The sequence below is a fragment of the Glandiceps talaboti genome, chromosome 10 (assembly GCF_964340395.1).
Source record: "Glandiceps talaboti chromosome 10, keGlaTala1.1, whole genome shotgun sequence".
Lineage (NCBI taxonomy): Eukaryota > Metazoa > Hemichordata > Enteropneusta > Spengelidae > Glandiceps > Glandiceps talaboti.
In genome coordinates, this window is record NC_135558.1 from 12,380,001 (window position 1) to 12,481,746 (window position 101,746).

The following is a 101,746-nucleotide window of genomic DNA, read 5'->3' on the forward strand; positions in this document are numbered from 1 at the left end:
TGAAAATCGACTAAAACGCAGTTTTCAGGTAAAAATCAGTAATATGCTTGAAAATGTAAAAACTCACCACAGAAACCACAACTTCAAATATAGACTCAACATAATACAGGAAACACATAGTGTATTTATCTTGTCTTTATTGTGAAATATTATGAAGGAAAGGTGTGCCAACGAACCTGCATATCAACACTCCCAGATCTTTTGAATGCTGGCTTACCTGGTTGCCTAGGCCTTTTACAGAATTGTTACCAACAAAATCTAAAGTATCTGGTCAGCAGCAAAACTGGTAAACATCTGTGGCAGTATAATATTCGTACTTTTTGTGTTGACGTGAAGTCCTTCAAACCTAACTTTAAACTGAAATCCCTTTTGTTCTCAAGACAATCTTCAGGTCATTTGCAGTCACCTCCTTGTCGAAGCTTATTCATCCAGCAAATGTGATTGAATACATCTCTACCTGCACGTGATTGCCATGAAATCTCGCACCCGGTCAGTCGTACGGTCATATATGTAATCCTACGCTGGACTATTTTATTTCAAACATCGCTTTACACCTCTTTCCTTAAATACCTCGACTATCTCTTCGAAATGTTGAGTTATGCAGTTCTAATCGAAAGTGTAAGAAGTCATGCCGTGCAGAGATTGTCTTCTCATGTTTCTGGAAAGTTGACCGGTTTAAACAGTTCACTGTACTGCTATGTATCATGTCGCCGAACACACCTAAATGATATGGTGCAAGCACAGGGTAAAGGACAAATAAGCAATTTTGTATTCGCGATTTTCCGGATTTCTAATATTATTTTCTGTGTATTTCAAATACATTTTTAAATACTGTTTCCTCTCACTGTTTTTTTTTCACGGAGTACTACCATTAGTCGGATCAGTAGATGGCACAATGCGTTAATTTGGGCAAATAGTGAGTTTGTTCTAGCAAGCTACTAATTAATGCAAAGCTGATAAACTCAGACATTGATATCAGGTAGGAAATAGAAAAAAAACACTGAGAGGAAACAGTATTTAAAACTTTATTTGAAATATACAGAAAATAATATTAGAAATCCATAAAAATCGTGCGTACAATATTGATTATTTGTCCTTTACCCTGTGGTGCAAGGTGCAACCAGGCTATGTGTCCGCTACAGAAGTAGGTTTGCGCATGTGTGTGCAACGGAATACGTTTGTTTTCGTTTGTTTATCTGGGAGGAACATTTGGTAAATCCGACCCAGGTAGTTTATCAACATATTAGTGGTTGTTCACACATATTGGTCATGTAGTTCTTGCCTCATCCAAAGATCCTAGACTCCCTTGTTATATTTTTTTTTCAAATGACAGTGTTTCTGCTATGTTTTTTTCCGGTACGTACCGTACGGCCAGACACCCAGTCTGAGTGAAACACGTATATGACTGTTACAGTGTTGATTGACAAAAATACAATAAAACTCCAGATAGCTAGATCGTGAATAAATCGATACTGTCTTATAGATGGATACAAACGTCACAATCATGTCATACTTATTAAGCCAAAGTAATGATATCTATTTTATTGTCCTGTGGATGTTTTGGAACCAAGAAAAATTTTCCAATAAAAAGTGACATTCAAATATCGTTGTATATTTTTCCTAACAATCTTCACAATCTAGTGTTCTTTAATCTATCAAGACTAACAAATGGTGGACTCAAAATTGAAACATATCTTATAGGTGTTTTGGAGGAATAACGTGTTTTCACCGCATTTAATATACACCGATGTCCTGTGGTCAAGAATAGTTCATGTATACTATGTGAATAGTATCTAAGGAACTATAACTCATAAACGATCGAGTTAAAACTATAGACATGGGGGTATTCTTAATGCTATAGACAATAGAAGTATTGTTGTAACTAGACAATAGAGGTATTATTAAAAACTATACAATAGGGGTATTGTTAAAACTATAGACAATAGAGTATCATTAAAACTATAGATAATAGAGGTATTGTTAAAACTATAGACAATAGAGTATCATTAAAACTATAGATAATAGAGGTATTGTTAAAACTATAGACAATAGAAGTGTTGTTAAACTATACACAATAGAGGTATTGTTAAAACTACACAATAGGGTGTTGTTAAAACTATAGATAATAGAGGTTTTGTTAAAACTAGACAGGTATTGTTAAAACTATAGACAACAGAGGAATTGTTAAAATATAGACAATAGACGTATTGTTAAAACAATAGATAATAAAGGTATTGTTAAAACTATAGATAATAGAGGTATTGATAAAACTGTAGACAATAGAGGTATTGTTAAAACTATAGACAATAAAGATATTGCTACAACTGTAATCAACAGAGGTATTGTTAAAATATTGACAATAGAGATATTGCTAAAACTATAGACAATAGGGTTTTGTTAAAACTACAGACAATAGCGGTATTGTAATTAAAATTATAGACAGTAGAGTTATTGTTATTGTTATTTACCAACCATTGCTTTATTTAATTGATATTCACAGAATTGTCTTGATGGTGTCAAGTACATCTTGACCAGAAACCCAGGGAACAACTCTAGCATTAAAACTTTTACCTTCCTCTTGAAACTTAGTAATTTTATCCATCAAAACAAACCCAACTCTAGGAAATACTATATCAGATTCACATAGAGACTGGGATGGACAAAAATCGTTTCCACCATCTCCTACATAGCAGACTCTATCATATTCTATGCCTTCCTTGCTTTGCTTTTCTCTGTAGTCCTTCAGGGCTATTCTCTTACATATGTCTGAAGAACAACTGTCACAGTCATGGGTGTGATAGCTCTCGATTTCCAGGCAACCTTCAGCATTGAATTTTGACGGATTGGCTAAAATGGCCATGGCGTGGCCTTGCAGACTAGCGCCCTCTATGGCTGCATTGATGAAAGCCGTGTTTCCACCTGACAGTATTATTAAATCTATGCCGTCTCGCTTTGATTGGTACTCTAGAAGCTCTTTCATTCCATCTACAACATTAAATGTATGCAAACACTCAATCATCTGATTTGGTGTTATTTTCAAATTGTGCATCAATTTGAAAACCTCCTGCAGGGCACTGGACCAATTTCCCGACAAACTATAGCGTTGATTGAGGCTATCACGGACATTCATTCCTGGCATCAGATTTTGTAAAATACTATCACATTCACCATCAATAATTGTGTCATCAAAGTCACATACAAGCAGAATTTTCTTGCCGGTAGACATTATTCTGTTTCCTAAGATAGAAGGGGTTAGACAAAGAAACAACGAGATAGTGATATGGGTTTAAGTCCTTTACACTTACGTAGCACATGAATAATTTCATGACTGTGCTAAATATGTATAGCTCGGGGAACAGGACAAAAAGGGGAGGGGGTTGAAATAAAAGAAAAGCAGGCATATAACAAGTTGTTAATAAAAGAAAAACAAATCTTCGCAGTCCATGTACATGGAGGTTTTGTGTTGTCTGAATGATCCACACGTTTGTTTCCGAGTGGTTGCCTAAGACCAACCTTTCAGACTAGTTTGTGTGTGTGTGTGTGTGTGTGTGTGTGTGTATGTGTGTGTGTGTGTGTGTGTGTGTGTGTGTGTGTGTGTGTGTGTGTGTGTGTGTGTGTGTGTGTGTGTGTGTGTGTGTGACAAATTTAGAAAAATCAAAACACACTTCCTTTCAAATTTCGGCAAGGAAAACGTGGTAAATATTTTCACCAGTTACAGTCAGCCTCCCAAGGGACCCTTGATGCCACGAGTATTATTTTTTTTTAAGTTGACTACATTATCTTTCCTGGTTTACAGACTCACATACAACAATGTACTAACACTGGCACAGCGAGTGACGTTGTTGTCTCGTTCATCAATTTGACGGTATTTTAACCGGCCAAATCAGACATTTATTTTAAGGTTGTGGTCATACGAACCCCCCCCCCCCCGAAACCCGCTCACGTTGCTATTATCCACAAAGTGGGCGTTGAACACTTTTACGCTCACTTTCGCGCTCAGCTTACCATTTTCAACAAAGTGCACGTCGAGAAAGAATCTCGCAAAGGACGGTGCCAGTCTAGATATACTCGAGAGGTCTATTTACGTACATTGTAACATTCCCTAATACACTGAAATGCAGACTTACACTATAAATATGCTAAACTACGTTAAATTGATCGAAGTATGCACGGCACTGTTATATTATTTATATGTATTGAATGTAGTTCTTACCTGTAATTAGATATTTACTTCAAAAGTGAACTTGGGGTCTTCTGGAATATACAATGAGTAGGGTAAGCTGTAAATACAAGTGTTTCTGTGTACTCTGATCAGTGGTTCTGTATGTGTAGAGGTGTGAACATATCAGATATTATGTTATATAAGAGATTATCTCTTACATATTCATAGATGTACATGTATAAGGCATGCTATGATCCATAGGGGCGTGTAGTATTTCCTAGATTGTTGAGGAAATAACACACAGTTATATCACGGATATAGTATTGATCTACATTGTAGTACGTACACTATCCTTCTCAATGATAGATCCATGGTTATATCTACTAGTATATAGATCGAACCATTTGTAGCAGCATGATTCGTATGATAGTTTGTTTATACGTGTCCCAATGTGTGCTATGATGTGTAGAATGTAGTGGATAAACGCGTGACGTAATACAATGTAATGGCCTGACATTCATCTACATACATGCACATTTGTACATCACGTACGTGTCTGTCACAAGAAAGCCACGTGGCGTGGTGTTGTTTGTCAGTCCTGTCGTGCTGTATGTTGCCAAGGGGATGAGAATGATCATGAATGATTCAAGAAATTACTATCACACGCCCAAACTAAACATAATACAAATTGACAAATATACACTGAAATTGTAATATCTATTCAGTTTGAATTACTTTCTTATCCTACAGAAATGCTTGTCTGCCTTGCAATCTCTTTAACAGGGACTGTATTTAACCCGGGTATTTAACCCAATACTTTCTATCGTAAATTACTGATGGTCATTGGACGGCTGTGAAACCGATGACAAAACAATTGAGTCTACCCCAAAAGTATTAAATGGACAATTACCCGACCTTTTAACGAAGTTACACTTCGACGAATTTTAAAAGTTTTCGGTGGAATATCACTCTTAATAATATATCTGCAGTTTCGTTACGTAACCAACTACTCTTACTTATTATCACGCAATGAACAAATATTCACAATAGAAACCCCAGTCCGGGCCAGTGTCACTCATTCACACAATGAAACTGGGACTGTACTAGACTCTCTCACAGTCCTCGGAACTTCGCTTTACTAAAATCGACGCTAAATGAATTATTTTGTATGTACCGATGCCATCTACATAACGTACTCCATCGTACTCGAACAACCTTGTACTGTGCGCCCTCATCGACCACATATAGATATATATGTTCGTTGACGTGTGACTGCGACGCTCCGTATTTTCGCGAACTCGGGGCCGCCGGCTTCGCGATAACACGGAGCGTCGCAGTCACACGTCAACGAATGGTTATCTCTATCATGGTCGATGAGGGCGCACAGTACAAGGATATTCGAGTACGGTTAATTAGCTGGCATCGGTACATGCAAAATAATTCGTTTAGCTTTAATTTTACTAGTAAAGCGAAGCTCTGAGGGCTGTAAGAGAGTCTAGGACTGTACGTACGCGTCCCATATACAATCTACCATAATTTTGGTCGGGAACCGCAGTAAAATGACAGGGGACAGATTTTACCTGCTTACCACCCTTACATTGTAACAAAAAACACTCACTCACTCACTCACTCACTCACTCACTCACATTGTAATGATATCACTCACTCGTTAACACCTCTTGGTTTACACTCTCCCCAGGGGGGTTGTTTTAATTATTAATTGATAAAATATCAAATCGTTACTCACTAAATTATAAAATGCATTTTCATATATGCTTTTTTGACCATACTAGTACTTGGAGGAACAAGGATCAGTGACTTTACCAGTAACTGTTTACCAGTAACTGTTTCTACCTGCCTCTAGGCCTCTTCGCTTGGGAGACTGACAGATCAGCGATTGACAGATTGTGGGTGCGATCTAATCTCCGGCTGATAAGCCCGGACCGATTACGTCATTACAGTCTATTCGATCGGCTGATTGTTCTCTTTCCCTGTCCATGTGTCGTCGTCTGTGATTTTTACTCTGGTTATTTTCCTTTCTCTTCTTTGTATCGTATGTCTTTCACGGACGGCCACTTCACCTATGGGGGTGTACGGTATCAAAGCATGGTGGCAGTTAGTCTTGGTTACCCAGATTCTCGCCGCTGGGACTCTACCTACCTACGAACCTCCGGGAAAACCAATTACCCGGCGACCGAAGTAGCTGCTGGAGCAGTGCATCATGGGGAGTACTTCACGTCCAACATTGCAGGCTGAACGATTTGGGTACCTTCACTACAGATTATCACTTCTCAAGCTACTGATATATATTAACAAGTCATTGAGAATGACATAGGCCCCGCTATGATTGGGTTTCAGGAAACTGTCAGTTTATGTTGTCATTTTCTTGATATCACTACTCTGATCACACAACAACACTAGTGAACCTAAATCAAACAGACTTAGAAATATTGTGTCTGCTCGCCGGACATGGGACATGCCTACTCTTCAAGATCATGTGATGGAATAAACCATTCAACAATAAAAGATGGGTCGGGTATGGGGGGGGGGGGAAGACTTGTTCAAGTATGTCTGAATTATGGCTTTGGACGTGAAAACTGTGCCAACAAAATCGCTGCCAGGCAGCCATATCGGATTGTATCAAGACGAAAATGGATATGCACATGTATGTCATAGAACACTGTGCTAAAACCAACTTTGAATGAGATCTGTTCAATCATGTCCGAGTTATAGCTTTGGACATGGAAAATTCGCAAACAAAATGGCTGCTAGGTGGCCATATTGGATCGTATCACAACAAAAATGGATATGCATATGTATGTCATAGAACACTGTGCTAAAACCAACTTTGAATGAGATCTGTTCAATCATGTCCGAGTTATAGCTTTGGACATGGAAAATTCGCAAACAAAATGGCTGCTAGGTGGCCATATTGGATCGTATCACAACAAAAATGGATATGCATATGTATGTCATAGAACACTGTGCTAAAACCAACTTTGAGTGAGATCTGTTCAAGCATGTCTGAGTTATGGCTTTGGACATGGAAAATTCGCAAACAAAATGGCTGCTAGGCGACCATATTGTATTGTATCATGACACCAATGAATATGCACATTATGTCATAGAACACTGTGCTAAAACCAACTTTGAATGAGATCTGTTAAAGCATGTCTGAGTTATGGCTTTGGACATGGAAAATTCGCAAACAAAATGGCTGCTAGGCGACCATATTGTATTGTATCATGACACCAATGAATATGCACATGTATGTCATAGAACACTGTCCTAATACTAAATTTGAATGAGATCTGTTCAAGCATGTCTGAGTTATGGCTTTGGACAGGGAAAAATTGCAAACAAAATGGTTGCTAGGTGGCCATATTGGATCGTATCATGAAACAAATTGACGTGCATATGTATGCCATTGTATGTTGCCCCGTACCAAGTTTGAAAGCATCTCCAAGAAACGGCTCTGGACGGATGGACGAACGGAACCCAATCCGTAAGTCCCCGTCTCGGACTTCATCCGACGGGGACTAATTACATGTACAACAAACAGGCCTCACAAGCCCATTTTTTATGTTTGGAGGAAATGTACTGTGCGACTTCCATCACAGGGTAGTTGGAACGTGTTTCCCAGACCCTCGTTTGGAGAGGTCTCGTAGGCAGAGCCCCCAGCGGCAAGAGTTTGGGTAACCAAGACTAGGTGGCAGTGTGACAAAGTGGGTGTACGGTATCAAAGCATGGTGATAGTGTAACAAAGTGAGTGTATTGTAGTCAAGCATGGTGACAGTGTGACAAAGCGAATGTATGGTATCAAAGCATGGTGATAGTATGTCAAAGTGGGGGTATGGTATGAAAGCATGGTGGCAGCATGACAAAGTGGGTGTATGGTATTAAAGCATGGTGGCAGCATGACAAAGTGGGTGTATGGTACCAAAGCATGGTGCCAGTGTGACCAAGCAATGTAAATAGCTTGTTGGTATTACGTTTTCTGTGAGAAGAAACAAGTGTAAACGAAACACATTATTTTGTAACTTTCATAGACACGACTCTCTGCTCTCACCATGCCAGCATATTTACCAAATATATACAGGATATGGAGGGAAGGGAAACAAGATCAACTTTGTTTTATCTCCTCAGTTTTTAATTGCATTTTACAATCTTCATTTTTACAATTAAGCTGAATAAATAAATCCAGCCATAAATAAAGTTACATTTTCTGGGTTGTTGATAATTTTGAAATTATATAATTATATAATGTACACATATTGATGGAATTGCTTGGTGTTTTTCTTTATTTTATTACTAATTACTATATATTTACAACAAAAATAACTACTATACAACTATTTGGAACATTTGGGAGTGTTACAGATTTATGAGTGTATGGAAAATACAGCAGATTTCAAAATACCATTCAGCCGGTCTAATACAAATACACAGAAACTAATTAGAAACTACACATACTACACGTTTAAGATAGCATGATTGAATGAATACAGTTTCTTGTAACAATTTGTCTAAATGAAATAAACTTATGAGCCACCATGCAGACATCAAATACAAAACTTCAAACTACTGGCGCCTGCACGTCTGTGTCTTGTTACAGTATGTTGATTTAAATGGTTTATTTGTAGCAATGAATTGCAATATTGCTCTTAGACTGCAGCATGTGTAGTTTCTTATTGATATGGGAGTGGTTGTATCAAACAGAGCTGTTGAACAGTATTTTGAAATCTGCTGTACCTTGTGTTGTTGACAAAGTAAAAAGTCCATTTCATGCCCAAATATGGTAGCACACAGCATGAATGTATTAGTGGGACCAATACATCCGTGTACACATTATTATACCATGCATGAGCCTAGTTGAAAAAAAAAAATTGAATATATGTGGTGGTTCTACGTCACGACAACATGTGTCTACATCACTGTTCTGTTGTGTTCGAAATTAGTCAAAATGTTCAAAATTGCCATAACATTCACCGATTTTTCTTTGATATTACTGGTGCTGGTATGTTATTCTCCATTCAGTCAGAAAATACTAGTGACCTCAGGGTTGCCACTACGAGTCGCCAGACTCGTAGTAAAGGGGAACAGAGGTGAGATTGGTTTTTATCTTAGCTGCATTTCTGTGTGACCTCCATATGCAAATGTGTAAACAGTTCTGAACCACATTGACATATTGAATTGATTTCTTGTTTTTCAACCATTGCAAATATGTTCAATAATAAGGCTTGATCATTACGTGATCAGACATACTTCAGTGAGTGAGTTAACATCGAGTCCCAAAGTATGACAACTTACAGCTACTGGAGCTTTACACAGAAATATGACAGTCCTGTTCAAACTAAGACCACTAGGTTCAAACAACTCTGACTGTATGTAGTGTTAGCATGTGTCCTGGCAGTCCTGCATTTCCAATTGGTAAGATATCAGTCTTCCAATTATGTACATATAAAAATGTTTATTTTGTTCATGATGGCTGTAGGTTGTCCAATTTTGATAAAAACTTCATACAAGTTCAACCCTGATAGAACATCACTCCGTGGATGAATATTCATGAAATAGCATAAACAAGACAAATATTGCCCAAAATATAGTAGTTCCCAAAAGTGATGTCCATGTATCTAGGTTCCAACAAGTTGACGTTTTATTAGAAGAACAGAATATTGATTTCTGAATGGTGTTGCTGGACACAATAGGATCAAGTTTTGCAGGTTGCCAAGAATAACAAATTACCTTGTTTACAAGCAGTGTCTGGGGAGGGTGAGGTTGGGAGAGGCTTACTCACTAGTGGAATGGCCTGGCACAGCATTTCATACTGTGGTGGAAGCATTTCACTCAAACTCGTATAGTTTGGGATCATATATGCATGCTTCCATTTATATTCAGGACCAATCATTGATCTACAGTATACTGAAGTGAACAAAGCAATTGATTGAACATGTGTCTAATAATCTCTAGTCTTAGGGGGCCCGAGAAAAGTCCTCAGAGAACACCACCAATATATTTATATGTATATACAAAAAAATTTTATGAATCTTTGCACTCCTGTTCATAAGCAAAAATAAAGTGTTGTCATACTGTAATTCCCTAACTGTATGACAATAATGTCACCATATAGAAATACAAAAAGAAAAAGACCCAGGAAATTGTACGTACTTACGAGTAACTCTAGGATGTCCAACTTTGATCCCATTATAATGACAAAGACACAGCAGCATGTATATAATATTAACAAAAGTGGGACTTACTGCTGTGATTTCCCAAATAGAAAAATAGATCCAGTCTCAATATAATAATACCATTTACTCAAGCAGCAACAATACTGGGTTGATGTGTAGAAAGCATACAATCAGCTAAACACTACTGGATCGATCCAAGAAGCACTGTGGTTTTGTTTCTATCCCTGCATTGCTCTCCTCTTTGTGAACATTTTTTCGAGTTACTATTACTGTTTGAGACTAGATGTTTCATTCTATGCATACACAAACACACACTGTGATTCTAGGGTCCAGTGAACATTACACTGAGTTGGTTTGTACCAGGGAATTATGAAACACCATGGTAGTAATGTAACAATACTCTTAACTTCTCAGTGTTTTTGTAACACACCGTTCTCAAAGTGCTTCACAATTATTACCCCTAGTGTAGACCAAGAACAGCACAATGATCCATTTTAACTTTGGGCATACACAATCTCACAGCTGCAGCCATTGGATTAAGTCCTCTCATAGCAGGTCTCGAATTATACATCAGGGTTTAACACACATGTTAACATCTGATAAAAGAACTTTAGCATGATTTTTTGTGATGACTTCAAAAGTCTCATTTTTTCAATTAACCATCATCTTTACATCAATTACACTTTACCCTGGCCCCAAGTAATCACAGTGTCCAAAACATATTAACAATCACCTCCTGAGAGTTACCAGCACTGTCATCTTTGGTCTGCCAATCCTCCACCATCTTGTGTTAACCGTTCAATGCCAAAAGCCCTCATTTGTCGGGTATACATTTGTAATTATATATAATTTCTAGAAACCAAGAGCTTCAGAAGGGTTAGACATTTATCAACTCTCCGGTGCAACATTTACATGGATAGAAAGCATGATCTAGGAGAATCTTTTTGTCTATAGAATGTGGAGACCCCATTTGTTCTAAGAGTTCCATTATCTGTTTAGCAGTTCTGTCCCCACCAGCTATAATGTCTTTATTTAATTGCTCAGGTATACTGCTAGTGGTAATATATTCCTCTGCTGGTCTTGAATGATCTATACGATCAGCTCTCATCTTTATTTCTTCAGTGCTTGATGTGCTTTCTGAGTCCGTAGAAGGCCAGTCGTACTCTGGAAGATAGCGAGGGCATTTTGTTATGTTATGCTACATATCATATATTACATCTTATCATAAACACGGCCTGAATTTAAGTTGTCAGATTCGAATAGCTAAGTGAGCTCTTACTGCTACAATGTTCTATTAATTTCCATTGGTCTAAAACACTACCTACCACCTTACAAATTTGGTAGTCTAGATATGTTGTTTCATAGTCTATGTGCCCTGGAAACTGCTAATGTCAAGTGCTGTAGCACAATGTAATGTAACATAATCTACTATGGTGTAGGGTTGGGATGAGGAGATATGGTGTGGTGTGGTGTGGTATATGATATGATATGATTTGATATATGATATAATATATGATATGAAAAGATATGATGTAAGATACGCTACAATACGATATGATATATGATACAATATGATATGATATATGATATACAATACAATGCGATGTGATACAATACGACACCATATGATATAATACGATATGATATATGATTTCATAGTACATCTCAAACATTCTTCTTGATTTGAAAAAAGAGAATGGTTTGAAGTTTTCAGATGTATGGTGCACCTCAAATATTATTCTTTATTTGAAATAAAATTAGTTTTGAAATGTTCATTTTCATTTTGTAGGCTGATCTGAAACTCTCAGAATGGTTCCACTGATTGGAAAAAAATACATAGCTGCATTAATTTGTGATAGTCAGTATTGCTACAGACAACTGACGTCATTTTTATTTTTCTATTTGTAACCAATCAAGATGAACCTTTAGAAAAGCCTCAACCAATCAAGATAAACCTTTTGAAAAGATTCAACCAATCAAGATGAACCTTTTGAAAAGCTTCAACCAATATTGAAATGACCCTTACAAAAGATTCAACCAATCTAAATAACCTTTTAAAAAGCTTCAACCAATTGAAATGACCCTTAGAAAAGCTTTAACCAATCGAGATGAACCTTGTGAAAAGTTTCAACCAATTGAAATGACCCTTACAAAAGTTTCAACAATCGGGATGAATATCTATAAAAGCTTCAACCAATCAACATGAATCTTTTTAAACACTTCACATTATATCCATTTTTGAGTTTCAAAGTAGATCATTATTTTAGTACACATCAATATCCTTACCGTTATCCACTCCACTTTCAGAATTGAAACCATAGTTTCTATCAGAGTTTGGTAAAGTCTGTGCTGAGACCGGAACTGTTGTGTCAGGGAAGGACTGGGTTAAAGTCTGTGTGGTTTGTTTGTTGTAGGGATGTAAATAATTCTTCTCTCCAAGTAATTGCATGACAAGACCCTGAAGTTGGCCTAATCTCCTCTGAAAAAAACAAAGAAATAGTGCCAATGGCATTGTAGCACAACTGTGTTCTTTCACATGCCAATCCGTATTGAAATCAATAGGGAAACTTCCACACCAGACATTTTGAACGATGCATTGTGGGAAATGTGGATCATTCCATTAACAAACATGAAGCAATCACTGTTTACTTATTCAGTCACATAGATAATTGCTTGAAACACAGATAATCTAGTCTACTCTTGGAACATTTGGAACTCTTGGAAGCATCCAGTCATCATTGATTAGGTATTACCACATCAACAAAATAATCCCATAGTCCTTTGCATCTGGGCATGCTCAGTTTGAATTACAAACAGTATATTCTGCACTCCTTACCTGCATTTCTTCTTTCTCAAGTGCCAATTTCCGTACATATTCTTCCTTTTCTTTCTGCTTCTGTCGAAGTCTATCCCTTTGTTCATGATATAAACTAATATAATCTCCTACGAAAAAAAAAATAGAAGTGAATTAAAATCATAATGTCTTGTTACGCTTTCTTTGCTGTTTCCAAAAAATGTGTCATATCTTTAACAAGATGGGTAATTTTTTGAGATAACCGTACAGGAAGCTTTCGAAAAAACTCCCTCAGAGACTAAGTCAGATACTCTAGGGCCAACAGGACATATTGATAATGATACCACATATACATGTAACTGAAATGTAAGGAGGTCTAAACACGTGTATGTCTTCTTTGAAAGCAATGTTGACATTTTGGTAACACTATGTTCACAAAAATGTATAGACAGACATCAAAAAAATATAGAACTTACCTATCGTTTCAGTCTCCCCAGACAACTGTAAACATATATGTTCTAATTCTTGTAATTTATCACTCAAGTCAGCTTTATCTCTCATTACTCTGGTGAATTTCTCTTCTAACTTCTCCATGGCTATTTGTAGCGTTTCGTATGCTTCTTTAGTTATAAAGTTACCCTCTGGAGTTACAGCTGGTGCTATTTGATTGACAAAAAATACATTATAATGTCAGTTTTCACAAGTACATTTCTACATCGTACTCAAAGCATTTTATTATTTCCCCCAGTATGGACCTGTAATGGCACAACGGTCCTTTACGCTTTCTAAATTTCCAGACGTGCATATCATCTGTCGCAGCCTCTGTGAGCACATAGGATTACAGCATTCACATTGTAATCTTCATCCTACCAGGTTCCTATTTATACAGCTGGGTTATCCTGGGCACAAGTTGTAAGTGCATGGAATTAAATGTTTCACATTGCAACCTTTCTCCTACCCAGTTCCCATTTATACAGCTGGGTTGTCTGTAAGTGCATTACGATTAAATCCTTCACACTGCAACCCCTATCCTACTCGGTCCCCAATTATAAATTTGTGTTGCTCCTGCTACATACAATGAAAACAAGAATGTGCAAATTGCATTTGCGTTAGTTGCTGTCCCCATGAGAAACGCAGATAATTACTCATTGATCTCAGATCTTGTACTGTATATTTGAGTCTGTGTACAGTTAGTTACCTTGTGCTTGTTCTTTCTTTATCTGCTCCATTTGGTCCAATAAAAGTCTATGCTGTTCATGTTGTTCTTGGAACTGTAATGTCAGCTGGTCACGTTCCATTTCTAGTTGTCGGATTGCAGCAGACAAGGAATCCACCTACATGAAGAATTTTAATTTTTAAGCAAGATCTAAAATTCAACATGTAATAATTATCATACAACATTTCAAAATCACGCTTGTTATTTCTACTTGTCTCAGTCTTTTAGTTCAATTTAATAGTCCTCCACACAAATACAGTACATCAAACATCAAGGTAGGTTGAACATATCCAAACCAAAAATATGGGAATTATTACCCTGGTCATTCTACATCATGACAATACATGTCTATGTCATTTGTTTTACAATGCTCAAAATATCAGTCGACATATTGTACAATAAAATCGGCTTCATGAGATGTGCTGTTTAAAAAATTCATTTTACGGATCATTTGACAGGTTGCCGTCTGACATCGGGGAGAAGTAAGCAGATTTATTGACAACTTGGGATATTTTTTAGGGATAAAAGCTGTGCCGATTCCAAGTGTGTTAGCAGCTGTGTTCCACTATGCATTTGAGAGCAATTGGCTCTGTCTTTGACTGTAATTTGGCGTCATATCGACCAAACACATCTGACTTTCATTGCCTTGGACTACATGTACCGTGGTGTATGTTGCTAACAAATGGTTCTCAGATACTTACCATGTCTGATCTATCCATGGAACCTTCACTGCCCTCTTGGTTTGTCGTTGCTGTACCCAAAGACAAAAAAGTAAAAGAAAATGACATCAGGCAGTGATGATGATATCAGTACTCCTCTATTACTAGTCTTGGTTACCCAGAGTCCTCCAATATCCACCCACCCCTGAGAGTCTGGAAGAATGCTATGTCGGTCACACTTTGTCTTAACAAATACTAAGAGTGTCAAGACAAAAAAATTGTGCTAAGTATGATGTCACTACTCGATATTTCCCATAAACCTTTGCAGGAAATCCCAAAATTGGCATAACACATGTCTAGTGCAGTATGGCTTCTTTACAAGAAAGTTGCATAAGTTACCAAGGTGCTATTTTATCACTCGTATGTTACTTGATAACACTAATTAATACAAGTTTACTAAAGTCAGAAATAAGTCTGGCTGGACTCTTTATAATATAATAATAAAGTACAGGTATATGGTTTTCAAATCATTTGGGACGTCCTGACAGCTTTAAATCATTTTCTTAGTTGTAAGTTTTTTCTTACCTTGTAACGTTAATCTATTCTGTAATTCTGCTAACTGTACTCTTAATTCACTATTCTGTGTTGACAAAATGTTTGTATTCTCCTGCAAACAAAATAAACCATAAAACTGACTGTGATGTATAGGAAAACGTAAGTAATTTATTGGAGCGAGTGAGTGAGTGAGTGAGTGAGTGAGTGAGTGAGTGAGTGAGTGAGTGAGTGAGTGAGTGAGTGAGTGAGTGAGTGAGTGAGCTCAGAATCTGGTACAGTTTAGACACATACTACCTATTACCTAAAAATGTAGTCAATATACTGAAGCAGTTATCCTGTATATGTTTTTGTCAATGATTTTCATTCTTTATTTTGTCAAATCAACTGTAAATTGTCAGATTCTACCAACTTTCACTGGCTGGTGACCATGGATTTTGTTTGAACTTCAACTGATTATACCTTGTGTAGTAGTGTGCATGCTGTTACTGTTTTTATCATTAACTAAATAAAGAGCCCACACAAGTGATGTTTGTGTGTTACTTATCATTTTGGTATCTATCTCAACCTGAAACCTTATTGTCAGGCTCACTGATCTTGATAGTTCATTTAATAGTTTTGACTAGGTCTATGGAAAACAGCTGTATTGTTCCTTTAATACAACAGTGTGGTATCATACCGTTTACCTACCTGAGCTGATGCAAGTTCTCTTTGTAATGTTTCAGTGAGTTGCCCCTGAGCCTCATAATGCCTCATATGGTCTGTAAGCTGTGCTTGCTGAGCAAGCTGTTTGTTCAATTCAAAATTTTGTGCCTTTATTTCTTCTAACTGTTTTTCTTTTGAGTTAAGCTGAAGACAAAATCAAAATATAATACCATGAGAACTTAGAAACTAATAATTGGTGAATTAGGCCAAAAAAATTGTTTCTGGTCAGGACATTTTGTCTGAAGTGGTGCAATGACGTAGATTTTTTTTTTAATTGTCGACAAACTTGCCACTAAATCTATTATTAATGGTAGTTACTGTTCTTTTTATTTAGTACTTTAGAGCAAGTGTGTATGTGGGGGCAGATGTCATTTGCTTGTTCATGATTGGCTCTGCAGTTGTCTTCACTGAAGTAGGGAGGGTTATTTTTGACTTAGTCTTTATTCGAGTTGTAGTTATCTCATATCTATAAGAGTAAGTGAGAGTTTTGTCCGGGAGTATTTTCTAATTCGGTAGAATAGATTGGAAAAACAGTAGCATGTTATGTTCTTGTCATAGTTATACATTAAATTTGTGGGATTTGTCCCAGTCAATGATGCCTGTTGAGTGCTACTTATATTAAGAGATCTGACTTAGTCTCTAATCAAATTGTGGTAATGCCATACACCAGTTTTTACCTTACAAAAAAAAAATATATATATATATACGGTACCGTGCAAAGCATGGAATATTTTCCAGTGGATGCAATAATCACTGTGGATATGAAAGAAATGATAACATAGCAACAATTTTTTGACTTTATTTTACCTGTTCTCTGACTTCTCTAAGTTCATCTTCTTGTTCACTAAGTCTAGTAGCTAACTCCTTACTGATATGTTGTTCAGACTGGTATTGACTCATCATTTCCATATTATCATTACTCTGTGTACAAAAACAACATAATTTATGCAAATTAACAATACAGTGTGTACTAGGTGGTCTTCTCCCTATACTACTCATATGCATCTTTGACTCTGAGCCCCTAGACAAGTGGTGACAAACCACATATTTTCCAGTTGAATGAAGTAAAATATTGAAGAATAATAGTAATTATACCTTCTCAACCATAATTTATGAAAAAGCGAGAAAAATAATGGCGACTTGGAATGTTTGACTTCTATATTCCGAGCACAATAGAACCAATGACGTAGACACAGGTTGTCATGATGTTGAACAGGATAAACAATCCATATTTTCTGTTCAAAGGCTTGGCTTGTCCATGATAATTTATATGCATATCTTGATCGTGATCGTGATCGTGATTGTGATCTGATGACCATTTGCAAGAAAAAATGGCATGCATACACTGCTAGCACTACAAAGAACATAAGCTCAAACTTACCATTTTAACGAAACCATTTTGAAGTTCAGCTAGTTGTGCTTTTAGTTCTTTATTTTGAGATAATGCTCTGCTAATAGTAGCTTTATCACTCTGCATGGTATCTAATAATTGTGTTTTGTCAACAGATTCTTCTTTCATTCTACTTAGAATGCCTTCCAATTCCTCAACTTTCTCTTCCTTCTCTTGGTACAATCTAACCAGCTGGGCATTGTCATTTGTCTGGAAATCATCAAAATTGAGACAAAAATTGTAGCATCGCCTTTAAATGAACACTCCCATAGCTACAATCATAACATCGACTGGGACTCTCTCTCCATTGTTGATACATTCCCACATAATTTTCCCAAAAGAGATCAGTGAGGCTATCAATATCAGACGCTACAATTCCAAGACCATCAGAGATATGATATATTATAAAAAAAAAAAATTTAATTCACAAAGTTCACTTTAGACAAATGTCCTGACCAGAAACAATTCTTTTCTCTTTTTTTTCTGGTCTCACTTGGAAAGTCTACCAGTCAAATATTTATCACACGTGACCCCAAAATAATCGTATCTGAGTTGCCACTTTGACAATAGAAGTACAGTCATGTACCTGTGATCTGTATTGCTGTAATATCTGTTCCTTTTCACTTTCCTTCTCTTCAAGTCTTCTTGCCATCTCCTCTTGCTGTGCAGCTATAGCCTTCTCAGTCTCTACAGCTGTGTAGAAATAAAAGTTACAATGACTTGAGTGTTTGCTTCCTGACAAATAAATATAGTCACTATTGGGGTGGACAACCTGTCAAGATAGTAGCTCCCACACAGAACATGCTAATATTTGTCAAACTATGTTCTGAAATGTAGCAATGTTTATTTGATTTTAATATGTATCAAGTCAGGCAATAAAATGTTACATTTTTGTTTTGACTGACTATGTATCACTAAGCTTTAATAAAGCAAAACAACACTATTTTAGGTGACTTGGTTTTAATTCTGTGAGTGCATAGTAAACCTTGGTGAACTGTTCAATTCTTGTTTGTTAATAGTATCTTACCTATGGCCTGCTCCACTTCAGTTAGTCTGTTTTGTAATCTATTTTGTTGTTTCAGGAGGTGATCTCTTTCCTCTATAAGTGATTTCACCTGGAATACATTAGATCAACAAACAGATTATTAATGCCATAACACGACGTTCTTATGTGTGTGTATGTATACTGTGTGTGTAACAGCTGGCCATCTTTTATGATAACCTAGGATGACTCTATTTTATGCCTGTCATCAATAATTGTTCAACTGTACAGAATCATATAAAACTGTACAACGTATACCATTTATTTTGCTCAAGTTGGATAATACAAAATGAACAGGTTTATTACTGTCATTTTTGGTATTACAATATTTTTTCTTCTTTTTTGATCTGTGCTTTTTAACTTGTCCCAAGGAAATAATAGTTTAATGAACATGAAATTGTCTTCATTTTCACAATAACATAACAAGTCACCACTTTCATAGTCTATCTGCCTGTCTGTCTGTCTGTCTGTCTGTCTGTCTCACTGTCTGTCTGTCTCACTGTCTGTCTGTCTCTCTTCCCTCACACACACACATGCACGCATGTGCGCACACACACACACACACACACACACACACACACACACACACACACACACACACACACACACACACACACACACACACACACACACACACACAGTGCGTGTGTACAGCTAACTTACCTGTGTTGCCAACTGCTGAATTTGTTGTTGTAAATGACTAGTATCTTGTTGGTATTGTGAAATCAGCTGTTCTCTCTCAGATGATAGCTGTTGGAAGGATTGTTGATACTGAATAAAGGCGAGACGGAAAGAGAAATAGAGGAGATAGGGCGAAGTGGTACAGGCAGGAGAATTATTGACATGCAAGCAGAGGATGGGGAACCATTATTTTTAAAGACGACATGCAGGTTAGTGGAAGGAAAAGAAAGGGAAACAAAACAAAAGAGAGAAGGTTATTATAGCTTTATCCTGGTCAAGATTGGGATTTCATATGGGTGCACTATTTAGCCCAAGGTAACAATATAGATTACCATGGCAACCACCTCGGACCCAAAGAATATGAAAATGTCTAAATAAAATATACAAAACAAAGTTACGTATTTGCTTATTATTATTAGATTATTACGGATCGTAATGGGGTTTTTATATGGGTATATTAGGAACCCCAAGGTAATTACTATGGCAACCACCTCTGACCCAAACAATACAGACTGATACAAAAATTTCTAAACAAAACTTAACAACAGAGAACAGACATACTTTTACCATTATTTTCAAACCAACCAACCAAACAACCAACCCACCCACCCACCAGAATGAATTTTATTAAATATGTAATGTTATGTACTCAATTTCTGAAGATCTTAACATCAAAATACGAAACCTTGGGATGGGTACAAGTGGAAATGGGGAACCTTTGAATGGGTACAACCGGAAATGGAGAACCTTTGACAAAATGAGATATCACCATTTTCTGGTTTCCTAATTTCCTACCTGTTGTACTTTTTGTTCTAGTGTTGACTTGTCATCCTGTAGTTGTTGTAAGGTTTGCTGACTGTCAGTACCACTACTTGAAAGTTGTTGTATCATTAACTCGGACATATTTACTTTCTCTTGTAATGTTTGTAAGTTGTGTTCTAAAGAATGGACCTCTGAGATCTACAAACAAAAGAAAAATAGTCGTTCATTTTTTTTAATGAAATTCTCATGTAATGTTTCTAGATTATGAACAACAACTAGAAAGTTGTTGTATCATTAACTCGGACATATTTACTTTCTCTTGTAATGTTTGTAAGTTATGTTCTAAAGAATGGACCTCTGAGATCTACAAACAAAAGAAAAATAGTCATTCATTTTTTGTCTTTGAAATTCTCTTTTTAATGTTTGTAGGTTATGATCTACAAACAAAAGATATAAATCTGAAATATCATGTTACAATAACATCTGTAGATATGTTATTATCCCTACTTTTACAAACTCATATATTTTTTTAATTCATCTGTAACAGCATGTCAGTGTTATGAAATTACTACAGACACAGATTTTCAATGTAACAGTGGATATAATACTAGTATTATGCCATATTCTAGTTATCAGAAGGATGAAACATTTCATGGTTTGGCCACTAGGAGTGCTGTTCACAATCCCTTATGAGGATGAATGTGAAGGCCAGAATAGTGACTATTGTAGCATAAAGACAACAGAAATGAAGTTCCTAAGTTAACCCTGTAATGCTCTCTGTTCTGTTTAATTAGTGACTACCAGTAATCAGAACATGCCTAACCACTACTGTAATGCTCTTTTAAGAATATACAGTTATTTTACACACTATCTGTGCACAGCTTTGTGCATTGCCATATCATAAGCAGCTTCAACAAAATGTTAACCCTCATTTCACCAAATCTGAGGTACCCTCTTGCAATCTGTACATGTGAAGTGGGCAGACCTTCAGTAACTGGGACATGTATGGCATATTATAGCAAAACAAGCATAAATTAATTAAACTTTAATAGGGAAACTATATTTGATGCATACACATATAACTAGCGTAATATTTGTTTGATGTACTTTAAGATAGGCCTACCTTGGCATGCAGTTGGCTGGAAAGTTCAGAATTCTGTTGTGTTAGATCATCGTTACTTTTCCTACAAAAGAAAACAGAATTTTGAGGTTACAGATATTCAGAAGTCAATCTGTTCTCTGTTGTTAATGATTACAATAAAGCAGTATAGTTGTGTATATTTTCCAATCAGTGGCAACCTTGTAATGGCTCGTCAACCAAGGAAAAGCACCACTTAAAAGTCAAGTCTGGCAAAATCAGTTAAGTCCATCAACACTTTATAGAGATATATGACAGACAGACAGACAGACAGACAGACAGACAGACAGACAGACAGACAGACAGACAAACAAACAGAGACAGACAGACAGACAGACTCAGACAGACAGACAAACAGAGACAGACAGACAGATAGACAGACAGACAGACAGACAAACAGAGACAGACAGACAGACAGGCACACACAGGCATGCAGACACAGACAGACAGACAGACAGACAGACAGACAGACAGACAAAATACCTGTCAAATGGCATGTTGATTTAACCTTTGACCTTGAAGGTCAAGGTCACTTAAATGTGTATGTACCAAAAAAGGTGGTGTAAGTCAGAACTCAGGACCACAATAATTTCTACAAGTCTAATTATTACATGACAATGTGGAATATAATGACATAACTAGTACTGTACACTCACCTAAAATTATAAAGATCAATTTTTACTTGATCCATGGATTTGTCAAGTTCTTTGTTGGCCTGAAAGGAAAATTGAGATATTTGCATTCATTATGTGACAGTAGAGACTAACCTTTCAGCTTACTATGATAGACACAAACAAAAGTATTGTTGTTCGATGTGGTAGATTACACAGGTTGGTGATAACGGTTCCATTGCTGTGCAGAGATATGATACATGGTGTAAACACTGGAAATGCACAAAAGTGTACACTGCAAGGTCACTGACGTCATCAGAAATGCCACCCAACTCACACAATTAAATCAACCTTCAACAGCTTAGATCATCATGTCCCAACAAAACTTCTAGTTTGTGTCTATCTTTAAAAAAAACCTTTTTTTTCACACCAAACTTTCTATACATGTGCATGGGTGTCACTGCAGGTCTATATGCATCAGCATGTACCTGTAGCACCTGTTCGTTTATCAGAAAAAGACTTCTGCATTGACTCCTTGATTATTTTCACTCAACAAATGTGAAATAAGCTATGACTTCTGTGACTGATCTAGGAGTGGTGAAAACTGATATCAGCCAACTATTTGATGTCGAAATGTCAATCAAGTCATGTCCATTACCTCCAGGTTTACCTTTGGTAATCATTTCTTGGCAATGTTTTGATGATGACCAAAAATTGTTTCTCACCTTTTCATACTGGTGACTGGTATTATTAACTGATGCAAAGTCTCTTTCTAGTTCTGCTACTCTGTGTCGTGATGCTTGAAGTCGACTGCTTAGATTATCAACTTCATCTATCATCAGAAAAGTATCATAAACACGGGACATTTTAAAAATATACATTTGCTGATTTACGAATGATGTTTGCAGTATCAGTAGTACTCTTTATTAGAACAAATTAACTTTTTTCAACACTTTAACATGTACTAAAAGAGTTTATATTTTAAGCTTGTTGAATAGGCTATTTTTCATCCCCATTCTTTACTTAGTTATAATGTCATAACTTTGTTATAAATAAAGATATTGACTCCATATTTTCACAGTTTGTTCTTTATATATTCAACATATCAGCAAAAACATTAAAATATTGTTTGTTTATGTTATGATGAAATTTGATACATGTGTATATTAATATCGTATTTTTAATATTTTTCAATTTTTACAAGGCAATTGTAAATATGGAAATTGCAACTCTACCATCTTGAATGTTGCATTATGGGAAATACACCTTACCATTCTGTCACATTGTACACAATCCCAATCTCTTACATTATTAGACTGGACAGTATCCATTCATTCATTCATTGGGTGGTCTATCCCTAACCTGTGCTTCATTGCTTTATTTTGAAATATTTTGAAAGTTTTATTGCATATTCAAACTGTTTTCTGTCTTTAACGTTGTTGACACAAGCAAAACAGAGATACTTACCTAATTTTTGTTTGTAGGCCATTTGACTTTGGTTAAGGGAGGTCTGTAGTTCTGACTTTTCTGAGACTAGAATTCCAATGGTCTGGATATGTACTTGTAACTGTTCTCTCAAAGACCCCATCTCCTTCATCATTGTGCCCTGGTGATCCATTCTCTCCTGGAAGTAATAACAAACAATGTCCACATGGTGTATCCATCTAATACACAATTAAATATCCAAATCCACAAATCAAACAGTCATGCCACTCTCTCCTGAAATTAACAGTCACATGTCCACATAATGCATAGACTGCAAACAAATATAAAACACACAAATCATACTCCACTCATTCCTGTAACAGACACGTCTACATCATGTGACCATAATACCTGGTACACAATCGAATAAACAAAACATACATTTAACCCCTACCCTGACAAATATATCTCCGAAATTGAAAATTCATTTTTTTCCCTAAAAATTTTTTTATGAATGTCATTCGATTTCTGACATTATTTCCATCATATTGAAGTGATTATTAAAATTATAAGAGATTTATAAAACTTAGAATTTTGCAAAATTTAAGTAACAAGTTCTATACATGTCTAAAACTTGAACAATAGGTCCATGATGTGTAATCAAGTATTTCAACTTTAAAAACAGCAATATAAGGGACAATCGCATAATGTCCGACAAGCTCAATGAATGAACATCGTTCATTTAGGACAAAACCCGCTACCCCCTCACCCTAAATGAACATTCACAAGTGCGACATGGCACGTCTATATATGATGTAAACCTGATCAAAATTTTAGTGGTCACACCACTATGATCGATGCAATGTAAAAAATATAATGGTAATATGAAGTAAACATGAAGTTCCAACATTATGAACCTGTTTACTGAGATGATGGTAAACACATCAAAATACTATCGTAAACCCAGCACTGTATCTCACATTACAAGTAAATTTCACCTTATCAACATCTCAGCTAAAAGTGCAAAAATGAAGTTCAGCGATCACATCGATGCCAGACACCCCCCCCCCCCCCGACCCAAACAAACGAAGTTCGCTGTTGAGCTTGTATGACATTGTCCAATCGTCCCAAACAAATTTTAAATATTGTTGACATTATATGAATCATGTGATACTAAATTTAATCTATGAACTTTATGAATGAAGACAAGAGTTGGGACATTCTTTTATCGATGTCTTGAAAATTGGCACTTGGACATGAACACACACTAATTCTGTATATTCAGTATCAATATATAATTTCATTGATATATCTATGTCAGAATTTCAATATAGGAGTTTTAAGTGTGGGAACTGAGAAAACGTTTTGCTGTGCAATGTAAATAATGTTATACATGTAATATATAAAAGTTTTGAGAATAATGAATCCCAAATGAATATGTTGTTAACATGATTTGATCCAACAAAACTGAACAACTACTAGCAAAGCTAGCAAAAAGCCTTGGTTATACGTATGTTACACAAAGATATATTCTATTACAACACACAGCTGCATGTAGGCTTGAGAGTTTAAATTTCTATTCACAGCTTGCTTAAAGTTAGAATTACAGTTCTTTTCAGAGAAGCTTGCCCAAACTGTTAAACAAACTATCAAGATCAGTGAGCCTTATCACAAGGTTTTATGTTGAGATAGACACTAGAAAGATATAACACACCAACATCACATACACAGTGTGGACTCTTTATTTAGTTAATGATATAAACAGTAACTGCATGAAAGAAACAGTTCAGTTGGCTGCTGACCATGGATTTTGTTTGAACTTTAAGAAATTATATCTCGTGTCTATTGTAATTGTAGTAGTGTGCATGTTATTACTGTTTATATCATTAACTAAATAAAGAGTTGACACTGTGTAAGTGATGTGTGTGTGTTATGTTTATGATGTCTATCTCAACATGAAACCTTGTGATCAGGCTCACTGATTTTGATAGTTCATTTAATAGCTTGGGCAAGCTTCTTCAAAAACAGCCATATTCTGTAATGATACCATGCACAGGCATTATAACTTGCAGCAAAGAGACGTATATGAGACCTTGTAGAGACTTATACTTTATAGATGGTACCTATGGGTTTAAAATTAACAGTGACAGTGGTTTACCAAGGTTTACTTCATCACATGATATTCACTTTTGCAGTCTCTAGTTGAAGGAGACATATAGAGGAGTTAATAGACCCTCATGTAGGCATAGCTTTTCATATTTATAAACTATTTACAAACTTTGGTGACTGTTTTCCATAAAGTTTGACTACTTAGAATGGTTTGAAAGTTTGCTGTCATTTTATTAGAAGGCTCTCAGAAATAACAAATGAAATATATGCTCCTATTATGGTGAGAACATGGAGTTGTCGACAGCCAGAATGAATTTTTATGACTTTGACAATACCGTAATGTCTAACTTTGATCATAAATTGGTCAAAATAGACATCAATATCAAAGCATTCACATGTGTACTCTGTTAGCATTAAGATTGACAGGAAGTTTGTGATGTAATGAATGGATAACAATCACTTTATACTAAATAGAGTTATTCTGGGAACACTCTGAGATTACAACCACAACAGAGTGACTATAGAGTTTCAATTAGGCAGCATGTTTCTTAAACATCAAACAAAAAGTTTTTTTTGTTAGAAATTACAAAATACTGACATTGATAACATGCAAACATATTAAATGATACTATTTATCTCACTATCAACAGACAAAAACCATCCCTGTCGGATGAAACACAGAAGATTCAAACAGAAAAACTGTTCATTTGTGTTCAGAGTGAGATAAAATGTAACATTCCATGTGTGTGCATGCTACCAGTGTCAGTATTTTATTCATGTAATTCGTAACAAAAAATGTTGTGTGTGAGATCATGTATACAACATTGTGTAGCATAACTGAAATGCTATAGTCTCTCTAGTTTGGTAGTAACTGTGTTGATAATAGCACAAGTTTTCAGGTACATACAGCCTCCTTCTGGAAATGTCAGTGAATGAAGTGAAATGGGAGTGAGTTTAACTTTCACTTCATTCACACATCTAAAGGAGGCTACATGCCTCTAAAAGCTCATGCAATTCTTAATTGAGTTACTCTTGGAATGCTACCATAAGACCTCTAATTACATTTACTACATATAGATTAACAAAGCTATACCCAGATATTAACAATAATTAGAAGCTACATCATTCTGCAGTTTGTAAAGATGACAAACATTAGCTACCAAATTTCTCACGCATAACAATAAATGCTATGATTAAAAAGAAGAGCACATGGCATGGCAAGGCAAGGCAAGGCACAACAGCGCATACAAGAAACGAAACACAACAAGATGCAACAACAAAAGTGATGTCAGATATTAGAACAAGAAATAAACAGAACTGAGAAATGCAGGCAATAAACAGCAGACGTGTTAAAATTGAACAAAGCAGAGAGAACTTGAACTTTACATGTTATATGACGAAGCCAGGAAAATCAAAGGATGTCCTCAAGTGAAATAATTACACCTGTTCCCCCGTTAAATTTCATAATGAAATGCTCCTGAATTGATAACATTAATGAGATTATACTAAAACAGAGAGACTTTAGGGGTGAACTGATGAAATTATCTACATACTTGAGATGTGAAAACTAAACAAATCATTTTTTTTACCTTTTCTAATTGTTCTTGTAATTTTCTGTACTGGCTTTTCTGTAGCAATGAATGGAACAGCGCAAAAAGATTGTTTTAGACTCTTTGCACAGTACAAACTTGGAGCTACTATAACTTAACATGATAAAGCAAATTGGGAATGCTGACAAAACACAAACATAAACAGATAGATGCATGTAATGGGAAAGCAGGACGCAAAATAATTTTGACCATAAACAGCTAATATTCCAAATGTATGATTTCACAGAATTTCATAGATTAATATGCATTTACATAGGTGTTGACACCAGAGGCAATATTTTGTATTCACCAAACTACTGTGATCAAAATAAAAAAACATATAATTTTCCATATTTGAAGAAAGCTCTATGGTATGAAAATCACATTATTACATATGTACCAGAGATTACTTGCACTGATGTACCCACATACTAGTGGTATTTGCACTGCCATGTAATACTGAAAATGTTACTACACACTTGTATGCAAATGATATGCAAATGAATGCTCAACTTTTCTTTACACATGAAATTGTGTGATCACACAATGATTTTTATAGATTTTAGCTTACTGAGGTAAACATATGTAATAATAACAGAACCCCATGCCAAGTGAATGCCAGTGTACGTACTTTGGTATTTGCAACGGTGCTTGTGCCATCTTCTGCTACAACTTCTCTCACTACGCTCGTGAAAGCACTGCCGCAGAGAACACCACAAACATTTGTGCAAATACCCCGAGTACACCACACTTGCACTCATGTCACAGGGTTCTGTCGTATCATTTTCCATGTTCATAGCTTCGAAAGTAGAACAACTATCTTCTCTTTCCTCCTTTGCCTTACTGTTTCAGAAGTCAGTTTTGTTACTATTACCACAGAAAGAGAAACATGTATATTACCGACATGCAACATGCATATGAACATATATTAAAACAAAATCACTTACCAATTCGTCTTGCTGTAACGTAAGTTGTTGGTTGGATTGCATATTGTGTTCTAACTCTGATGCTAGTTCACGATTACGAGACTGAAATAAACAAGCCATACAAATAGATATTGTGAATTCACCCACTGAGATAGCAGGTGTGATTTGTAAGTATTATTTTAACATAGGGACCCCACTCCCCTCAATCCATTCATTATACCACTAGTCTTAATACAAAATCGTCTCAAGAATATATTCAAAACTGTTTGCCCTTTACAAATACCTGTACTATTAAAATTATAAGAAGTGTTTTCCACAACATGCTCTCAATATTATACATTAATTACCCTTGCATGGACTTAATGGACTTTCTCTAAACTACTTTGGGGAACATACCGATACATTCATTGTTGCACTGGGAAAGTACATCTACTCTGTCATATCCTACCAGGTACCCATTTATACAACTGGGTAAATCAATACACAGGACTTCTTTAACAATTATCCATACAATAAGAAAAATTCAGTTTGGCTCTACAGTAACTCGTTGATGGTCTTAGCATAAATGAAATGAAACCCTCAAAATGCCTAACAATATTCAATAAAAGTAAAGATGGGGGGGGGGGGGGGGGGGCACTCGATAGAAATGACAATACATGTATCACTTAGGAGTATGCATTTTCAAGTGTTTTTCTAAATTGGGGTATAGATTTGAGGAGGTTGGTCTAAAATGGGGGTCATCTAGCCTTGGTCAAAAGCCATCCCATAATGCAATGATGTCTTACAGAATGACAAATTGGTCCAAATTGGGGGTATATTTTTTTCTGAAATTGTCACAAAATGGGGTCTGGGATTTAGCATCACATATCCCTACCAAATCATCGAGTGCCCTTCCCCCCTCCTCCCCAAACTACACAACCTGTTTGCTTCTTACACACTTTTACCACATACCTCAAGCTCCCTGATCCCAGAATCCTCCTCTGTTACTTGTTCCCCTGTGCTATTCAAAAATGATGCCTATGTTGGGAAGGAAGGAAACACCAAGGACTGAGGTAAACCTTACTACCACTTGCAAATCATGCAAATACACAATGTATACATGTATACGTGTTGTTCCAATAATTTCACCCTCCCTACAGCTAATTCCCAGAGTTAATCTTTGTGGTTGGTCAAAACGATTTTTCTTTCGCCAAATTGGATACAAGGCCACACTGATGTTGATATGCACTTATAGATGTTATGTGAAAAAAAGTGTTAGCTAGTTTTATTATTGGAACAACACATACTATTTGGCCCAAGCAATGTCTTTCCAAACATTCAGTTACAGTCAAAATTTGAATAAGATGGGATAATGTTTTTGATACCATGCACGAGGCAATTTGAACAAACAATACGGAATATATACTCTGGTTGTTTTACGTCATGACACATGTGTCTATGTCATGACAACGTGTGTCCATGTCACTGGTTCTGCTGTGTTCCAAATATGAGTCAAAACGTTCAAAATTGCCATTACTTTCCCTAATTTTTCTTTTTTATTACTGGCGCTGGTATAATTATGTTTTTCTCCAATATTTTTCTTCATTTAAGCAGGAAAATACTTGTGACCTAAGGGTTGTCACTACTCATACTCATCTAGCAACTCCTAATGACAAAGGCCCCTTAGGTCACTTGTAATTTCCTTAGCAGAATATTAGGAATAACATCTAAATATGTTCATCTTATACTGGAATAGAATAAATTTACAGGAACACTGTTCAACATTTCATAACATGTAGCTGTACCACGATACTGAACCTTTCATTAGGATGGACAGTGGTCTAGAAACTGGTAGTCCCATAAGTACTATTTTGTGTTTTATTTCATGTAGCTTCAATATTTTCACAAATTTTATGTTAGCTTCGGTTTTAATACTTCAACATACATGTACTGTATTTTACACATTATCTATTGGGTAATTCATTAAATGAGTTGATAAAGTGGCCAAATCAGCGAACTAATTACAAGAAAGTGATGAAGCACTGTGTATAAAATTCTAATGCCAAATGGCTATATTACAAATCAGCTAGTATGTTTTCAGCTTCCTGTATGTCTACCAAACATGTTTTAGATAACAAATTGCATTGAAATGTTTCTGACCTTTGACCTTTTCCTGTGATAAAGTAAGGTTCAGATATCAGTTTCAAGATCTATACACAGAATACACACTAAATTTGACATATTTGTAAAATCTTAATAGGCCATTCCAGACTGCAAACAGGAAATTGAGAATACAGCGCCCTCCCTCAAATTGGGCTTATCATCACCTCATTGTACTGTTTTGTCCCTTGGTATTCTGTAGAAGTGTAAATCGGGGCTGCTTTTTTATATTGTTCAGTCATCGAGGAAAGCAGCAGTGCTCCATGATTAACTGAGCAACCTATACCATGTATACCCCAATGTACACACAGGCTGGAAGCAGAGCGCCACCATGGCAAATTTTGGAAAGGCCTATTCACAGAGTTGGTTAATTTGTCAAATTAGTCAATAACATGACAAGTAATTAATCAATTATTTTACATCTCACATAACTAACTTGCTTCTTGTAAATTACTGAGCCCACTGTAAGATCCCCCCCCCCTCCCCCACCTTGTACATATAAGCACTTTTGTTGTCATATCCGAACATAAAATTCACATGTTTAAAAGCCAAATTTGGGCTTTCAAACAGACCTTAAAATTCAAGTGATTACCATGCTAGACAATTCATGTGCACAAATTGATTTCGTCAAAGGTGTACCATGACATATTTGATTATCAACATGTGATCTGGCCCACTTCCATGTTAACACAATATCAGATGACGCAATCAAAATTGATATATATTCCTTTGTACCTTGGTAACATATGGTGTGATCTATGTATTATCTTTTCAAATGTCACAGACGTTAAGCCAATTACTCCCACAGAAACTGGTACACAGTATTAATTGAAATGTTAGATTATCACTACCGATGAACTAAATTCCTGAGTGTTATGTTTGGTTATATTATGTTATGTTATGTTATGTTATGTTATTGTTCATTACGGTTTCCTATGTGAACTTAACAAATGAAATTATGCAGTCACATCCAGTCCTCTGCTTATAGGACACAAAGAATATCAAATTAAATACATAAATAAATAGACACAGACCTCTCAGTTGTAAATAAAGTTTTTCCTGCGGTTAAAAGCCTCATGTGAAGTGTTTGCAGTATCGATGGGAAATTTTAGTATTGCATACTCAAAAGTTGTTTGCATATATGTAAATTTGTCAACAACTCAAACAATGCACACAAGGTGATTCATAGTACTGTGGCTAGCAAAGACACTTAATCCTGTTTTCCCAACTTGTAATCAATCCCTCTCCCCAAAATGCTCCCCCCCCACCCTCACACCCAGTAGAAAGAAGATTAAGGTATGAATTCAGGGTTAGGGAATTAAAATTGACTTCAAAAAACGATGATACTAAAGTTCTGCACATAACACAGAATATGCATTACATACAAAAATAAGATAAAAATTTGTTTTAAATTTGTGTATATGTACAATACATGATATACAACATGCAATACCCCAATGCTTGAATTCCATGGACTTGGATAAGAACTATCTTTTCAGTGGAGCCATGAGCATTACTGAACATCATTCTTTTGTTATATGGCTCTACCATAGAACAGTTTGTCACAGTGACTGCTAAGTTACTTATAAATAAATATTCCCTATGCTAATAGTCTGGATGCCAACTGTGGTCTAACCACAGTGAGTGAAGGTATAAATCATGTAGCGTTACTGTATAGGAACTAGACTACTATGTTACATGTAAATAATGACACACCAAATATAACATACTAGCTGAGCATTCAACAGGCAAATATGTGTTTTAAAACATGCATTTTCCTTATTCATCATGCAAATAAGAGAAGTCAAATCTGACAAGGCACATACCTCTGACACTAGTCCGTTAATTTGCCTTGACATTTGGCGAAGACTTTCACTGGAAGACATAGGCCTGTAATGTACAAGATATACATATGTTAGTGTCCATCATTATCTGTTAGCTGATCATAACTAATGGAAGACATAGACATGTAGTTTACAAGATACACGTATACATGTACTAGTATAACTTTTGAACTGATAAAAGACAGGAGACCCAATAGTTGGCAAAAACAATCAACCACTTTCTTTGTACATTGTATATCTACATTTTAAGACTACTTTCAATATATTTCCACTATACTTGTATAGCTCTTCAAGCAAAATTTATGACAAAGTTCAAAAAATAATGGGAACATTTTGAGGCATACATGCAAATGCAAGCACTGCAGAAGCAGTTACACAGACACTGGTTGTTGAGACATAGAACAACCAGGGTATAAATTTCATATTTTTTTATTCAATTTGGCTTGTGCATGGTATAATTGTGTTGATATATTTGATATTACCTCCATGCCTTGAAAATTAGCTACATCTTGGCCTTTACAATTCTTTGGACAACTTTAACATGTACATATACATATACACATGAATAGTGTTTATGGACAATACAAGTGAAGCAAACAAATACATTTGATTCTGGAAAGTGCATTGTGTATGGTTCCAAGAATCAAAACCATTTCTTCAAAGGTTTCTTTCTACATATCCTTTCAAAAGATGTATTAATACTTGCCTTTCTGAGGCCGTGTTTGATGATGTTGTTGAACTGTTGTCAGACACAGTATCGTTATTTGAAGTATTCTGCAAGATATAAATTAACCAAGTAAGATATTTGGAAGTTAAATGTTGACAGATTACACAACTAGTCTTTTAAATATACACAGAAATTACAATGAAATTCACATGACCAGCATGAAAGGAATAGACACAACTGTAATTTTCAAGATAAACTCAATTGATAAGACCCCTGTATATAAACAATTACACTCTTTGGAAAGTTCAATTCACCAAGTGTGTCTATTTGATAACAAGAGGTCCTAAAATACAAGCCATTAATATCTAGACTGACTGTTACTAAGCACACTATTTTTTATAGACAATGTTGCAATACAATGGATTGAACCTTAGACTGAGATTGAACACAAGACATCATTGTATTTTACAACCTCCTGTTATCAGATACTACACTCGGTTTGAACTGAACTTTCCGAAGAGTGTAACTGTTTATATACAGGGGTGCTATCAATTGAGTTTATCTTAAAAATCACAGTTTTGTCTGTCCTTTCACAATGTTCATGTGAATTTCATTGTAAACCTCTAACGGCTCAAGAGAAGGTGTCTTTCACTCCTAGCTTGTTCTTTTTTGTAGTCATGTCCCTAACACAATTTATCGACTGGCTGTGGTGAAAAAGCTCAGGTATATCATATTTGCTTGACTGCCACCCAACTATTCCAGCATAATTGAAGGGTACTGAGAGCTTTCCCTACACAAGTGTTTTCCATGGGAACCAACTTGCCAAAGGGATGTATAGTGTACAACACAGAGAGTTAACGTTACACGTGCTTTTGGGAGTGCATTTTACAAAGTGAAAAGTCCAATGATGTTACCTTTTTTTCTAAATTTTCCATTTTAAATAATAAATATTCTTATATTCTCCATAATATAGAAAATATGTACACATGTGTGTACACACACACTCGCACATACAATGTACACACAGGCATCCATCCATCCATCCATCCATCCATCCACCCACCCACCCATCCATCTACCCACTAATCGATCCATCAAAAGTTATCATCTTTAGATAATACTCTACTCTCTGATCTATATACTTATGCAGTTCCAAATATTGTACAATTCAAAATCTTGGCTATATGTAACTTGCTTAAGCTGTTCTTGAATTAATTAAAAAATGTTGACAGGTATCTTCACTGAGTGTCAGTTCTACTGTTTATGTGGGTAATGTAGTGGCGGTTAAAGTAAATATAATATGTCAAATTTAGACAATTTATTCAGATCCAATGTCGAAAAAAGGTTTTTGTATGAAATGAAAACAAATACTAAACAGAACTGTGCATGGTGTTTTGTACAATACCTTAGAATATGCATGCATGTATGTATGCAATCTGATGAGCAATAGCCACCTACAATCAAAACTGAGCATGCTCAGATGCAAGGACTGTGGGATTTTTGTAGTTCCTATAATGCCTATCTGGTGTGATCAGAAGTAGAATCCTCCAGGGTCTGGGTAACTAAGACTAGACTATTTGTTCAAATTTTGTTGGTATAACTAATACAACAAATTGTTTACAACGGTGATGAATTTATTTTTATCAATAAAACGATATATGATGCTCCATTTAAGATGGCAGGCATGCCTGTGCCCTGCTCTGCTGATTGTTTTATAACCATACATGATGCATTCATTCAGTGGAATGACACATTCCCAAGATGCACTATTCAAAATGGCAGGCTTGTCAGTTCCCTGTTTTTCTTCTCAAATGTACATACAGACTTCTACAAAATCAACAATTTCACAGACCAAGCAATGTATAAATGCATTTACAAAATGAAAACTTCAGTTAACACTTACAACACCCTATGCAACTCATCATACAGTGCAATGCAGTGTTTTTACGCAAAAGCCATGCTTACAACAGTGCAACATCAAAAAAACTACACAATGACGCAGGGTAGTGAGACAAACAAATAAACAAACAGTCAAACAAATAAACATAAATAATGACTTAATGATCTTACAGGTATTTCTATAGATTCAGTTGTATTAGTAGTAGTAGAATTGGTTCTTGGTTCAGTTGGTTGTTGTGAAACGCTAGTATTTTCTGTGCTTGCTTTCTCTTTCTTTGAGCTACTTGATTTGTTCTTCTTAGGCTTATTGGCTGGTGTACTATTCCTGGATTTGGACGGTGCTGGAGAATTGGAAGGTGTTTTTCCTGTCGTCTTCTGTTGTTGGAACTGTTTTAGCTGATGAAGTGGATAGGAAACACACACATTTAGCATTGAACAAGTTGGAGAAACTCTGCTCTGCTGTGCATTCTCAAGTGTTTTAGCTTTTTATGCACAGCTGGGAAGCCAACCAGCATCAAGCGCCACAGCGTTTTTTTTCCCTTCATATTTTTTAACATAGTTAACAAGTTTACTTTAGATTATTGTCATCTTTCCATTACATTTGTTTTTGGTAAAAGGTTACTATGTACTATACTAAGACAGAAAGAAATATCATTGTGGGTACTCCATTTTGCTATTGGTCTCGCTGTAAGCAAAAGCAATATGGAACCATCACTACGACAAATCTTTGGCCGCGACGATGATGACAACAAGGGCTACCAATACTATTACTACTACTACCACTACCACTACCACTACCACTACCACCATTACTACCACTACCACTACTACTAATACTACCACTACCACTACCACTGCCACTGCCACTACCACCACTACTATTACTATTAATAGTTTTGTTTTCCTGCACTCCTGACATGACAATATTGATGTGTGCTTTACAAAATAATGTGCCAATGACTTCTACTTTTTATTTAAGATGATTTACATAGCAAAGTATTTGATCCCAATCACCTTGGAGCATTAGTGTCCTTTCGTATGTTGTGTTTTTGAAAATCATTAGATATTATTCCCCAATATTTTCCTTCGTTTAGCCAAGGAAAATATGGGTGACCTAAGGGGCCTTGTGACTACGAGTTGCTAGATGAGTAGTGACAAACCCTTAGGTCACCCATATTTTCTGGCTGAATGAAGCAAAAATATTAGAGAATAACATAATTATACCTCCTCAAGCATAATTCATGAAAAATCAGGAAAATAACGGCATTATTTTGCAACATTTTTTATTCATATTTTGAGCACCGCAGAATCAGTGATGATGACATGGGTGCCATGATGTAGAACAACCAGGGTATAATGTATATAGCCCATATTTTCTGTTCAAAGATAATATCTTGGCTTGGCTTGTGCATGGTATAATTAGACAATATTCCTTTACAGTAGTCCCAACCACAATCTGATTCAAATCACTAGATGTTTTGGTCTTGTTTAATTTGATCTTTTGAATTATACATGAATGTAACATTTTGCAGTGATCACGATGAAAATGTCCACTTATAATTCAACAAAGGAGAAGTCAAGTAAAAATAAAGATAACAACATCAAATGGAACACCTAGCCAACCTAAATATATCAGATTACAATCTGGTTGTCCCAATCTGTCCATTTATTATTCATTTTATTTCTACTGTACATGCATTTACATGTACACAACACATATGATCAAACTGACCATGAGAAAACTGTAAAATGAACACTCACACAATAGCAAAGCTTTCTTTAAACTACTGGCTGATGCAAATGTTTTGTTATAATTATAGAATAGTTACAAGGGCTGGGGGTCTGGGTGAGATATTTACGAATTACCCAATTTGGTATTCTAAAATAAAGTTGTAGCTAGATACAATAAAAATAAAAATTCCATATGTGCATGATATGCAAGTTCAGGCACACAAACAAACACATGCATCCGCCCACAAACACACATTTTATACAGATAATGAACAATTTGTATAAATCGTACCATGATAGTTTCCCAAAATACTAGGATACATGTACATACATTTGACTATACATGTATGTACATATATAGACAATTATAATACATGTTATGTTTTTGATAACTTCAAGTCTTACAATTTTCAATTCCATATCTTTTGTACATTCTCTCATAATATAGCAATGATCTGTAGTACTGGTAATTTGCATTGACATTAAAAAATTAGTACATGTACATTTGTATTTTTAAAATGTTGTTTGAATCACGGTCCCGCTATCACAGACTGTGTTTGAATGTATGCAAATCACAACACATGTACTGTATCAATTACATCACAGACAAGTCTTGTCTGTGATTACACCAATTTCTACTCATACATACATGTACATGTATGGTTAAAAATGGTTCTAACAGTTTCACAAAAACATACATGTAGCTGGCATGTGCATACATGTAGATTTCAAACCAGTAAGTTCAAGTACTCTTAAGTTTTATTGCGAATGCCCTTCACACATACCATTTACATTACTTGTACATTTATACTGGCAATGCTACAAAATGTAGTTTAGTGTCATTACTGGTGTTTTTAGTACCAAGTTGTAGATAACCCAAATTGCCTTGACATGCGCACACTTCCATGCTATGACAATCAGAATAATCATTGTATCACATGACAGTTGACACATGCATATATATATATACAGATACAAATGTACATGTACAGTATTGAAGTGATCATAAAATTACAGAATTACCCTTCTTGTGATATTTCACCATTTTCTTGTGACAGAGAAAATCACTTGTGGTAATTACCAATTCAGTATTTTTGCCAAGGGGTGTAACAATTAAAATCTACCTGAGCTCCCCAGTATTGTATCAGGATACCCCACCAAAATTATAATATTCGCTATGGAAATTTATGCAAGTTTTCCTTACTTGTAAAAACAATGCCCCTGAATAATAAGACATTCATTCATATGCTCCCTTAGCTGAGTTAAGAAAAATGCATTCATAATTATATCTGTTTTGTAACATGACAACATGACATTATCTTGTACAATTCTTAGTACATATTACAGCACACACATTGAAATATATTGAACAGAAAGGGAGGGTGGTGGACAACAACAGCACACAAAACATAACAGTGGCGACATACAAAAACATAAGCGACACCCATTGCGCATAGTATACTTTGCTAACAGCTGGTACAAATAACGAAGTAAAATTTCCAGGTCAAACTGATATCCTTGTAAACCAACAGCCACAGCTTATCTGATAACACACTCAGACTAGGATATTATAAAGCAACTGTCAAGCTATCCTGAAAACCAACTATTTTGACATGGATATTTTTTTTCACCTGCATGCTCAGACATGTATTGTAAAATCACACAATGCTTATTACATAACCAAAGTGTTACATACTACATACAGCATGCCATACTGTACATTCAAGTTTCATGTAGACATACACGACTTAAATGTAAATAGTTTAGGGAATCATAAATATCTGTAATGTCACATTGAGGCAGTATGTTTTTACCAAGGTTAGTGATCCCACGTAGTAGAGGAAAAAATGTTGATAAATCTTACATGTTATTTCCATATCTAACAACTGCATACATGTGGTCATGAACTCAATGAAATAGGTGAAGGATTCAGGTATTTTTTTTACCTACTTACCACTGTTACAAAAAAATACTGCACTACAAAAACACACTGCTCTATTAGAAATGAGAACTATCAACTGATTTCCTGCTCAACAAAATATTACCCAATAAGCAAAGGAAATGTAACTGTTCAGAAATTTATTGGAATTCTCTATATCAAAATAAAGACAACCATATAGCTTAATAAGCCTGTCAGCTATCCTGGGGTGGACTTGACCACTTAAGTCAGTGATAAAACTGTTAAAAATTTGGTTTGTTATGTAGTGACAGTCTATCGGCAAATTCAAAATAAAAGCTATTACTTAGCAATCTATCAGCTAGTCTGTCCATGACACTGTCACTATGTTAACTCTCACAGTAGACAAGTGATAGCGCAGTCACAGATCAAACACTTTGTATGGACAGGCTAGCTAATGGATCGCTAATGGCTTGTATCCTACAGGGTGCATTCCTCTATGAAAATCCCTAAATTCTATGTTGTTGGGTCTAATGAGTACCGATATTTAACCAAGTTTAGAAATTTGAATGTGGTCCAATCCCATACATTCATTTTGATTTAACAGACAATTCATCATTTCATGGTTAAGGTTTAAGTCATTGAAATAGAAATACACTGTGTCTAAGTCACTATGTACCCCTCATCATTACACATGTTTCTATATAAAGTATTTTGGGAGCCAGGGTATACATTTATGTACTTATTTCATGGAATGTCATTTATAGTAATACTACACGTATACATGTATATGTATTTTAGATTTTCAATAAAGCATGTAAACAATAAAATAGACTTGAATCAAATTTCAAGCAACAAATAGGAGACTACTATAGATGTTTCAACTTATGTCCACAGATATTGATGAAATGCATATGTGCAAAATTACATGACAACCCCCCCCCCCCCCCCCACACACACACACACACAGGTTTTTAAAAGGGCACAAGCTGAGTTTATACATATTTGAGCCTGGTTTTTGCTGCTTATTTAAAAGGTACTCGCAATATTGTACTCACTGAACTTGTGAAGCACAGCTGACCATCACTTACAACTGACTAAACTCAAACCTATTTATTATTAAGATATAACCCATAAATGATCCGATGATGTAATTATGATATGTATCATAAAATATTCACGAATTCACTACTCTGGAATCAAGTGTTCTAATAATGCAGGAACTTGAGGAAGATAATTGCAATTTTATAGAAGACAAACATGTACGTACATACATCAACATTAACAGTATACTGGAATGTGGTTTTGTTTAAAAAGTAAAAGTAAAGTAAAAGGTTTATAACTTGAAGCTTGTGCCATTTTCAACATACTTTTCAACAAAATCAAAGGTAAATGTGCCGTAAAGACCGGAGTTTCCATCCCAGATTCTCACATTGGTGATATCTTAATCTCAGTGGAGCTGTATCATAAAACCGTTTTTCAAACCAAATTTTAAATTATATCAGAACTATTAAATCCAAGTGGGCCTTTAGAATATGTCAGCTGAGTTCGGTAATTTATCTTCCGTTAGAAACATGAAGGTTGTCCCCTCTTGAATTGACCCCACAAGACGCGTTTCTTCAAGACCGACAGAATGGGGAAAGCAGCATATGAATATCTTCCTGACTTCCGTTTTACCCACGTTTCTGTGTCAAGACAGGAAACGGTGTTGATACACCGAGTTCTGGAAATGGGGTAACTTTTGGGAACATTAAAAGTATAAACGTCACCAGAGGCGTGTCAATAAATTAACACATGGCTGTTTCTCTCACATTCTTATCTCACCTGACAATAACAACACTTCCCCAACACCGTTTATATGTGCTTTGCTAATTGATAACTTCGTATACAATAATAATTTAGACACTTCGGTGTACCATACCTTTTTTCTGGCGGCTGCCAGCTTTTCCTGCCTACTAACGTCGGCCATTTTGCATTTTCCAAGCACACAGACTACCTAACCTACTGGAAATGAAGTCAACCAGAGAAGGAAGGATTATGCTGAAAATCATAACATTCTTAACCCGAGAGGAAGGAAAACAAAAATAATTATAAATTATCATATTTTTAGCCGACTTCATGTTTCCAAATTATTTATCACCCAAACTGCAACTGAAATCAAAAAGCCATTCTCTGTGCTCTCGTGAAAATAAGAGCGCAGTTAAATGTTCCACTTGGAAACCTGCGTGCGCATCAATCGACACGTCGTCTCCCGGCATCCTCGGTCGTCGTGTATGGAAATGCAATGAAATGTATCTGTATCGTGTCACGGATATTACAATGTATGATTGATGTTTATGACGACTGAAAGTTATACAGTAATCGGGATTAGTTTCAGTTCCTCACTGCAGTATTTAGAGTGCTCATCTTTTGATTTTTTTCCATTTCCATAACATTTCCAGATTTTTTTATTTATTCGCACACATGTGGATGTTGTGGATCAAGATGATATCTGCAAGCGCGTTTTAATTTTGACTTCGTTGGATAAAATAGTTTCTGTTTTCTTTCTCTCTCTATAGCGTACATTACTTAAAGCAATTTAACAAATAAAAACAAGGAGAAATCTCATCCATATATATAGACTTGTCCATCTGAGCATTCGTTTGATCATTCATATGCACATTCGTTCGTTCGTTCGGACGGTTCATGTATTAAACACGCTCGTTTCTTCGTTCAGTCAGTAGTTCTTTCATACAATTTGTACATTGATTTGTCCTATTAAATCATTCATTCATTCATTCATTATTCATTCATTCATTCTTTCATTCATTTATTCATTCATATTCATTCATTCATTATTCATATTCATTCATTTATTCGTTCATTCATTCATTCATTCATTCATTCATTCATTCATTCATTCATTCATTCGTGTGATTGTTGGTTCTATAAATTAATACGCAAAGATCTTATAATTTTGACAGATTGAAATAATGATAAATAGCTATCTATGAGGGCAGTAATTTTTGAAGAACAGCAACACCCAACAAAAATCGGAAGATGACGATGCTGAAGTTGTCTGCAAAATCGGATTCAGTGACGGAATCGTATTCGGGTTCGGGTAACTGATGGACAATCAAACCGGTTTGTTTGTTTGTTTGTTTGTTTGTTTGTTTGTTTGTTTGTCTCTGCATATGTTTGTTTGGTTGGTTGGTTTATTTGCTTAAATTTGCTTGTTTGTAAAGTGTGATCTCACCCGATTTCATGCTAAAAAGTTGCCTTGGCTCTCTCAATGATTCCTTTCGTGAAACATGACCATCCCCTGCTGCGCTCAGTGACTATGACATTTTGTATATTGTCGGAACCTAGGTCTAATTAAAATCCCCGCTCCACTACTCCTCTAGCTCTTCATCACATCACCACAACAAACATTGATTTACTGTGATTTTACTGATACTTGTGATTACGGTACAATGATGGCAGTGGTGTGATATCGCAGCAGTGGGGTGTGGAGCTCGTGGAAACGGTGGGATGTTAAAATTACAATTATAATTTTGCAAAGTTAGATAATACAATGAGTCAAAATAAACGTGACCCTCCTAGCCTCTACCTTCATTTTCTAAAATGTTACCCCCCCCCCATCCCCCATTCCCCCGGCCCTCCCCCTTGTGATTACTGAAGGCTCCCTTATTTTGTAAATATGCATGTAATGTGCGAACACGGTAAAAAACTGTACTGTTTTATAAAAGCCTGCATACGTACGTATAACAGCACAACACTATTCATGTTTGATTCTCTCGCAAGTGGAGAGAATTTTTCTGCTCTCGGATATAAAAAAAGGATGAGAGTGTTCTAGTTCAGACAAAAAAAAGTTAGTTCTCTGGGGGTCCGATCGTTGCTGAAAAACTCAAGATGTCTGATAGTTTCTCAATATATAGTAGTACAACAGCAAAATAATCATCCTAAATTAGTGTGTATATGTACATGTACATAGATGGATTATGATACATCAGTAATAACGATTGGCCATGGGTTTCTATAAAAAAAGTAATATATTATTTAAGTTCAGATTTATCAAAGCAACAGTTTGCACAGATCTCGTCTCTTTTGTAATTGTATTACGATCAGGTAAGTATTCAAAAAAATATTACAACAATTTTTTGGTATTAATAGTTTTTTAAACCCCGAAGTTTTCAATGTTGGCCGGTACAAGTTTCCAAAGTTAACAGTGAGGGCGCCCCACATACTCCGATGGTACACACGTAGATCCCGGCACAATTTTGAAGGTGAAATATCCGGGTGAAATAGTCTGAGTCGAGGTGATGTAGAACTATCAGGGATCATTGCATGCTTGCTGAATACAGCTGCATAGGCTACCCTTATTTGCGACCCTCTTGATCTGCAGCGATTGGTTGCTAGTCTCAAAATTATGAATAATTTAATATTTACTTCAATTTAGAGTCAATCATAAGCGGTCTGAGGTACTGAGATAATTATTTCAAATTATAATGGAGTCACAGACGCAGTCCTTATCATTATGTTTTTCTTAGATCATTCACAGAATTCTGCCCAAAACATAGTGTTTTATTGGGGGCATTTGCATATGATCACATTTGTCAGCTTAAAATGCTACTTTTACATTGTTTACATCATTCTGGGCGTTTACACATTTTGCATGATAAACGTTAACGTTTAGTTCATAATTTCTCATAGAGCTAGACGAGATGAAGAGACATTTTGAGATTCGAAGCCACGTATAGCCTCTAGACTAATATTTTGATAAAGAGTGCGACTACTATAGATGTCTATGTTTAAAGTGATTCACTTTAACATATATTGTTGTTGTTTTTTCTTCCATGACTGGTCCATGGCCACCTTCCATATGTTGGAAATTTTGCCAGTGAGTCGAGTGCGCAACAAAACTGAGAATGATCAATATCTTCTAGCATAGAGCATACATTGATACATTTGTAGTAGCAGGTTATATACGTATGATATTTTCCTTAGGAAAACAGTAATCTAATAAATGATACGTGTCCCTCTGTGCTTTCGACGACCTGTTTATTGAAGCCTTCATTCAGTTTTAGACCCGGCGATGGCAGTCCCTGGATGGGTGGGTACCAATGCTTGTTTAGCGAAATTTCAAATGTACGCCTTTCCCCGAAATATTTCAATGAAAAACACCTCCTGTTTTTAGTGAATCTGGGAGAAAATCGCTGCAAAAAATACCCCTTTATATTTCCGAAATCCGGGAGGTTTTACCTTCACAAGTACACCTAATCCATACACTGCACATACACTGTTTTAGTAGAAAAGGGGTATCCTACCCCTATTCTCGCGGAGGGTGATCTGAAAAAGTACCCTTTTTTACGATTCCACGGACCTAGATGGCCGACGAATACACCCTCCTTTTTCCGTGAAATTTCTAACAATCATATGATGATACGTACCAGCTTAATCTGAGACTGCCACCACAGACTGAGGTTTTAACTGGTTTCACAATGGTGTTTACATTGTAAGTAAAATTAAGGAACAGATATTACAAACTTAGCCACAGGGCACTAAGGCTTAGTTAGTTATGTTTTCGAAAACAAAAAAACAAACAAACAGACAGACAAACAAACAAACAAACAAACAAACAAACAAACAAACAAACAAACAAACAAACAAACAAACAAACAAACAAACAAACAAACAAACAAACAAACACACACACACACACACACAAACAAACAAACAAACAAACAAACAAACAAACAAACAAACAAATAAACAAATAAACAAATAAATAAATAAATAAATAAATAAATAAATAAATAAATAAATAAATAAATAAATAAATAAATAAATAAGTACTGACAAATACTGACAAGCATCAACAAGAGAGTAATTACAAATCATTATCAACCACAACAATTACTGTACGTTTTCCTATATGCGAAATGGTCACAATTCACGGTACATACCCCACCATTTCGCATATAATAGAAAACATAATTCTTGTAGTTGATAACAAATGATTTGTGACTACTATGTTGTTAACGTTTATCGGTATTTATTTATTTATTTATTTATTTATTTATTTATTTATTTATTTATTTATTTGTTTGTTTATTTGTTTATTGTTTGTTTGTTCTTTCGTTCGTTCGTTCATTCATTCATTCATTTTGTTTGTTTGTTTGTTTGTTTGTTTGTTTTCGTAAACATAATTAGCTAAGCCTGAGGGCCCTGTGACATAACCACATAAAATGACATTCCAAAAAAATGTGGCACAAACTCAGACATTGCAACTTGAAGATCTAGGCTTTTGGGTAGATCATTAGACCACAAAGAACTTATATCAATGTGGATGAAAAAGTTATATTTTTCACCTTATTACTGACGATAACGTTTTGTGCAAAACTATTTTATCGAAACGTATATTAAGACAAACTTTTTTCCTTCTTTGCCCATCTTTTTCTTGTTAAGTCTGTTCCAAAAAAGTATTATTCATAACCCAGAATAGTCTAGTGACTACTCGATTAAGTGGTACTTTGACCCGGAAGTGATTACTCAACAGGTGATTTGACGTCAGAACAAAACAGTAAGCGAACAGGAAGGCTGAGGAACCAGCAGTGCTCAGGAGACGAAAGAAGTTTGCATTTTTAACATAATTGTTGGATTATTAGACATTTGTATATATCAATAATTGTCCATGGAGATATTCTGTAAAAGGACGTTTCATTTTGTTGTTTGGTTACCAATCGTACTCGCCGTGAGTCAATTTTTAGTGGTGTGCTCGACAGGTAAGTTAGTTCGCTAGGGCTATTATACCGTCCACTTTTTCGTCACCAAGACTGGTGAGTTCTCAATCCCATGTTAGTTTTCAGTTCGTTAACGTCACCCTTGTATATGTAGCTTGAAATCCCTTGATTTTGGAGAGCGTTGGTTCAAAAATCGACGCCCTTTCTTTTATATTGGGTCGAGTAACCAGTGTCTGTCACGGCTGGCTCGAGCTCATGGGATTGTGTGTGTGTAAATGGAACGTTCGCATGGTGTCGTTTTTGAATCGTATGGAAATGATCGTTCATTCGCGTCATCGCGACCGACATAGTAAGTGTAGGTGGTAACCATACACTGTACATTCACCAAAATGGTAACTTCCACGACAAAAAAGATGTATAGGTTACTCACAAAGGAGATTGAAACAACAGGAAATATGCCACATCCTTACTTTCGATTTTCGAAATTGAAGTTAATTATGGGATGATGGTGTGCCATAACATACCAAAGGAGGAATTAATTTCACCATTGATTTCACTATCTTGAAATATTGTAGTTCAAACCATCATTCAAAGTATCCCATGCTTGTCTGTTTTTCCCCCTATCAAATCGCTGAATGTCCTTACATACATGTTTGCAATCAGAGAAGTGAATGACTCATTCTCAACAGATCGAATTGTAAACAGATGTCGCGTCATGTCAAGTCTATCACATACGTTCCAGTGTTAGTTTGCTCTTGTAATGTTAATGGTATGCTCATAACACATTATTTTCTACTACTGGCTTTCTCGTTGAGGTGTCAGACATTTTCTTAATTTGTACCAGCTATGTAAGTAAAGTAATTACAATGTATCACTACTTACTACTTGATAATAATTATAGTACAGGTTATTATATATCCTCACCTTCCTTGACCCCACACATGACTTAATAGTACATCAATAATAATATTGGAGTGTGTACAGATTGTTTTCTGAAGAGGTTGGTCCAGTGATAGCCAGCTGAGAGGCCAATTTTCGCCAATAATGTCATTGACTTCTCTTGTTCACATGGGAATGTTGTAAAATTCACAGATTTTATACTAGGCTACATAGTTATCCTCTAGATATGTTCGCTACTAGAAGATTTTGCGATTTTACAATCTTAAGTTATGTTTAAAAGAAACTATTTTTTTCCTAATTGCTAGATTGGTACTTTGTGTTCATGTAATGTACAATGCATTTTAGTCACTACTTGTTTTTGACACTTTTGTTTTCCCCAGCCGAAATAAGTGAAAATAAGTCTTTAGCGAAAATTTCCAGGTTTACAACTTACATTTTACAAGTTATACATGTACATGTACACATGCAGTTTTAGAACACTTGATGTACACATCCTTTTGTTTCTAACAGAACTGCTTGTCTTTTTTAGGTCACATGTAAAACAGCGTGTCAATCCATTGATGGTGATGCAAATCATGTGTATGCTAGGGAGTCTTACCCCATTCCTTTCCCTAACATTATACTAACCCTAGCCCCCTAACTTGAATATATATAGCAGGTCCACTGTTTTCCATTTTTGTCATCATTTCTATCCTATCAGGTTCTCTGTATAAACCATCTTTTGCTATTCTGATTTCTAGTGTAGTGAGTAACATACACATGTACATGTACATGTATGTAAGTCTTCATATGGAACAAAAATTATGCAAAGAAAAGCGTTTGAATCAGGACTGTGTTGTCTTTCATTTGTAAACACACATTGTACAAATGTACATGAAGACTGATTTGACATCTTTGTTGTATAGTTGTATGGATGTCAGTTTAATAAATGTGAAATGTCAATGACGACAAAAGAAAGTTGTTTCAATAAGGGAAGCAAGGAATTTTGTTAAGTGTGTTGCTGTAGGGAATAAGTATAAGTGTTTGCTAAATGAAAATATGAATTTAGAAATTTGAACTACTTGATTACATTTTTCAAGGATTACCACTTACAGTTATTATCAACACAGTTGCCTCTCATTTTACAAATTTATAGGTGTAGCATTTGGTAAATAACACATCCCATTAGAGAAACAAGATACTATAACCAATGGGAGTCAACACGTACATTTCTATCAAACAGTACACGTACAGTGTGTTGCAGGGTACCGTTCACTGGTTCAATGATATACGTGTAACCGCACAGACGAAGATTGAATGAATACAGTTTATTGCAACATTTTGTCTAAATGAAAAAACTAATTTGCCACCATGCAGACATCAAAACATGGGCACCCACGTGTTTGTGCCTACATGTAGTTGCAGTACGTTTAAATAGTTTATTTCATTGAGACGAAATGTAGCAAGAAATTACTACATTTGTATCTTGGTGTTAAAGTGTAGAATGGGCAGCTTCTTTGGTTTCTGCAAGGTTGTATCAAACAGAGCCAGTGAACACTACCATGGAATAATTTAGTCCTGTGTCATGATCAAGGGTTCTTATTACTTACAAGGAATGTTCTACCTGTTCAGGTTGACAGACTTTGTCAAACTGTCTGTTTGCTGGCTTTTACCACTGTTGACCTGAACAGGTGAAACGTTATTGATAATTAGATTGTAATACAAAACTCATTATTATTAGTAGTAGTATAGTATATGTAGTTGTTTTTGTACCCATTTATTGCTGGAACAGACTGTGTAAACATCTAATTACCCAAAACTGTAATAATACACAAAAATGTATTTGTATTAATAAGAATAATATAGTATTATTTGACCATTATCGGGAGTTCTTGTTGTTCTTACGTTTGCAGGTGCCAGGTTTTACAGATCCTGATTATTCCCATCAATAGAGTCACATTGTCAGTTGATAATACTAGTACACCAATATAAAAAAACATGTAGCCAATATACTAACTAAAATGGCGTAATATCACTTGAGTTTAAAGGGGAACAAAGGTGTGGCTGAGTTTGTGTTTGTTTCTTTCCCACAATGCATTGTCCCTGTGTACAGCAGGTCACACCAAAGCCAGATTTGTCAAGTGTTATAACTCTATTTGAATAGAGGAGTGCAGAATTGATGAAAATGACTTTTGTGGGTTCCCTTTAGAATAGAGAAATGCAATCAGCCATATTTTTGTTCCCCGGTATTAAAAGTAAATATGGAAGGGAAATGATGAAATATGCAGACATATTTTGTACCTATTCTTCACATGTCAGCTACATGTAAATGTACGACTGTATGAAAGAAAAGGGAATATGTAACCAGGCAGCCATTATACATTTAGGAGATTTCTGTTTTGTAACCATGCCAGGAAATTTAATCGTGATTAATCCATGGTGTAATGTATACTATTTTAACACTTCAATTATTTTGACCATAATCTGAATGTGTGATGTCATCATTCTGTCTTTCATGGTATTAATAACATTGATACTCAGTATTACAAGTGAGGTACATGTAACTGTGTAGATAGATACATGTAAGTAGTTTATCAGGGATATTTGACTTGCAAGTGACATGTAGCTTTAATACATGTAATTTCAAGATAGTAAAGGTGGGAAGGTGCGACCATTCTTACAAAATAAAAAACAAATGACGCTAAATGAAAGAAATAGAAGTCGAGGTAAATAAAGAAATCGAGCTGTATTCACTTCATCAGATTTTAATCAGATTAATAGATACATTTACACGTAGGTAGGTCCATGATAGACAGTTCTCCACTGTCTATGGTTTCATTAATTCATTAATATTTGGCATACAGCTTTACTAATTTCAAGATAAAAAGGTGAGAAGCTGACAATTAATGTCGTAACAAAATTTAAAACAAATGACACTAAATGAAGGAAATACATACATGTATAGAGGTAAATAAAGAAATCAAGCCGTATTCACCAACATCAGATTTTAATCAGATTGATAGATCGATAGATTGATATATGTACATTCATATTTGGCTTGCAGCCTTTAATAATTTCAAGATATTTTTCGTCTTCTAGTGCAGAGACTTGGATATATGACTCAAAATACTGGCTTAACACAGTATACATTGTATGTACATATATACATATAAAATGATTTGCATGTACTAGTATATCATTTTGGCAAACAGCATTTTCAATCCAGATAGCCAAGTATCTGGCATACGGTATATTATACCATTGTACATGCATATGTCTCCCAAAGAATAGAGACAAATGATTAGATCTGACTCGACATACTGGCGTTGACAGTACATGTATATCATGTTCTGAAGAATAACATTTCCAAGCCATAGTAGAATAGAAAGTGATACTTTCAAAATAATTTCAAGCCGGATAGCCAAATCTGTGGTATATAAATCTCCCAAAGAATGAAGTCAAAGGAAGTGTGTGTGTGTGTGTGTGTGTGTGTGTGTGTGTGTGTTTGTGTGTGTGTGTGTGTGTGTGTGTATATATATATATATATATACACACATATGCATACACACACACACACACACACACACACACACAATGTATTATTCCCCAATATTTTTCTTCATACAAACAAGGAAAAGGTGAATGACATAGGACTTCAGGAATGAGTAATGAGTACTTTCCAGCTGAATGAAGAAAAATGTTGTTAGAGGATTATGTAATTATACCTGCATAAGTGTAATTCTTGAAAAAAATGTAAAAAAATAAGTGAGTTTGAATGTTTTAATTTGCACTGCATGACCAATGACATGGAAGTACATGGACATTGGTCTTGACATTAGCCAGTTAACTGAATTGTCAAGATACATTGTCAGCTGGTTGCCCCTACTTGCCCTTGGAATGATACAAGGACTATACTAGGAGGTACATTTGTACAACCAGCCAAATTATGCATCTCAACAGTGCAGTAAACAGACATAGAATGACGAGTGAGTAAATCCCTATTTTCTGTCTGAACACCAACAGCTTAGCTTGCATGTTATGTATTACATCATTTACCCGCTGTCACAAAGTTACATTGTATCTCTGGCTCATTTGGAGTGTATAAATTGTAGCAATGTGTGGAATGAATACCAAATTAGAACCTGCCTTTAAATATCATGATTGAAACTATCACTATGAAGTACTTAGTATGACTTTGATGTTCATGTACAAATGTACATGTATACATGTGTGCAGTCAACAGTGTGATACATCCATTTTGACATACTAGTTGAAAACTAGGATCTTTGGTATTTTGTCACTCATTATGATTCCTTTAGTGTGCACCTCGGAAATATGAGACACAGAGTTTGCAAGTCACTTTGTGAAAGATCACTTCAGACTAAACTAAAGAAAAGTATGACCTGGTAGCACCATGCATGGTGAACAATATCACCATGAATTCCCAATGTTTGAACCCATAAATGGTCTTGAAATTACAACATATTAGGGACAGTGATGGTACATGTACATGTGTAATGATCATGATGTTGAGGGATGAGGGTACATTGTACATAATGTATGTTTAAGTGGTGGGGGGAGGAGTTGGTATCCATAGTAGAAATTCATGCTACATTTTTGTATCTCATGTCATGTATTGGGTCAGTGGAGGTGGGGAATGCATAGTTGAAATTTGGATTTATCATGTGGGGAGGGAGGCGGTAATCCATAGTTGAAGTTCAGGTTATCCCCACTTCCCCTGACCCTCACACATACCATGTATTGCATAATGTCATATCTGGGATCAGGGGAGGTGGGAATCTATAGTTGAAATTTGGATTTATCATGTGGGGAGGGAGGCGGTAATCCATAGTTGAAGTTCAGGTTATCCCCACCTCCCATGACCCTCACGCATGACATATATCGCATCATGCCATGTGTGGGATCAGGGGAGGTGAGGAATCCATAGTTTAGATCGTGGTATACATATATCATGTGGGGATCGAGGGAAGGGTAATCCACAGTTGAAATTCAGCATGTACAAATGTACACATGTGGAGAGGGAGGGTAATCCACAGTTGAAATTCAGAATGTACAAATGTACACATGTGGAGAGGGAGGGGTAATCCACAGTTGAAATTCAGGATGTACACATATCAATTATCATGTGGGAAGGAAGGGGTAATCCACAGTTGAAATGTATGTGGAAAGTTGATAGCAGTAATCAATACAAGTGCATGTGTATACAAAAGGCAGAAATTCAAATATGTGTGACTTGGTTTTACCTATAATAAGTTGATTGCTTTAGTTATTGATCAGACTCCTTTTGCTAAATGAAATCTACCTTGTATCACTCTACACTGAACTGATAAGGTTCAGTAATGCTATAGGCATCGCTAAGTGTCTGTCTGTCTGTCTGTCTGTCTGTCTGTCTGTCTGTCTGTCTGTGTGTGTGTGTAAACATTAAAAAATGTATTTAAATGTGCCTAGCAACAAGATCACACCCATAGCAACAGCCAAATGATTGTGTATATTGTAAAGATAACAACAGTGATTAATAGACAAATGAATAAAATTTCAAAAAATGTATGCAAATATACAAATGTACCTAGCAACAAGACCACAGCAACAGCCAAATGATCAGGAATATTGCAAGATGACATCAGGGATTCATAGTCCAGTGAACAAGCATTCAAAAAATGTATGTAAATATGTCTAGCAACATGACCACGCCCATAGCAACAGCCAATTGATCGCTAATATTGCATAGATAACAACATGGTTGGATAGGCAACTGGATAGTCATTCAACAAATGAATACCTATACTTAGCATGGATCAACATGTGGATAAACATTTTTTAATAAACTATACAGTTGTGGTACAAAGCCATTGGCACTATTTTTGTGTACATTGCACAGTGTAATATGAAAGCATCCCTATGCCTGTTGTGTTGCATACATGTACATTAACCTGTCGATACGCTTTCAAACACCTCGTGCCTATTTACATCATGGGGAGACTTTCCAATAAAATGACTTGAGAATGATGCAGTACATGTAGAGAAGATTGAATAGTGAACTGTTGATGTGATATTGATGTACTAGTAGCTTAGACACTCAGACAGCCAGTTGAAGCATTTCAATAACCTTCGCTGTGTGTTGTTGAGATCCCTCCCAAGTAGGACTGACCTGCATGTTAGTATCACAAGTGCTAAGTGAAACTGAGTCTGAGTGTGTGATAATCACTTACAATGCCTCCATTGTACATGTTATATTAGTCAGGCAGGGGTTGTAGGTATGAAAACTGGAATAATAGTCTAGTTAAAGTGACATCATTTCCATACATTATACTGCAAAACCTAATACATTTGTACCTGAGGTAGACTCCGAGCCAGGAACAACTGTGAGTGAGGTTGAGCACTTGCACATGTACATGTATGTACAGTTAAAGGTACTAGAGAATGCACCTCAGAGACCAGTGTCTGTGAAATAAAGTTGTAGAGACTTAAATTCTCCCCAATCTTTGTGATACATGTACAAAATCCTACATTTCTCCTGGTCCTATTGAAATAATAAAGGAAATTTGGGGTTCACCATCTTGTTTTCAAGGAAATCAACAACCTTTGAAGTATTTGGCAGCCATATTGGATTCTAAGATGACGTTGATTATGTAGTAATGATAACATTTTGATCTCTATTTCAAATATTTGTTTAGCGATTCTTGAATTTTTTTTCTTGATTTTAACTGAGAATAAGATGGACTTTTTGTGCACAAAGTAACAACAGAATATTAAAAAGTTTATTTCCGAGGCACATTTCACATTGTTAAAATCAATGGGCCATCATTTTAGATATATACCAAACATAAGTTTCGTAATAGGAGAGTGGAGACTAGTGATTGTAATATCCACGTAGGTTTACCTTACAATGTACATGTACAACTGCACTGTGGTTAAAGAAAAACACTTAGAATAGAAATACAATACTGCATGTTTTCAGGATTCGGTACAATGCCAAAAAAAAAGATCTGAAAGGCATTTCTAAACCACTCTTATTTCATTTGGCCTTACTCATAGACAAGTAGACTACACGTACATGGTTAACCAAGCACAGCCTGGAATGTACAAGGCCTTTTACTGCTGTATAATTCCCTCCAATGAACATACAGGTTCAAGGATACAATGTATATGTCTTTAGTAAAAAAAATAAGTGTAAGGCCAGAAAAAAATATATATATCTGGTTCTGGTCAGGGTAAACTTTCTAAAGTGGAAGCAAATGTTTTTTTTCTATTTTTTTTTTTTTTTTTTTTTTGCAAATTAGTAAATACACATTTTTTTTGACACTTTACATACTCTGTTCTATCATATTTATCTCTTGAAAAACTTCCTTTTTCTTCGAAGCAGTTTAGGCTTTGTATTTAAGCAGTCTTGGCATGTACATGTAGGGTAGATTTCAGCTGCTTGTTCTCCTGATATCAGGAATAAATAAGGAACAGGAAAGCAAAAATTATTGGAAAAAAAAGGATCGACGCGGGGGTATTCAGGGCACGCGCGCGCTGACCAGAACCAGATTTTTTTTTTTTTTCTTTAGCCTAATACAGCAACAAAAAATATATTGCGTTGGGAACAGGAGACTGCAAGGGAGAATGATAATGAAACACCAGACCTTGTGATTCTTCAAGGCCCTGTAATCGCTCAGCAGTTTTTTCCTACTTTGCATTCACTTTCCCTAGTCAATAATTTACCCAATTTTTACATGAAATTGTTGAATCATTCTGGTTAACTGAATTACATGTACCTCTGTACTCGTCATTCTGTGTATACTTGCTTCAACAAATTGTGATTGATGTCTGTATATAAAAAAACGTACAGGCATGAAAGAGGTATGGCCTGTTTATTTCTTTGATAAAAAATTAGATCAAATACATTTGAATTGAAAAAAAAGTTGCAGTTATAACAGAGACCAGTATTGAGGGGGGGGGGGGGGGGGGAAGGGGTCTGTAAATTGTAGTACCTCAGAATAGAAGTCTTACACTTCAACTTTTACTGTTACTTTTACTGAAACTCAAACCCATTGTTAGTTAAAATCCAGAAGAAAAACTTGGGATCACCGTGCAATATTTCTGAGTAGGGCAGAAAAGTATTTCAAAATGGTCACCAAATACTGTGCAGGTAACACTATGGGAAATTGACAGATTGACAGTTTTCTTAAACTAAAGATACATTGATTTGTATTGAACAACCAAATTTCAATTAATGGTTTCAGAAAGACCAGGAATAAGCTTTCATATGGCAAAGTTTAGGATGACTCATAGCCCAGAGACTTGTCATTGGCTGTTTAATTCACTGATCCTGTACATGTAGTGATGTACATGTACATACATTGTATGTTGACATACATATACATGTACATCACTACATGTTGGAGCACTAGATTGAAAACCAAGGACAAGTCTGTAGATGATCGGGATCATTTGGATTTTCAAACCAATCAGTCCTCAAGGTACATTCTTCCTTGATAAAAGGACACCAATTTGTTGATGTTTTTGGTATAATGGACATCCTATTTATACAGTGACCTTACCCTTTCCGAATATAGTATAATACCTTTCATGTGATTTCCTTTCTTTCAAAGGTTATATCAGGTCATGTTTGATTTATTTTATACAGATAAAGTGCACCATACAAAAACAGTAATTTAGAACCATTAGTGCAAATTAGATCGAAAAAATACCAAAATGCAATGAACTTAACAGTAACATGTTGTTTGTAATGTATTTGATTATTATTTTCTATTAAAGGATAATAAGTGAAATGTTATATTTGAGTTGTTAATTGAAATGAAAGCCTTTAGTCAGCATGTTGTCATGACCTTTGAACTTTAAATGGTAGCATAATGATGACATTACCATCTATTGAGTGTGATTTGATTTAATGCATTAGTGTGCTGAACAGTACATCCATCAACTGGACCATTGATACATTTTGTGTCTAGTTGAGTTTGTTGTTAAGGATTGAATAGATGTAATGAGCCAATTTATCACTTTTATCAGGCTGCTTTGCTTGAGTGTTTTGGTGCCATTAGAGGTCTAGATACATGTATCAGAGAGGAAGATATTTGAAGAAAATAACATACATTTATTTAGTGTTTTTATGTTGTATGATTTGAAAAATCTGGTACATGTAACAGGGATGGGAACATCAGATGAAATTTACATGTTTTGATGCAATTAGAAGTCTAAATATCAGAGAGGAAGATATTTGAAGAAAATAACATACATTTATTTTGTGTTTTTATGTTGTATATTTTGAAAAATTTGGTACATGTAACAGGGATGGGAACATCAGATGAAATTTACATGTTTTGATGCAATTAGAAGTCTAGATATCAGAGAGGAAGATATTTGAAGAAAATAACATACATTTATTTTGTGTTTTTATGGTGTATATTTTGAAAAATCTGGTACATGTAACAGGGATGGGAACATAACATGAAATTTACACGTTTTGATGCAATTACTAGATATCAGAGAGGTAGAAATTTGATGAAATTAACACAAATTTCTATGGATTACATTTATTAAGTGATTTTAGGTTGAATTTGTATAATTAATTTGAAAATCTGTTACATGTAACAGGGGTGGGAACATCAGATGAAATGTACACGTTTTGATGCAATTAGAAGTCTAGATATCAGAGAGGAAGAAATTTGATGAAATTAACATACATGTAGATTTCTTTACATTTATTTTGTGTTTTTATGTTGTATAATTACATGTAATTTGAGACTCTGGTAATGTAACAGGGATTGGAATATCAGATGAAATTTACACTTTTCCAAATACATGATGTATATTCAATGTTTTTGTCTAAATTGTTTCTGGTAACACGAACAGAGAGGGTGAAATGGACAGTTTTTAATACATCTTTATTATTTTTACGTACAGTTTGAAAATTCAATTACAGATAGAGAAAATATGATAAAGTTTGTACAATGTAGATTTCAATACCTTCAATAACTTAAATTAAACTAGGCAGCTACTAGAACTACAGGTAGGGTAATTTACTGAAATTTACATTGGTTTCTGGAGATCGGTATTTTTGCAGGGTCCTGGTAAGGATGGCCATATTTACAATGTTCTTCAATCTGGCAAAATAATAATAAAAAATTGGCAAGATTAGGAAAAAAATCACACCGTCACTTATTGTACTATGGTGAACCCATAAGCATGTGCCTGAGCGAACATTACTGTTTATTGCTAAAATTTTGGATGGTTCAAAGTTCTACTGACTTTATTTTAATTACCATTTCTAAGTCATTCAGACTGTCAAGTATGATTATGAAATGAAAGTATGACCATCATGTACATGATACACTCATTTTTATATTTTTTTTCTGACTGACCAACTCATAATTTTTAAGTTGTTAAAATGGGAAGTATAAAATTGAAATTACATTGTAAGTAAATTGTGGAAGCACCTTATTACCCTGTTGGACATCATGAACACAGGGTAAAATATCATCTATTATTAAAAATGTCATGTGTTTACTGTAGTTTGATAATCTAATTACAGGAAAATACAATGTATTGGTGCTAAGAATCTAAGTATTAAAAATGCCTGGAGAACACCACAAGATTTAACTATATACATGTATATACACTGTCCTACTGTACAATCCTTTTTTGTGTCCTCGTAGAGCTTTTACCTGAGTCCATCACCCTTTCACTTTATACTGAATTAAGGTTAGTGAAAACATTAATACTTGAGAACATGGTGTTTTGTCAAGTAAACTTCACCTTTTCAAGGTCTGTCTGTTTTTTTTGCTGTCATTACAATAATGGCTTTATTCTGTAGGTATGGTAAAACAGGATACTAGTGTCAGATAAAGGTACATTGTTGTAGGACTTTGTAAGAAAAAATTGTAAAAATAACATCTTAAAATATGCAAAAAAAAACAAAAAAAAAACCCACCACCACCATTAAATATCAAAATAAATCTGATAAATAATTCCAGCTTGACTTTTAAAAAATTGACAGTTCTACTGATGTCATTGATATCGTATAAGCAAATATTACTTTCAAACCACAGGTTAAAAAAAATCTAAATTTATCCTAGTTTGCCTACTAGAATTGTAAATATTTACCTTGTCAAATATTCAATTGAATATCAAAATGTGTTCAATAAATCAATTTGACTTTCAAAATTGGCAATTTTTCTAACATCATTGATATTGTTCAGCATTAATAATAGTTAATTTAGTGTAAACAATACAATGTATATCACTTTCAAACCAGTTAAACAAAAAAAAGCTAAATTTATCCTAGTTTGTCTTCTAGAATTGTAAGCATTGACCTCATTGAATATTGAATATCAAAATGTATTCAATAATTCAGTTTGACTTTTTAAATTGACAGTTTTACAAATGTCATTGATATTATTTGATAATAATAATATATTTAGTTTTTTGGCAATATATCAGGATAAACAAAAACTAAATTTATAATACAACTGCTGACATCAGACCATGGACAAATAGAACCTGTTACAAACAGGGAAAGTAAAAATAAATGAACTGGATTAATAACACTTACATTGTAGCTCAGGATGTTGGAACAGCAGAGACTTGTATTACACACCATGGTTTGATAAGATCAACTGTATGGCCTCTTTATGTGTGCATGAAATACCAGGGGAACTGGAAATTTGTTTGTGAACAGCAATGTACTATGTAAAGAGGCCATAAAACTGTTCTTATAAAATGACATGTCTCTGTACTTTCAACATACTGTGCCAAGTGTTATTAATCCAATTCAGTTGTTTACTTTCCCTGTTTGTAACAGGTTCCGTTTGTCCACGGTCTGATGCTGACAGTTGTACATGTACACTTGTATGCGGTTCTTGCACCTTAATGATACTAATAGGGTCATAGTGTACATGTACCCTAATCTAAGTCAGTTGTAATAATGGACTGCCTGGCTAGCTATTGGTTGAGAAGCGCCGATGGGGCTGAACAACAAGACATACATGTACATGTATCGTAGTCTAGGCTACATCAGTACATGTAGCTATTGTCAGGTTTATTTCTAGAGTTCAAGTTTGTCAAATGATGGCAGTAGGATGTATATGTAAATGTACATGTACAATGTACTTGCCTCTCTGTCCTTCGTGTGAAACAAAAGTTATTGAAGGGGGAGCAAGGTTTGCAGGCTAGCTATTGTTGGCTTTATTTCTTGAGTTCAAGTTCATCCATTGATGCAAGTACAGACATACAATCTTAATCAGCAAGTATTTTGACTCATATAGGCACAATAAAGTTCAGTGACCTGTAAAAATATTCTTCGAGAATTTTGACATATACAAATGTGCCTGGAGCACACAAAAAAAGAAATTTATGGCAAAATGACAAACTACATTATTAGCATTCACAGTGGCTTAGCAACCCATAATATTGACATATTTTCAAATAATTGTATCCTAAGTCACTGCTATAATTCATGTCAACAAGTGCCTTACTAGTCACAGTGAGTATAAAATCATGTCATCACTTTTGACAGATTTTAATGTTTGCAGTTTCTCTGCATTCTGGTGACGTGATCCTGATGTCAGTGATACTGGGTAAATCTATAGTTGTTGACTGAATCATCCATGTAATTTGCCTAAATTTGATAGTAAAGATCTCATGGTTTGATAGTAGAGTGATGATTTGATATGTTTGAACATTTGAGACTCTCCTTCTATTCTGTTGTCTATGGTTTGAGTGATTGAATAGATTAAATCCAATTTTACTCAGTGTGTAGTTCTGCTATAAACAAATACCCATGATAGAGAGAGAGAGTATGAATATTAGTTATTCTTAATATGAAATATGAAATTATTTTTATAATGCAGAAAAAAAAACATGTAGACCTTGAGTCATGACTGCTCCTTTCAATCATCATGGTTACCCAGTACCAGTGTTTTGGCTAATTTGTATCATTGAAATAATGACTGGTATGAGTAAGCATTGTAACTTACAATGTAGGAAGTTACTTTCAACCAATACCTTTCCCCTCCCCTCCCCTTCCCCTTCCCCTTCCCCCAGCCCTTCCCCCTCATGGGGAAATGTTCTCAGGATCATAGTTACTTATACATGTACGTGTACACTTATACATGTAGGTTTTTCTATTGCCAGGTTTTGGTCTACATGTCAGTTGAAAATATCTAACAGCCAAGTATTTATAACATGCATATCAAACAATTCCATGTCTAAATTGTTTCAATTAACCTTTTAAATCTGCAGTTACTGTAGCTTGAAGTTGAACTGGAAAATTGTTAAAACTGTTTTGTAATACCCGGTATACATGTGTATAATGACTTCATCATAATATTGTACACCTTCTGGACAGTGTTTCATCACCTGTGTACAGTATAAACAGATTTGTGCACCTGTACACGTCATGTGTAATATCATACAATAAATCCAATCAAATTGATTTTTTAGGTCCATACCATAAAATAAGCCCCTGAACACAATCATGATTTGAACCCGCTACTATTATGCATAAAATTGACCTTTTGTATCAATATTTTCATATAATTGACAGGTATAATGTCTGATTATTGGTATTTCAACAATTCTCATTGAACATATTGTTGGGTTGTCTGATTGAAAAAATGATAAAATAATAATTAAATAAGCACAGACTTATTGGAAACCAAGTACTTACGTATTGAATTTATACAAATATATAAATAACTTCAGTTATTTTTTAATTGTTCTGATGCTGATAAAAAGGAAAAAGAGCAAAAAAACATTGTCAGTAATCCGACTTATTACAAAAAGGTCAGGAGAGGTGATTAGAATGGAGTTTGATTACTGCAGCAGCTTGTAGAATGATAATGCTATGTGGTTACATGTACTGTGTACCCCATGGATAGGAGATTATGAATCATATGACACTACATACCAATAGAAATATAGACTCTACATAGATAGTTGGGAATCAACAAAATACTTGGCATTTACATGTACTGGTACGTGTACTTTTTTTTTTACAGGTAGTGAATTTACGTTGAAAGTGTTCTAGATAGACGATAAACAAAATAACTTCAACATACATGAAATATATAAATTACATGGCATTAGTCCCATGGGAGATTTTGTTTTTTATTTTGTCATATATCTTCAAATGTTTTGAATTTGTTATTCATATCAAATTTTGTGAAGGAGAATGTGGTCAACTTGTGCTTGCAGTGTTTTCTGCTGCATTTTCACTTGCTATGATCGTCAAAGTACAGGCACTGCAAGCACTTATGCAAATACCCTCTGAGTTTACATGTACCACACTTGCACTCAAGGTGTCATGGGTTGTCATATTATATGTATTTTGTGTGTCGTCGTGGAAATATGTTTGCAGCTTGACATTTCATTATAAAAAGAAAACATGTGGCCTGTTACTTGTGCTCCAAGCAACAACAAACAATTTGTACCATTGACTACTTGCGTTGATGTGCACATGTACACTGTACTGCAGGTATTTACACACTTTGCAACACTGAAAACGATATTTGACTACTTGCATTGATGTGCACACATACACTGTACTGCAGGTATGTACACTGCTTTGCAACAGTGGTTACACTGAAAACACTAGTTGATTACTTACATTGATGTGCACACATTCACTGTACTGCAGGTATGTACACTGCTTTGCAATACTGAAAACAATATTGTATACCTTGTATATATTGTATGCCATGTAAGTGTTGAAAACCACATAGAGTAAATCTGGAGAATTTACGATTACTGTTTCAGGTATAAATTATGTGATGATAAGAAAACCCCATGATGAGAGTGCCAGTGAGGCTACTTTGCATTTGCACTCACTCATGTTTGCAGTGTTTTCTGTTCTGCATTCACTTGCTTTTCTTTTGAAAATTCCTCTGGTACTCAGGTACTCATGTTACATGTGTACCTAAATGCTGACCTAAGCAAATACAATAACAACAAACTTGGCATTTAAAGTTGTGAAATCACAGCAACAGAGAAGAGGCAAACTGATAAAATTTACTTCCCTAAATTTAACTTTTGATTCTTTTGGCAAGGCCAGAGTACTTGTAAAACATACTACATACAGTATAACAAAAGCTACTTCAGGAGAGTACCCGTATTTCTTGTACGTTGCTCTGTAAATGTACATTGTACGTGTTTTCACAACTATAAAATTTTGCCACTGTAGGGTCTTCAACTACGTATACTAGTAGTCACCAAAGACAGATTGTTCTACAAAATGACAACTTTCTACCAAACAACCCCAGAAGTGTTTCTCTCTCTAACTACCAAACTAGGGCATCTTTTCACCTGGTATAACAATGTACAGACATGTGTTTACGTCTTTAATTCAATATCAAAACTTTTGTTGTCTATTGTATATCACTGTCTACATAACCTATTTTGGGTTTCTGTTCACCTGAGTGTGTAGGGTGGAGTAACTTACACGGGCTTTGTCCTCGTTTTCTTCTAATTTATGTATTGAGGTACCATATTTGGCAGAATTTAGACCATAAAGCTTTCATGAAGTACCGGTAGTCAGTCTACTTACAGACCTGTATGCATGTGAAGTACTTTTATTTATACCAACATATGGGCAATTCTATGTGAGAGCATTTTGTAGAAGTTGCAGTGTTTTCTGACATTTTCTCAACATAACTTGTAGACAATACAGTCACTCATATCATAACTGAATACTAATTAAAAGTGCTTTAGTAGAGTTATAGGCATAAACAAATCTGTATGTGTGTGTATGTATGCATTTGTGTACCGTACATTTGTATGTATGTATGTGTGTGTGTGTGTGTGTGTGTGTGTGTGTGTGTGTGTGTGTGTGTATAAAAGACTTAAAGTCAAAGGCTGCCTGACCGATTGCCTTGAGATTTGGTGAAGACATTACTTTGGGTGTCTAAATTGTTCAAATGAAAGTGATCCGATCAGTGGTTTTCAATTACGTTCAATCAAAAGAGTAATTTTCTATCAAAATTATCGGTTTTGTAATTACAGCACAGGGAGCTCAGGCTCAGTTAGTTTTGTTTACAAATACAAACAAGTAAACAAATAAATAAATAAATAAATAAGTAAACACACAAACAAAAACAAGTTAACAAACAAACAAAATAAAACGACAAATGAGTAGATACATACATGTGTAAACGACAACAAACCAATGGACAACAAACACTACAACAACAACAACACCACCCCCCCCCCAGATGTGACCATTACGGGGGGGGGGGGGGGGGGGGGGGGGGGGGGGATTAGTGTTTGTCTGTTGGTTTGTTGTCGTTTACTCATGTATATACCTACTCATTTGTCGGTTTATTTTGTTTATTTGTTTGTTTACTTGTTTTTGTATGTTTACAAACGTTTAAAACACGTGGGCTACCTATTTGAATATCCAATTTAAATATTCATATAACCTTCGTTATGGATGTTGATCAGTCTCAACCCTTTTGGGTTATTTTCAGATGTGACCATTGCGGGGGGTAGTGTTTGTTTGTTGGTTTGTTGTCGTTTACTCATGTATGTATCTACTCATTTGTCAGTTTATTTTGTTTGTTTGTTTGTTTTCTTGTTTTTGTTTGTATGTTTACTTGTTTATTAATTTGTTTACTTGTTTGTGTTTTGTTTGTTTGTTTACTTGTTTGTTTGTATTTGTAAACAAAACTAACTGAGCCTGAGCTCCCTGTGATTACAGTGGAAGTCTGTGAGGTATGGTTACATAATGTTTCATTATCACTTGGCTAAAGTCTGTGGGATGTTCCATTATCCTGCAGGGGTGTTTTCCTATGGATAAAGGTACTTTGAGACTAGCAATACAGACATCGTTGATAGAATTGATATTGCAGTCTCTGATCGAAGCCTGTAGACAGACCAGGATGGATGAGTGTTATAGTAATAGTAGCATAGAAATTATTTACATTGTCAATATTATTCATCATTTCCCTGTATGTGTGTATGTTAAATGTTTTAAGTCAATAGTAATTGATTTATCTGGGTGTACTAGTAGACTATGAGAAAGGAATTGAAGAAGTAATTGATAAATTTAGGACAGAATGTAATATGATATTGCACTGTTTGGTGTATATTTAGATGTTAGTCTGCAATATTGTTTCTTCATTTTGCCAAGGAAAATAGAGTGACCTAAATGGGCCTTGTCACTATGAGTTGTTAGACTTATATGTATGTGTGTCTATACATTTATATATATACATGTACACACTTGTATTATATATTTTGGACATTCTGTTGTTGGCTGTATTTGTAATAATACTAGAAAATGCATGAATCATGACGACATTGTAATTTTCAAATGCCATCACATTAACCTTTAACCTTTATCCCAGCTGATTCTTCTATTAAAAAGAGACATAGTGTCTGTGTATGATGCATAGATATACGTACAGTCAGGCAGTGTACATGTCTGTATGCCCTCAGATTGATCCGTTTTAAATTGCACACACATTAATGGATGTTGAGAAACACATTCTCACTGGATGAACAATCCTGTCTGATTCAATTGACATGACAGTTTGCCATTTTTTGATGGTGATACACCACTATTATGATGGATGATTCTTAGAGTACTGCAGCTGCTCTAACTAATTTGCTTATATTCTGTGTGTTTGGTACATTTGTATGACATAGTGTGGAATCCAAAGTAACAGAGAATTCATACATACATTGTGCGTCAGGTGGAACCAGCATAGATTTCTATATACCGGTACATGTACAAATCATGTAGTTTTTTTGAGCAGAGCAATCCTGGTATTAAAAGTATTTAGGGAAACTCATAAGAACAGTTGGGATCTTTAGAAGATTTTACCTTAAGTTTGCTTTAATATGGCAGACAACTAATACAGATATTTACTGATACTGCTGTCAGTGAAAAGACTGCATAGTAGAGAACCCTACTAAAATGACTATGGAACTCAGGTAGATTTTACCTACTTATATACCTGGTCTCAATGAAAAAACTGGCACAAAACAATGCTAAAATGAATGGGTAATGCAGAGAACCCTGGTAAAATGACTAGAGAACTTGGGTAGATTTTATCTACTAATACATGTATACATGCATACTAGATTTCACCTACATGTACTTTAATATTCTGCCTTTGATGGAACACTAGTAGAAAACCTTGGTAAAATGACTTGGGAAGTTAGGTTAATTTTACCTACTTCATACTTACCTCCAAAAGGAAAACATTCAGTTATTAGAGACAAGCTAAACATTTATATAATAATTTATTGTTTTAGTCTCATGTAGACATGTACTTGCATTACCACAAGTGTATTTACTTATAGTAATGTTTGTGTGCTTAGTACATGTATGTGTGTGTGTCTGAGGTATGTAATGATATCTAAAAAAAAAAGGGTATCTGTGACTTGGATGTGTGACTCACACAAACTCAAAAATGATATCTGTGATCCGATACCTGTGTGTCTACACATACATACAAAATTTACATACATGTATTACATTCTATGAAGTGAAGAAGTTTATCTTTGAAAGTCTAATAAATCCTAAATGTATTCAATTCTCTTTTTTTTTTCTCAGAATGTACAGGGAAATGTGATGAGTTAGGAACATTCAATTCAACCTGTGATAACACAACTGGTATACTGAGTTGTGTGTGTAAATCTGGATACCAGGGATCACTGTGTGATAGCTGTAAAGATGGTTACTTTCACTTCAACTCTTCACAAACATGTCAACTATGTGACTGTAGTACTAATGGAGCACTTAATAACACATGTGATAGGTAGGTATTTATTATTTGTATTAATTACAATAAACTTTTCTTCCAAACACAAACTTGAAATTTGTTACCTGAAAATTTGTTACCTGAAATTTGTTACCCGAGTAACCTGAAATTTTTGACTGTAGTATACTTCATCAGTCTTTTTCTTAATCCATGATTCAGAACACGTCACCTTATTATGGACACATGAGCCTAAGAAGGGGTAATGGGAACAACAGTTTGTACTGTAAAATTGGATTACCAACACTAATGAATTTTCAGTTAAACTTGACTCCTTCGTCTATGAAACTTTTATCAGAAGTATTAAAATATTATAAAATTATTAATATTATATGACAGATTTGTCAATTTTGTGCAAAGGGGAGAAGGACTATGTGTATAGGATAGAAATTCCTTTCAAGTATAACACATATGTTCTACTTACTGAAGCATACTATGACAGAACCCCATGATGCATCAGTGCAAGTGTGGCGTATTCTTTGTACATGTTTACTCATGCTTGTACATGTAGTGTTCTCTGCAGCCATACTTTCATGAGCTATGCTTGCGAAAGTGCAGCAAAAACACTGCACACATGACTGCAAATATCTCTGAGTAACCATACTGACACTCTGATTCATATGGAATAGGGTTCTGTTATTATTACATATGTTTATTCAAAACAACAAAATTTCATTAAAATAATGCTTTGTGATGATATGCTTTTATTTACAATGAATAATCCTGCCTTCATTTGCATATCATTTGCATAAAGGTATGCAGTAATGCATTCAATATTGCACTGACTGTGAAAATACCACTAGTACACATGTGCATCAGTGCAAGTAATCACTGGTACATGTATGTTATTAACATAAGGTCAATAACTACCAGTAGAACTCAAACCTGACATTCAGACATATTGAATAAATGATTTTAATGATGTCATATTAGCATAGATATATATTGAAATGTCAAGGAAACTCCAATTATGCATTCAACTGGACTAAGATCGCCAGGAGACAATTCTAATTCCATCAAAGACATGCATCGACTTTAACATGAAAGTGACCATATGGATGACAATGGGGTGTTTATTTTGGAATTCTAATTCATAAAACAACCTTACTACATTTTTCTACTTGGAAATACAATGTAAACGAATATATGTCAAGTTCATATTTGTAACTCACAAAATTGCAGAAAAGTTTGTTATTGCACGTAAACATTTATATATTTTTCAATGTTTTGCAATTTTTCGAGTTACAAACAAAGACTTGATATATGTTCTTTCACAGTGTATTTCAAAGTAGAAAAATATAGTAGACTTGTTTTTATAATTTGGAATTCACAGATAAAATATCCAATTTCAACCCATATCGCCACTTTATGTCTGTCTGAATCAAGGTTTTATACAAGTATTTTCATGGGAGATTGAAACTCAGCTAGTGTCATCATGCTTGGTGAATTTGACATGAGACATACGTATATTTGACCCATGGTTTTGTTTTCTTCACTTAACAGGTTTGGACACTGCTTCTGTAAGGGTGGTGTAGAGGGTGATAAATGTGACAGCTGTACGGATGGCTACTATAATCTGACTGCAAATGGATGTGAAACTTGCAAATGTAACGGACATTCACAGCAGTGTGATAAAATAACAGGTAACAGTGTTTTTGCTATGGTTTGGGAACCCCGGTAACAGCAAGCGGGAAAGGGGTACATTTGTATATGTTGTATAGTTTCTCACACAATCTGCCATAATTTTGTTTGGGAATCCCCGGTAAAATTACTGGGAACTGTGATAGATTACCCACCCTTAACAAAAATACTGGGTAAGATTTCCTAAGTCAATGAGCTGACATACATGTGCTGTAACTATTCATTCAGCCATACACACTCTGGTAGCACATCAGACCCGGGACATCAGACTACTACATACAGTAGTAAATCTGACAACATGTGTTCATGTATTACAAGACAGTCTTTCTAAGCAGTGTTATTTGTACTACGACACTATTACATCAGAGAGATCCATATTGCCTTGTAGGCTGTAACAGCCTCTGGTGTTACCCAGATCAGACAAAGAACTATACAGAACTTTTATTCAATCAAACGAACAATTTTAAGAAGTAGCAGTGCCTGGAAGCCATATCAATGTGCTTCATTAGGAGAGAATAAGAATAATCATCAGATGTCATACAATGACGTGCTTTCTGTTCGAGTGCTATGTCAATATGTATACATTCCCAAGCACACTGTGGGCCTCTGTGTTCAGTTCTAAATTTCTGACACCTCAAAGGAAAATTAGGGCACTGCCAACACAAATGAAGAGTAAATACTGTTATGTGTTACTGCTTTGGTTACATCTAAGTTAGTCAATGTATTGCAAAGAAAGTGAAAAAAAAAGTGACTATCGCATCATTCAGCTATCGTGTTCAAGTGGCACAAACTGAGTTTATAAGCATTTTTATGTGGGTGAAAATACTTGGACTAAAACCTAAATTAAATACTGTTAATATTGATATCTGTGTTCAGTGACATTTAAGTGTGTCTTCTGGTATTACTAGCATTAATAGGCATGTCCTTGGCATTTTAGTATAGTAGTCGTGGTTAAGAATGCTTCAGTATACTACCGAAAATTATACCCCCCCCCCTCCAAAAAAAAAAAAAAAATGAACAAAAAAGAAAGAAAGGAGAAAACATGTATAAAGTGACCTTATACCCATTTAACTTCAAATAAAATTTGGATAACAAATTAAAAATAAACTCAGCTTACATGTATATCCCATTAAACTTCCAAGTAGTGTATTTTATATCCAAGACATGTTGTCAGTGAAATGTTCTGTTTTCTAGATGTTTGTGATAGCTGTAGTAATCATATACATGGCATGTTGTCAGTGAAATGTTCTGTTTTCTAGATGTTTGTGATAGCTGTAGTAATCATATACATGGCATATTGTCAGTGAAATGTTCTGTTTTCTAGATGTCTGTGATAGCTGTACATACTAGTACATTATATACACAACATATTGTCAGTGAAATGTTCTGTGTTTTCTAGATGTTTGTGATAGCTGTAGTACATTATATACATGACATATTGTCAATGAAATGTTCTCTGTTATGTAGGTGTTTGTGATAGCTGTAGTAATCATACCATTGGTAATCATTGTGAAAACTGCGAGTTAAACTACTACAGAGATGACACTATGGGACCTGAAGATGCCTGTGAAAGTTGTCCCTGCTCAGAGCGTACATCATCACAGACATGTCACTATGGTGAGACAATCACACTTTATTCTGTACACATTACAAGAGCATTATGTTATTGTTGATATGCAAATCTTGAGGGCGCCCTCACACACAGATGATCCCAAATTATGAATGCTACATGTATATATGAAAAATAATGTATATATGAAGTTCAGTGTTAAAAAGTCTGATACAAAACATGAAGTGACAGTACAAAATAGCCTGTCAGAGATTAAACACAACATAACACAACACAACACAACACAACACAACACAACACAACACAACACAACACAACACAACACAACACAAAACATCTCAAAACATACTCAAATCCAAATCATAAATTTTATTTTATTTCATCTATGATAGACCCAACATACAACAATGGTACAGGTGATGTCATATGTGATTCTTGCAAAGAAGGCTACTCACTACCAGTGTGTGGAGACTGTGCTGACAACTACTTCATGGACAATGTGACTTGTATCCAATGCGATTGTAATGGTAACATCAATGAGACAGACACTGGGAACTGTGACCCCATGACAGGTCAATGTCTTAAATGTCTGTATAACACCACAGGGGACCACTGTGATGAATGTCTACCTGGTTACCATGGTGATCCAATCGACGCCAAAAACTGCACAGGTCCAGGTAAATTAAAGCATGATTCAAGACTTGTTCATCTTGTTTTTGTCATGAAACAGACTTCAATATTTGCATATTATGTTTGAAAATATTTGTTGAAAGATCCAGGGCAATATTCATTTGTTGTACATAGTATGGTACTGAGGATAATTTTGATTGTTCACTTTCTATGTTATGGCAATCATATTGTGAATATTTCAATGCGCAGTGATTTCATAAGGGATGATTAGCAGGTAAAATCTAACTGAGTTCCCCTGGTATTCTACCAGGGTTCCCGACCAAAAGTATTTTACAGGGTACAGAAATCTATCCAAAAGTTACCAGATTTTCACTTGTGTATTATTAATCATAGTAATAGACCTCAGCTCCCCAGTGATTTTTACTGAAGTTCCTGTCCAAAGTATGATATTGTTAAAGTTGTAGCTGATGCCCTCATCTCTCTGTTCAGTATGTTCCCAACCTTAAAACAGAAAACACTACTGAGTACGGATTTGCATAGATTGTAGTCACTATTTCTGATTATACCCCAGATCAGCCAATCACAGCTAGTTCCCTGGGTAATTTAGAGGTTATCTCTTCCTGGGGTATGGAACAATGTATGGTGACCTTTGCAAGTTGTAACTGACCCCCCCCCCCCCCCCAAAAAAAAAAAAAAAAAAAAAAAAAAAAAACCTTTGCACAAACACCGAGTACTAATTTGAATATATTACTGTCACTATTTCAGATTATACCCCTGATCAGCCAACCACAGCAAGTGCACGTACCAACATCATTACTATCGCAGTCATTGCACTTGTTGTGATCATCATAGTCGCCGTCGTTATCGGATTCTACTGTTACAGGCAAAGGCATTACAGGAAAACGCCACTACCGTTCTGGACAATAGAGCTACGCAAAGACGACAGTATGTCATTCAACGATTACCACAACTTGGACTCGTCCCTTATTGACGATGTGTTAGTTGCGCCGAGGGGACAACTTAGAATGGGCGACCCAAACAACTATGAAAGTATGAACACTTAATTTGATGAATACAGGAGTGAATGTCAATTGTTATCAGTCTATTTAGCTTATTTTTTGTAGATAGTGTACTATATGTATAGAAATGGACAGACCATTTTTCTGTTTCATATATTTATCTAAAAAGTGGTTGAAAATGATATTTTTGGAAAAGTTTAGGCGTTCAAAGTTTTTGCTACAAGTACCAAGTTGTCGAATGTTTATACATGTCAGTGTGACCCTTCATATAAATGCATTTAGGTGAGGTATCCCATAATGAACAAAATTTGAGTTCTTTTTATGAAAAGTAAATATTGCTTTTTTCAGTGATCTTGTTAGAGTTTCATAACAGTATCATGTACGAGTCGGTGTCCGATCAAATCTCATCAGTGAGCAGATTGGTTTATAACATTTTAGAAGCATGTGAATTGAAAAAAAACTGAAAATCACCACTGAAACTGTATCTGTCTCATAGAAAGCCCAAAATGAATCTTCATATTGGAGTCATACATGATAATTGTTATACATGACGCGTTCAGCATCAAAGCACACCATTGGGTTAGAAACCATCAAATTTATTCATTATCACATGATTTGTGTGAAAATTTCATAATTTACAACCATTTCAAAGTTAAATTTAACAATTAACGTGTTTGTTTCCTTACCAAGTAAAAAGGACACAAAGTGTAACAAATGATGGAAATTGACAGAAAATTTACGAAACTCGATGTCAAAGGTCATGGGAATACAGCTTGCAAAAGTGTAGTCATGAAGGATACATATTTTGTGTTGAACTGAGAAATTTTTAATGCGCAGCAGAACAGATCTGTCTTATGTTTCTCCTACAATATGTTCCACCACAGAAGTGCAGTCAGTGACTTAGTGTAACTGTGGTCTAGCCAATAACCAATCAGCATCATCTATAATGGTTGTATAATCAGAATTTGCATATTAGGTAGTTTTATACCAGGTGTGAATTTGGCTTTATAGCCAATAAATCTGACATGAACCAAAGTGAGAAGAAAACATGTAAAATTTGATGAGGTGTGATGAATTTAATTTACAACCAGGATAAAATGATATTTTGAAAATATTAGTTTTCAGTCTACCAAAAATATTTGTCCCAAATCAGCGATTTGCTTTAAGGAACGTATTTTATATTCAATAGTGTAGGAGTCAGTTTGTACTAACAATAACATCAATGCCACAGTACTCAAATCATTAAATAAATAACCATTGTTGAATTGTTTTGATGCATGAGAAAACCCACCAATCATTTCTGTGATAGGAGTTTTGCAATCTGCTAATTTTTTTTTGAAGTTTATAAAGTTTGAGAACTAGTATTATTGAAATCATAGCATTCGCTTAAAACTGCAGTAGCTGCAACTGGACTATTTTTTTGAAACGATTTTGTTAGATGCAGTGATTTACTGGAGGTGTGTTGAATTATTATCACTAGGTAAAATTATGTGGGTATCTGTACACGTACACATAACATGGTAAGGAAACATGTATTTTATGGTAGTCAGTGCCTCCATCGACCAGAACACAAAATGTAATCATTCATGAGACACGCCATGAAAGAATATGTTGCTATTGCTATGACAGAAAATATACCACCAAGCTTGTGCCTCGATATTGAATATTTAATGAGCACTACCATATATGGATATCAAAGCAAGTCAAACTAGCATACACATGGAATCAAAACTAAGCTTTTACACAAAATTGAAAGCTGTCAGTGCACTACATACGGTATGATAAAAATTGGCCACTAATCAACAAGTACAATATCTTTTGTAAGTAACTGAACAATTTTAGTGAAAATATCTATGATTGCTTGATGAAAAAAAATGTCCCAGTTATAGTCAGTGCAGGTTTAAAGCAGGGTGCAATGAATGCTAAAGATAAAACCAAAATCATGTACGCAAGGCAGTGTGCCCTCTAGTGATAACCAAATTTTGTTGTTGTGAGTCAAAATGATAAAAACTGGCATTTCTTGAGTCACTACATAGTAAGAGATAGGAGAACACCAAATTTTGGTGTGTCACTAGAAATTATGTGCGTCAGTGGTGCATCAAATTGGCTTAGAGGGCACACTATACGCAAGACATTAAAACATTAAATTCTTGTTTGTACATATTTTAATAGGAAAGCCAAGCTGTGAACTGAATTCGAAAGTATGAGTTTTGAAATATTACTGAAGTTTGTGTAGTTTTTTAGTACATAAATGTCTTTCAAGGGAAATTTTACTCCAGTAGAAAATAGCTGCCTGCTTTATAAGGTGAATCACTTCAAATTATAGAAGAGTGAAGTACAAGAAGGGAAAATTAAAAAAAATTACGAAAAAACCCCAAATAATCAAAAAATAATGTTGCAGTGTATATGCAACAATGACATGTGGTGTTGATGTTTTATTTTAACATGAACATCACTCAAAGAGGCTTACTTTGTTTTTACAGCAACTTTTTTTTTCATATTTATTTTCAAACTGCGTACCTTGTATGCTTGGTAGCTGTGTCTTTTGTATATACTCTGCTCTGGCAAATAATTCTTTGAAAAAGAGAGAAAAGAACTTAGTATAAAATGGAAATGTTGATATTTCAATGGAAATGTTGATATTTCAAGAGTGCAAGTATTGCAAGTGTTTAATAGTTAAGATCATTGCATTCCTATAAAGCTCTATTTGAACATTAAATGTTTCACATCTGTGCCCCCCCCCCCCAGCTTAATTTGAATATTTAGTGTGATCACATCTGTAGTAATTCACTTAATTTGAATATTTAGTATTATCACATCTGTAGTAATTCACATAATTTGAATATTTAGTATTATCACATCTGTAGTAATTCACATAATTTGAATATTTAGTATTATCACATCTGTAGTAATTCACATAATTTGAATATTTAGTATTATCACATCTGTAGTAATTCACTTAATTTGAATATTTAGTATGATCACATCTGTAGTAATTCACTTAATTTGAATATTTAGTATTATCACATCTGTAGTAATTCACTTAATTTGAATATTTAGTATTATCACATCTGTAGTAATTCACTTAATTTGAATATTTAGTATTATTACATCTGTAGTAATTCACTTAATTTGAATATTTAGTATGATCACATCTGTAGTAATTCACTGAATTTCAATATTTAGTATGATCACATCAGTAGTAATTCACTTAATTTGAATATTTAGTATTATCACATCTGTGCCCCCCCCCCCTTAGTTTGAATATTTAGTATGCTCACATCTGTATTAATTCATTTCTAGTAATTTGAGTATTTAGCGTTATCACATCTGTGCACTCACATCTGTGCACTCGTCAAACTTAAGTTGAATATTTAGCATGATTGCATCTGTGCACTTAACTTAATTTGAATATTAAGTGTAAATCTAGCTAAAGAGTGTCATTGCCAAAAGTGTGTAAATGTACATAAGGGAGTAGCCTGTATTAATACCCCCTTGACTGGTGATGCAACTACACTTGTTCACTTCTACTAGTCCTGTAGCAATTTCAACCTACTGTTTTTATTCACACTGTTGTGAGATTGTTTGTATGTATAAATTTACATAATATATATAATAAGTACCACATTGTAAATAATTACCACGCTTGTTCTTGTCCAAACTCCTCTGTGTTCATTGGAGATGTATATGTTCATTTACATAATGACTTCATTTGAATAATCAGACAGTCTGCCATATTGTAACCATTCCCTGTTGTGACCAATCAGCTTATACAGACATCATCAAAACTCAAATCTAGGTTTAAGTTGCTACGAGGACAAGCTAGACAGGGAACAAGTGTAGCAAAGTCATAGATCCAGTGAGTAGATACTAGGTAATATAAAAAAAATGCCCAGTAGCTGTACTAACCTTAACGGTACAAGTGACCAAAAAAAAGCAAAACTTTCTCTTTACGATGGTTAAAATCATCCAATAGCAGTGTTTATACAATGTTACATTCCTGTAGCGTAATCACATCACAAGTAGTACTCATGTGTAGTGTAGAAAGAAACATAGAAGAAAATTACACATTTTTCAACTCTGCAGTACGCTCATTGATCAAAAGTTAAATGATAATCATGTAAATCTTATTTCATCCTGTGTGAATTTCGTAATTTTGTGGGAACGGAAAACAAATTAGAACATTGCAAAATCATTATTGTATTTCCTCGTTTCATATGATTGTGTTTTGATCTATGTAGTAAAGTATTTTCATAACAATTTGATATTCAGTATTCCAGTTATTCCCGGATCATTATTCAGGCATTCTATACATTCTCTTTCATGTAGGGGAAAGGCTAGTGTAGAAAATAAAAATAATTTTCAGACATTTCAGCTGTTTTTGTGATCAGTTTTGTGTAATCAGAGAGTTTTAGAATGTTTTTATCATGTTTATTTGAACTAGAAACTTTGATCAAAGAGTGAATGTATATACAATAGGACACATATACATCCGGAAAATTCTTCTTGGATGTCAAAGAAGAGGCTGATTGTATCTTAGCTGCATTTTTTTATGCTAAGGGAACCAAGAAGAGTCATTTTCACAGATCCTGCATTGCGTGATTTCTCTTAAAGTATCGTTACAAACATTTGTGGTATGATATGGTCAAATAAATAGCAGTCTGTCGATTAGATGTTCGGCAAAATACTCCTAAGAAATTACAGTACAGTAGTTTGGATTCTTCTGGATATTTCATCCTGTGTGTAGACAGCGAATATGATAGATGGTCAGAAGTGACCAAACTAAGTTACGTTTAACATTCTACAAAATACTACTCCGGCAACCGAGGTCTCGGTTTTAATACCAAGAGTGACACAAACTAAAACTATTGTTGTATGTGGTAGATCACACCAAGTGGGTGATAGCGATGCTGCTGTTGTGCAAATCGAATCACCCCGTAATCAAGATAGTGTCAATGTTGGAAGTCTGCAAAAATGTACACTGCATGATCATGGAAATCACCAGAAATGCCACCTTACATTCAATACCTTATATCAACATAGTCACAACAATAGTTTTACGCTGTGTCTGTCTAGTAAACCGAAACGTCAATTGCCAGAGTAGTATCTATACAAAGTTGGACACCCAGCAAGCCTAACTACAACATCTAGAAAAGTGTATTTTAGCAATTATGGGTGTGTCTTATATTCAGTTACATTTACAAATAAATATGAATTGTGTTGGTCATCAGTATTATTACTGGAAATGTTAATTTTGTCATTTAATTATAGTTTTAGGGATTCAATACTGCATAAATAAATAATCATGAACAGTTGCATTTTTTGTCAAGACTAGATATGTAAACAAGAATTTCATAATAAAATGTTTCATATTATTTTGTGATTTTCATGATGTTTTAGCAAATTTAGGGAGTAATGAACTGAGATGAAGTAATTACAGTAGAAGGAAGTAAGCTGTGACAGTGCAGGAACAATCAGAACAGATACGATTGTTGCATGTCTGTCTCTTGCAGAGGGTGATTTAGTAAACAGGACTACATGAAGGACAGCACATGTCCCTGTCATAATTTTGACAGACAAAACAAAAAGATGCATCATATCATTATTGTACACTACGTGCAGACTATACCATTCAGACACAAGCAGCAATTGTATCCACTCTGACTTTCATTCCTCCACATATTATTTTCTTCTGCTGTATATTCAATATGGTCCATGTGTAATATACCTCTTTCACAACCTATATACATAAACCTACATCTACGCATTCCTGGAGGCACACAAAGACTGTTCAATCCAAATGAGAATTTTAAATCTTTTCGATATCTTGGCTCGTTTTGGAAGCCAATAAAATGTATTTCTTGTTCTTCGCAGAGGTGTAGTAATTAGGATCACAACAGTTGGACGGCATGCTTATAATTATATGTAAATTTATGCAAAAATGACACCTGACATACTAGTACAGGGTCACAAAAAGGTCATGGTGCAGAAACTATCAACTACATTTTGTTCCAACTTTTTCTGACGACAGTCATCTTATGGGTTGTCTACAAAGGATGTTTTGTGGGTGCAGACCATACTCAATTAACGTAGAAAACACCAAGGAATTAACTCTGTAAACATTTACTTTTATTTTGTTCAAGAAAACTTTAACCTAATTTCAAGTTTTGAAAAAATCTGGGACCACCTTACAAAATTTTGAAATAACATTCAAAACGATATCAGAATTGAGTAGTCATTTTAGAATCCAATATGGCCACTGAATCCAATATGGCCACCGGATACTGTGTTAACTGTAGGGGAAATATAAGATTGGCAATTTCCTTGAAAATAACATTGGTAAACCCCCTAAATTTCTTTTCTTATTTTAAAGGACCATGAACAAGCTTTCATATGGCAAAGTTTGAAGACTTGAAGAAAAAGGTTTGGGAATAATGTAAAATGATACCGCCTCATAATATTTGGAAAAGCAGGAAAAATCATGGCAATTTGGAATGTTTTGACTCATATTTCAAGCACCACAGAACCAGTAATGTAGGTACAACTTGTCATGACACAGAACCAGAAGGGTATATAAAACCCATATTATTTTTTAGAACGCATTCAACCAGGCTTGTTTGTGCTATAATATAATTGGAAGTACACTTTGTGTCATGATCATCCAAAAATGGGGCCTCAGTGATAGACTGTGCCACTTGCTGTGTCCAACAGAATTGCTTTGTTCCTGAATATCCTGAAATTCCATGGTTTCATATATCAATGTCCCAAATCAAAATCAAAATAATATTTACAAATGTAGCGGTAGATACTTAGTATATACATGCTTAATTTTCATGTCACCATCTTTATGGTACAACAATGTATAGTATAGTTTTAATATACCAGCCTGCCTATCATGAAAAGATATAAAAAAATGGTTTGAAAATTTCCTCTGTAATGTTTTGTTTTATGTGTATCTGTCAATGTGAGGGACATACTCCCATCATGCATTGTAGCTCAGTTTAGTGGTCTGAGATTGTAGGCATAAAATAGTGAGCAATGGAGGGGGGGGGTGTTCTCTGTGCTGTTTATGTGAGTGACATACCCCCACCATGCATTCAGCATTCAGCACTGTAGGCAAAAATGTTGGTGGGTGGAGGGGGGGTTGAGGGAGGTCAGGAATGAGGGCATTTGTCAGTATATATTGAATTTTACTGTGATCCTATTTTAATCAAGTTTACTAGCATTTGTTGGATCTGTAAATTTGTAACGAACTTAAAAATCAGAAGTTTTTGAGACAAATAAGTTGTAGCCCTCCGTTAAGTATAAAGTACAATATCATATAATTATAGCATTATTTTCATATCATTTTACAACCCATCAATCTCCTCCTTTTTGTCATCATCGTGAATATTTAGAAATGTAAGTAAAATAGATGATATTAAGACTGTAACATACGTCACGCCGCACCGCCCTCTCTGGCCAGCTCTATCTGATTTGAAATGGGTTGACCTATGTTTGAGGGCGCCGCATCGTGACATACCTTACAGACCAGATTATCGTTTATTATGACCCTTTTGATATACATAATTTAGTGACAAATGTGTACTATATTTTGTTTGTTCGTTATGTTCCATTGTCTCCTCCAACAACTTCCTTGGCACATAGTATTCCTAATTTCAGAATCAATTTAAACAAAATATTATGTGTTATGTATCTTCTGTTAAGTTATTCGGTGCTTTTTACTTTTTTCTACTTTTGTATTGTTTATTAAGTGCCTTAATTACTCCAAACTTTGTTGCTTGTTGAAAATCTTCCTCAGTACATATGTGCACTTTCGTTCTTTTTCTGAGAAATAAACACAGGCATGCTTTTTGTATGGGTTATGTTTGATTCTGTTGCATTTTTATTTAAAATGGCTATCCCAGTGTTGTCATATCCATAATATTGAGTTTACACTATTCTTATTAGTCCCCAAAAAAACAGACACAGGTGGGCTTTAGGAATAGCCCATATCATTCAGAGTGTCCATGGTCAGCCATATCTCAGACACCCACAACTCATTTTCAACCAAACATGTCACAAATGTCAATCACTACTGGGTACATATGCAGATCATTTAATTTTGCGCCGAAAAAAACTAACATTTACATTAAAACATGAAGGTTTACCAAAAAGTCTACTCTATGGCCATAATATAATTAAAAATTGACGTAATTTAAAGTTTTTCTACTTGAAAAATGAATGTATTAAATTAACATATACCAAGTATGTGTTTGTAACTCAATACATTGCAAAATGAGTAAAAATGATTGTTAATACAATAACAAAAGTTTGACATATTTATCAATCTTTTGCAATGCATTGAGTTTCAAACTAGGACTTGGCATATGTTGTTTCACATTGATTTTTTAAAGTAGGAAGCCATGATAAAATTGTTTTATAAATTAAAAATCCAAAATAAATACCCAATCCTCATCCATATGGCCACTTTAATTGAATTTTACTATTAAATTGGATTCTATCTAATTTTGCTAGGTTCTCATTTCATTGTTCATCGGTAAACCTGTATTCCTAACTGCAATGAAAATATAATCACCTGATAATTTTCTTAGTGTATGTCTATTTGTATCTTGACTTGGTTTAAATGTGGTGGACTTCATAATCAAAACAATAAAATATGTTTGAAACACTGATCACTAGACTTAAACATTCACCGTTGTGGGCGCTCTTTTATATCATTGATTTCTGTCCGACTTTGGAATGCAACCACACTACAACTCCACAGGAAATATATCAGTTGAGTCCTTCCGACACATTTTTTCTCTATCCTTTACACTATATATATGTCAGGAAGTCATAACTATTACCAAACCTACCAATTAGCAAAAACAAAGTAGCAAAATATCACATTAAAGTCAAAACTACTATCATTTCTGTGTTGCACTCAATCAAGGGATAGAAATGTAATAGTGCCCTCAATAAAATAATTCTGAAAAATCTTTGTTTTTTGAATTTCATTGAATATTATGCATCCAGGGATATCATGTGTCAGAAATAATGAAATGTACATCGTCCCACACAACTGTGCACTGGAGGAAGATTCTATCACCGCATTGACGTTGATGGCTTCACAAAATTTTGTATCCAAAACCATAAGTAATTCTACCAACCCATTGTTGAAATCATTGGAGGATGAGGGATTGACGGTAAGTGGTACATGTCAGAAGGGAATTGCAATCAAAACTATAAACACAGTCTACATCGTCGTTGATGTATATAATCACATATTATTTGATAGATTCATTTACCTTTACAGGATATTTTACACAAACTCATACATGTACAGTACTGCCATTTTGTAATGCTTTACACATGAAAGTGCCCACTAAAATGAAGACTCCAATCTGTACGTTACACCTAATTTAAAGGTTTGATAAACAAGCTCTCAGAATCAACAGAAACCATGTTCTAAGATCACGTCCAGCCACATGTACACTACAAGATATAGATTGACAACAGATACTCGTTATTCAGCAAAAACCAAAGTAATTATTTTTAATGAACAAAATTTACATGTAATAAGTACAGATGTTCCAATAATACACATCACATCGAAACTTTTCAAAGAATCTTATACTTTTATACCATGCACAAGCCAATTTTTTAAGTTGAACAAAAAACTTGGAATTTATACCGTTGTTGTTCTATGTCACAACAATGCGTGCTGACATCACTGGTTCTGTGGTTTTCTAAATATGAGAGAAAATGTTCCTCAATTTTTCTTTGATATTACTGGCACTGGTATAATTATGCTATTCTCCAATGTTTTTCTTCATTCGGCCAGAAATTACTCGTGATCTAATTAAGGGTTTTGTGACAACTTGTCTAACGACTTGTAGTGACAAAGGCCCCTTCGGTGACTCGTATTTTCCTTGGCTGAACAAAGAAAAATATTGGGGATAACGGAAAGGTCCAGTCAGATTTATTACACCTGGATTGATTAAATAGTACATTGATAAATTTGTGAGTATATTACTGAGGTGTTCTTACATCACCCAAATCATACAGTAGTAATCAATACAAGTGTAATAAGAAATAGGAAATAAGTCTGACTGAACTTTTCCTTTAAATGTCAACAATCCCATGAGATTATAGAAAATTTAGGTAATACATTTGTCTTCATAAACAAGAAAGATTCACTTCAACAAGTTCAACAACTGGTTGCAATTTACTGTTTTACTGTGAATATAAACTTTTCTGCCAATAAGTTATAAGATTTAGTATATGACATCGTGTTAAAAATATATAATATATTCATATCTACATATATATATATATTGTAATATGGATGGACACAGATGGACGGTGAAGTTAGATATTTGATCCTACATATGTACATATGTGTTCTATTAAGTTATCATATTTTTATTTCCACGGAAAACATACTTTACTATATTTTGACTCCTAAACCAATAGACCATTATACACGCATCAAATGAAACTATGCTAGATTACAACATATATATACCAATCATTACAGATGTGACTATATTACCTTTCTAATCACTGTTTGAGATAGTTTGAAATATAGTATTTACTTATTTTATCATATGCCACATGGGAAGCAACAATGCGGTATTAACATTTTCAAGATCACAACTTTAAATTTTAATGTGTTGACATAAAGGGAATCAAAGATTGGGCCTCCTATAATATCAAATAACATAAATTATGTAATCAAGTAAAATAAATAGCGTAATAACATGTTTATTATAACTTTACTATAAGAAGACCAATTTGGTACGTATGTATGCATGTATGTATGTATGTATGTATGTACGTACGTACGTACGTACGTACGTACGTACGTATGTATGTATGTATGTGTGTGTATGTATGTATGTATGTATGTATGTATGTATGTATGTATGTGTGTGTGTATGTATGTATGTATGTATGTATATGTATGTATGTATGTATGTATATGTATGTATGTATGTATGTATGTATGTATGTATGTATGTATGTGTATCTGGCATGTCTGTTGGATATATGTATCTATATGTATCTATGATATACCGTATACATAGTATTTACCTGTATATGCATTTGTGTGTGTGCCTGCATGCGTAGCATAAATGTTACTATATTGTTTAATTTGACTACTATTAGATTACATGCTTGTTACATTAAACACTAAAAATGCACTGACAGCATAAACATCTCAATGTTATATTCTCTAATGATAACATCCGTGGTGTTGTGATTTTATCCAATTATTTGACTGACTTTATTTGATTAGAACATAGTTTTTCTAAATTATATCAACATAATGTATCGGTACCGCAATGACAATGTGCTTTTACAAATTGTCTCCTCAGGTCATGGTTTGTCAGAAACCTGAAAATAAAATATATATATGCAAATATGTAATATATATGTACATATATGTAAATGATTGTGATTAAAAGTCGCACAATAATGTATGTATGTATGTATATGAGTATTACATACATGTACACACACATATTCACAATACACATGCACACGCACAGACACACACACACCCACACCCACACCCACACCCACACACACATGAAAATATGTCAACTAACCCTTAAAATGTAATGTCAAATATAAATTCAGCATGCAAAAACTTTCATTCATATTGAACATTTCACACATGTATACTTTAAAGATATTGCAAACATTTGGTCGATAAAATTGACAATATTTTTTTCTTAGCTATTTAATATTTTGAGCAGCAAAAGACTGCCAGACCAACTATGCTTGACAGAATTATTAAATTTTCATAAATACCTGAATTGAAAACTAAATTTAATGTTGCACAAGTGTTCTAGTTCTAAATGTCATCTCTTGACATTGAGATAACTCTGTAACTCAAACTAAATACTCTTGCTCTGTGTATTTATAACACCTACCCCATTTGTTACACGGTTCTTTCGGTAGCATTTTGCAGTGATAATTATTATAATAACCACAAGTACAATCAAACCAAATGCACTAAGGACACCAGCTATGATGTACAGATTTGTTTCTCCTGTATCACAAAAAACACACAAAATGACTTCAACAAATTATTCAATTGACAAAAACACATGATAAGGTTCTTAACTATGTAAGCCGATGTGCAGTAGAGTCAGTCGGTAAAAATGTTACAACTGATACTTTACTGGTGGTCAGTGAATATACTTTGAAGTTTTGTGGTCCTCTGGTACACGCATGCCCAGGTACATGCCAAATTTTGACAAACATGGTGCAATATATGGCATGGTGATCCCAATATACTAGTAACAGATGCATCTAATGAAGCTGTTCATACAAAAAGCTGTTCGTACAATTTTTAAGTGGGAGGGATCTTTTTTGTATTGGTCAGTGGGAGGGAACAGTCAGTATTTCAGCTGGCAAAACTGTTGAATTAAGTGGGTACAGGAATGATGAAAGAAAAGAAGATGAAGCTGAATTGAGGGCTAAAGGTAGTGGGGAATATGCCAACATTGGGAGAGGAGAAACAGGATAGCAGTATAGTCACATTTCTGGACAGTGTACACACAAACAGCTTTCACCCCCCCCCCCCCCTTTACTAATCAATAAACTAAAAACATTTACTATTTATTCACTTTTTCAAATGAATTCAGGAAATTGAATGATTGGCTGCACGTGATGTAAGCTCTTATCCTTCCCAAGTTCAGGCCTTTATGTTAAAATTGGCGCTTTTTTTATTTGCATGACGTCAAGAGTTCACTTGGGTCAAAAGACTTCAGCTTGGAAACTAAGCTTTGTTGAAGCATCCCTTAGGTTACCAAGTTGGATTTTCGTAGCGTGGGACCCCATGACGCACAGGTGTGATTTGGGTGACTGCTGCCCATTAAATGAACACAGTAAAAGTATATGCCTTGTCATAGTGTATACTTTGGTACATACAAAACATGGGGATGAGATACAAGAAAAAATGGCAAACAACTACCTTTGCCCACATCGTCCATCCCAAGTGTAGCAGTATTGCTATTCGTTGTTACTTTCATATTATCACCTATCGGCCCATGTGTCGGTCCATGTGTTACTTGAGGCTCTTCAGCTGGATGAAATAAACAGAAATGGTAGATATTAAAGTCATAGTAAACAAATGGTCGATCAAAATATTAGGTACTAGCATGTATTTGTGAAAATTTTTGAAAAAGGCAACAAAAAGTCATTTGTCCTTGATTAATTGAGTTTTGTCCCAGTTTATTTTGTTTGGATTGACAGTCAATCTGAACATTCATGTAGTAGCAGAGAGATTAAAGGAAACCACCCCCGCCTGTCTAAATTTCTTTATTTCCTTCAAATATAAAAAAAAGACTGTGAACAACTTTACAGAAAGAAAGACGTCCTTCTGTGCATCGATTTACCTGAATAAGAGAAGTCTTAGACGTCACCTTCTTTGTTCAGATAGATAAAACTCTTTACAGTAATAAAGAATTTGAAGAAACAGAAAGAACAACAATGAAGGTAAGTAATGCCCCCATGGGACACACAGGCAGGAAGAACAGCGCCCTCACATTCAATTGTACAAAGGATAATTGTGACTCTGTCCTTGCTTGTGTATTTGTACATCAAATAAAAAATATCATTAACTATTAAAATATGATTACTATATTTAACTTGATGACAACGATGATTTTATCATGTTTAAATGTTATTTTAATATCCATTCACAAGCTGTAACCAAACAATTCATGTCATATGATGAATGGACCAAAGTGAAATGCATCAAACTATGACAAGGAGTCTACGTTACCTGTGCAATACGCGACAAGTGACTCTTGTAAAGGCTTAAGTTTGTAGACGGTAAAGTTACCACAATCCTTAACATAAATATCAACACTTTCATCACAGCAATCTTTGGCTCCTGTAATTTAATAGAAGCATGTTGTTTCAACAGTGTGTCTTTGCCCAAAACAATTACATGTATGTAAATGTATATACAAAAAGTGTATTTTAAAAAGTTCCCATATGGATGAGGATTTGGTGTTTATTTTGGATTTTTTTATAAAACAATTTTATGATTGCTTCCTACTTGAAAAGTCAATGTGAAACAGCATATGTCAAGTCTGTGTTTGTAACTCAATAAATTGCAAAATACTGATAAATGTCTAAATGTGTGTTATTGTATGTACAATAACAAACTGTTTACACATTTGTTAATCTTTTGCAATGTATTGAGTTACAAACACAGACAAAACTGTCGCTCACCTATATTTATGCACCCCCAACTTATGTGATGGCCTTGCTCACCTTATTTATGCACCCCTAACTCGAATGATATTCTTGCTCACCTTTATTGATGCATCCCGTAACTTGGGTGATATTCTGGTAGTTGTCCCTCTGGTCATCAATCCATATTGGATACTGAGTCCCACACATTCCTACTTGTACACACGATGTTGGCATTTTACCATCGGCATCATTAATGAATCTGTACCAACCTTCTTCTAAATCATCATCAGAGATATATTTTGTCATGTTGGACCAGACACTTGAGTTGAACTGTTCACTTCTGTACTGATTATCAATTTCTACATGTTTGCTGACTTCACAGGGATCTAGAATATGCAGAATTTCAATGGTTATATTTCCTTGTAAATTTGCAGGATTGTGATTTACATGTAAAGGAAAAATCGAGTCACGTTTATTTCTGCCGTAAGTACACAGCTATTGATTATTGCTATCAACTTCCATATGATGGGGTGATAAAGTAGCATCTTGGTAACCTATTCAATCTTGTAAAAAAAGGAACAAAGGCAAAAGAACAAAATTACTCGTGTACTATATACATCAGTTCTGCCATTTTGGGGATTTCCTGCAATGGTTTGCGGGAAAGCCTTGCAGGAAATAACCCTGCATTTACTACAACGTCTTTGTCTTGACATGGACTGTGGTAAATGTGATGTCATTTCCTGTGAGATTTCCACACAAAGCATTGCAGGAAAGCCCGGGCAGAACTCATGTAACGTAAGTGCAGTTACAGTAGGGCTTCCTGTATACTACAAGATTTCAAAGCTCAATAAGCTACCAAGGTTCTATTTTATCAGCCAAATCATATGCAAGTTGATAGTCAATAACAATCAGTAGATGTATACTTACAGCAGAAATAAGTCTGAGTGGACTTTTCCTTTCCTAGTTTACTAGTTTCTTTTTCATTTATTATATTATATTTTTTTTGTAAAGAAGACAAAAACTTAAAAACAGTGGTCATCAAAGCTACATAAAGTCTATAGCAAACAATGCCATGTAATTGAAATTGCAATTTAATAACTAGGCCGATACCAAGTCTGGGAGCCATATTATTCAGTTGGTGATTTTGTTTGTAATTTTGATATTTTCCTTCCTGAATCTTCTTGTCAGTTTGTTTTGCTATTTGATATGTATATTCCTGGTATTGAGTCTATTTAGTTTGATCATTTGATTTACTGTGTGAATCAGGCTCGAGACCCATAATTATAAACAAGCATAAATAGTAACGACAAAAAATAAACAGAGAATGTCTATCCAATACCTCAGCATGCACTAGAAAGAATCACGAAGAAATGAGAAACCAGTAATTTTGTGAATGGTTTTTTCTATTTTAGTAATGTTTTTTTGCTTATATTTTAGTTCAAATGGTACTTTTGATTTAATTTTCTGCTAGCACTTTTAAACCTCTGAAGAAAAGCCTAAAGACAAATTTCGTTATAACTACATCACTTACCATTACTACAAGATGATACGCTCCCTTCATAGTAATGTATAGAGAATAATCTATGGCCCGACGTAGCAGTAAACATGTCAATAATATTACCACCATCTTGTTTATTTGCTCTGTAGACTTTAGCTGTGTGAGCATGAGGCCAGTAGATGAAATCCCCCGCAATAGCTATGCCCTGCCAAACCGCACCAGAACGACTTAATAGTGTGGTTCTTATCCCTGAACTCAAATCATACACTTCGATTTGGTCTGCACCGTCATCAGCCCAATACAGTTTTCTTTCTGTAATAAATAAAAAAAATTGCGTGTTTACCATTTTTATGCAACAAACCTTTCGTGCAACCATCCTACCGATGAGTTTCAGGGGTGGGGTGATCTCCCATAGTAAGGGTTCGTACCGGGGTTCGTACATGATGTACGGTTTGATCCCAAATAGCAAACCAGGCGCAGTCGTGCTTCCGATACGTACACTGATACCTCAGATACAGAGCTCTATAGTGGTCTGAGCTGTCGATACACAGCACTACAGTTTTCAGCAAAATAGGCACCCCAGTCAACTGTAAAGCCATTTCATTTTGTTGAAACGTACAACTTTTGAATCCCATATTCTTCTGCCAAGTACCCCCTGCCCCCATCTTGGTTTTTGATGTGATATCGAAATAGAGTCGCTAAAATATCAACATCGTGATGTGTAATTTTCGCGCCATAGTTTGTGGTTGAGAATTTGAAGAGCTCATTGATTTCCTTTGAGAACAAAATTCTCCAAGTGCTGTACAATTATTATTCACTGATTATGGTACATACTACCGAAACATCCTTCTGGAGCGCACATCTTGTGCCAAAACTAAGTTCTAAACAATAGGGAACGAGCAGAATTTATGGAGGGGGGGCTCAAAAAATACCCTCTGAGGGTTTGACAAATAATCTCAGCAACGCAAAAGAAAATTGCATTCGCACTAGCTGCAACTGCATGTGAACTGGCACGATTTTTTGTTAGGTACAATACCTTACTCGTAATATCGTATACCATGAGCAGTATTGCATCGCCAGTCGGTAAACATATTTTCATAGCTGTATATATACTTGATAAATCATCGACCACATGCCTAATTATTGGCATTTTAACAATTTTCAGTGAATATATTGTGGTTTTCTGATCGAAAAATGATACTCCAGGTACAGTTTTCACAAAACCGAATTTTCGTCCAAGATTTAGACTTGCTACCAAGCTACCTACAGAAAATATTGACCACTAATTAACATATATTTATTTCTTTATTTTTTATATTTTCTTTATTTATAAACCATCCAACAGACATTGCCCAATGGCAGGAGGAAGGTTCAGTATTAGCGCAGGAGGAAACCGGAGTACCAGGGGAAAACCTGCGTTTTTCGGTAGAGTCAAACTGAACGGCACTCCTCTTACTTACAGTGTGGTAAATTTAATCAAACCCTGAATGGGTCAGAACCTCGACCCGTGCGCAGTGGAGGCAAGTGGTTTAACCACTCGGCCCCCGACAACCCTTACGTCGACGCACAATCATAAATCCAGCGAAGAATTCATTTAGCGAGCCTTCAGTAATTACAAGGGGGAGGGGGATAAGTGGGTGAGTCACTTTTTACAAATCCTTCGTTAGGGGAGGGTCACATTTTACTTTGATTCATTTTTATCTAACTTTATTTATTTTGCTATTTTGGCCTCACTGTGGTGGCAAAATGCCTTTTAAAAACTATCAATGTGGAGGGATCTTACTACAGGAAAATCCCCAGTCTCTAGATTTGAACTCAGCATCTCCTGACTACTAATCTTGAGCTCTAACAACTACATCACAGGGAGGCGGCATTAAAAAAATGTTTGTTTTCGTTGAAATACTTGAACAGTGGGAGGGTCACACTTTAGAGAAAGGAAATTGATGGAGGGGCAATTTTTAGCACAAAGTACTATGGGGAGGGTCACATTTTATACCACAGACCGGGCTTGACGTCCCTGGACACACCCCCCCTTGTAATTACTGATGGCTCCCTTAAGTACTGATAAGGCTCACTCATTTACATGTTTACGGAATAATGCCTCCACTCTATAATATCCTTCCTTTTCGCGCGCACGCACGCACACACACACACACACACACACACACACACACACACACACACACACACACATTCATTCATTCATACCTTGTTTATCCAATACTAATGCATAGGCTGTCATCACTCCTGTTGATGCAAGAGTTTGGATGTTATTTCCATCAAGATCCGACTTTGCAACTTGTGCAGATGAACCGTACGTTGACCAATAGATGGTGCTAAAAACAATAAGCAAAACTGACACGTTAAATAAACCATTGCAGTTCAATGGCCACCCACAATTTACAGAATCGAGTTGAAATGAGGACACTAAAAATACACCTCTCCGAAAAAGTGTTCCCGTAGTTTTTTTGAGTAGACTGTATAAATCGTCAAGTAAAGACTGAATCTACATTTCTTTGGAAAACTAAACCTTTAGCGGAGACTCTCGTGGAGAATTTACACAGTCGAGGAGCCACGAACACATTCATTTCCGTGTCGGTAACTTTCAAAACTGCAGCGTTTATAGGCATAATTCAGTTGAAGATTAACATTTAGACGTGAAAACAGTTGTCTGTCTGAGCTATAAAAAGTTGGTCAAGAACAAAAACGTAATCACAATATTTATGTGTAATACTTATGGCTCCGCGGATAAGATAACATTAATACAAGAACCTGGGATTGAAACCCTGGTCTTTAAGGCCAGGGTTTACAGGTCTTATTTAGTCGACTACACTCTAACCCTCTTTGCCTGATATCATGTATTCATTTGTCATTATTAAAATCAATTTATGGGAGTAACTATATTCTTCATGATCCTTCATGGTGGGAATCGCACTCTCAACAGAGCTCTTGTTGCCTGGTATCAAAAACAAGAACTGTTACTCTAACAGCACATTTGAAAAAAAAAAGAGAGAAAATAATTGTGTAATACTTGCCCTTCTTCACAGTCGAGTATGATAACAAAAGGTTTGTCTATATTGATTATTTCCTCTCGATCACTCCCATCTAAGTTGGCACGCTCTATTCGGTTGTAATCTGGAGCGGCCCAATAAATCTTTCTATTGGTCACATCTAATGCTATCTTCTCTGTCGCTGTTAGAAATATTGAAAAACCAGTCAATCATTAAGCAGTTTGTTTCATAAAATATAAAGCGAATAGTGCCCCTATATGCACATTGAGGTCACTATGGGTAACTAGTCCATATCACGTGGTACGATTTAAGCCAATCACTGAAGGAAATAACGTTTTAAGATAAATTTTAGCTTTATTTTGGGTTGGAGCGATAATCTACAATCTAGTATACTAGTAATTGCAAATTTGAAACCATTGTTTTGAACCGAGCAGAGCTGCTTATTAAAGGTAGACTGTCGACAGTCGTTCGTGCCTTTTTCGCTACGTTTCATCTAAGGGCGGCCCTTTTTATTTTTCTGTTTCTCATCTCCCGACCGACCCTAATTTGCAGCTCCGACATCAGAAAAAAAAAAGTTTTTTTATTTCCGACCGACCCCTGAGCACAGCAAAATTGTAAGGTTCCCCATGGCGTCTTAGGCCAGTTCTGCCGAGGCCACGACCTTGCGACATTGGCCCCCTAAAATTACAAATGAAGCAATAATTTTCCCACCTTGCGTCGCTTTGGCGCATTCATTTTACGGCAGACATCAAAATTATCTAAGTCCACGGCCGGACCAGGCCAGGCTCTGACTCGACGTGAATCCCACAAGAAGTATACTGACTGCGTAAGGGAAAGTTTTGTTGACATCATATAAGATACAGTGACAACGCGCAGTTCTATTGTTAACATAAAAAATGCCACAAAAAGATCAACTTTGATAAACTTAATCTACAAATTAAAACATTAGAGGGATTAGATGAGACGTCGAAATAAAATGGACGTCTCTCGTCAAATGTTTTGTCTACTGTCACTGTCGTGACCTCTGACCTAATCACTGACGTGTGCGAAACACTGAACTTGCTATCGGAACATCTATCTGCCATGCCACAGCTCAGAAGCCTTCGTGAACCAAATTTATGGGACAGGTTGTGATTTTCATTTGTTGATGGGTTAAATTAAATGAGTACATGTGTATTTTGCTGTGTTAGGGGATCGTGTTGCATGATGTTGACAGTGCTAGTGACACATGTGAATGTTGGGCACTGAATCAATGCGTAATCACTGGCATGGCCACTATAGACGGCCGATGTATGTGCGCCCGGTCGTCAGACATGAAGAACGAACTGGTCGTGCAAATCAGAAAAAAATTAATGTAATATTTACAGAGCATCCCAACTTTGACTTTGTTGATAGTTTTAGTTAAAGATTCAAGTTCTGAGTTTCAAGGACACCTAATGTCAGCTTTCCGTATCATTGCAAGTTTACGGTACGTAACTATGCTGTCATTTGATATAGCAGGACCAAATCATGATACACAGCCAGTAACGGTTAATTAATAACAAATAAATTATTTTAAAGTTTTTTTGACTATTATTTGTAAGTTTTTCGTTCACATTTGTTACTTTTTAAAGTCAGGGATTTTTTTTCTTCAAAATGTCATGAATTTGAAGAGGGAATGATACACACAGCAGTGTACTAACAATTTAAAAAATGAAACAAGTGGTTACAAGTTTAGGATTTCTCAAAGTTTTTATTCAATCATATGTTCACTGTGACTTATTTTGAAGTTGTTCATTGTCCTTGTCTGAAAAAAAGGAATTATAAATTTTAGCACTGCTATTCATTGATATTCAGATTAAAAATTGTGACTGCCTGGCTGTCAAATCTTTCTAAACAATATATCATATATATATATATATATATATATATATATATATATATATATATATATATATATATATATATATATATATATATATATATATATATACATGTATATATATATATATATATATAACTTAAAATTACATAATCTTAATTGCCTTCTTTTTCTAAGGTGTAATGTGTAGTACACAATTTTCAAAAAATAGCTTACTGGGAACTTATTATGAATGGAATTTTTTTATGTAGTTAGGTAATGGTCTATACGTAATGGAATATCTCAGACCACAGTATCTCTATAGTGGTCTGAGATAATTTATATGAATATTTCATAGACAATAATAATTGACCCCACTCCCTGTCAAATGACACCACTTTTTGGAACCAAGGGCCTAGGGGCCTGTGTCCCCACTTGTTCATGACATTCACAAGCCATTAACGGTCCAAGTGCAACAAACCCGCTTGGACCAACAAACCCGCGGGCTTGCCTGACGAAAACGGGTGTCATAAAAGTTGTTTGCATCTCTAAAGCTGTTTGTAGTGTTACTTATAATAGCCTAATAAATTGATAACAACTGATATAAGACGGAGATAAGGTTTGCCTCAATTGACCCACTCCTTAGAAATGATCTTACGCTGTGAACTACACTGTTTACTTGTGTTATGTAAGAGCCCATCATCACATGTGTAAATATTGGTACTCTTTGATAACAAGTGGACTTGCTTCTTTAATGGCTTGTCCCAGTAATGTGGAACCCCCCCCTCTCACCCACAAGTTCACACTGAAGAAAAATGTTTCATAGAAGTAATGGTTTATATAAATAAAAATTCATCTAGCACACTGATGACAATCACGTAAGTGTTTCAAAAAGTTACATACTAAAGTTCAAATTGGATAACTTGAAAACATTGTTAGCGATGGCAATGCCACTTTGATTAATAGGACGAATGTATTAGTACTCATGATAAAATCACACAATAGTTCATGGCTACAGATATACACCCATCAGGATGATAAGTATTTAATCATCTTCTTACAAAGTTGTTCTACAGACTTGTCAACCTTGCTAAAATGAAGGCAAGAGACTTGTAACAAGGAATTCAATAAAGAGAAGAGAAATGAAGTTGTATAGAGACTAACAGGACAGAAAGGACAGAGAATAGAACTGAAAAAAATACATTTTTTTTTCTTGCCCCCCTTTTTTTTTTATTTCGCCCGCCCGACCCGCCTGACTATTTCATTGGAGATGAGAAACAAAAAAAAACAAAACCTCACCCTAAAACAAAGTCGTCGCCTCGCTCTGTAGCACTGAATACTAACGCTCCTATCAGTACGCGGTTATAGTATTGCTCCGGAGCGAGACGACGACTTTAGTTTTCGATAAAACGTAGCAAAACAGGCACGAACGACTGTCGACAGTCTACTTCTTAGGCTATTCAATGCAAACATGGCTGGAGGTACATAACAGACTTACTAGCTATGCCAGTTGAAACAATAACTTCACAATTGGTACCATCCAAGGAACATTTACCAATTTGATCAAGATCAATATCGGTCCAGTAAACCTTTCTTTCCACGGGGTCAAAATCTACTCCAGTGATGTACGTGTGACCAGCCAAATTTAAGTATGTAGACTGGACCACAGAATTCTCAATAGTTAAGTGTATAACATCTTTAAACGCAGCCACCAGGAAAAAGTTTTCGTGAGCAATGCCTGTGATGAAATGAAAGAATAATTAGGAGAGGACGGGTCAGATTATACAGTCCATTCCTAGTAGTATAGAAGTGGGCATTATTTTACAAGACAACGTTTTCTGTGAAGTCTAATTTCAAAACGGGTGATTCTATTAATATGACCAACTTTCACTCTCACAATGTATGTCAGGAAGTACTATCTCTAGGTTTTGGTGAAAAAGTTTTGGCAAATCAGTGAACTGATAAAAGTCATATATCTTGTAATTATAAAGCAACGCATTTTTGATCAGGTGCAACAAACCATATGTCAGAGCTCAAATTGAAGCTTCACCAAAGTGTATTTTATATAAACATTTAAATGATTTGTTTTATATTCAATACTATTTATGCAAACGTTTACTTTTACCAATGCAAGTAATGGCTAAATATAGATTGTCGTCAAGTTTAGCCATTAGAAACCGGACACTATCAAGGTAAAGTCAGGAATTTGAGAAATTGCCCACAATGTAACAATGATGGGGTGAAGTTAGTTTATTGGGGGAAGTAAAAAATTGATGGTTTATCATCCGATCGTGGTATGTAATTTCTGAGCACAAATTTTATCAAGAGAAATTCGTACCCGTGATTTTTTTTAAATTTTTGTGACAGCAATGATATCTCAGTTATATCAGTCTGTCTTCAAATTTTCACGACAAATGATAGCTCATTTGAAAATTAATAAAATGCCACGAACTCATCTGAGTGCATAAGGAGAATAACTGTGCATGCCCACTGTTAATGACATTATAATTTTCACAATTAATGGTAATATCTTAAATTCTATGTAATTTGGTTCATGCATCGATGAAGTTGACTGCATTTCCTGCATTCTTCCTTGAATATTTGGTGATGAATTTCGAGTTTTGTCTTGCGCCATCTTTGTTCGGCCAATTTTCTCTTCTTGATTGCCTTGTTGATCTCAGTAGATAATGAAATATTCAAATTCAGTACTGTCAACATAATAATACATTCAATAGAAAACAGTCAGAAACCATCCCCAATAAAAACATATAAATTTGTGCACTGTGTCCCTTTACTTTCTACAAACAGAACTTACCTTCGACGATGTGTTCCCCATAGAACACCAAGACAAGGGAAATGACAATTACTCTCACTACTGCGTCAACAACCATCTTGTTATGACAAAAGTTCACCTCTCCAGGCTTCAAAGAGTTACGTACACTCTGCAAAAGACAAAAAAATTAGCTTTTGCTGGTACATTTTGATGTACAGTACCAATACTCCAGTAGCGGAAACTAAAACTGTAATGACGATATACACTCTGGCCAAACTTGGTTGACTATAATTATCCCCACCCCCACCCCAGGGTGTGCTATTACAATGGGCCCCGTCCGTCCGTGCTTCTGCGCTTCCGTCCGTAATAAGTCATTTCTCAGATATATCCAATCTTTCAAACCTGACACAAAGGTGACATATCATATATGGGACATATGCACGTCAATTTGTTTTTGATATATGCAAATTTGACCGAATGGGCCACATACATAGTTAAAATCAATATTTACTGTATAACTCAAAAGCTGTAATACACAGACAATCCGTTCAAGTGCCTACCTCATATAATCAGATGCAAGCTATCTTTTGGAGATCTTGGCCTTTGACCTTCAGGGTCAATTATCAAAATCAGACAGACAGACAGACAGACAGACAGACAGACAGACAGACAGACAGACAGACAGACAGACAGACAGACAGACAGACAGACAACAGACAGACAGACAGACATACATACATACATACAGACAGACAGACAGACAGACTTGACAGGCATTTTACCTTGAACCAACCTGTAGTTCAGTGTTGCAAAGTTAGGTAGAGAATGTTTCCAAGCAAATTCAAGGAGAGATTAATTCCAGTGCCATTCACATACACTTGTTACACTATGTTAAGTACCTCATAAATGTTTTAATGGTTTAATGAGATCAATAAAACAATAATTACTGTATACTCCTATCTGTCTAAATTTTCCTGACAGACATTTCACATAAAAATCATGGTTTTTAACCCTGATTTGCATATCGCCAATGGGATCATCATGTAATCAATATCACTTGATCTGTACATCCCCAGAAACTTCCCTGTGAAATTTCAGCCAAATCAGCGAAGTACTTTTGGAATTACAGATTTTTGATCAAAACGATACATTTTATCCCTAATTTGCATATCACTGATGGGATCATCATGTTATGAGCAACTTCCAATCTACACACCTATAAGTACGTTCCCACCAAATTTCAGACCAATCTGCACAGTAGATTTTGAGTTTAAATTGTTTGACCAAAAATCACAGTTTTGACCCAAATCACACACCTGTGGTAAGATAATTTTGATTTGAACAATTTTCCAACTAGACACCCACGGTAATATACCCACCAAATATCATGGCAATTGGCCCAGTGGTTTTTTACTTTAAGTTGTTTACACACACACACACACACACACACACACACACACACACACACACACACACACACACACACACACGCACGCACGCACATTTTGCCATGCCTATAGCACTACTGAACCTTAAAAACAACTACTCCCATGGTAAAAAAAACTATACTCCTGTAATTGATTCCAAATGCCCCATACCACAACCTTGAAAAATGTTCTTTATATGTCTCACAACCAGTACATGCAAAGCTAACTATTCAAAATTGCATGATAAGTGAGAAAAAAGAGTTAAAACTGGTGATCAGCGGCTGACCAGAGTAGCCCCGGACTTACACTTGTACTGCCTGTTGTTATCCCGTTTAGGGGTTATGACGTCATAGAGAGGGGGGCGTTTTGTCTTAATTAGTTTAGTAAGCAATGACAGACAGTGGTAATTTTAACTTTGATACTCGTCAGTTGATTTGTTAGTTTAAATGTAGTGTACCATACTGTACATCTCTGAAGTGGAGGGGGGCTGGTAATTACACATATTAGAATACGTGTAGCGGGGGGGGGGGGGAAGAGACTACGAAAATTCTTTGATTCATTTCAAGGGGGGAGGGCATGAAATTGTTTGAGCGTGCAAGGGGGGGGGGAGAGCCGTGATAAATTTTGAATTTTGACCAAAATATTTTCTCCCCAGGGCCCCCATGCCGTAAATTCTGGTCCCAGCCTTAGGGGCGCACCTACTGTTATCAGAATGCCTCTAATGAAAACTAGAATGACTAAAAAAAAAATTCGAACCAAGCATAATATTCCGATTACCGATTTTTTCCCCGTCACAGAAGTTGATTGCTATTATTAAAAGTTTTGCTTTGCGGTGCAGGCTTTCAACCTGCTTTGACTGCCTTGGCGAGACAAAATTAAATTTGGCCAATTTTTTTTGTCTATATTTGAAATGGGAGTGATCTGAAAATGTTTTACAGTTTTCATTGTGGTCTTGTATTGTCACATGCTAAGCTTGGCTTGTGAAAGCGAGTTTACATCTATTATTTTTGGCCAGGGCTTCCTAGGCCTAGGGCAAAATACTCTAGACTTACAGAGCCCGAGTCCGAGCCCTTGGAAGTATATACATGTACTTCCATGCTGAGACCCACATAAAACCCCAGACACTCGCATTCGGCCTGAACAGAAGTAGGCCTCATCGACCTGTTGGGGACTCGAATTATTGCGGGTTGTTTTTATCACAGTGTACAGGTGATTATTAGGAGTCTTCAATTATTGGTATTTGGGTAGTGTTGTCAGGGAAGGGAAGTAGTTTTGTTTCGCATAGTAGTAGTAGTAGTGGTTACCCAGGGTAGTTACCGCGGCGTTACGGTAGAGCCGCTCTCTCCCAATCATTGAAGCTGAAGCCTGGGGCTAAAGTAGTGTACACATGGACTCGGAGACCACACTCGGGGGTTGAATTAATCCATATTTGTCAATTATAGATTTTGCAAAATTATTGAAGTCGTACATAAATACTGTATCTAACTTCAAAAGAAACAGACACTTTCGCTCATGACCATGCCATGCTTTGGGGTCACGACCTTGATTGCTGACGTCAATATTGTCCAATCATATATAATAGAATATCATGGACATCGCACTATTTGATTCGTCTGTTTCCTAAACTGTATACTTCTGATTATGACTCGCTACTAGTAACTTCTGGTGAATACCCGGGGTGAATATTACATGTAACTAGGCTTGTTGTATGACGTGCCAGGGCAAGGGAAACCATACAATTTTTTTTAGACGAGACGCTAAACTCGAGACTCGCGAAATGTCATAACTGTTTTACAACTTTACTGCTGATAATAAAACCCGGTTCATAAATTTACCTTCTTAGTTTAACGTCATTTTCATCGAAATTTAGGAAGTTACTTACACGAATCTCGGCTTTTGAGCGACACGTAGTGTTGTTTACGATGAATGTCGGACTCGGAGCAAATCGATTTATAGCATGGAAGTATCACCAACGGTACTACATGTCATGACAGCGACAAGGATCATCTCTTGCACCAAGAAGTTTGAACACATTTCTCCAATTCTTATCAGCCTGCACTGGTTACCAGTTCGTTTCAGGATTGATTACAAAATTTACTGTTACCATATAAAGCTCTTCATGGCTTCACTCAATAGTACATTGTTATTCGTGATTTTCTCCAGTCATAAGCTTATACACCGAGTCGTACTCTGCGTTCTACAAACAAGAATCTGCTTACAACAACAAAGACTGAGACAATTAGGTCGTTCATTCTCATATGTCGCCCCCAAACTATGGAACTCTTTGGCACTTGACATTCGCCAAGCTTCCAGCCTGGATTGTTTTAGAACAAATAACTGAAGACTTACAATGAAATGCAAATAACCAGCGTGAAAGTAAAAGACACAACAGTGATTTTCAAGATAACCTCAATTGATACCAGTAAGACCCCTGTACTAGTATATAAACAATTTTTTGCAAAGTCCAATTCAAACAATCAACACCAAGTGTGGTATTTGATAAAAGGAGGTTGTATAATAGATGTCTTGTGTTCAATCTCAGTGTAAGGTTCAAGCTATTGTATTGCAAGATTGTCTATAAAAATGGTGTTTCTCGGTAGGTTAATTTCACCATAGACCCTCCACCCACAGCGTCGTTATACGTATTTTACTCCTGCGAAAATTCACACGACAGACATACTAGTATCTAACGAACATTGAATTTCTATTCTCGCAAGCCAGAGTACATATTTCTGCTGAAGCAGCCGGGTACGTTTCGGACAGTGCCGTGAAGAGGCCCGTGGTTTACGAAGTTGTAATTTTTCAAGTGTCTCACTGCGTCTCTTCGATCTTCTTCGGAAGGTTTCGGAAATGACGTCATTTTATCTCTCCAAGTTGTTTCGGGTCAACCTACTAGGATAGGACTGAACACCTTTCAGTGAACGAGGGGTTTACCTCGGCTTGTTTATAAATGTTTAGACTTTTAAATTACTCAATGTTTATCCTAAACCAGTTATTTACAAGTCATTTGGTGTTTTCCACAACATTAAAATAAAAATGAAATGAGATAAAATAAAATATAGAACAAAACAGAATTATATAAGAGAATAAATAAACAATTTAGCTATACGAAGCTTCCTATACTAAGCAGTTGTATTTACATGTCTAATGTTTCACAAAAAATTAGTGATGACGAACTCAAACGACAGTAAGTTATAAATTGGAACCTTAATACATGGGATATATATGGATGTAATTTGCTCTCGTGTGTAGAAATCGTATATTGGTAAAAGGAGACACTCAAGGAGATGACGATCCCTTCGGAAAATTTAAAGTTGTCAACTTACCGAAGGTCTTGCCCGAGGAAAGAGACGCTCGCTGCTAACGAAACTGGTGGAGGGAATTTCAGAACTGTCAATGGAGATACTGTGTGTCCAGAGATGTATAGTCGTGACTCTCGTTGTCAAAGCGAGTTGTTTTATAGATAAACGACCAATAAATGTCGGTTTTGTGTGATTACTAGTATTTGAACCAATCCGTGTAACTTTGATGACAAAGGAACATGATGTGAACACTACGGAATTTGACGTTTGTCGAAGTTTAATACAGTTCGTTGAATCGGACATATCTATAAACTCTTTTGTCTATACATGTATTTTCATTTTAAACAATGTATTTAGGTCTAAAACGAAAGAGAAGTTTATTCCTCTTTCTTTTTGTAGATAGTAGGAACGTGAACGTGGGTGTCAAAACAGTGCCTCTTTAAAGCCTCGTATACCATTACTTTTCAACTCGTATCTTACGTACGTCAACAACTTTCTTTCAATTTGTTCATTCATCTGTTACATGACCACCTCAGCCAGCGAAAATTAAAAAAATAACTTCCATTTAATAGCAGTTGTAGTAATTTCAGCATCCCTTCAAAACACACACACACACACACACACACACACACACACACATTTTAGGGTAGTGCTGTTACCACGTTGGCAAGATGTATTTCAATGGTGCAACTTAAAAAAATATAATCCAATCCGTGCAACTTTGATGACAAAGGAACATGATGTGAACACTACGGAACTTGATGTTTGTCGAAGTTTAATACAGTTCGTTGAATCCGACTTATCTATAACCTTAGTCTATACATGTATTTTCATTTTAAACAATAAATTTAGGGCTAAAATGAATTTTATTCCTCTTTCTTTTTGTAAATAGCAGGAACGTGGGTGTCAAAACAATGACTCTCCGAGGCCTCGTATATCATTACTTATCGACTCATATATTACGTACGTCAACAACTTTCTTTCAATTTGTTCATTCATCCGTTATATGACCATCTCAGCCATCGCAAATTGAATAACTCCCATACAACAGTAGGTGTAGTGATTTCAGCATCCCTTCAAAACACACACACACACACACACACACACACACACACACACACACACAGAGCAAGAGACAGGCAGACACTTTGCCATGCCTATAGCACTTCTGAACCTAAGAAGTTCAATTGTGCTAAAAACTCAAACCTGGTATTTTAGGAATATTAGCTACAATAATGTAAGTTATCAAAGATACCCTAAAATGTTCAAGGATGTCACTTTTATGTTATCAAGTGTGCTAACAATGCCAGAATATGATTTCTGTGCCATTGAAGACAGGCGTCGATAAAATAATGCACTAGTACAGTATGGTTTTTATGTATCTTTTCCACATTAAGTCAAACAACTCATAAAGCTTCACTTGTGCGGATTTAACTTGTGTGTATGCCCATGTGTTTTGTTAGATTGCCTTTATGGCGAAAATCTTTACCACACTCTTTACAAATAAACGGTTTTTCATTTGTATGGATTCTCATGTGTGAAACAAGAGTGCAACTCTGCGTAAAGCTTTTACCACACTTTTCACAAACATAAGGTCTTTCTTGTGAGTGGATTCTCATATGTACACTTCGTACAAACTGAGTAGAAAACCCTTTATTGCACTCTTTGCAAGTAAATGGTCTTTCTTTGGTATGGATTCGCATGTGTGTTTTCATGTTACCCTTATCACGAAAACCTTTCCCACACTCTTTACATACAAATGGTCTTTCATTTGTGTGGATTCTCATGTGTACTTTTAAATGTCCAGTTTGATTAAATCCTTGTCCGCATTCTTTACAAATGATCGCCTTTGCACTTTCATGGATTTTCATGTGCGTCTTCAGACTGCCGGTGTCACGGAAATCTTTATCGCACACTTGGCAAATGAACGGTCTTTCATTTGTATGGATTCTCATGTGTACTTTAAAGTGTCCAGCTTGGTTAAAACCTTTTCCACACACCTGACACACAAAAGGTTTTTCATTTGAGTGAACCATCATGTGTCTCTTCAGTTTGCTATTTTCCTTGAAGCCCTTCCCACACTCATTACAAATGAATGGTCGTTCACTTGAGTGACTTCTGGTATGTACTTTCAAATCGCCATTTCTATGGAACCTTTTACCACACTCTTCACACATATATGGTTTTTCTTTTACATGAATCTGTTTATGTTTTTTAAAATTACTTATATCATCAAAACTTTCACCACACTCTTTACATACAATGCATTTTTCATTCCTATGGAATTTCATATGAATTTTCAATCTGCCACTGTTAGGAAAAGTCTGACTGCACACTTTACATATGAATAGATTTAGTTTAGTGGCATTTGGGCTGATCATCATAGGAACATCTATGGTTTCACTTAGTGTATCTTTTGATGTGGCATCATTATTTTGGTTACCAAGCAACATTTCAATAGACTTAACATGAACACTTGCTTGCAGTTGTTTGGTAGGATATGATTCACTGACTGGACAGTGTTGCATAGTCGACACACGTTCACATTTATTTTCATATTCTCTTCTCTGAGTTTGTTGATTTGAAATACTGTCACATGATTCCACATTGGCTGTACCCGTATTTTGGAACTCTGTGTTGGGAACATTCATCGAATATGGTCTCTTGTTACGAGTGAATTGTTGATCTGTGTCCTCTTTGATTGGTATCATTGTCTTTCTATCTTTAACCAAGTCAGATTCTCCATCACAGTGCAACACAGAAGAAGGAAGACCCTCTGTGTCTTTTCCTTCCTTCTTTATCCTCACAGGACTCACCAAATTTTCGGCAAAGGTAACATTTTGTATTGCACTAGCATCTGAAGATTTGGTAATGCTTTCATTATTCTTAAACGAAGCTTCATTTTGATTATACAGTGAAATTGATGGACAGTCTCCTGTATGACTCACTTGGTGATGATCAGCTGGGGAGTGGTGTGTTTGTTCTTCCTGCTTGACCATCACCTCCTCTGAGTGTTGTCGATACAGGTCATATATAGGTCCTGATTTTGTGTATCTAGATGGACGACAAATTAATACAAAATGGGTAAGCAATATATTAGTTATGGTATGGAAGTGAATTTAACTGCGACATGATGGATCTACATGCACAAGTACATTTTGTACATGAATACGCCTTATTATATTAGGCACATCTTTAGAACAATGAACCCAGTAAAAAGGTTTGTCTACCTTCTACACCCTTGGGTAATTCTGATAACTTTACAAGCACCCACATGCACATAGAGCCAAAGGCACTGTTGAGGGTTTGACTCAGGTACCACCACACGCCACCCTTGGCATTTGTTCGGCAACCTTCCAAGCACAGATCTGAGATCTTCCAGAAGAAGACTATGACGTGTGATCACAGATTCAGTTTGGTGGTCTGAGGTATGATAAAGACAAATATAACAATCCTACCACCTAAAGACATAGCACTACATATTTCACCTGTTTTATGGTGTTGTTTTGCAGGGACAATCATTTTCTCACCTTTGAGCCAATAACACTCCCCCCCAAAAAACAAAACAAAACAACAACAACAACAACAACAACAAAAACCGTCTAGATTCTAGGCAATAAACCTCCATACTATAAATATCAGTAGGAGTGAAAGAACAGCGAAATAAAAAAAAAGTGAGCCCTGGTCAGGACCATAGAATCATGGAAATACAGTGTAGTTGTACTTATCCCTCAAGACGACATGTGGTCTACATTGCTCGTTCTTACCCCTGGTGTAAACTAATGTAATGGATCCAGTCTATTCTCGTCCTGCTCGCAGACAGAGTAATTCGGCACTCGTTTCTGACAACTGTCCCTCGGGACCGTCTGCAAGACTACCCTAAGTCTATTCATGGTCTATTCATGGTGGTATAAGGGGAGATTCATTCTGTCCATTTTGCCTCTAACATTTTATCATTGCACAGTGCCAAGAGCAACTTTAGTCGTTTTCCCCATTTTGTCTACAAAACATACACCATCGACGTGCACGTCAATTTGTTGACATACTTACCCCGTGTGGATGGACGCTATCTGAGATACAACATCGGTGGCAATATATGGACCCGGGCTTTCCCTTTTCACTGGTCTCCCATATCTCTCGTCCTGGATTCGTTGTTCACAAGTATTCGGAAAACACTCCGTGCAATATTTTCTATGTATATTCAACAGATGTGCAGCAAATATACTGTTCGGCATGTCTGAATAGCATATAGCTTTGATCTCGTTCCATCCATCATACGCAAAAATATCAAAATTAATGCTCCTCTCGTCGTTCTTAGCAG

At 35.4% G+C, this 101,746-nt stretch overlaps 3 protein-coding genes across 8 annotated transcripts; 1 reads left to right on the forward strand and 2 right to left on the reverse strand.

Annotated features, from left to right (window-relative positions):
- Positions 1 to 2,494: 2,494 nt before the first annotated feature.
- LOC144440601 (pyridoxal phosphate phosphatase PHOSPHO2-like) lies at positions 2,495 to 3,226 on the reverse strand. The gene has a single exon (XM_078129987.1). The coding sequence runs from the start codon at positions 3,224 to 3,226 to the stop codon at positions 2,495 to 2,497; it is 732 nt and encodes a 243-aa protein (XP_077986113.1).
- Positions 3,227 to 8,309: 5,083 nt separating this feature from the next.
- Positions 8,310 to 40,105, reverse strand: LOC144440907 (golgin subfamily A member 2-like). 5 transcript variants are annotated; one of them, XM_078130359.1, is made up of 25 exons: positions 40,051 to 40,105; positions 34,673 to 34,897; positions 32,642 to 32,709; positions 31,918 to 31,981; positions 28,904 to 28,969; positions 27,974 to 28,054; positions 27,027 to 27,065; positions 23,371 to 23,527; positions 22,629 to 22,735; positions 21,949 to 22,007; positions 21,278 to 21,338; positions 20,188 to 20,352; positions 19,375 to 19,461; positions 18,697 to 18,784; positions 18,256 to 18,362; positions 17,661 to 17,879; positions 17,087 to 17,200; positions 16,265 to 16,423; positions 15,608 to 15,689; positions 15,065 to 15,114; positions 14,346 to 14,481; positions 13,624 to 13,806; positions 13,190 to 13,296; positions 12,640 to 12,832; positions 8,310 to 11,517 (listed from the first exon to the last, which is right to left on the reverse strand). In XM_078130359.1, exons 1-25 carry the CDS (start codon positions 40,096 to 40,098, stop codon positions 11,231 to 11,233), a joined length of 2,952 nt encoding a protein of 983 aa, XP_077986485.1. In that variant the 5' UTR covers positions 40,099 to 40,105; the 3' UTR covers positions 8,310 to 11,230. The 5 variants fall into 5 exon arrangements, with proteins under 5 accessions (XP_077986485.1, XP_077986484.1, XP_077986487.1 ...); XM_078130358.1 differs by having other exon boundaries at positions 19,375 to 19,482; XM_078130361.1 differs by lacking the exon at positions 28,904 to 28,969 and having other exon boundaries at positions 19,375 to 19,482.
- A 4,585-nt stretch (positions 40,106 to 44,690) lies between these two features.
- LOC144440990 (multiple epidermal growth factor-like domains protein 9) lies at positions 44,691 to 77,226 on the forward strand. Of its 2 annotated transcripts, XM_078130492.1 has the most exons (7): positions 44,691 to 44,893; positions 64,308 to 64,512; positions 66,016 to 66,155; positions 67,621 to 67,770; positions 68,116 to 68,400; positions 69,119 to 69,403; positions 75,746 to 77,226. In XM_078130492.1, the coding sequence occupies exons 1-7, from the start codon at positions 44,803 to 44,805 to the stop codon at positions 75,751 to 75,753; spliced, it is 1,164 nt and encodes a 387-aa protein (XP_077986618.1). In that variant the 5' UTR covers positions 44,691 to 44,802; the 3' UTR covers positions 75,754 to 77,226. The 2 variants fall into 2 exon arrangements, with proteins under 2 accessions (XP_077986618.1, XP_077986616.1); XM_078130490.1 differs by having other exon boundaries at positions 69,119 to 77,226.
- Positions 77,227 to 101,746: the final 24,520 nt, after the last annotated feature.

Coding starts and splice junctions, on each gene's coding strand:
- LOC144440601 (XM_078129987.1), bottom strand. CDS start 3,226: ATGTCTACCGGCAAGAAAATTCTGCTTGTATGTGACTTTGATGACACA.
- LOC144440907 (XM_078130358.1), bottom strand. CDS start 40,098: ATGGCCGACGTTAGTAGGCAGGAAAAGCTGGCAGCCGCCAGAAAAAAG. Junction 34,898..40,050: donor TGGCAGCCGCCAGAAAAAAG/GTATGGTACACC, acceptor CCACTTCATCAG/CTAAAACAGTTCCAACAACA. Junction 28,970..31,917: donor TTAACGGACTAGTGTCAGAG/GTATGTGCCTTG, acceptor TTCCCAACATAG/GCATCATTTTTGAATAGCAC.
- LOC144440990 (XM_078130490.1), top strand. CDS start 44,803: ATGGAGATATTCTGTAAAAGGACGTTTCATTTTGTTGTTTGGTTACCA. Junction 44,894..64,307: donor TTTAGTGGTGTGCTCGACAG/GTAAGTTAGTTC, acceptor TTTTTTTCTCAG/AATGTACAGGGAAATGTGAT. Junction 64,513..66,015: donor CTTAATAACACATGTGATAG/GTAGGTATTTAT, acceptor TTCACTTAACAG/GTTTGGACACTGCTTCTGTA.